This window comes from Rana temporaria, chromosome 3 (assembly GCF_905171775.1).
Source record: "Rana temporaria chromosome 3, aRanTem1.1, whole genome shotgun sequence".
Classification (NCBI taxonomy): Eukaryota; Metazoa; Chordata; class Amphibia; order Anura; family Ranidae; genus Rana; species Rana temporaria.
The window spans coordinates 422,151,074-422,295,252 of record NC_053491.1 but is presented as its reverse complement, the minus strand read 5'-3'; the positions used below and the strand labels follow the sequence as shown (position 1 = coordinate 422,295,252).

Below are 144,179 nucleotides of genomic sequence, written 5' to 3'. Positions count from 1 at the left end.
GTTTGTTACTTAACTCTGGGTTTCAAGACCAGTCCACCTCCAGCTGTTGCAAAACTACTACTCCCATCAGCCACGGTCTGTCAGTGCATGCTAAGAATTTTACTTTTGCTGCATTTAGGGTGCCACAGTTTAGAGACCCGTGCATAAAGGCCTGAAAAATGGGGGCCTGCAGAACTTACAATACTAGAAGTGCCAGCATTCCCAGGCATGCTGGAAGTTGTAGTTCTGCAACATCTAAAGGGCAATATGTATTCGAACGTCCTTGGGCCTTGAGGACACTGAAGTCAGGACGTTCGCATACGTCCTATGTCCAAAAAAATTTTAAATTCATTATGCTAAATAACAAGGAAAAGTGCCTAAATACACATTTGCCAACCAGGGTGTCTGCAGCTGTCCAGGCATGCTGGGACTTGTAGTTTTGTAAAAGCAGGAGACACATTTTTTGTGAAATACTAATATATGATCATATATACTAACTTTTAAACTAGACTTAAATGCTGGGCTGGGCTGGGACTTGTAGTTTTGTAAAAGCAGGAGACACATTTTTGGTTAAATACTAATATCTGATCATATATACTAACTTTTAAACTAGACTTAAATGCAGTTGAAGATGATGAAATAACAGTGGTCAAAATACTTACACAAATCAGCAACTTTTCCTCAGACTTAGTGAAATTGCTTCCAACCATGTTGCTGTGTGATTGCGCTGCGATCATAAGTTGGAAACTGGCAAGGCTCCAGGAAATGGTCGCGTGTTGTTCGCGTGTTGATTGCGCTGCTTGGACCGAGATGGGTCCATATGGCTTCGGCTGTATGGACCACAGTAACTCTTTTCCCTGTCAGGAGCCTAGGAGCCCAACCCCCCCGGGGGGTCAGAGACGGGACCTTTTCGGAGGACCACTGACGTATGCAACCGTCGCAGTTTTTTGTGATGTCACTCTTTAGGTGTGTGCAAATTTTTCCTTGCACCGGGTGGAGTTTTTGGGTTGTGTTTTGCACGCCACAGGCTTTTCAACAGAAAATAACCAGCTGGAGGCAGAATGGTTGCAAAACACTACGGGTTTGTTACCTAACTCTGGGTTTCAAGACCAGTCCACCTCCAGCTGTTGCAAAACTACTACTCCCATCAGCCACGGTCTTTCAGTGCATGCTAAGAATTTTACTTTTGCTGCATCTAGGGTGCCACAGTTTAGAGACCCGTGCATAAAGGCCTGAAAAATGTGGGCCTGCAGAACTTACAATACTAGAAGTGCCAGCATTCCCAGGCATGCTGGAAGTTGTAGTTCTGCAACATCTAAAGGGCAATATGTATTCGAACGTCCTTGGGCCTTGAGGACACTGAAGTCAGGACGTTCGCATACGTCCTATGTCCAAAAAAATTTTAAATTCATTATGCTAAATAACAAGGAAAAGTGCCTAAATACACATTTGCCAACCAGGGTGTCTGCAGCTGTCCAGGCATGCTGGGACTTGTAGTTTTGTAAAAGCAGGAGACACATTTTTGGTTAAATACTAATATCTGATCATATATACTAACTTTTAAACTAGACTTAAATGCAGTTGAAGATGATGAAATAACAGTGGTCAAAATACTTACACAAATCAGCAACTTTTCCTCAGACTTTGTGAAATTGCTTCCCACCATGTTGCTGTAATATTGGGAAACTGGCAAGGCTCCAGGAAATGGTCGCGTGTTGTTCGCGCAATTGCGCATGCGCGATCGAAAAATCGCAATCGCAATATGTATTTTGGTTAAAATATCATACATATTCGATTTCAGAGTGCTGCTACAGCAGTTTTCGAAATATCTGCAATAAATTTCGCATTCGCATGTTGCGATATTTCGATAAAATATCAGGAATATTCTGAGCCAATCAGAGCGCTCCTCCAGCATATCTCGAAATTGCGCAATAAATATCGCATTCGCATGTTGCGATATTTCGATAAAATATCAGGAATATTCTGAGCCAATCAGAGCGCTCCTCCAGCATATCTCGAAATTGCGCAATAAATATCGCATTCGCATGTTGCGATATTTAGATAAAATATCACGAATATTCTGAGCCAATCAGAGCGCTCCTCCAGCATATCTCGAAATTGCGCAATAAATATCGCATTCGCATGTTGCGATATTTCGATAAAATATCACGAATATTCTGAGCCAATCAGAGCGCTCCTCCAGCATATCTCGAAATTGCGCAATAAATATCGCATTCGCATGTTGCGATATTTCGATAAAATATCACGAATATTCTAAGCCAATCAGAGCGCTCCTACCGCAGTTATTAAAAAAATCGCAATTATTTTCGCATTCGCAATAGCGAAAAATCGCATTCAATTAATTTCGATAAAATATCACGAATATTCGAATTTAGCGAATATATCTCGAATATTCGAATATATATTCGAGATATATCGCGAAATCGAATATGGCATATTCTGCTCAACACTACCTGAGACAATGGGGCTGATTTACTATTCTCTGTGCGCTGCGCTGGTTCATGCCTTAATTAGTACTCCGGGTGAAGCCTTAATTAGGCGCATGAACAAGCGTAGCAGCCGGCGCATTGCAAGTAATATGTAAAGCCGCGCCGAACTCCCTATAGAAGTCTATGGGAGAAATCAAAAGTGTTAATTTTAAAGGCTAATCTGCAAGTTTTGTCCTAAAAAGTGTTTGGGGACCTCAGTCCTGCCCCAGGGGACATGTATCAATGCTTTTTTTATTTTTTAAAACGGCCGTTTTTTCAGGAGCAGTGAATTTATTAATGCTTAAAGTGAAACAATAAAAGTGAAATATTCCTTTAAATTTCGTACCTGGGGGGGTGTAAAGTCAGCATGTGAAATAGCGCATTTTTCCCGCACTTAGAACTGTCCCTGCACAAAATGACATTCAGAAGGAAAAAAAGTCATTTAAAATTCACACGCGGCTATAATGAATTGTCGGCTCTGACAATTCTGACAGCATTAATTCATAAAACAAAAAAAAATGTATGGGGGTCCCCCCAAATTAAATTACCAGGCCCTTCAGGTCTGGAATGGATATTAAGGGGAACCCCGCCATAAAAAAAAGAAAAAAAGACGTGCGGTTCCCCGCAAATATCCATACCAGGCCCTTCAGGTCTGGTGTGGATTTTAAGGGGAACTCCACCCCAAATTAAAAAAAATGGCGTGGAGTCCCCCTAAAAATCCACACCAGACCCTTATCCGAGCACGTTAACCTGGCCGGCCGCAGAAAAGAGGGGGGACAGAGTGCGGCCCCCCCCTCTCCTGAACCGCACCAGGCCACATGCCCTCCACACGCTCCAGGGACCGCTCCTGGGACCCGCCCCCCTCTGACGCCACAAGTAAACTCCTTAGAAAGTCATGTGCGTCAGGGGGGGCGGGGTCACAGAGCGTCACACGGCGGGGGAATTCAATTTCAAGCGCGCCGTCCGGAGAAGAAGCCGCCGCAGCTTCCAATTGAAGTTCCCGCCATGTGACGCTCATGTGACCCCGCCCCCCTCTGACGCACATATGCCACACGCGGACTTTCATATGAGTTTACCTGTGGCGTCAGAGGGGGGCGGGTCCCAGGAGCGGGAACACGGCGGGATCTTCAACCCAGAAGATCAAGAAGATGCGGGACGAGAAGTTCGACGGACAGAGAAGAAGATGGGAGAAGACATCGGGCAAGATGTGGACGAGAAGACCCAAGAAAGAAGCAGAGGAAGAAACCCGAATGAAAGAAGAAGAAGAAGGAACCGCGGAAAGAAGATTTTATTAAAGGAATTGTCAAAAACCGGCTACTGTCATTTTTCACACTTTTGTCATTTTTTTTGGTGAAATGGTAGGGGTACAATGTACCCCATTACCATTTCACACAGGGGGGGGGCGGGATCTGGGGGTCCCCTTTGTTAAAGGGGTCTTCCAGATTCTGATAAGCCCCCGGCCCGCAGACCCCCACAACCACCGGGCAAGAGTTGTGGGGATGAGGCCCTTGTCCCCATCAACATGGGGACATCCTCTCCATGTTGAGGGCATGTGGCCTGGTGCGGTTCAGGAGAGGGGGGGCGCACTCTGTCCCCCCCTCTTTTCTGCGGCCGGCCAGGTTAACGTGCTTGGATAAGGGTCTGGTGTGGATTTTTAGGGGGACTCCACGCCATTTTTTTTTATTTGGGGTGGAGTTCCCCTTAAAATCCACACCAGACCTGAAGGGCCTGGTATGGATATTTGGGGGGACCCCACGCCATTTTTTTGGGGTTTTTACGGCGGGGTTCCCCTTAATATCCATTCCAGACCTGAAGAGCCTGGTAATTTAATTTGGGGGGACCCCCATACATTTTTTTAGTTTTAATGAGCAATGACTGTATTCTTTATAGCCATGAGTACTTTTAAATTACTTTTTTTTTCACTTCAGAAATGACATCTTGTACAGGGACAGTTCTAAGCACGGGAAACATGCGTGTACCCCCCTCCCCCCCTGTATGAAATTTAAAGGAATATTTAACTTTTATTATTTTACTTTAACCACTTCCATACCGCGCCTATTCTGGCACTTCTCTCCTCCCTGGAAAAATTATATTTATTTCCTGGGAAATTACTCAGGACCCCCAAACATTATATATATAATTTTTTAGCAGACACCCTAGGGAATAAAGTGGCGGTCATTTTTTTTCTGATTTCCAACGGTATTTGCGCAATAATTTTTCTAACGCCTTTTTTTTTTGGCCCAAAAAAAAAACGGTTCATGAATTAAAAAATAACAAAATAGTAAAGTTAGCCCAATTTTTATGGATAATGTGAAAGATGATGTTACACCGAGTAAATAGATACCAACTTGTCACACACTCATGGAATGGCGCCAAACTTCGGGACATAAAAATATCCATAGGCGATGCTTGATTTTTTTTTTACAGGTTACCAGTTCAGAGTTACAGAGGAGGTCTAGGGCTAGAATTATTGCTCTCGCTCTAACGCACGTGTCAATACCTCACATGTGTAGTTTGAATGGTGTTTACATATGTGGGCGGGACTTACAAGCATGTTCGCTTCTGAGTGCAAGCTACTAGGGACAGGGGCGTTTTTTTTTGTTTTTACCTAATATTTTTCTTTTTGCACTTTTCTGTCCCTTTTTTTTATTTTGGATCACTTTTCTTCCTATTACAAGGAATGTAAACATCCCTTGTAATAGGACTAGTGTGTGACAGGTCCTCTTTATGGAGAGAGGCGGGGTCAATAAGGCTGGAAAGCATTGTATTGAAAAAAAAAAAAAGATCTCATGCTTTCAGCTGCAATCATATTCGTTGTGGTGTAGTGTATAGCACTTTGACCTAGCAGCAAAAGGGTCGCTGGTTCGAATCCCGCCCGTGACACCACCTGCCTGGAGTTTGCATGTTCTCCCTGTGCCTGCGTGGGTTTCCTCCCACAATATAAAAACATGCTGCAAATCGGGTCCGGTCTAAATAAGCCCTAATATGCAGTAGTATAATTAGGTTTTGTGCTGCCCTAGGCCTGACTACATTTCTGCACCTCCTAATAGAAAAATTACCCACCCCTTCCTGTCAAAGCCACACCCTGTTTTTGTATGACCCGCCCAGGAATTTTCAGGGGACACACACACTAGTTCTGGGGGGGAGGGGGGCACTGGATTCCCTTAATTTGCATAGTTTTTCTCTCACTTCCTGTTTGGCTATGGGGCAGGAAGTGAAGGCAAATCTCCTCAATTGGACAATATAAAATAAACTGACAGGGCCTATAGCCCTCCCTCACTCTATCCAAAATTAAAGAAAATAAAAAGTGTTGATTATAGTTCTAGTTGAAGCACACATTTCAGAGAGTTTTGCGAGGCCTAAGAAAATATAACCATGCCAATAGGCCAGGATACAGCGTTGCTAATATGTATGAATGTGTGTGTTAGGGCCCCCCACAAACACCACCCAATGTTAACTAAAACATTATTAATTTGCAAATAAGTATTATCTGCTCATTTTTTGGGGATGTCTGCACCCCTGATAGTGACAACATTTGTGAGGTGTCTTCACCCTTTCTAATTCAAATTCATTCATTTCCTGTCACATAGCCAAACAGGAAGTGAGGGTAAATCCATACTAATATCTTTTCTTGGGGACACAGAGATCAATCTAAATAGTTTCCCATTATGTAAATTGCACTCTAGCATTTTGCTGTGTACACCCCAAATTATTAGGAATCTTGGACTTTGGGGTCCATTTACTAAAGGCAAATCCACTTTGCACTACAAGTGGACAAGCAAGGAACAAAACAAAACAACTTTGCTTCTACAGGATTGGATGTTAAAACCATCAGTGCTTCCTCTCTGATTTTCAGCGACTACGCTTGTACTGCAGAGTGGCTTTGCCTTTACTAAACCCCAAACTAAATAATCATTTGGGGCAGGAATCCTCAAACTACGGCCCTCCAGCTGTTGTAGAACTACACATCCCATGAGGCCTTGTAATGCACTGACATTCACAGACATGACTAGGCATGATGGGAATTGTAGTTCCTGAACAACTGGAGGGCCGTAGTTTGAAGACCCATGATTTGGGGTGTACACAGCAGTGCTGGAGTGCAATTTGCTTAATGGGGACACTAGTTAGATTGACCTGTGTCCCCAAGAAAAGACACTGGTAGGGTTTTAACCTCACTTCCTGTTCAGCTGTGTGACAGGAAGTGAAGCCAATTTTAAGAAAAGGGACACAAAGCTCAACCCAAAAAAAACACAAGCAGGGGTTCTAACACTCACTTGGCTTCCCTCAAACACCCACAATTAGAATAGGATTGCCTTGCGCTAGATTTAAGCACAGTGCTGTAAATCAGCACTTCAAGCCTGTCCACCAATAGCCCCCCCCCCCCCCCCCACAGGCCATGTTTGCAGGTTTTCCTTCATCTTGCACATGTGCTTTAAAAGACAGTCTGGACAGCAATTCTTGATAAGAGAAATCCACAAAACATGTCCTGTCGGGGGTACTTGAGGGCTGAGGACCACTGCAGTAAAAAGAAAATACTTACCAGTTTGTCTTTAATTTCCTCGAGATTAAACATGGCAAACATTTCATGCCTACACACCAGGAAAGAAGCTTAGACAAAAATCACACCTAATTTGTTCGGCCCAAACCTATTTCAGCTGCAGCTGTCTGTAGCATGAAAAAGTAACAAAAAATAAACTTCAAAATCTTAAATTAATTTTTATTGGTCAACAAAACAAGGAAAGCAAAAAAGACAGACAAACAAACAAACACACAAACATAAATACATTTCAAAAATGAAAATAAACATAGGTTAACCGTCCCAACATCTTCAGAATTTTTTTTAAAAATAAGGCAGCAGAGACAAATACATCAAAGTGAACATCATTTAAAAATAAACAAAAAACATTGGCAAAATAAACATGCTCCAAACCACATTTCTGTTTAGCAACAGCATGCCTGCCCCTCTGAGGGCAGCTGAGGACTGATCGATCCACGCTTTTTATAACATGTGTGCTAATTTAGCAATTGAAATCACATGAACAAATTTCAGTCTCTAGTTTGGGTGAGCTTGTAAGTGCTTACACCTGGTAATAACCCACCCACGCTCTATGAGCATCCAAGTGATTTTCACCCTTTAAAAAGAAAGGACATTTTTTTCTAAGTGTCTGAGCAGGCTCAGTTCATCTTACATGCAGGAACAAAGCTGCAATGGCTGCTAAAAGCATGAGAGCTTTTTTTTTTCCTGAACTCATGCTTTCCAGGCTGAAGGGGAGGTCTTAGTGAATTATTACGTAACAAAAATAAATAATAATAATTAAAATGCACCTGTCCTCCCAGTCAGAAGCGAACACGCACATTTTTGTTTCTTCAGGTTAACAGTTTAGAGTTACAGAGGAGGTCTAGTGCTAAACGTATTGTTCTCGCTCTAACGCACGCATCAATACCTCACATGTGTGGTTTGAACGATGTTTACATATGTGGGCGGGACTTGCATAAGTCCCGCCCACATATGTAAACACCGTTCAAACCACACATGTGAGGTATTGACGCGTGCGTTAGAGCGAGAGTAATACTTTTAGCACTAGACCTTCTCTGTAGCTATAAACTGGTAACCTGAAAAAAAAGGGTCGCCTATGGGGATTTTAAAGTACTGAAGTTTGGCGCCATTCCATGAGTGTTTGCAATAGTAAAGCGTGACATGTTAGGTATCTATTTACTCGGTGTAACATCATCTTTCACATTATCAACAAAAATTGGGCTAACTTTAGTGTTTTGTTCATTTTTAACCACTTGAGCCCCAGACCATATTACTGGTCAATGACCGGGCCAGTTTTTGTGATTCGGCACTGCGTAGTTTTAACTGACAATTGCACGGTCGTGCGATGTGGTTCCCAATCAAAATTGGCGTCCTTTTTTTTACCACAAATATTTTTTTATTTTTTTTGGTGGTATTTGATCACCTCTCCTTTTTTTTTGCTATAAACAAATATAGAGCGACATTTTTTTTTTACAAAAAAAAATTTTTTTTACTGTTTGCTATAATAAATATCCCCAAAATTATCTAAAAATAATCTTATTTTCCCTCAGTTTAGGCCGATACGTATTCTTCGACATATTTTTGGTTCCAATAAATCGCAATAAGCGTTTGATTGGTTTTCGCAAAAGTTATAGCGTCTACAAAATAGTGGTTAGTTTTATGGCTTTTTTCTTGTTTTTTTTTTTTACTAGTAATGGCGGCGAACAGCGATTTTTATCGGTACTGCGACATTATGGCGGACACATTTTTGGGACCATTGGCATTTTTCTAGCGACCAATGTTCTAAAAATGCATTGCTTACTATGAAAATGTCACTGGCAAGGAAACGGTTTAACACTAGGGGCGAGGGAGGGGTTAATTATGTTCCCTGGGTGTGTTCTAACTGTAAGGGGGGGTGGGAGTGACTAGGGAAAATGACAGATCGCTGTTCATACATTGTATGAACAGACGATCAGGCATTTCCCCCCCTGACAGGACCGGGATAAAGGGGAACTCCGCGCCAAATTTCCGGCGCGGGTCCCGCTCCAGGGGTACATTAGGCTCTTCGGCTTGGTCCGGAATGTGAGGGGTTAAACCCACGCCGAAAACCAGCGTGGGGTCCCCCCCAGATCCAGACCAAGCCCTTATCCCAGGACCGCAGTGTGGCCGGACAGGAATGGGGGTGGGGACGAGCGAGCGGCCCCCCCTCCTGAGCCGTACCAGACCGCATGCCCTCAACATGGGTGAGTGTGTGCTGTGGGGGAGGGGGGCACTGCCCCCCCACCCCAAAGCACTCTTGTCCCTATGTCGATAGGGACAAGAGCCTCTTCCCGACAACCCTAGCCGTTGGTTGTCGGGGTATGCGGGGGGGGGGTTTTATTACAATCTGAGAGGCCCCATTAATAAGGTGGCCCCCAGATTCCGGCCCCCCCACCCTATGTGAATGAGTATGGGGTACATTGTACCCCTACCCATTCACCTGGGGGAAAAAATGTAAAAAAAATAATACACCACACACATTTATAAATTAATTTATTAGTCAGCTGGGGGTCTTCTGCCGGGGCCCCCCACCACCCCATTGGGCCCCAGGCTTCGCCATCTTCCACCTGGGCCCCCCACCCCATAAGGCTCTTTTGCATTCGGGGGGGGCAGGCTTCGCTGATTTCTGCCGGGGGTACACCTACCCCCCCCGGTCTTCTGCGCCGTCTTCTGCCGGAGCCCCCTTCACCATGAAGCTCCTTGCTTATGGGGGAGGGCTCCGGGCTTCGTCGATTTCTGCCGGGGGGGTGCTGTAGCCCCCCCCCGGGCTGTTTTCTGCCGGAGCCCCCTTCACCATGAAGCTCCTTGCTTATGGGGGAGGGCTCCAGGCTTCGTCGCTTTCTACAGCCCCCCCCCCCCGGGCTTCTACGCTGTTTTCCGCCGGGAGGCGACACCCGCGGGCTTCTGCGGTGCCTTCCGCTTCTGCCTGGCTCCTCCGGGAGCCCAGGGCTTGTCTCCGCTGTCTTCCGCCGGAGGGCGCCACCCTCCGGGCTTCTGCGGTGCCTTCCGCTTCTGCCTGGCTCCTCCGCGGAGCACAGGGCTTGTCTTCTCCCTTCTCTTCCAGGTCCGGCGCTGGAATGCCGTCTGAGCAGTGGGCATTGACTTATATAGGGCAATGCCACCATGTGACCTCAACCCATGTGACATCACATTCCCATCATGCCCAGGGAATGTGATGTCACATGGGTTGAGGTCACATGGTGGCATTGCCCTATATAAGTCGATGCCCCCCGCTCACACGGCATGTCAGCGCGGGACCTCGTCGTGTCAACATCGAATGAAAGAGAAGGGAGAAGACAGCGGAAAGAAAGCCCTGTGCTCCCGGAGGAGACAGGCAGAAGAGGGAACAGAGAAGAAGCGGAAAGAAAGCCCTGGATCCACGGGGGAGCCAGGCAGAAGAAGGAACAGAGAAGACAGCAGAAGGAGGAGACAGACAGAAGAGGGAAGAAAGCCCTGGCTCTGCGGGGGAGACAGGCAGAAGAGGGAACACCAAGACAGCAGAGAAAAGACCGGGGAGTTGGCGCACCCCCGGCAGAAGACGAACAAGACCGGAGCCCTGGCGGAAGGCACCGGAAAGACCGGGGGATAGACGTCATCCCCCGGCAGAAGTCGCCGAAGTCCGGATGCCCCCCCCCCCTAATGAAAAAGAGCTTAAATGGGTTTGGGGGCCCCGGTGGAAGGCTCCGGAGAGGACCGAGGGATGGCGCCCTCCCCCGGCAGAAATCGCTGAGAGGACCCAGGGTCCCGGCGGAAGATCGGGAGAGAAGAAACCCCCCCTTCTAAAAGAGCTAAAGAAGAAAGGGGGGGCCCGGAGCTGACTAATAAATTATTTTATTCTGTGTGGTGTGTTTTTTACTTTACATTTTCCCCCAGGTGAATGGGTAGAGGTACGATGTACCCCATACTCATTCACATAGGGTGGGGGTCGGCATCTGGGGGCCCCCTTATTAAAGGGGGCTCACAGATTCCGATTAGCCCCCGCCCGCATACCCCGACAACCAATGGCAAGGGTTGTCGGGAAGAGGCTCTTGTCCCTATCGACATGGGGACAAGAGTGCTGTGGGGTGGGGGGGCAGTGCCCCCCTCCCCCACAGCACACACTCCCCCATGTTGAGGGCATGCGGTCTGGTATGGCTCAGGAGGGGGGCGGCCGCTCGCTCGTCCCCACCCCCATTCCTGTCCGGACAGACTGCGTGCCTGGGATGAGGGCTTGGTTTGGATCTGGGGGGGAACCCCGTGCTGATTTTCGGCGCGGGTTTAACCCCTCACGTTCCAGACCAAGCCTAAGAGCCTAATGTACCCCTGGAGGGGGACTCGCGCCGGTTTCTTGTTTGAAATTTGGCGCGGAGTTCCCCTTTATGGTCAGCGCAGGCTGAAAACCGTTCGGAGATTTCCGTGCGCCGCATCGCGCAGCGCAATCACGGGTAAGCCGCTTGGTATTTACCAAGATTTTCTCGGCGTACTGACACGGCGCACGGGAAGCTCCGAAATTTCTCTGTACGCATGCCCAGTATGCAAATTAACCTCCCGAGGTTCAGGCGCACTGTGTAAGCGTACGGGGATCGGTTTCCAAAAAACACTTTCACTTTCAATTCGGCCCGCCAAACACATTCAAACACATGTCACTTCACTTCCCCCGCATCACCCCACCTCCCCCCTAATAAACTCCCGCCCGATTCCCCGCAATTTACATTTCAATGTGCAGTGCGCCAGGTTATAGTGGTGCACAATGCGCCCTCTCCTGGGCGCACTGAGCACTTTAGTAACTAAGGAAATACACTGCACTAGTAGCGTATTTCTTTAGTAAATGTCAAAACGGCTGCTACTCCTGCTTTTGTTCCATGAGTCATGGAGTAAAGGCTTGGTAAATCAGCCCCAAATGTATTCTAATGACACTTTGGTAAACAAAGCCAATTTCCTTACACAGACAGTCTGAATCACATGTCAACAGTTACTGTATATGCTACAACTGCTACTTTCTGGAGTTTTGAATTTAGAAAGATTGCTACAAAGAAGCACTGACTGTCTGAAAACAAAGGGCATGATTTACTAAAGGAAAATAGACTGTGCACTTTGCAAAGTGCATTAGTAAATGAGCAGAAGCTCTGCTAACTTCCATCATCCAATCATGTGCAAGTAAAAATCCATTTTTTTTCCCTTGCACGTTGTGATGGGGGTCACATTGGGTGGAGGGCTTGTGGAACCCAGCTTACCTTAGAGAGGTTGGGAAACTTCCAGCTTTCCCGGGACCATCTATGTGTAAGTTACCCTGTGTCTATTAGGGGTGACCGAGAACCCAAGTTGGGTTTGTACCAACCAGACTCGCCGTACGACGAGCATTTCCTTTTACCCCTGTTATCCTGGGTTCTATATGTGTGGATGGGTTAAAAAGAATAAATGGGCTCTTTCAACCCCTGATGATTTCAGCCAGGGACAGGTACATTCAGCTGAAATTCCTCCATAGAGCGTATTATACTCCCCAGAGGTTGTCAAGAATCTACCCAGCTCAGTCTGCACTACGGAGCTGGGTACATTCTTCCATTTGGTGTGGTCTTGTCCCTATATACAGCAGTTCTGGAGAGATGAGGTGCACATTGTCAACTCTGTAGGAGTATTGCACTTGGGAGTTGACCCCCTCATTTTCCTCCTGGGTATCTGTGATAATGTTACACCTAACACCCACGAGAGGCTATTCGTCTTTTACACTTCTTTTTATGCCAGGAAAACTATACTGACTAGATAGTAGCAGCCTGAACCTCCCACGGTAGCACAGTGGAGGGCATTGATAGACTCCACCCTCCCTCTCTATAAGCTCATGTATATGAGTCGTAAATGCCCGAAAAAATTCAAGAAAATATGGGGAGCCTGGGTCGAATGTTGATAGCCACCTCATTCTATGGTGGAGCCTCATTTGACCTCAGACCAGACGGGGGGCTGCTGGCGCCTAGGATTTCCCTGCCTGGGTGTCACCCCCGGGTGTGGAGACTTAGCTACGCTATATCTGGGACCCCCCCCCCCCCTGCTGGGGAAAATACATGAACAATACGCCCCTGAATACGAGACATTGGTAATGCCGGAGGAGCAATAGTAAACTCATAATTTCTACGCTGTAGAGGATTTCGAAGTATTTGACTGTAGTAATACCGATTGTTCTGTACTGCTTTAATTTCATGCCTTGTAAAATGCTGTTCCAGTACTGGGGAGCTACAGTTTACTGAGGGAACCATGAATGCCAACATGTACTGTGACATACTGAAGCAGAGCATGATCCCCTCCCTTTGGAAACTGGGCTGCAGGGCAGTATTCCAACATTCCAAACACACCTGCAAGACGACCACTACCTTGCTAATGAAGCCGAGGGTAAAGGTGATGGACTGGCCAAGCATGTCTCCAGACTTAAACCCTATTGAGCATCTGTGAAGCTCTGGTGAACTCCATGCCCAGGAGGGTTAAGGCAGTGCTGGAAAATAATGGTGGCCACATAAAATATTGACACTTTGGGCCCAATTTGGACATTTTCACTTAGGGGTGCATGGGCGTCCGCTCCATAGGGCAAGGGAGGGCTCTCGCCCCCCCCTAGAAACCAGTGCCAATGTCCTGATTCTTGGCAGGAAACAAGGCGGCATCACGGCAAATGAAATTAGAGCTAGCTCCACTGACAGAGATAGGGAGGGGGCGATCGGGGGAGATATACAGTGCAGATAGCTCATGGCTCTCCTCTCCCTGTCACAGCGCCGCTGCCGAGTTCTCTGGTAAATGGAGCCGTGGCGCTGTGACAGGTAGAGGAGAGCCGTGAGCTGTCTGCACTGTATATCTCCCCCGATCGCCCCCCCCCTCCCCTTCTCTGTCAGCGGGACGGCCCCCCCTGAAATCTAACAGCGGATGGCCGGTGAGTGCCGTGGATGGGTGAGAGCTAGCAGTCCAGGCTGTGGGCAGCTGGATGGGCTGGTAAGGGAGCGAGTGACATAGTGTGCGGGCGAGTGACAGCTAAAAGTGCGGGCGGCTCCGCTGATGGGTGTCAGGTGAGAGCTTGGCTTGGTGAGTGTCTATGCCTGAGCGAGTGCTGGCCAATCAGCGAGCTGGTAAGCGGGAGGGAGCAGAGAGATTACATCATCTCTCACTGCCCGCCCAGCAGCCCCCTTCCTCTCTGTGTATGCAGCGCGGGAATCAGAGAGTTTAAATAATTTCTCTGCTGCCTGACATTGCTGACAACCCTGGTCCTGACTCTGGGACACAGCAAGGGACAATTGGAGCAGGCAAGTGACAAATCAGGACCGCAACATGTGACAGGCGCTGTGGCAAGTGACAATCCACAACATGTGACAGGCGACGTGGCAAGTGACAATCCACAACATGTGACAGGCGACGTGGCAAGTGACAATCCACAACATGTGACAGGCAACGTGGCAAGTGATAAACATGTGACAAGCGATGTGGCAAGTGACAATCCACAATGTGTGACAGGCGCTGTGGCAAGTGACAATCCACAATGTGTGACAGGCGCTGTGGCAAGTGACAATCCACAAAATGTGTGACAGGCGCTGTGGCAAGTGACACTCCACAATGTGTGACAGGCGCTGTGGCAAGTGACAATCCACAACATGTGACAGCAGGCAACGTGGCAAGTGACAATCCACAACATGTGACAGCAGGCAATGTGGCAAGTGACAATCCACAACATGTGACAGGCGACGTGGCAAGTGACAATCCACAACATGTGACAGCAGGCAACGTGGCAAGTGACAATCCACAACATGTGACAGCAGGCAACGTGGCAAGTGACAATCCACAACATGTGACAGCAGGCAACGTGGCAAGTGACAATCCACAACATGTGACAGGCGACGTGGCAAGTGACAATCCACAACATGTGACAGCAGGCAACGTGGCAAGTGATAAGCATGTGGCAGGCGACGTGGCAAGTGACAATCCGCAACGCGTGGCAGGCGATGGTGGCAAGTGACACACTCGGGGCTCCAACTGTTTCTGCATTATGGTGAGTTGAACCATTTAATTTTGTATAACTATGTAATAATAGAAATAGGTCCAGTGATGCAGGGTGCTGTGCAATGTAAAGGGGTCCAGTGATGCAGGGTGCTGTGTAATGTAAAGGGGTCCAGTGGTGCAGGATGCTGTGCAATGTAAAGGGGTGCAGGGTGCTGTGTAATGTAAAGGGGTCCAGAGGTGCAGTTGTGGAGAGGGGGTACACAGTAGGACAAAGAGATATTGAAAGATGCAGGGGGCACAGTGGGGTGTTTTTAAATTTTAACGTGGGGGGGTAGCTTTTAACCCCCGCTAGCGGTCGATGAAAGGGTAAAATGCGACTGTGTATCGCCGCTGCTGAAGCGCCCCCCCCCCCTGAAAAAATTTCAGCGGACGCCCATGTAGGGGTGTACTCACTTTTGTTGCCAGGGGTTTAGATATTTATGGCTGTTATACAAGCTGTACACTTACTACTTTACATTGTAGCAAAACGTGTAATTTCTTTATAGTTGTCACATGAAAATATATAATGAAATATTTTAAAAAATGTGAGGGGTGTACTCAGTTTTGTGAGATACTGTATATGTGTTTCTAGCATGTAGACCGGGAGCAGGGAAGAGGGAGGTGTTCATTTCTGCCCTCCCTGCTGATAAGACAGTCTACTGAAGTTTGAATGTACCTGTGTGTCTCTTGTTACTGCATATAGTTTACCTCGCCCTGTGTCAATATGCAAAGAAGGGGGAGTGTACATCCCTTTGTGCCTGTGTATGAATAAACTGTCTTATGCTTCTTCACCCTACACTGATGTCTCGACAAGTGACTGGGTGGGCTAGGATCTTGGATCGTGCTGGTACCAGGCAAGGGAAGCTTATACGGCAGAAATACTCCTCTGGAGTACGGGGGTCCGCCACAAATGTGATTGGGTATTCTATACCCACTTTAGAGTGATTCTTAACACCTGTTCTCAGGGCCCACTAACAGGCCAGGTTTGCAAGATAACTGAAACACATAACAGGTGATATAATTTGCTGCTCAGCGATTGCAGTATTCTAGTCTGCATCTCCCCTAGGTCAGTGGCGGCTGGTGCTCAAAATTTTTGGGGGCGCGCAAACAAACGAAAAAAAATTGCCGCCACTGTGCCCATCAAACGCAGCCACTGTGCCCATCAAACGCTGCCACTGTGTCATCAAATTGTCGCCACTGTGCCATGCCATCAAACACAGCCACTGTGCCCATCAATTGTCGCCACTGTGCCATGCCATCAAACGCAGCCACTGTGCCATCAATTGTCGCCACTGTGCCCATCAATTGTCGCTACTGTGCCATGCCATCAATTGTCGCCACTGTGCCATGCCATTGTCACCACTGTGTCCATCAATTGTCACCACTGTGCCATGCCAAACGCAGCCACTATGCCATCAATTGTCGCCACTGTGCCATGCCAAACGCAGCCACTGTGCCATGCCATTGCCGCCATTTTGCCCCTAAAATGCCGCCCTGGTTAACTATTTGGAAGCCGATTACAGCCCTCAGGTTCGCCAAGGGGCTGACCATCTGAATAGTGAGCGGCAGCGACGACGACAATACATAGATTCATGAAATGCATGAATCTATGTATTGTTTTCAGTGGCGGTGCAGGAGCAAGGGGGGGCAGCGCTCCTGCGCCCTCTATGGACGCACTGCCACTGCCCAAGGTAATACTTAAAATCTGGCCTGTTAGTGGGTCCTGAGGACAGGAGTTGAGAACCACTGCTCTACTCTTCTGTGAATGAATTCTCACTGTGAGAGATGCGGGCCTGAAAGGAGTTCATGGTGGTGAAGCAGCTGGATCCTATTGGGAGAACTTTGAGCCATACATGCCGATCTTTGAGAAAATAAAAGAAAGGTTGCACTGGTGAGTGGCTGTCCATTTTGCAGTGGTGGGAATCACTCAGATGGGGACACTTGGATTTGATTTCATGTGAAGAAACATGGTGGACTTGTATATTTGTGACATAAACATGGGTGTTACATTGTGGTAATAAAGGATTGAAGAAATTGGGCTCCATTCGCAGAACCAGTTTGCATGTGGTATTTTGGTGTTTTCCTATATACTGTATGTGATCCTGAAAATGCCAATTCACTATTACTTTATGCAAGTCAATGCCTATCATAATAATAATACTAAAGAAATATGTTAAAATTTGGACTCTTGATGTGACCTGTATGGTAAAATCATGCATGTGGAAACGCCGTTCAACACGCAGTAACTGCAGGTCAAAGCACATTGATGCTCATGCATTCTTGGGAAGTAAACAAGTCCATGTTACAATACTGATATTGCAATTATTATAATGCTTTACCCTACTGCTACCACTAGATGGCAGTTGTGTTTACACCAGACTTTTACAGTATTTTATTTATGGAGCAGAGCAGAGACCTTGGTATCTTCTTATGGGTCCAGCAAGAAGCAATGAGATGGAGCTATACAGTGCATCCGGAAAATAGTCACAGCGCTTCACTTATTCCACATTTTTTTATGTTACAGCTTTACTCCAAAATGTATTAAATTAATTATTTTTCTTAAAATTCTACAAACATTACAACATAATGACAACGTGAAAGAAGTTTGTTTGAAATCTTTTCAAATTTATTAAAAATAAAGTACATAAGTCTACTTTCACACTCAAGCACTTTGAAGGCGCTATAGCTCTAAAAATAGCGCCTACAAAGCGCCCTGAAAGAACCGCTCCGAGGACTTTCACACTGGAGTGGTGCACTGGCAGGACGCTCAAAAAAGTCCTGCCAGCCGCATCTTTGAGGCGCTGTAGAAACGGTGAATACACCCCTTCTAAAGTTCCCCTGCCCATTGAAATCAATGGGCAGCGCCTCCAAACCGCTGGAAGTTTTAACCTCTTGAACGGCCGCTAGCGGGGGTTAAAAGCGTCCCACTAGTGGTCGAAAAGAGCTGCAAAAACGAGGGTATAGTGCCGCTTTACCACCAACGCCCGCGACTCTCCAGTGTGAAAGTAGCCTAAGGGCCCTTTCACACGTGTGGATCAGTAATGATCCGCTCCGTGTGTCCGCAAAAGCTCAGCGGGGATCCTCCGTAAAATCCACGCTGAGCTGGCAGCTGACAGGGCGGTCCCCGCACACTGTGCAGGGACCGCCCTGTCTTTCCTCCGCTCTCCCCTATGGGGGATTGGATGAACACGGACCGTATGTCCGTGTTCATCCGATCCGGCAGACAGAAGAAAAATAGGATTTTCTTCCGTCCGCAAATGCGGATCTTTGCGGAGGCGGACGATTACGGGTGTCAGCGGATGGTCATCCGCTGACACCCGTAATCACATAGGGACCAATGTATGTCCCGCTTTCATCCGCAACGGACGGATAAAAATGCAGACATACGGTCCGCACTTGTGAAAGGGCCCTAACTATTCACAGCCTTTGCCGTGAAACACAAAATTTAGCTTGGGTGCATCCAGTTTCCACTGATCATCCTTAATTTCTACAACTTGATTGGAGTCCACCTGTGGTAAATTCAATTCAGGCACACATCTGTCTATATAAGGTCTCACAGTTAACAGAGAATGTCAGAGCACAAACCAAGCCAAGACGTCCAAGGAATTGTCTGTAGACCTCCGAGACAGGATTGTTTGGAGGCACAGATCTGGGGAAGGGTACAGAAACATTTCTGCATCACTGAAGGTCCCAATGAGGACAATGGCCTCCATCATCCGTGAATGGAAGACGTTTGAAACCACCAGGACTCTTCCTAGAGTGGGCCACCCAGCCAAACTGAGCGATCGGGGGAGAAGGGCCTTAGTCAGTGAGGTGACCAAGAACCTGATGGTCGCTAAGGATGAGCCGAACACCCCCCTGTTCGGTTCGCATCAGAACTTGCGAACACACCAAATGTTTGTGTAAACTTTAGAACCCCGTTAAAGTCTATGGGACTCGAACATTTGAAATCTAAAGTGTTAATTTTAAAGGCTAATATGCAAGTTATTATCCTAAAAGGTGCTTGGGGACCTGGGTCCTGTCCTAGGAAACATGTATCAATGCAAAAAGAAGTTTTAAAAACTGCCGTTTTTTCAGGAGCAGTGAATTTAATAATGCTAAAAGTGAAACAATAAAAGTGTAATATTACTTTAAATTCCATACCTAGGGGGGGTGTAAAGTCAGCATGTGAAAAAACGCATGTTTCCCGTACATAGAACTGTCTCTGCACAAAGTGTCATTTCTGAAAGAAAAGAAGGCATTTAAAACCGGCTTTGCGGCTCTAATGAATTGTCGGCTCTGGCAATTACAGATATGATTCATTCATAAAAAATTAAAATAAAAAAGCTGGGGGTCCCCCCAAATTCCATTAACAGGCCCTTCAGGTCTGATATGGATATTAAGGGGAACCCCGCCGTCAATTTAAAAAAAAAAATGACGTGGGGTTCCCCCCAATTATCCATACCAGACCCTTCAGGTCTGGTGTGGATTTTAAGGGGAACTCCACCCAAATAAAAAAAAATGGCGTGGAGTTCCCCCAAAAATCCACACCAGACCCTTATCCGAGCACGTTAACCTGGCCGGCCGCAGAAAAGAAGGGGGGACAGAGTGCGCCCCCCTCTCCTGAACCGCACCAGGCTACATGCCCTCAACATGGGGAGAATGTCCCCATGTTGATGGGGACAAGGGCCTCATCCCCACAACCCTTGCCCAGTGGTTGTGGGGGTCTGGGGGTGGGGGGCTTATCAGAATCTAGAAGACCGCTTTAACAAAGGGGACCCCCAGATCCTGGCCCCCCCCCCTATGTGAATTGGTAATGGGGTAGGAAGGACGAAGGAAGTGTAAATAGTTCAAAAAAAAACACACAGACACCGTAGAAAAAAATCCTTTATTAATAAAAAAAAAAAATCCAGCGATGTGAATCCACTCTCGGCCCGGCCCCCGCTCTAACGTTGTCTTCTATCCAGCAACGGATGATCTCTCCAGTGAGGGGTGATCAGCGGTCCGGTCCAGAGATGAGAAGATCCAATCCGTCCAGAGCGCAGCAGGCAGCTCCTCTCTCCGCTGGACACAGCCCAGCGGAATGACGCGCTGGAGCTGTGACATTTCTTATATAGGGGAAGCGGCCACCCGTCACGTGACCCCGCCCCCTCTGACGCACCCTCATACGTCACTGGGAAAGGCCGGGAAAGGCCGGTTGCATATTAGCCTTTAAAATTAACACTTGAGATTTCTCCCATAGACTTTAACAGGGTGTTCCGCGACTTTTAGAATTTGCCGCGAACACCCCTAATTGTTCGTTGTTCGCCGAACAGGCAATGTTCGAGTCGAACATGAGTTCGACTCAAACTCGAAGCTCATCCCTAATGGTCACTCTGACAGAGCTCCAGGGTTTCTGTGGAGAGAGAGAAGCTTCCAGAAAAACAACCATCTCTGCAGCACTCCACCAATCAGGCCTGTATGGTAGAGTGGCCAGATGGAAGCCTCTCCTCAATAAAAGGCACATAACAGCCCACCTGGAGTTTGCCAAAAGGCACCTAAAGGACTCAGAGACCACGAGAAACAAAATTCTCTGGTCTGATGAAACAAAGATTGATCTATTTGGCCTGAATGACATGCTCATCACCTGGCCAATACCATCCCTACAGTGAAGCATGGTGGTGGCAGCATTATGCTGTGGGGATGTTTTTCAGTGGCAGGAACTAGGTGACTAGTCAGGATTGAGGGAAAGATAAATGCAGCAATGTACAGAGAAATCCTTGATGAAAACCTGCTCCAGAGTGCTCTGGACCTCATACTGAGGAGAAGATTCATCTTTCAACAGCACAACGACCCTAAGCACACAGCCAAGATAACAAAGGAGTGGCTAGGGACAACTCTGTGAATGTCCTTGAGTGGCCCAGCCAGAGCCCAGACTTAAACCCGATTGAACATCTCTGAAGAGATCTGAAAATGACCATGCACCGGCGCTCCCCATTCAACCTGATGGAGCTTGAGAGGTCCTGCAAAGAAGAATGGGAGTAACTACCGAAAAATAGGCAAAAGACTTGAGGCAAAATACTTGAGACTGTAATTGGTGCCAAAGATGCTTCAACAAAGTATAGAGCAAAGGCTGTGAATACTTATGTACACGTGATTTTTTATTTTTTAACCACTTAACCCCTGGACCATATTGAGTACTTTTTGCGATTTGGCACTGCGTCACTTTAACTGACAATTGCGCGGTCGTGCGACGTGGCTCCCAAACAAAATTGGCGTCCTTTTTTTCCCACGAATAGAGCTTTCTTTTGGTGGTATTTGATCACCTCTGCGGTTTTTAGTTTTTGCACTATAAACAAAAATAGAGCGACAATTTAGAAAAAAATTAATATTTTTTACTTTTTGCTGTAATAAATATCCCCCAAAAATATATAAAAAAACGATTTTTTTCCTCAGTTTAGGCCGATACGTATTCTTCTACATATTTTTAGTTAAAAAAATCGCAATAAGCGTTTATTGATTGGTTTGCGCAAAAGTTATAGCGTTTACAAAATAGGGGGTATTTTTATGGCATTTTTATTAATATTTTTTTTTTTACTAGTAATGGCGGCGATCAGCGATTTTTTTCGGTACTGCGACATTATGGTGGACACTTCTGACACATTTTTGGGACCATTGGCATTTTTATAGCAATCAGTGCTATAAAAATGCATTGGATTACTATAAAAATGCCACTGGCAGTGAAGGGGTTAACACTAGGGGGCGGGGAAGGGGTTAAGTATGTCCCTGGGTGTGTTCTTACTGTGGGGGGGGTGGCCTCACTAGGGGAAATCACTGATCTTCTGTTCATACATTGTATGAACAAAGGATCAGCATTTCCCCCACTGACAGGACCGGGAGCTGTGTGTTTACACACACAGCTCCCGGTCCCCGCTCTGTAACGAGCGATCGCGTGTGCCCGGCGGCGATCGCGCCGGGCACACGCACGAGTGTCAGGGGCGATCGGGCAGCCCCTGGTAGCCTGCAAGAGAGCCGACGTAGAATGACGGGCTCTCGTGCGGGAGAGCCAACCTGCCGCCGTAGAATGACGGCGGCAGGTCGGCAAGCAGTTAAAGCGGGGGTTCACCCTTAGAGGGCACTTTTCCCCCTTAGATTCCTGCTCGTTATTACTAGGGGAATCGGCTATTTATTTTAAAATATGTGCAGTACTTACCCGTTTACGAGACGCATCCTCTCCGTCGCTTCCGGGTATGGGCTTCGGGAATGGGCGTTCCTTCTTGATTGACAGGTTTCCGAGAGGCTTCCGACGGTCGCAATCATCGCGTCACGATTTTCCGAAAGAAGCCGAACGTCGGTGCGCAGGCGCAGTATAGAGCCGCACCGACGTTCGGCTTCTTTCGGCTACGAGTGACGCGATGGATGCGACCGTCGGAAGCCTCTCGGAAGAATGTCAATCAAGAAGGAACGCCCGCTCCCGAAGACCCATACCCGGAAGCGACGGAAGAAGATGCAGCTCGAAAACGGGTAAGTACTGCACATATTTTAATATAAATAGCCGATTCCCCTAGACCGAACGAGCAGGAAGCTAAGGGGAGATTTTTTTTTTTTTTTTAAATGGGTGAACTCCCGCTTTAAATAGTAAAAATGCTGACATGTAACAATCTGATATTTATGTAGTTGTGTCTGTCAGTAAGTTCATCTTCATTTATTACGTGCCTAAATTGCAGACTCACTAATTCCCTCCCTCCTTCCTTCCCTTCACATTTTTGTACTGCAATTTATTTACTTTTTATTGAAAAACAGTACAATGTGTATAAACATTGGTTTACAGGCCTCATTATTTCTCAATATATTCTTGCATACTTTCGAATTTTTGATAACTTGTTGCACTACTGCACCTTATGGTGATCTTTGTTTGTTTCATACACCTTACGTGAGTCACCAACAGGAGATGTTAAAATGAAAAACTAAAACAAAAATGTAATGCAGCTTATACATTTTTAAAGTGTCACTAAACCCACAGCATAAAAAACTATCAATAAATGGTGTATTACAAGCTGTTCATACTCACTATGAGATTCATTTTCTGTATTCTAAAAAGGTTGATTCTGCTGCTCTCTAGCTCCCCCTTCTGTCCATGTCCCCAATTCAGCTAGGTTGACAGCTCTGCACATGTTTTCAGTGCGTTCTATTCTGAGAATTTCCTCACTATCACATCTGAGCAGCCCATGTGACTATAGAGTCACACATGTGGGCCTATACACAGTGGTAAATGACAGCCCACTCCCTCCCTCGTCCATGCCCACTAGCCAGCTAAACCCAAAGGTGGTGGGATATTACAACTAGATTAATGGAGGCTTCATCTCCCTCTTATTCTAAGACACAGACTGGAGGAACTTTTCGGTTCTTTTTATTATGCCCGAGATTTTTCTGTTTGTGGTCACAGCTACTTAAGACACCTGTACAACTTTGTTGGTGTCACATGGTTTATGCGCCGGTTAGGATATTTATGTCCTCCTACATACTATATACATGTGCCCAATACCTAGGATTGAAACAGAATTACGGCCATTTTATCGGCCCCGTTTTTTTGCTCCAAGCATGTGCTATTGGCCCATCAACGGTCTAATTTACGGCTAACCGGCTAATCAATAACCCAATTCACAGGCATATATAGGTGTCATTTCTTGTACCTTTTTCTATTTCATCCTGTCCCATCCTTTCACCATGTTTATTAACTTATTAATTTGTTTGGTGACAAATATGTTTGGGTATTTTACGAGTAAATAATACACGATATAAAATACAAGGTTTAGAAAATAAAATAAAAATCATTAGAGGTGGAATTCGGAATTTTTGAAAAAGCAAAAAACAAATAAAACGGAAAAAACAAAATTTGGAAATTCGGAAAATCAAAAAATTCGGAGATTTCCCATTTTCACATTTTCGAATTTTAGATTTTCGAACTTTAGATTTTTTAATTCGGAATTTCAAAAATTCAGGTTTTTATAATTTTCGAATTTTTCAATTTTCGAACTTTCAAATGTCTTTTTTTCGCATTTTTAAAAATTGTCATTTTCGAATATTCAAATTTTTTTTATGTCGAAAATTCGAAATCCAAATTTCCATAAATCCGAATTTCCGGAAAATTCGGAAATGAAAAAATTCGGAAATACGAAAAAAAATGTATTCGAAAATTCTATAATTAAAAAAAATAATAATTCCACAATTTCGAAAATTCCACAATTTCGAAAATTCCGAATTTCGAAAATTCAGATTTTTTAAATTTTTGAATTTTCGATTTTTTTAATTTTGGAAATTATCAAATTTTTTATTTTTCAAATTTTTCATTTTCGAAATTTCGAAAAATAAAAAATTCCAAAATATTAGAAATTCGAAAATTGAAAAATCCGAAATTTCAAAAATTCGAAATTTTGAAAATGAGAAATTTGAAAATTCGAAATTTCGAACAAATTGAAAATTTCGAAATTCGAAAGTTAAAAATTTGAAATTCAAAAGATGTGGGGGGAGATGTGGATATTACAGTGGGGGAGATGTGGATATTACAGTGGGGGGGAGAAATGGACATTACAGTGGGGGAGATGTGGATATTACAGAGGGGACTACCGTATATATGGTGGTGATCCGAAAAATTATCCGATCCGTGACTCTGATCCGAGGAACGATCCGAACCGTGAGTTTTTTGATCCGTTGCACACCTACTCCCCCCGAGTGGCAGATGCACAGTCCCGGGTGTTCTTTTCTTCTACAGATGGTTGTTCATCACCACCTTCGTTGCATAGACTGTACTTCTCACTCACATTTTCCTAGTGGGTTGAGATTTATTCCAACATGAATGTTGGTTGACTTTTCATATTTAACCATATCTTATAATTGTTATTAATCATTGAGATTGTCAGCATTGATTTGCACATTTATATTTTGCACTTACTGTATATATGAGTATTCATTACACTATTGAGTTGCTTTCATACATACCTGTTTATTTGCATTATGTGTTTTCATTTATACTAGCACTTTATTGCTGACACATGTCTATACTTTGATTTTAACCACATGATACTAGCGCTGCACTTTTTATTCTACATACTACAGTATATCCTAGAAAATAATCCATGGGCACATCCTGCTAATATCCTGTTTTTTTCTCCTGGTGTTCTGTACTGTTCAGCTTGCACAGAATGTTTGCTGCCGTCTTGTACATATTTACTCTGCATTGTAAATATTCTTCTGTGCTGATAGGAGAACTTCTACAGCGCCCTGTTTTCTCCTAACAGATGGTACAGACTCTCTACTCCATTATTCCTCAACCCCTTGGCTGGTGATATTTCTTCACAACGAGGTCACGGCATAATTACTAAATATATATACAGGTTTTTTGTTTGTTTTTTTGCATTAAACACCAACCATAAGCACTAAGTAAAAAGCTGAGCAGGAATAATACAAATAGGTAACAACAACTAGATATGACAATAGAAAAAAAAAAAGGTGATCTAAGTGCTCAAAATGTTTTATTTTTCTGGAAAATGCTTACAAGATACTTCACAGGTGGTATTACATATCGGCTAGGTTGGCTCGTTTATTCCAGCCTACTCTCCTTTTTGTTTTCGAGGATGTTCCCAGGAGGGCACTATGGCGCACATTTGGTGGACATGTCTGAAGGTATGCAGATTATGGCCAGAGTCTATGTTCTCCGCAACATGTTCCATACCAGTCTCAAAAGGGACCCCTATAGCCTCATACACACGATCGGACTTCCAACTGACTTTTCCTTGGATTTTGCTCTGAATGGATGTTGGCCGTGAACTTGGTATGCATACACACAGCAGGACTTTTTCAGCCAACAAACACGAACGTAGTGACGTAATACTACGTGTTTTTTTCTGCTCTTTACCGCCACCCTTTGGGCAACTTCTGCTATTGTTGTCTGATTTTTTTTTATATCAGGGAACCGGTCCACACTGACCACATACATAGAACAAAATAGCATAACAGTTTACAGAGTATCATCGACAACGTTGCATAATTCTATTTCCAGGTATACGTATACTGGGGTACATAGCAAACAGGTTGGAGTGATGATGTGGATTGCCCCCAGTGTCAAGGCCCGGAAGAGGGTAATGTGAATCCATCAATCTGGGTACACTATGCCACTCTGTCGTTTGACAATGGCCCGAGGGGTCCGGCGCCTCGTGTTTTTTTCATTACAGATAACAAATTCAGAGCATAGAAAAGATGGAGAAAGAGTGTGACCGTGGGCACATAGAGAACGGTAGAGCAAGAAGGAAGGGGGGAGAGGTAGAAAAAAGTCTTGGGGGGGGGATAGGGAGCAGTCACAGGGGGGAGGGACTCGCGAGCACGGCCCTACGCCGCCATCCTAAAGCTGTTCGTTATCGCATCAGACAGTCTGAGGGAGTCTCCATGTCCCTAGCAACGAATCGTCAGTTAGTCTGGTCTTCCCCTCTGAGGGCCTGGCCCTCTGTTGAATACTTGAATATGTTCCATGATTGCCGCGTCTTGGAGTAGAATTCACTCCTATCTTGGATAAGGTCCTCCATTTGGTTGATATCATCAACCTTTTTAAGCCACAGGACGATGGTCGGTGAACGCTGAGATTTCCACAGGAGTGGGATGCAGGCCTTTGCTGCGTCTAGTAGGTGTCTGATGACCGATTTTTTTGTAAATACTGGCTGGGATGTCAGTGGCGTGTAGGAGGAAGTATGCCGGGTTGTCCGGGACCGGTCGGTCTGTGAATCTTTGGACTATTCTGCGGACCTCCCCCCAGTATGTCTGTATCCCTGGGCAACACCAGAAAATGTGGAGAAGAGTGCCTCTTTCTTTTTGGCATTGCCAACACATATCTGTAGTGGTAGGGAAAAACTTATGTAATAGTGCCGGAGCCCTGTACCAGCGTGTAAGAATTTTGTAATTAGTCTCCTGTATTTTGTGCGTAAATTTAAGGATTAGCTGTTGTTTTCTGGCGGAGAAGTGGCAATTTAGGTCTCTCTCCCACTTGGCGAAGCTCGGAAGTTGGAAGTCCCCGGTCAGTGTTATGAGCATGTTATATGTCAATGAAAGTGCGTGTGTGATAGCACCCCTGTTCCTGTGCAGAGTTCCTCCAGAGTCGTAAAAAGGTGAGTATCAGGAGTCGGGGGTTTCAAGTGTTTAACCACTTCCCGCCCGGCCTATGGCCGATTTACGTCCGGGAAGTGGTTATGAAATCCTGACAGGACGTTCTAGAACGTCCTGCAGGATTTCATGCCGCGCGCGCCCGTGGGGGCGCGCATCGCGGCGATCGGTGATGCGGGGTGTCAGTCTGACACCCTGCATCTCCGATCTCGGTAAAGAGCCTCCGGCGGAGACTCTTTACCACGTGATCAGCCGTGTCCAACCACGGCTGATCACGATGTAAACAGGAAGAGCCGCCGATGGCTCTTCCTCACTCGCGTCTGACAGACGCGAGTAGAGGATAGCCGATCGGCGGCTCTCCTGACAGGGGGGGTTAGCGCTGATTGTTTATCAGCGCAGCCCCCCCTCGGATCGCCACACTGGACCACCAGGGATGCCCACCCTGGAGCACCAGGGTGGGCAAAAAAAATAAAAAAGCCAAAAAAAAAAAAAAAAGTCTAAAAAATAAATAAAAAAAAAAACATAAAGAAAAAAGATGCCAGTCAGTGCCCACAAATGGGCACTGACTGGCAACAATCAGTGCTGCCACCCCAGTGTCCATCAGCGCCACCCCAGTGTCCATCAGCGCCACCCCAGTGTCCATCAGCGCCACCCCAGTGTCCATCAGTGCCACCCCACAGTGCCCATCCATGCCCAGTGCCCACCTAGCAGTGCCCATCTGTGCCACCCATAAGTATCCATCAGTGCCGCCCATGAGTGCCCATCTGTGCCGCCTATGAGTGCCCAGTGCCGCCCATGAGTGCCCATCAGTGCCGCCTATGTGTGCCCATCAGTGCCGCCTATGTGTGCCCATCAGTGCCGCCTATGTGTGCCCATCAGTGCCGCCTATGTGTGCCCATCAGTGTCGCATACCAGCGCCGCCAATCAGTGCCACCTCATCTGTGCCCGTCAGTACTACCTCATCGATGTCCATCAGTGCCATCTCATTGGTGCCCATTAGTGCCGCCATATCAGTGCCCGTAATTGAAAGAGAAAACTTATTTACAAAAAAATTAACAGAAAAAAATAAAAACGTAATTTTTTTTCCAAATTTTCAGCCTTTTTTTAGTTGTTGCGCAAAAAAAAAAAATCGCAGAGGTGATCAAATACCACCAAAAGAAAGCTCTATTTGTGGGGAAAAAAGGACGCCAATTTTGTTTGGGTACAGTGTAGCATGACCGCGCAATTGCCATTCAAAGTGCGACAGTGCTGAAAGCTGAAAATTGGCTTGGGCGGGAAGCTGCGTAAGTACCTGGTATGGAAGTGGTTAAGAAAGTGATCAAGTTGAAGTGCCCTCAGAAAGTTCAGTCGGAACTGGCCCTCCGGGTCGGAGAGCTCCCCAATCGTTTTCCACCTTCCCCCTGTTGCTGTAGTGAGAGGCATGGTATAGTCCTGCCTCTCTCAGGTCCTGGAAATTCTTGTCACTGATGCCTGGCTCGAATTGGGGGTTCCCTAATATGGGCCGTAGAATGGAGTGTTGGGTTAAAAGGCAAGGGTTGGATATAAGTTGTGCACAAATCTTTACGGTGGTACCTATCAGCGGGTGCCGTTTAAGGCTGGAAGGTAGGGCTGAGTAACACTAAGGGGCCCCTTGGAGGTGGACTTCAGTCTTTGCTTGCTCCAACTGCGACCAAAGTTTGGAGTCTTTATTAGCGACACCAGTCTAATAGCCTGCTCAGGTGGACAGAGTTATAGTAAGAACGGATGTCCGGCATTGCCAGGCGACCGTATTGCTTGGGTAGTGAAAGTGTTTTCTTGTGTCTTTTCCCCGCCCAGAGGAATTTTATAAAGGTCGAGTGTATTTGTTTGAAGAAGTCCGCAGGTATTTGGATTGGAAGGGCTTGTAGTAGGTAAAGAAATTTGGGTAATATCGACATTTTAAGAATGTTGCAGCGGCCAAACCAAGAGTGCATTGGTCCAGGAGTTTTTGGACGGTCTTCAGGAGGGGCGGGAAGCTAAGTTTGAAAAGTTGGGCAAATTTGGGGGGGATGTGCGTACCCAGGTAATGCATGTTATTTGCGTTAGTGAAATGCAAGGCTATTAGATCTGAATGACAATCCAGTGTACCTTGCTGAAGGGCGTGAAGCCTCGTACACACGCTCGTTTTTTTTGGCAAGAACCAGCAAGAAAACCGCTGGCAGAACTTTCTTGACGAGTATTCCGAGCGTGTGTACGAGGCTTTCAGGTTTCTTGTCAAGAAAACTGCCTAAAATCTCGATGAAAAAAATAGAGAACCTGCTCTCTATTTTCTCATTGTGATTCTCGGCAGTGTTTTCCTGCCAAGAAACCCGAGAGTGTGTATACTTACCTGTCGCCGTGGAAACCCGCGCATGCTCGAAATGACTTTGACGCATGCGTGGTAGCATGCATAGGTAGGGTGCAGCAAGATAGCGGCAACGGCATCGAATGTGACGAGAGCATGCTCATCGTACGCAATGATGTCACCGCGTTCTTGCCTTTCAAAAGAACCGCGGAGTGTCTGTACACTCGGGCGGCAAGAGATTCTTGCCAAGAATCTCGTCAGGAAAAACAACGTTTTTTTCCTGACGAGATTCTGGCCCATGTGTACAGGGCTTATGTTGCAGCACTGCCAGAAATGGTACATGCACATTTATTGGGGCAGTAAGCATTCAATCCAAATGAATAGGCTGTCGTAAGGCAATGCAAACTAAGCCCCCATTCCCACCAGTGTGAGTTGCCATGCAATTTGACAGGCATTGGAGCTGTTCAAATCGGTGCAACGCCGACTTTGCGGTCCCACATCAATTTGAAAAAAGTTCCTGCAGCATTTTTGATGATTTCAGGTGCGACTTGCATAGACACAGATGTCAGAAAAGTCGCACCTGAAGTCCCACTGACATGTGGCTTCGAATATGTGTGGTTTCAAGTGAAGTTGCACGACTTCAAAGCTGGATTCAGTGTCAACGGGGCTAAGGCATGGCATAATGAAAATTAACACACATGCTAACACACCGCAATGGTGTGAATGGGCCCTAATGCACAAAATATGTCATTCATTTTCATTGCTGGGTTCACATATGAACCGCATGCCGCTCACAGTAGGGGTCCGGTGCAGCCTGGTTCATCGTTTCAGGTCTGATTTTAGCTAATTTTGGGCTGAATTTGGACCTGAAACTAAACAGAAACAGTGGGCCAGATTCACAAATGAGATACGACGGCGTTTCTCTGTTTCTATCTATGCGACTGATTCATAGAATCAGTTACGCATAGATAGCCAGAAGATCCGACAGGTGTAATTGTTTTACACTGTCGGATCTTAGGATGCAGTACCGCGGCCGCCGCTGGGGGGAGTTTGCGTCGTAAACCAGCGTCGGGTATGCAAATTAGGAGTTACGGCGGATCCACAACGGTTTTTCGTGGTCGCTACGTCGCCGCTAGTCTAGTTTTCCCGCAAAGTTACACTTTTTTTTGGTGCCTTAACTTTAGTCAGCAAGTGTATTGCTGTCTAAAGTATGGCCGTCGTTCCCGCGTCGAAATGTAAAAATCAACGTCGTTTGCGTAAGCCAGAATGGCAACCGGACACACTACAGCAACGCAGCTCCAATGCTCGGTAACGTAGTACTGTGCATTGTGGCGCACTGCATTGCTATAAATGGTGTATTTTTTTTAAATGTTGTGCATGGCTAGCTTATTTATTTGAATGAGATGCTTTAACATTACGTACATTATCGTGTGAAAAAACGCACGTACATTATCGTGTGAAAAAACGCACGTACATTATCGTGTGATAAAAAGCACGTACATTATCGTGTGAGAAAACGCACGTGCATTATTGTGTGAGAAAACGCACGTGCATTGATGTGTGAGAAAACGCACGTGCGTTAACACGATGCACCAGGATGATGACATTTTTCAGAGGCATATCTACAAAATTCAGGCTTATCCATAAAAGTTAAAGTCGATCTCTACTCAATCACTTCAATCTCATATACAATAGGTTTTATCATGTTAGGCGACATGTAAATGAGCATAAGAATACGTCTAGTGTAAATCGCAGTCAATTTTTTACACGCTGAATGCAGGATTTCCATGTTTGGGAAATACATCATACATGCCAATTTAGGCCAATGCACTAAATTCTTTTTGGCTGGCTGTATGTGTCACCTGCAGCTCCCTGGAAGTGGGAAAAATGCATGTACTCTTAGGCTCAGTTTAGTGCGACTTGTCATGCGACTTGGGACTGCAAAGTCCCATGATAAGTCGCACCCCATGATTTCCAATGAGTACCATTCATATCTGTGTGACTTCAAGTCGCAGCGACTTCAAAGTAGTCCCTGCACTACTTTGTTCACACTTTGATGCGTCTTGAGGTTCACAAACCTGAAGAATAAACAGGCGTTGCTTCAAGTCGCATTAAAATCATGGCAAAAATGGAAACCTAGGCTTAATGTCATCTAACAAGTTGTTTCAATCTTTTTGAATCTTGCTAGGCACTCACTGTTATAGTGGTGACAACTATCCTCCAGCTGTGTTTCCGTGTTGTCACCCTGTCTCATGCGCCTCTTGTGGGGACACCAAGCAGCTGTGCCATCACACATTATGATGCTGACACGCTCCATCATAATAAGGAGGCTGAAGCACAGAAATGTGCTTATGATGCTGGAATGAGTGCATATAGACAAGAAGTGTCTGAAAGAAGCTGGGGGAGATCAGCAGCACCTGAAATGGGAAAATGGATAAATAAAAACTGATTTTTATGATGTTTATGATATGCAGCACTTTATCAAAATTAAATGTCCAATTAGGGTTAGATTGGGGGTCAGCAACCTGTAGATAGTGATCTACCAGTAAATCTCGGACAGGTGATTGGTAGATCGCGGTCTGGGCTTGCTGACCCGCCATCCCAGAGCCACAAACAGAGTGCAATGCAGAGGGACTACTTGTAACTCTGGAGCTGTAATAGGGTGCCGCATAAGCCGATGCCCCAAGTGAAGTAGCATGATTTCAAAGTAGCATCATTTGAAAAAAAAAAACATGCCATACTTACCTGCTCTGTGTAGGGGTTTTGCACAGAACAGCCCTGGTCCTCCTCTTTTCTGGTCCTTGCCTGGTGCTCCTGGCTCATCCTCTTCAGCCATTGCCCCCAATAGCAAGTCGCTTGCTCTGGAGGCACTGTTGTGTGCTTGCTCCTGTGTCTCGGCGCTGCCCCCCGCTCTCTTCTCGCTCTCTTGGTTCACTGGCTGTGATTGACAGTAGCAGAAGCCAATTGCTCCTGATGCTGTCAGTGGACATACACATCCCCCAGCTTGCTTGCTGTGGAGACACTCAGAAGGGGGGGGGGGGGCTCACCATTGGACCCGAGAAGAGGAGGATCGGGGCTGCTCTGTGCAAAACCACTACACAGAGCAGGCAAGTATAACACGTTGTTCCCTTTAAGAGCCACCGGAGGCACACATGTGCGCCCGCTGCATGGTGGGGGACCTGATGGCCGCCCGCGATTGTGGGCACGAGAGCCAGAGCAGGGATTTGTGTGTATAAACACACAAATCCCTGTTCTGTCAGGGGAGAGGAGAGACAGATCGTTTGGAACAGCGATATGTCTCCTCCCCCAGTTAGTCCTATCCCCACACAGTTAGAAACACTAACTAGGGAACACAATTAACCCCTTGATCGCCTCCCAGTGTTAACCCCTTCCCTACCAGTAATATTTACACTGTAATCAGTGCATTTTTATAGCACTGATCTCTGTATAAATGTTGATGGTCCCAAAAATGTGTTAAAAGTGTCCGATCTGTTTGCAGGAATGTCACAGTACCGCTAAAAATCGCAAATCACTGCCATTACTAGTAAAAAAAAAAATAATAATAATAATGCCATAAATCTTTCCCATAGTTTGTAGATGCTAAGGGCCAGATTCACAAAAGGGATACGACGGCGTATCTGCTGATACGCCGTCGTATCCCTGTTTCTATCTATGCGACTGATTCATAGAACCAGTTACGCATAGATATCCCTAAGATCCGACAGGTGTAATTGTTTTACACTGTCGGATCTTAGGATGCAGTACCGCGGCCGCCGCTGGGGGGATTTTGCGTCGTAAACCAGCGTCGGGTATGCAAATTAGCAGTTACGGCGATCCACGAAATTTTTCCCCGTTGTTACGTCGCCGCAAGTGTTAGTTTGCCGTCGCAAAGATAGGGTACCTTTTACAAAGTGTAAACTTAGTACACCATGTATTTCGATTTTTTTTTACATTTTTTATTTTTCCCGGCGCAAGTCTTTTTTACCCGTCGCGATTCACAAAACGATGGCGCGTCGTAACTTTGCGCAAAGCACGTCAGGAAATTTGCGACGGGAGCATGCGCAGTACGTCCGGCGCGGGAGCGCGCCTAATTTAAATGGGACTCGCCCCATTCGATTGGGCCCGCCTTGCGCCGGACGGATTTAGGATACACCGCCGCAAATTTCCAGGTAAGTGCTTTGTGGATCGGGCACTTAGCCAGGAAATTTGCGGCAGTGTAAGCTAAATCGGTTACGTTACGCTGCGCCGCCTGGCTGTGAATCTGGCCCTAAAACTTTTCAATATACACTTATTGCGATTTTTTTTTACCAAAAATATGTAGAAGAACATATTTTGGCCTAAACTGATGAAGAGATTTGTTTTTTAAAAACATTTTTGGGGATATTTATTATAGCAAAAAAAGTAAAAAATTGTCGCTCTTTTTTTGTTTATAGAGCAAAAAATTAAAACCGCAGAGGTGATCAAATACCGCCAAAATAAAGCTCTATTTGTGGGGGAAAAAAGGACACAAATCTCGTTTGGGTACAGCATTGCAGGACTGCGCAATTGTCAGTTAAAGCGACGCAGTGCCAAATTGTAAAAATAGTCAGGAAGGGGGTAAAATCTTCCGGGGCTGAAGTGGTTAAAAGGAAAAAAAAACAAGACATTTCCATCATAAATTCAGCTTTAATAAACTTGTATCACTTCACATGCACTGGAAGGTACTTACCATCGCTGGACCCCCCATTGCAGGTTATGTGGGTGCAGGAACAGCCTGAAATCAGAATATATATTAGAATGAAACATCATCACTACATCTACATAACACACACACTACAGGGAGCCACTAATGTACAATCACTGAGACACATACACATACAGAATACATCACGCTTCATCACAGCCAGGAGCCACGCCCGGGCCCCGCCCCACACACTCCTCGACCCCGCCCCACATGCTGAATAACTCCGCTACACACTCTGAATGACCCTGCCCCACGCGCTGAATGACAGCTGACCCCGCCCCACATTCTTGACAGACGTAGGACCCAAAGCAGGAAAGCTCTGTCGATCCAATCAGCTATCAACCACGTGGAGGGGGTGTGGCAGACTGATTCCAAAATAACAGTCTACTACTGTCTGTATTCGGGAAACAGAAGGAAGGGGAGAGGAGAGGAGCCGAATAGAGGGGATCACTGGACACTGGCAGACAGCAGGTAAGAGGCGGTGATCAGAGAATACCAAACACCAGATACTATGGGAATGGGAGATACCAGGACATGAGGGGATGGAGAATTCTAGACATTCAGTAACAGGGGAAAACTAGGGAATTCTGGGAAATTAGGGAATGCCAGATAACAGGAGGATAACTAGAAAATGGCAGACCCCAGGAAATGAGGGGTGACTAAAAAATACTAGACCCCAAAAAATGAGGGGTGACTGGGGAATAGCAGACCCCAGGAAATGAGGGGTGACTGAGGAATACTAGACCCCAAGAAATGAGGGGTGACTGGGGAATAGCAGACCCCAGGAAATGAGGGGGTGACAAGGGAATACTAGACCCCAAGAAATGAGGGGAGACTGAGGAATACTAGACCCCAGGAAATGAGGGGTGACTGAGCAATACTAGACCCCAGGAAATGAGGGGTGACTAAGAAATACTAGACCCCCAAGAAATGAGGGGTGACTGAGGAATACTAGACCCCAGGAAATGAGGGGGGGTATGGGGAATACTAGACCCCAGGAAATGAGGGGTGAGTGGGGAATAGCAGACCCCAGGAAATGAGGGGTGACTGAGGAATACTAGACCCCAGGAAATGAGGGGGTGACAAGGGAATACTAGACCCCAAGAAATGAGGGGAGACTGAGGAATACTAGACCCCAGGAAATGAGGGGTGACTGAGCAATACTAGACCCCAGGAAATGAGGGGTGACTAAGAAATACTAGACCCCCAAGAAATGAGGGGTGACTGGGGAATAGCAGACCCCAGGAAATGAGGGGGTGACTGAGGAATACTAGACCCCAGGAAATGAGGGGTGACTGAGGAATACTAGACCCCAAGAAATGAGGGGTGACTAAGAAATACCAGACCCCAGGAAATGAGAGGTAACTCGGGAAGACCAGACCCCAGGAAATGAGGGGAGACGGGAATAGCAGACCCTAGGAAATGAGGGGTGACTGAGAAATACTAGACCCCAAGAAATGAAGGGTGACTGGGGAATACCTGATCCCCAGAAAATGAGGGGTGACTGGGGAATACCAGACCCCAGGAAATGAGGGATGACTGGGGAATACCAGACCCCAGGAAATGAGGGGTGACTGAGAAATACTAGACCCCAGGAAATGAGGGGTGACTGGGGAATACCTGATCCCCAGGAAATGAGGGGTGACTAAGGAATTCCAGACCCTCAGGAAATGAGGGGTGACTGAGGAATACCAGACCCTATGAAATGAGGGGTGACTGAGGAATACTAGACCCCTGGAAATGAGGAGCGACTGGGGAATGGCAGGCCCTAGGAAATAAGGGGTGACTGAGAAATACCAGACCCCAGGAAATGAGGGGCGACTTAGGAATACCAGACCCCAGGAAATGAGGGGTGACTGAAGAAATTCCAGACCCCAGGAAATGAGGGGCGACAGGGGAATAGCAGACCCCAGGAAATGAGGGGTGACTAAAGAATACCAGACCCCAGGAAATGAGGGGTGACTGAGGAATACTAGACCCTAAGAAATGAGGGGTGACTGAGGAATAGCAGACCCCAGGAAATGAGGGGTGACTGAGGAATAGCAGACCCCAGGAAATGAGGGGTGACTGAGGAATACTAGACCCCAAGAAATGAGGGGTGACTGAGAAATATTAGACCCCAAGAAATGAAGGGTGACTGGGGAATACCTGATCCCCAGAAAATGAGGGGTGACTGGGGAATACCAGGAAATGAGGGATGACTGGGGAATACCAGACCCCAGGAAATGAGGGGTGACTGAGAAATACTAGACCCCAAGAAATGAGGGGTGACTGGGGAATACTAGACCCCAGGAAATGAGGAGTGACAGGAATACTAGACCCCAGGAAATGAGGGGTGACAGGAATACTAGACCCCAGGAAATGAGGGGTGACTAAGGAATACCAGACCCCAGGAAATGAGGGGTGACTAAGGAATACCAGACCCCAGGAAATGAGGGGTGACTGAGGAATACCAGACCCCAGGAAATGAGGGGTGACTGAGGAATACTAGACCCCAGGAAATGAGGGGTGACTGAGAAATATCAGACCCCAGGAAATGAGGGGTGACTGGGGAATACCTGACCCCCAGGAAATGAGGGGTGACTAAGGAATACCAGACCCCAGGAAATGAGGGGTGACTGAGGAATACTAGACCCCAGGAAATGAGGGGTGACTGAGGAATACTAGACCCCAGGAAATGAGGGGTAAAAGAGGAATACTAGACCCCAGGAAATGAGGGGTGACTGAGGAATAGCAGACCCCAGGAAATGAGGGGTGACTGGGGAATACCAGACCCCAGGAAATGAGGGTGACCAAGGAATACCAGACCCCAGGAAATGAGGGTGACCAAGGAATACTAGACCCCAGGAAATGAGGGGCGACTGGGGAAATTCTGACACCCGAAAAGAAAAAATAGAGGGGGGGGGGGTGTGCTTAGTGGAGAGTAGAAGCGAATCTGATGTGGATATGAAGGAGGGGGGGGGGGGGGAGTAAGCGCTCTAATCTGAAGGGGGGGGGGGGGCGGAGGACCCTGATGTAGATGGGGCGGAGGAGGTTTGGTACTAAGCAACTAAGCATTTAGAAGGGGGACTAAAGACTGTTGTGTGGGGGGGGGGGGTCTGATGTGGAAAGAGGATGACTGGGGACTCTGGTGTGAAAATGAGGGCTTCTGAAGTGATGAGGTACACCAAAGAGTTGAGAAACACTGCTATGGGATGCCAGATCATGGGGGTGTCTAGAGAATGGCAGACCCCAGGTAACAGGAGGGTAATTTCTATAAACCAGGTAATGGGAGGATGACTTGCCCCCGGGTATTGAAAGGAAAACTAGAGAAAGCCAGACCCTGGATAATGTACAGTGACATGTCACATTAATGATTAAAGTTGAGAAGCGGGGGGAGGGGGTGTTCTGCTATCGGAAATGACACCTTACATTAAAGTGAGAAGCGGGGGGTGCTGACTTCTTACCTCTTCTCCCATGCAGCCAGCGAGTTGAGAAGTGGGGTGAGGGGTCGACAATGACTTCTCACCAGGCGGGGCCTCCAGTAATTTGGGGGGCCCTCCACAGCTTTGCAGGGCCCTAAGCGGCTTGCATATAGGGCGGATTGGCCCTGGCCAGACGCCAGGTAGCGTGCCAGACACCACGTAACAGAAAGGGGGAGAGGGGGTGATGGAGGGGAAACTAGACACCAGGTAATGAAGTGGTGGCTGGGGAAGGCCAGACATCTGGTAACAGAGGGATGACCAAAGGCGGGCGGACACCTGATCACAGGGGGTAACAAGAAATTGACAGGTACCAGGTAACAGGGCCAGTAAAGAAAGTGTGCCAAAATCATCACTACCATGGTAGTGGGGTAGAGAGTACCCTCTAATAATGGGAGGATCTAGCGACTGTCAGATGTTAAAGGATAAATTCATCTTTTTAGAGAAAAAAAATACATAGTTTTGCAGAAACAATTGATGTAAAGGGGCACTCTGATGGGGAACCCTGATGTAAAGGGGGCATGGGTTCAGTTTAATCTTCCTAATGCATGACCATGTAATACATACTGGTACCACCACACTATCTTTCAGATGGCTCCTTCAATTAAGTCATCAGTTCTACCAAGGGTGCATTTTTATCACAAGTTGCTTATGGACTCTTCTACTAAAATCCATGATATATAAGTGTGACTTTCATAGAGCAGTTTTATACAGACACAGTGGTGGCATGTTATTTGGTTACATCGAAAAAATCACGAACGATGAAATATGTGTATAGTGGGAGAGCCCGTGGAACCCAGAATCCCTTAGAAAGTATGGGATGCCGTTGCTTCAGCTCCCCATGCACCTCTTATGTCTAAGTCACTCTGTGTCTATTAGGAGCACAGGGTAAGTAAGAAAATAATGGACATTAACCACTTAACGCCCGCCGCACGACTATTTACGTCCGCAAAATGGCACGGACAGGCAGATGGGCGTATATATACGTCCTTGCCTTTCCGCGGGTCGGGGGTCCGATCGGGACCCCCCCCCCTCCCCGATGCGTGCAGCTTACCTCGGAAGCGATCCGGGACGACGGCACGGCTATTCGTTTATAGCCGCTCCGTCGCAATCGCTCCCCGGAGCTGAAGAACGGGGAGAGCCGTGTGTAAACACGGCTTCCCAGTGCTTCACTGTGGCGGCGCATCGATCGAGTGATCCCTTTTATAGGGGAGACACAATCGATGACATCAGACCTACAGCCACACCCCCCTACTGTTGTAAACACACACTAGGTGAAGCCTAACTCCTTCAGCGCCCCCTGTGGTTAACTCCCAAACTGCAACTGTCATTTTCACAATAAAGAATGCAATTTAAATGCATTTTTTGCTGTGAAAATGACAATGGTCCCAAAAATGTGTCAAAATTGTCCGAAGTGTCCGCCATAATGTCGCAGTCACGAAAAAAATCGCTGATCGCCGCCACTAGTAGTAAAAAAAAAAAATTAATAAAAATATCCCCTATTTTGTAAACGCTATAAATTTTGCGCAAACCAATCGATAAACGCTTATTGCGATTTTTTTACCAAAAATATGTAGAAGAATACGTATCGGCCTAAACTGAGGGAAAAAATATATTTTTATATATGTTTTTGGGGGATATTTATTATAGCAAAAAGTTAAAAATATTGCATTTTTTTTTCAAAATTGTCGCTCTATTTTTGTTTATAGCGCAAAAAATAAAACCCGCAGAGGTGATCAAATACCACCAAAAGAAAGCTCTATTTCTGGGGAAAAAAGGACGCCAATTTTGTTTGGGAGCCACGTCGCACGACCGCGCAATTGTCTGTTAAAGAGACGCAGTGCCGAATCGCAAAACCTGGCCTGGGCATTTAGCTGCCTAAAGGTCCGGGGCTTAAGTGGTTAAGAATATGTCTTGGATTACTTAGAATGGGACAGTAATATTTATCCACAATATCTCCCAGGATATATGCCATATTAGCAGGGCTGGTGCAAGGATTTTTGACACCCTAGGCGAAACCTAATTTTGCCGCCCCCCTTGGCTCCAACCCTAACCCCACACCCTTTGCCCTGCCCATGTATACCCCACCTTTCTAATGAAGCGCCCATCAAATGCAGCCTCACCAGAGCCCATTAAATGCAGCCTCACCAGCACCCATCAATGAATGTTTGCTTGCTTCCATTAATTCAGGAGTCAGGACACAGACACAGCCCTCCGCCAGGCGCTGCGCCTCTGACACTATCTGTGAACGGAGCGGTGGCTGCCTGCTGATGCTGAGACTTAGTTGCTTTCTGCAAAGGGAAGAGAATAGGAACACCAGTGGCCGGGTGCCCTAGGCTGCCTAGTTTGCCTAGTGGTAGCATCGGCCCTGTTCTCACCTGTACCCATTATATACAGCCTCACCCAGCGCCCATCAATGCCGCTTCACCAGTGCCCATCAAATACAGCCTCACCTGTGTCCATCAAATACAGCCTCACCTGTGCCCATCAAATACAGCCTCACCAGTGCCCATCAATGCTGCTTCACCAGTGCCCATCAATGCTGCTGCTTCACCAATGCCAATCAATGCAGCCTCATATGTGCCCATTAAATGCCACCTTACCTGTGCCCATTAAATACAGCCTCACACAGCGCCCATTAATGCTGCTTCACCAGTGCCAATCAATTCAGCCTCATATGTACCCATCAAATGCTATCTCACCTGTGCCCATTATACACAGCCTCACCCAGCGCCCATCAATGCCGCTTCACCAGTGTCAATCCATGCAGCCTCACCTGTGCCCATCAAATACAGCCTCACCTGTGCCCATCAAATACAGCCTCACCTGTGCCCATCAAATACAGCCTCACCTGTGCCCATCAAATACAGCCTCACCTGTGCCCATCAAATACAGCCTCACCTGTGCCCATCAAATACAGCCTCACCCAGTGCCCATCAATGCTGCTTCACCAGTGCCAATCCATGCAGCCTCACCTGTGCCCATCAAATGCCATCTCACCTGTGCACATCAAATACAGCCTCACCTGTGCCCATCAATGCTGCTTCACCAGTGCCCATAAATGCCACTTTACCAATGCCATCTTACCTGTGCCCATTAAATACAGCCTCACTCAATGCCATCTCACATGTGCCCATTAATGCTGCTTCACCACTGCTAATTAATGCACCCTGGGGGGGGGGGCAGATCAGTCAATATACATACACTGATACACACATTCATTTTAAAATTCCATGTAATTGTATAATATAATCTCATTAACTCAGAGAGAAAGCACATTTTTACTCACCCAGCTCAGAAAACGGAGTGCTGCTGGACATGGAGGTCACAAGACACTACAGAAGAGGGAGAGCGGCCTCGGTGCTGGACACATGTCAGAGTGTCAGACGGAGACCGGGGAGGGGGGCATGCGGAGCTGCTGCCTGAACACATCTGAGAACGGATTGCTGGACACACATCGGAGCGGGCCCTTGGGGGGGGTGGAGGTTGTTGCTGGACACATGACATCAGGGCAGAGAGGGGGGGGATACACATTGGAGCGGAGGGCTCGGTGGTTGCTGGACTGTACACATGATGTCAAAGCGGAGAGCCGCGGGGGAGCTGCTTGACACATGACAGAGTGGCCGTTGCCTGGTGGATAGTTGGAAGCTCTGTGGACAGTGCGGGACTGGAGTAGAATAACCAGCGGCCGGGCGCCCTAGGCGGTTGCCTAGTCCGCCTAGTGGTAGCGCCGGCCCTGCATATTGGAAAGAGTGACTCCTTTATACTGTTGGGACATATACTGTAAGGAGATGCTAATGTCATCACCTCCAGCCACCTATCTTGTCTGTTGTCTGTATAATGTAAAGGAGTCTAGTGTGACTGCTCTGCATCTCATTGTTGCTTGTGCTAATTGACCCTGCAATTGTGTGAAGGTGTATTTATGATAATGTGTATTGTATTTAGGGGGCTAGGAGACAGCAAGACTAGGACCTGAAAGGTCATGCCTATGAGTCACCTATGCTGTAAGAGATTAGTTAATTAGCTCATGTTAATTAGGTCTGGTCATTTTCAGAGTAATAGGAGCAGGATATGTATGCACCTCCTCTTTTACTGTATAAAAGGCTGTAGTCTTTCAATTAAGATTGTGATTCCTGCTTGAACCTCATACAGAGCCTCATCTTGTATTTGGGGGAGAATTATTCGTATGAGTTTCTTGTTCGCCTGACTAAAGGTGGCCATACACGATACGAATTTCGAAAGAATTTTCTTTCGAAAATCGTATCAAAGAATTTTCGTACAAATTTCGCACCGTTAGTGGGCTGCAGCAACAGCCGATTTTCGTGCGGCAAACAAATTTGAGAAATCCGACATGTTGGAAATTTTCGAAAAAACGAACGATTTTCTGATCAATGATGGGAGAATCGTGCGAGAAATGTAATAGAAAAAAAAATGTGCAAGAAAAGAAAATTCCCGGAGAGAAACGAATATTTACGGAGAGAAAATAATATTCCCTGGGAGAAACGAATATTCCCGGCAACATGAAAGTTTGGTCGGCCGAATTTCGCAAATCAATGGTGGCATCATCGGATCACAAAAACAACGAACGTTCTGATTTTGAAAATAAAATTTGTTCGAAATTCAACCGTGTATGGCCTGCTTTAGTGTTCGGTAATGGAATGTCCTTAACGATTTTAAACCCTCTAATACTCGGGGTTTCGTTACAATGGGTTTTACTTTTTTTTTTTTTTTTTTTATAGGCTGTGATGATGGAGTGGCTCATTCATGCTTGTCTTCTGGCACTGATTCCAGTGTTCTCCACCAGTCATGACTCCTGTATCCCTAAGCCAATCGTTGGAGAAGATGCTGAATTCTGCAGGTGTGTGTGGGGTCTGCTGATGTATTATTTATGTATTACAGGTACTTGTATAGCGCCATCAATTTACACAGTGCTTTACATATGTATTATACATTCACATCAGTCCCTGTCCTCAAGGAGCTTCCTCTCTAAGGTCCCTAATTCGCATTCATGCATACACATACTAGGGCCAGTTTAAACAGGAGTCAATGAGCCTACCAGCATGCTTTGTAGTGTGGGAGGAAACCGGAGTACCCAGAGGCAACCCAGACAGGCACAGGGAGAACATGCAAACTCCAGGCAGGTAATGCCATGGTTGAAATTGATCAGTGAATTATGCCAATCAGAATTTAGCAGGTGTAATTGTACTGCTTCTGCTGTCTGAAAAATAAATAATTTATAAAAAAACTAAAAACCTACTGAACCTACATTAGAACGTTTTGTCAGATTCCAGAATGACAGATTTCTTACCTGGCAATAAGCAGAGCTTTCACCTGTTTAATTTGTTTTCTTGCACCTTACAGTGAGGACCTTCAGGTCAAATACCCAGAAATTGGCGATGTTTCCTGCCTGCATATACCCGCCTGCAATGGCTACATCCAAAAGCTGGTCAACTCCTGGGACATGCCAAAGATTAAATACACCGAGGCCAAAGGGGTAAGGACATCCTCCTGATCTGTTTTATTCAGCAATGAGAACGTTTTTGTGTGGAATGATTATGTAGATTTAGAAAATATCATTTTAAAAATATGATTGTCTTGAAATAAGAAGCTGCTGTAATCACTTAATATAACTTGCCATAGAGGAACGCTTGTAAAGTACCAATATGCTCTACTTAAAGCAAGATTCAACCCATAATTTCATCAGCTCCTTTCTGCACGCATAACAACATTTGGCCAAAACTGTTGTTTTTTTCCTTACTGTATTTGTCTTGTTGCTAGGATGTCCCTTCTAATCTGCCATTTCCGGGCCGTAGCGATGTACATCATATCCTGCAGCGCCTGTGCTCCTGGGAGATGTGTGTCATCGTTCCCAGGAGTCAGTGGGCATCGCCGCAGGATTAGTTGCCATACGGGGCAGGCCCTTCCTCCGTCGCTACTCCTTGTGATGGCAACCAGACACACTGTCTGCGCTATGCCCTGTCTAGATTGTGCATGCACAGGATTGGGAGGTGCATGCTGGGTAGCCAGCAGCACCTTATCCCGGAAAAAAGTCCTAGTGGGCTTTGCATGCCCACAAACAAGATGGAAGATAAAAAAACGAAGGTAAGTAAACTCTAAAAAAGATGTGCTCGAACCGGGATTGCATTATAGAGATGATTTACTGTATATTATTTATAGGAGCAGAGGGGATGCTGGGGAAAAAAAAAACAATATGGCCCGGATTCTCGTAGCACTTACGCCAACGTATCTACAGATACGCCGCGTAAGTGTAAATGTGCGCCGCCGTATCTATGCGCCGTGCTCATAGAACTAGATACGCCTGAAAATAGGCTTCCTCCGACCGACGTAACTTGGGCGCATATTTACGCTGGCCGCAAGGGGCGCTCCCATTGATTTACGATTAGAATATGCAAATGACTGAGATACGCCGATTCACGAACATACTTGCGCCCGGCACATTAATATACGCGGTTTACGTAAGTCGTACGTCCGGAGTAAAGTTAAGCCTCATAAAGCAGGTGTAAGTCATGGTAAGGTATGGGCCGTCATTTACGTAATAGTACGTGAATATGGCTGGGCGTAGGCTACGTTCACGTCATAGGCATTGAGCCGTCGTATCTTGGGGAGTATATTCAACGTGATTCTGAGCATGCGCACTGGGATACGTCCACGGTACGGCACATGCGCCGTTCGTTCGGCCCATCATTTGCATGGGGTCACGCTTCATTTTAATGGATCACGCCCACTTCCACCTACTTTGAATTAGGCCGGCTTACGCCTACGATTTTACGTTACGCCGGCGCAACGTTGGGAGCAAGTGCTTTGTGGATACTGTGCTTGCCTCTCTGTGTTACGTCGGCGTAGCGCATATGAGATGCGCTACGCCGGCAGAAATATGCGCCAATGTATTTGAATCCGGCCTTATGTGTGTGGAACTCGGCTTTAAAGTGGCCCTTCAGTCGTTTTTTTTTTTTTTTTTTTTCCCAACTTTCCATCTTCTGTCCTTGTTTTAACTTTGGATAGTACATTTTTTTTTTCTGCCAGTAAATATCTTATACAGCCGCCCACTTCCTGTTCGTCCGCGTAAAACGCCTAGGCTTATGACATCCTGCACAGCTCTCTCTAACTCTCATTAGGCAGGCCATACATGGGTCGAATTTCTAAAAATTTTTTTTCGAAAATCTTATCTAAGAATTTAGTTCGAATTCCGCACCTTTAGTTGGCTGCAGCAACAGGCAATTTTCATGCGGCAATCAAATTTGAGTAATCGGGCATGTTGGAAATTTTTGGAAAAACAAACGATTTTCTAATCAATGATGGGAGAATTGTGCGAGAAATGTAATAGAAAAAGGAGTGCAAGAAAAGAAAAATTCATGGACAGGAAAGAAGATTCCCAGCCACGAAAAAAAAATTCTGTAGCAACAGAGGTGAAATAGAAGGCTTGGTTGGTCGAATTTCGAAAATAAATGTGGGCATTATTGGATCAAAAAACGCACAAAATTTCTGATTTTGAAACTAAGATTTGTTTGGAATTTGACCATGTATGGCCTCCATAAGATTTTGCCAGGCAGGGAGGGGGGATGAGTCATAAGAGGGCCTGTTAAAATCTGCAAAAGACTTGAAACTGGGATGAAGGTTCACCTCCCAGCAGGACAACAAACCCTAAACATACAGGCAGAGCTACAATGAAATGTTTTAGATCAAATCATATTTATGTGTTAGAATGACCCAGTAAAAGTCCAGACCTAAATCCAATTGAGAATCTGTGGACTTTGCTGTTCAGACACTCTCCATCCAATCTTACAGAGTTAGGGCCCTTTCACACGGGCGGACGAACGGTCCGTTTTTTACAAGTCCGTTTAATGCTTGTAATGCTTCCCTATGGGATTGCAGACGTTAGCGGATGATGCATCCGCTAACGTCCGTAAAGATCCGCCTCCGTAAAGATCCGCTTTTTCAGACGGAAGAAAACCCTATTTTTCTTCCGTCTGGCGGAACGGATCCGATGAATACGGACACACGGTCCGTATTCATCCGATTCCCCATAGGGAAGAGCGGAGGAAAGACAGGGCGGTCTCTGCACAGTGTGCGGGGACCGCTCTGTCCGCCGACAGCTCAGCGGGGATTTTCGGATGAGCAGACGAACACACACGGGGTGGATCAATACGGATCCGCTCCGTGTGAAAGAGCCCTTATTTTGCAAAGAAGAATGGACAGATGTGCAAAGCTAGTAGAGACATCCCCAAAAAGACTTGCAGCTGTAATTGCAGTGAAAGGCGGTTCTGCAAAGTATTGACTCAGGGGGGCTGAATACAAATACACACCACACTTTTCACATATTTATTTGTAAAAAAAAATAAAAAAAAATAAAATGAAAATCATTTTACAATTATGTGTCACTTTGTGTTGGTCTATCACATAAAATCCCAATAAAATGTATTTAAGTTTTCAGTTGTAACATGACAAAAATGTGGAAAATGTCATGGGGTATGAATACTTTTTCAAGCCCCCCCATGTATGGCATAGAGGGTATTGTGAATATGGTCATTTGTGAAATAAAGGAGACATGTCAGTATAGTTGTCGTTTAGGGCTCGTGCACACCGGTGTAAAAAAACACAGATACGTACAGAATATCGCTTTTAATGCATATGTATGCAGCAGAATAGAAGTCTATAGGACCCATTAACCCGGCTAATCCTGGCAGCGTAATGTTGCGTATAACGTGAGTACCCTAACGTTGCTTTTTATGTAAATACAGTATCTCACAAAAGTGAGTACACCCCTCACATTTTGTAAATATTTTATTCTGTCTTTTTACGTGACACTGAAGAAATGACACTTTGCTACAATGTAATGTAGTGAGTGTACAGCTTTATAGCGGTGTAAATTTGTTGTCTCCTCAAAATGGCTCAACACACAGCTTTTAACCACTTCAGCCCCCGACCATATTGCTGGTCAAAGACCAGAGCACTTTTTGCGATTCGGCACTGCGTTGCTTTAACTGACAATTGCGCGGTCGTGTGACGTGGCTTCCAAACAAAATTGGCGTCCTTTTTTTCCCACAAATAGAGCTTTCTTTTGGTGGTATTTAATCACCTCTGCGGTTTTTATTTTTTGCGCTATAAACAAAAATAGAGCGACAATTTTGAATAAAAAATGATATTATTACTTTTTGCTAAAATAAATATCCCCCGAAAATATATTAAAAAAAAAACTATTTTTTTCCTCAGTTTAGGCCGATATGTATTATTCTACATAAATCGCAATAAGCGTTTGATTGGTTTGCGCAAAAGTTATAGCGTTTATAAAATACAGGGTAGATTTATGGCATTTTTATAAATATATTTTTTTACTAGTAATGGCATCGATCAGTGATTTTATTTTTATTTATTTATTTTCCCCGGTACTGCGACATTATGGCGGACACTTTTGACACATTTTTGGGACCATTGGCATTTTTATAGCGATCAGTGCTATAAAAATGCCACTGGCAGGGAAGGGGTTAACACTAGGGGGCGGGGAAGGGGTCAAGTATGTTCCCTGGGTGTGTTCTAACTGTAGGGGGGGTGGACTCACTAGGGAAAATGACTGATCGCTGTTCATACATTGTATGAACAGACGGTCGGGCATTTCTCCCGACAGGACCGGGAGCTGTGTGTTTACACACACAGCTCCCGGTTCTCGCTCTGTAACGAGAGATCGCGGGTGCCCGGAGAAGATCGCGCCCACCGGGCACGCGCGCGGTGAGATGACGTATAGCTACGTCATCTCGCCCAGCAGAGCCGACCTGCCGCCGTTATACGGCGGCTGGTCGGCAAGCAGTTAATATGTGAGTACACCCCTAAGTGAAAATGTTCAAACTAGGCCCAAAGTGTCAATATTTTGTGTGGCCACCATTCTTTTCTAAATTTATATTACTGGCTACTAGGAAGCAAGGAGTGGAGAGGAGTGGCCTTGGTGTCAGCCCATGGAGAGACTAAAAAGCTGTTTTTTGTTTTTTTTTGTTAGTGTATTTTGTGCGTGTACTCGAGAGAGAGGAGCCGGACAGGAGTTGGGAGTAGGCAGGCCTCCCCCAGAGGCAATCTGCCACCTTTCTCCATGCCCCGGGTGGCAATGGCGGGTGTGTGAGGGGGTCCTCCCACACAGCCCGCCCTACCTGCTCCGCTTTGAAGCCCAACGGGGCAGAGGGACTCCCTATAAGGGAGTGGGAGGATTAGCCCACTCAACCAGCCCCATTAGTCCTTCGCCTCTCTTTTAGAGACCGCGTGGTCAAAGTGCGTGCATGTTAACCCAATTTCGGTGATATCTGAATGATGCCTGCAGCTACAGGCATCATCCCATGGCTACATAGGCTTAGTATGTCTATAAATATATATTGACATAACAAACAAAGCAAAAAAAAAAAAAAAGCAATTTCCTACCATGATGCAAACCAGGATGGAGACAGCGTATGAACGCAAAATTGATTATGTCTCCGGTTAGTGTTCTCTGAGTCGGGAAAAAAATCCACGATTTTCTTGTCAAAATGTCCGATCGTGTGTATGCATTAGGAGTTTTTCTTTTTGCAGCAAAAAAGCTCTGCAGAAAAATCAGTATATTATAAATACAAAATCCTATAATGTTTTATGGCTTAAAGGCCTTTACAAAGGTTAATATATTTTTTTAATAATGATGTGCAGAGAGACAGGATAATGTGTAAAGTGCAGTAAACTATAGGGACCAATCGGATTCCATCTGTCTTTAGTTAGTTATTAGCAGTAACAAAAGAGAAACCCAATCACAGTATATTACACATTGCTGGATTTTCATATGAAATAGACCCAACGATGTTGTAAATGTTGGCAATATGAACTCCCTATTTTTGTCCACTAGATGGCAGGATTGTTGCATAGTGTTGCACTGCACTAGCTAATATGACAATGACTATTGGCTATGTTCCAGTATATTTTGTGGCACTTTGAGTAAAAGTGAGAATTTAGAAGACCGGATATGTTACAGCAGCCGGTACCCCTATCTGCATTTCTCTGCCTGTTAATGGTACACAATAACAGATATTTGCACAATGAAAATTATTTGTAGCAGTTGTGTATGTATGGGGATAAATGATATACGTGTATACACTTTATGGGGTGAAAATGATGACGGGTTATAATCTGGTTATAATCAGGTAATCACTATAAAGAGATAAGAATCAGGTGGAACTTTTCACCCCTTTTACCCTTTTGGATTTGGTTCAAGCCTCGGACAATCCAAACGCAAATTGGATTAAAAAAAAAAGAAAAGTGTGACTATTCGTCAGTGAAGGATAGTTATATAGTTGGTTAGTTAGTCAGGTTGAAAAAAGACACAAGTCCATCAAGGTCAACCATAAGAAATAAAATAATAATATCGTACAATCCCATATACCCAATTCTATACCCACAGTTGATCCAGAGGAAGGCAAAAAACCCCAGCAGAGCATGAGATCCAATTTGCTACAGCAGGGGAAAAAATTCCTTCCTGATCCCCCATGAGGCAATCGGATTTACCCCGGTTCAACTTTGCCTATAAATGTCAGTACTCAGTTATATTCTGTACATTTAGGAAAGTATCCAGGCCTTTCTTAAAGCAATCTACTGAGCTGGCCAGAACCACCTCTGGAGGGAGTCTGTTCCACATTTTCACAGCTCTTACTGTGAAGAAAACTTTCCGTATTTGGTGGTGAAATCTCTTTTTCTCTAGATGTAAAGAGTGCCCCCTTGTCCTCAGTGTTGACCGTAAAGTGAATAACTCAACACCAAGTTCACTATATGGACCCCTTATATATTTGTACATGTTGATCATATCCCCCCTAATGCCGCGTACATACGATCGGTTAAACCGATGAGAATGGTCTGATGGACCGTTTTCATCGGTCAAAACCGATCGTGTGTGGGCGCCATCGGTTATTTAACCATCGGTTAAAAAAAAGCCAACTTGTTTTAAATTTAACCGATGAATTCCTAACCGATGGGAAAAAAATGATCGTTAGTAGGCACAACCATCGGTTAAAAATCCACGCATGCTCAGAATCAAGTCGACGCATGCTTGGAAGCATTGAACTTCGTTTTTTTCAGCACGTCGTTGTGTTTTACGCCACCGCGTTCTGACACGATCATTTTTTTAACCAATGGTGTGTAGGCGCGACGGACCATCAGTCAGCTTCAGCGGTTAACCAATGAAAACGGTCCATCGGTCCGTTCTCATCGGATGGACTGATCGTGTTTACGCGGCATTAATCTCCTCTTCTCAACAGTGAATAAATTTAGTTCCTCTAATCTTTCCTCATAACTGAGCTCCTCCATGCCTCTTATCAGTTTGGTTGCCCTTCTCTGCACTTTCTCCAGTTCCCTGATATCCTTCTTGAGATCTGGGGCCCAAAACTGAACTGCATATTCCAGATGAGGTCTTAAGGATAGTGAGAGAAATAACTAAACTGCTTTTGCTGACCCCCTTCTGTTAAATGCTAGTTTGACTCTTGCCTTGAGATAAAGCTTCACTTTGAAAGAATGCCCAAATACGGGCAAGGGAAAAAAAAAACGGCTTGTTTGCTTGCACATGATTGGATAATGAAAGTCGGCAGAGCTTCTGCTTACTTACTAAGCTCTGGGGCAACTGCAAAGTGCACCGTCTATATGCCTTTAGTAAATCAACCCCATAGCGTCTTGGCCGTAGCATGTATGCAGCCCCTTCAGCTGTATGATAGATTGGCCTTGTAATGTGAACAGCAGCCTCCAGCTATACGATAGACTAGCCATGGAGTGTAAACAGTCCCTTCCAGCTGTATGGTGGGCAGTAAAACTAAAGATTAAAGTGGTTTTAAAGCCACTTGTAAAGTCTCTCCAATCCCCTCTGTTGGATAATGTTATGTTCCCCAGTGTGTGTGTGTGTGTGTTTGTGTGTGACTAAAAAAATGCCGATGTGTACCTTATTCCATCGCTGCTCACATGACCACCCAGCTCTCACCTCTGCCAGGCTGACGGCTACAGTGGGAGCAGCCAAGCACTCCTACTGACATCATCCGAGAGGAGGCGAGAGCCAAGCGGTCATGTGGGCAGCGATCAACACTATAAAAAAAGGGACACAGCGGCTTTTAAAAAATTACACGCACACACTGGGGAACATGGCATTGTCTAACAGGGAATTGGAGAGACTTTACACTGTTATTCTATCAGGAGGGGAGGATTGGGGAGCTGACAGGCAGTAAGGGAGGGAGAGGACGGAGGCGAGGACAGAGGAGAGCTGTGGATGACGGAAGCATGTAAACTGACCAAGGTGTCGGGATGCATAAAGGTAAAAAACCTGTGTGCAGCAGCCCCTCCCCTAATATTTACCTGAACTTGCCTTACTCCAAACTATGGCCCTCCAGTTGTTGTAACACCACAAGTCCCATCATGCCTCTGCCTGTGGGAGTCATGCTTGTAACTGTCAGCCTTCGCAATGCCTCATGGGACTTGTAGTTTCGCAACAGCTGAAGGGCTGCCAGTTTGAGACCCCTGCTGTAGAGGTTGTTAGGGGCTTCTTGAGCCAAGAGCAATTTCTGCCTTTCAGATATGTAACCACTGACACCAATTATTAACCACTTGTCCACCAGAGGACGTCATATGACGTCCTCGACTTTGTGCGGTGATATCTGAATGATGCCTGCAGCTACAGGCATCATTCAGATATCGCCGTCTTCAGCCGCCGATTCTGTGCACGATAAGAACGATCAAAGCGTGTCTTGGTAAAATAAATGACATTTATTATACTGAACAGCTTAAGTTTATGGGGGAGGAAGGTGAAGGGGGATTTAAACTGAAATGGCAGGACTGGGTCAATTATAAGTCATCACAGAGTTATCTAGTTCAGATGGTATAGGGTAGGAAGCGCATATTAGTAAAAGCTGATAAGTTAAGTTAAGAGACTGAGGTTCGGAGAGAATGGGGTGGGGGGTGGGGGATGAGTTAGCGGACTTGGGTAGGGGCACTCCGGTTTTATAACTATGTAAACTTTTGCACTTTTTGTACTTTACCATCCTATGGCTACATAGGCTTAGTATGTCTATAAATATATATTGACATAACAAACAAAGCAAAAAAAAAAAAAGCAGAAGAATATCAATCAATTTCAACTCCAATCTTCTTTATCTTGTTGCTACGCAGCTAGACCGCCCTTACTGAATCCATGCTGGGGCTTGTAGTTGCCCATCCTCTGAGGATGGGCAACTACAAGCCCCAGCATGGATTTGATATTAGGCAAAATCAAATGTTAGGTTTCTTCAAAGAGAGGGTTTGTAATATACGGTATATATATTGTACCACTGTACACTATTGCTATGTATATATTTTTTACTTTTTAATACTGAACTTATATATACATTTTTTTTATACTGTACCGCTGTACCCTATTGCTATGTGTATATATAAAGTACAAGTACTCGTACCAGTTGTCCAACAATGATATTTACTGCTTTTTATAAAGAAATACAATTGATTTTATGCAGTATTGAGTTTAGCCTTTTGGCCTGGCCCTCCAAAATATTTTTAGTTTCTCATGTGGCCCCATCGAAAAAATAATTGCCCACCCCTGCCCTAGGGTGTCTGCTAAAAAAAATATATAATGTTTGGGGGTTCTGATTAATTTTCTAGCAAAAATATTGTGATTTTTACATGAAGGACAGAAGTGCCAATTAGGCCTGGTGGACAAGTGGTTAATGACCTTTTTACCTATCTGTAATGGGGCCCTTCTCCCACTGACCACCAGTGTAAAGGAGAGCCCTCTCTACTGTACTTACTCAAAATGATTGTTATATAGTGTGGGTGTTAAATACGCAAAGTTACGCCACCATTTCTTGGTCTTTATTTTTGTATTTCAACTTCCTGTTAATGTTTATGTGTCATAAGCTGTAGATATTGTAATAATTTGGGTTTCCCTGAGACCTGAAGGTTATTTCCAAGGGTTCCTGTGTTAAAAAAGGTTAAAGGCTGTTCTAGCCCTTCCCTCTACTTAGAAAAAAACTAACTTTGGCTAGCTCTAGACTTTAAAGTTATCTTAATGCCGCGTACACACGATCATTTTTCAGCATGAAAAAAAAACGTTGTTTTTCAGCATGTTGAAAAAATATACATAGTAGTGTTAAAAAATAAAAATGTCCCCCAGTGTAGATCCATCGTTAATCACAACCCCACTGACCCGAAACAAAGAAAAATGCTCCACTCGCATCGAAGGCTCCTGCCAACTCTGCCGTCTGACATTTTTAAAATAACTAAGGGGCGTGGTCACCTATTGACGTCACAGGGTGGTCCCACCCCTTTTTAAGAACTGTCAGGCGGTGGAGCTGGCAGATGACAGGAGCCTTCTTGTGCAAGCGGGGATCTTCTTTTTTCTGGTCGGTGGTGGGAGCGGGCATTGTGATTGACAATGGGTCTACACCAGGGGACACACAGTAATGCGAGGCTTTCTCCCTGGTGTGGAGTGTCGTGCTCGCCCCCCTCCCTTGGACTACATACAGAAGAGTCAGGACGCCCACTAAAACACAGCTCCTTTCTCTATCTACAACGTAGAGAGCGCCCTGACTCTCCTGTAGTCCAAGGGAGGGGGCGAGCACGACACTCCACACCAGGGAGAAAGCCTTGCATTACTGTGTGGAGTTACAGACAGAAGAACAGGAAGTGAGGATTTCTCCGAAGAAATAAGGACATTTAAAAGCAAAATGGAAGGATGAGGTAAGTGAAAGAGGACTGCACTAAGGTAAAGGAAGTTATTTAGGGAAATTTTTTTTACCTTTACAACTCCTTTAACCAGTTCCCGACCACCGCATGTACATATACGTCCACAATATGGCACGTACAGGCACATGGGCGTATAGGTACGTCCCCGCCTTACCTCGGTTCGGGGGTCCGATCGGGACCCCCTCCGGTACATGCGACGGCCGGGAACGGTGTACGGGAGGTCCGGGAGGAGGGGGCGGCTATTGGTTTCCAGCCGTCCCCTCTCGATCTCCCTCGGCGAATGAGATTCCAGCTGAGCCCTCCCTGCCTGTGTAACTGTAAACACAGGCAGGGAGGAAGTGACGTTTTCTCCCCTCTGGCGGTCTTTTCGTCCGATTCCAGAGGAGAGAAGACGTCAGTACTGTGAGTTGCACCAACAGCACACTGACACAGCACACATAGGCACATAACCCCCCCCGATCACCCCCCCAGCACCCCCAGATCACCCCCTGTCACAGTGTCACTGATTGCAGTGATCATTTATTTTCTGATCACTGCTTTTAGTGTCAGTGTGACAGAAAAAAGTGTCAGGGCAGTTAGGTTTAGGCCCCTTTAGGTCCAGGGTAGCCCCCTACCCCCCCCCCAATAAAGGTTTAACCCCTGATTGCCCCTAAAGTTAACCCTTTCACCCCTATTGCCAGTGTCACTAAGCGATCGGTTTCTGATCGCTGTATTAGTGTCACTGTTGCCGCTAGGCAGTTAGTTTTTTTTGAGGTTCGCCGCCAGGTTTATATAGCGTTAGGTACCCCCATAAATAAAGGTTTTAACCCCTGATTGCCCCTAGAGTTAACCCTTTCACCCCTATTGCCAGTGTCACTAAGCGATCGGTTTCTGATCGCTGTATTAGTGTCACTGTTGCCGCTAGGCAGTTAGTTTTTTTTGAGGTTCGCCGCCAGATTTATATAGCGTTAGGTACCCCCATAAATAAAGGTTTTAACCCCTGATTGCCCCTAGAGTTAACCCTTTCACCCCTATTGCCAGTGTCACTAAGCGATCGGTTTCTGATCGCTGTATTAGTGTCACTGTTGCCGCTAGGCAGTTAGTTTTTTTTGAGGTTCGCCGCCAGGTTTATATAGCGTTAGGTACCCCCATAAATAAAGGTTTTAACCCCTGATTGCCCCTAGAGTTAACCCTTTCACCACTGATCACTGTATAAGTGTCACTGGTGACGTGGTTAGCCAGTTAGTTATTTAGTTATTTTAGGTTCGCCACCAGGTTTTTAGAAAGCGTTAGGTACCCCCATATATTACCGAATAAAGGTTTTAACCCCCTGATTGCCCCCTAGTTAACCCTTTCACCAGTGATCACCGTATAAGTGTTACGGTTGACGCTGGTTGGTTAGTTTGCTGTTTATAGCATCAGAGCACCCGCCGTATATAACCCAATAGGTTTAACCCCCTGATCACCCGGCGGGTGATTTAAATTTAATTTTAGCGCCAGTCAGGGTCTGCGTCGCCCCAGGCAGCGTTAGGTTAGAGCCAGTACCGCTTACACCCACTCGCTAAGCATACACCCCCCTTAGTGGTATAGGATCTGAACGGATCGATACCTGATCTGATCAGATCTATACTAGCGTACCCAGCAGTTTAGGGTACCCAAAAACGCATTGTTAGCGGAATCAGCCCAGATACCCGCTAGCACCTGCGTTTTCCCCCTCTGCCCAGCCCAACCCACCCAAGTGCAGTATCGATCGATCACTGTCACTTACAAAACACAAGACACATAACTGCAGCGTTCGCAGAGACAGGCCTGATCCCTGCGATCGCTTACAGTTTTTTTTGAAGCGTTTTCTACATTTGCTTTTCTATAGTCAGGTGCTTTTTTTACCTGTGAATCCTTACCATTGTACCACTAAATTTAGAGTCCAAAATGGCAAACCGAAGGTACAATGATAAGCAGGCCTTGGAGTTCATGTGCATGTCAGATAGTGAAGAGGAGGAGGTCATGCATCTGACAGATTCTGGCTCAGAATATGAACCCATTTACGACAGCGGCTCCATGTCAGATAGCTCGCACGACGAAGTTGAGGTCCCTGCTAAGGCCAGGCGTACCCGATCCCATTCTGATGTTGTTGAGCAGCAAGAACCGCAGGACCCTCGTATGGAGCAGAGATCCAGTACTAGCGCCGCTATTCCTTCTGGTGAATTGGCAAGCACCAGCGGCCTAGTACACCCTGGTCGTTTATCCAGCACTGCAGTAACACTTGGTGACGTGGCGAGTCCCATAAGTGCAGTTGAAGCTGGCGATGTGGCAAGCACAAGTAGTGTCCCGCTGCCACCAAGAAGAAGACAGAGACAGGCCCGTCGTGCCCATAGTGCCCTTCCTGTAGAATTTGCCTATCCTGATTGGGTCCCCACCACTTCTACAGCACCTGTACTTCCCCCATTCACTGGCCAACCCGGTATTCAGGTGGATACAGCGAACTTTATGTCACTTGATTTTTATTCGCTGTATTTCACGGAAGATCTCTATAGATCTATTGTGGACCAGACTAATTTATATGCTGGTACTTACATCGCCGCTAACCCCCAGTCTCGCCTTGCCAAAGAATGGAAACCTCTCGAGGTTTCCGAATTTAAGACCTTTCTGGGCCTTACCCTCAACATGGGCATACACAAATTTCCGTCATTGCAGATGTATTGGTCCACACATCCCATTGACCATATGTACATTTTCTCTGCTCACATGGCCAGGAGACGATACGAGGCGATCCTGCGGTTCCTGCATTTCAGTGACAATGCACTTTGTCGTCCACGTGGAGACCCTGAATTTGACCGGCTCTACAAAATTCGGCCCCTCGTAAACCATTTCAACGAACGTTTTGCAGCCTTGTTTAATCCCCAGCAGGTTGTATGCGTTGATGAGTCCCTGATTAAATTTGCTGGCCGCTTGTCTTTCAAACAGTTCCTTCCCAGCAAGCGTGCCAGATACGGGGTCAAGCTCTATAAGCTCTGTGACAGGGCCACAGGCTACACATGGAGCTTTAGGGTTTACGAGGGAAAAGATAGTCAGGTAGAGCCGGAAGGATGCCCAGATTACATGGGGAGCGCTGGCAAGATTGTTTGGGACTTGGTGTCACCCTTATTCGGAAAGGGGTACCATTTGTATGTGGACAATTTTTACAGCAGCGTGCCACTTTTTAGCCACTTATTTGATCAACAGATTGGAGCATGTGGCACCGTGCGACCTAATCGCCGGGGCTTCCCCCAGCGGCTTGTAGATGCCCGTGTTAGGCCGGGGGCGAGAGCCTGCTGCAGATGTAAAAATTTGCTCGCTGTGAAGTGGCGGGACAATAGGAATGTTTTCGTTCTTACCACCCTTCACGCAGACACGACAGTCCAAATTCGTACGGCGACTGGTGTTGTGGAGAAACCCCTCTGTGTCCACGAATATAACCTTAATATGGGAGGGGTGGACCTCAACGACCAGTTAATGTCGCCGTATCATATTGCCCGTAAGACGAGACGCTGGTACAAAAAAGTGTCTCTACATTTATTTCAATTGGCTCTACTGAATGCTCATGTCGTATACAGAGCTTCAGGACGGAATGAATCCTTCCTTCAATTCCAGAGGGATATCATCACAGAACTCCTGTATCCAGGCGGTATTGTACCTCACCATCTCCTACCAAATGCAGTAAGCCGACTGCATGAGAGGCATTTTTCTTATGTCCTCCCGAGTACCCCTACCCAACGAGCCCCCCAAAGAAAATGTCGTGTCTGTACCAAGCGCGGATTTAGGCGTGACACCCGTTATTTTTGTCCCAAATGTCCTGGCAATCCTGGTCTTTGTATTGGTGAATGTTTTGAACGCTTCCACACACACGTTAATTATTAGTGTAGGGTGAAACATTTCACAGGCTAGGCTCACTCACACAGGGTCTCCCAAGATGCCATCGCATTTTGAGAGACCCAAACCTGGAACCGAAAAGTTGAAGTTACAGTTCACAGTTACAAAAAAAAGTGTTAAAAAAAAAAAAAAAAAAGTAAAAAATAAAAACACACAAAAAAATATAAAATAAAAAAAACAAAAATAGTTGTCGTTTTATTGTTCTCTCCCTCTCTATTCTCTCTCTATTGTTCTGCTCTTTTTTACTGTATTCTATTCTGCAAAGTTTTATTGTTGTTATGTTTTTTCATGCTTGCTTTTCAGGTATGTAATTTATTTTACTGTTTTCAGGTACGCCATTCAGCTGTTGCGCGGACTTATTTATCTTGACAGCAACAGCGTTTGCTCCCACGATATATAAAGCCGCGACTCCAGTGCTGTAGGAGGTGATTTCACCACCACAGTTAAAAAAAAGAGCATATATGCCGAAGCATGCGGGCAGCAGGGGCGGAGGAGCGATTTTGCTCCTAATGCCGCGTACATACGGTTGACATTCCTACGGAGGCTTTCCCGTGGAAAAGTCTGACCATGTGTACACGGCATAGAAAAGTCCGACCGTGTGTACGCGGCATAGAAAAGTCCGACCGTACGCGGCATAACTTTTTTGCGGGAGGATGCCCCCATGCTTTGGCATATATATATTTTAGGCACAGGTTGCGTTAAAAAATGTTTTATTTTTTACTATGTTTTTTTATAGGTATTTGCTTTGCAGGTATGGTATGATCTTACTGTTATACTGGAATGTTACTTTGTTTTAATGTTAACCATCATTTGCTTAGCAGGTACGCCATTCAGTTGCAGTGCGGATTTATTTAGCGTGACAGCAACAGCGTTTGCTCCCACGATATATAAAGCCGCGACTCCAATGCTGTAGGAGGTGATTTCACCACTACAGTTCAAAAAAGAGCATATATGCCGGAGCATGGGGGCATTAGGGGCGGAGGAGCGATTTTGCTCCTAATGCCGCGTACATACGGTTGACATTCCTACGGAGGCTTTCCTGTGGAAAAGTCTGACCATGTGTACACGGCATAGAAAAGTCCGACCGTGTGTACGCGGCATAGAAAAGTCCGACCGTACGCGGCATAACTTTTTTGCGGGAGGATGCCCCCATGCTTCGGCATATATAAATGGTGCATGTATGCCCATCATTAGAAGTGGGTGGATGAAGGGAGGTATTCTAATGGTGGGCATACCCACCGATCAATCTTTTTTTTGTTCAGCCAACAGACTGCATGAAAAAAAAAAAGATTACAATACATGTCCAACAAGAACCATCAACGTACTGGTATGTTGCAGGACTTTGAATGGTTATACCAGAATGATGCCTGCGGGTTTAGGCATCATCTTGGTATCATTCTTTTCAGCCAGCGGTCGGCTTTCATGTAAAAGCAGTCCTAGCGGCTAATTAGCCTCTAGACTGCTTTTACATTCAGTGGGAGGGAATGTCCCCCCCCCCCAGATATAAACGGCGCCATTGAGAATATGGGAAAGCATTTTATCACACCGATCTTGGTGTGGTCAGATGCTTTGAGGGCAGAGGAAAGATCTAGGGTCTAATAGACCCCATTTAAAAAAAAAAAAGAGTACCTGTCACTAACTATTGCTATCATAAGGGATATTTACATTCCCTGAGATAACAATAAAAATGGTAAAAAAATAAATAAATGGAAGGAACAGTTAACAAATAAAATAAAAAAAGCGAAATAAATATATAAAAAAATAAAAAAATAAAAAAAAGCATCCCTGTCCCCCCCTGCTCTTGCGCAAAGACGAACGCAAGCGTCGGTCTGGAGTCATATGTAAACAGCAATTGCACCATGCATGTGAGGTATCACCGCGAAGGGCAGATCGAGGGCAGTCATTTTAGCAGTAGACCTACTCTGTAAATCTAATGTGGTAACCTGTAAAGGCTTTTAAAGGCTTTTAAAAATGTATGTAGTTTGTCGCCACTGCGCGTTTGTGCGCAATTTTAAAGTATGTCGTGTTTGGTATCCATGTACTCGGCCTAAGATCATAATTTTTATTTCATCAATAATTTGGGCAATATAGTGTGTTTTAGTGCTTTAAAATAAAAAAAAGTGTATTTTTTCCCCAAAAAATGCGTTTGAAAAAACGCTGCGCAAATACTGTGTGGAAATTTTTTTTGCAACACCCACCATTTTAATCTGTAGGGCCTTTGCTTTAAAAAAATATATAATGTTTGGGGGTTCAACTTTACTTTCTTGCAAAAAAATAATATGTTTTTATGTAAACAAACAGTGTCAGAAAGGGCTTTTTCTTCAAGTGGTTAGAAGAGTGGGTGATGTGTGACATAAGCTTCTAATTGTTGTGCATAAAATGCCAGGACAATTGAAAACCCCCCCAAATGACCCCATTTTGGAAAGTAGACACCCCAAGCTATTTGCTGAGAGGCATCTTAAGTCCATGGAATATTTTAGATTTTGACCCAAGTTGCGGGAAATATAAATATATATATATATATATATTTTTTTTTGCGCAAAGTTGTCACTAAATGATATATTGCTCAAACATGCCATGGGCATATGTGGAATTACACCCCAAAATGCATTCTGCTGCTTCTCCTGAGTACGGGGATACCACATGTGTGAGACTTTTTGGGAGCCTAGCCGCGTACGGGACCCCAAAAACCAATCACCCCCTTTAGGCTTTCTAAGGGTGTAAATTTTTGATTTCACTCCTCACTACCTATCACAGTTTCGAAGGCCATAAAATGCCAAAATAGCACAAAAAAAACCCAAATGACCCCATTTTGGAAAGAAGACACCCCAAGGAAACTGCTGAGAGGCATGTTGAGTCCATTGATTTTTTTTTTTTTTGTCCAAAGTGATTGAATAATGAGAAAAAAAAAAAAAAAAAGAAAAATGTGTCACTAAATGATATATTGCTCACACATGCCATGGTTATATGTGGAGTTGCACCCTAAAATACATTCTGCTGCTTCTCCTGAGTACGGGGATACCACATGTTTGGGACTTTTTGGGAGCCTAGCCGCGTACGGGACCCCGAAAACCAAGCACCGCCTTCAGCATTTCTAAGGGCGCAAATTTTTGATTTCACTCCTCACTACCTATCACAGTTTCGAAGGCCATAAAATGCCAAAATAGCACAAAAAACCCCCAAATGACCCCATTTTGGAAAGTAGACACCCCAAGCTATTTGCTGAGAGGCATGTTGAGTCCATGGAATATTTAATTTTTTTGCCCCAAGTGATTGAATCATGACCAAAAAAAATTAAAATAAAAAAATGTACAAAACATTGTCACTAAATGATATATTTCTCACACATGCCATGGTTATATGTGGAATTGCACCCCAAAATACATTCTGCTACTTCTCCTGAGTACGGGGATACCACATGTGTGGGACTTTTTGGGAGCCTAGCCGCGTATGAGACCCCGAAAACCAAGCACCGCCTTCAAGATTTCTAAGGACATAAATTTTTGATTTCACTCACACAAATCTTGAAGGCAGTGCTTGGTTTTCGGGGCCCCGTACGCGGCTAGGCTCCCAAAAAGTCCCACACATGTGGTATCCCCGTACTCAGGAGAAGCAGCAGAATGTATTTTGGGGTGCAATTCCACATATAACCGTGGCATGTGTGAGAAATATATCATTTAGTGACAACGTTTTGTATTTTTTTTTTTTTGGTCATTATTCAGTGACTTGGGGCAAAAAAATTAAATATTCCATGGACTCAACATGCCTCTCAGCAAATAGCTTGGGGTGTCTACTTTCCAAAATGGGGTCATTTGGGGGGGTTTTGTGCTGTTTTGGCATTTTATTGCCTTCGAAACTGTGATAGGTAGTGAGGAGTGAAATCAAAAATTTATGCCCTTAGAAATCCTGAAGGCGGTGATTGGTTTTCGGGGTCCCGTACGCGGCTAGGCTCCCAAAAAGTCCCACACATGTGGTATCCCCGTACTCAGGAGAAGCAGCAGAATGTATTTTGGGGTGCAATTCCACATATAACCGTGGCATGTGTGAGAAATATATCATTTAGTGACAACGTTTTGTATTTTTTATTTTTTTGGTCATTATTCAGTGACTTGGGGCAAAAAAATTAAATATTCCATGGACTCAACATGCCTCTCAGCAAATAGCTTGGGGTGTCTACTTTCCAAAATGGGGTCATTTGGGGGGGTTTTGTGCTGTTTTGGCATTTTATTGCCTTCGAAACTGTGATAGGTAGTGAGGAGTGAAATCAAAAATTTATGCCCTTAGAAATCCTGAAGGCGGTGATTGGTTTTCGGGGTCCCGTACGCGGCTAGGCTCCCAAAAAGTCCCACACATGTGGTATCCCCGTACTCAGGAGAAGCAGCAGAATGTATTTTGGGGTGCAATTCCACATATAACTATGGCATGTGTGAGCAATATATCATTTAGTGACAACTTTTTGTAAACATTTTTTTTTTTTTTTTTTTTCGTCATTATTCAATCACTTGGGACAAAAAAATTAAATATTCAATGGACTCAACATGCCTCTCAGCAGTTTCCTTGGGGTGTCTACTTTCCAAAATGGGGTCATTTGGGGGGGGTTTGTACTGCCCTGCCATTTTAGCACCTCAAGAAATGAGATAGGCAGTCATAAAATAAAAGCTGTGTAAATTCCAGAAAATGTACCCTAGTTTGTAGACGCTATAACTTTTGCGAAAACCAATAAATATACGCTTATTGCGATTTTTTTTACTAAAGACATGTGGCTGAATACATTTTGGCCTAAATGTTTGACTAAAATTTAGTTTATTCGATTTTTTTTACTTTTTGTTATAAGAAAAATCATTTTTTTTTCAAAATTTACGGTCTTTTTGCGTTTATATCGCAAAAAATAAAAATCGCAGAGGCGATCAAATACCATCAAAATAAAGCTCTATTTGTGGGAAGAAAAGGACGCAAGTTTCGTTTCGGTACAACATTGCATGACCGCGCAATTACCAGTTAAAGCAGCGCATTGCCAAATTGTAAAAACACCTTTGGTCTTTAGACAGCGTATTGGTCCGGGGCTTAAGTGGTTAAAGCAGAACTTCACTCTCTCTTAATCAACATTTAATATTTTTAATCTATAAGCTCCTAGCCTTAGTAAATGGATAGGAAAGTATATCATATGCTGCTGTATTTTTTTTAGTTTTTTACATTATTGCCCACACGCAGTGTGGCGATTGGTGGGGTGCTGTGTCCCTTGGATACAGTGCATCTCCAATTGTGGTAAAGAGCCGATCATGTAGGCTCTTTACTATGTAATCGGCTGTGTCCAATCACATGTAAACAGATGCTAGTTATCTGCATTTCCTTTCCTCAGTGCTGACAGGCCGCGTACACACGATCGGTCAAAACCGATTAAAACGGACTAAAGGACCGTTTCATCGGTCCAAACCGATTGTGTGTGGGCCCCATCGGTCAGTTATCCTTCGGTCAAAAAAAAGAGAACTTGCTTTAAAATTTAACCGATGGACGCCTAACCGAAGGGGTCAAAACCGATCGTTAGTATGCAAAAGCATCGGTTAAAAACCCGCGCATGCTCAGAATCAAGTCGACGCATGCTTGGAAGCATTGAACTTCGTTTTTTTCAGCACATTGTTGTGTTTTACGTCACCACGTTCTGACACGATCGGTTCATTAACCGATGGTGTGTAGGCACATCAGACCATCAGTCAGCTTCATCGGTTAACCGATGACAATAGTCCTTCAGACCGTTCTCATCGGATGGACTGATCGTGTGTACGCGGCCTCAGTGTCTGAGGAAACGATAGTTGATAACTGACTTTTCTGTGGTGACGGGCATTTACACTAATAATCAGGGCATTGATCATCAGTGTTGAATATCAGTGCAGCATATTAGTGCCTACCAATGCCGCCTTATAGGTGCAGCCTCATCTGTGCCTCGTCATCGGTGCAGCCTCATCAGTGCCCATCAGTGCAGCCTCATCAGTGAAGAAGAAAAATTACTTATTTGCAAAATCAGCTGAAAGCTAAAAATATGCCTGGGCAGGAAGGGGGTGAAGGTGCCCGGTATTGAAGTGTCCACTCATGTGACCTGGGCATTTCCGAAATTCTACCCACAATTCTCATAAAATCGTATATGGTCATTCATTCACATCTGGCCATCCTCGGATAACTATGGTGAGTTGTATACACCCCAAAAATTGGTACATGCGCTGCTTGAATTATTCTATCTGCTACATAGCAAAATAATTGTGGGGCCAACTACAGAGCATTCTCTCTTTCACAGAAACGAGGACGTTATCCATTCACTAAGCTTATTCTGATTATTGGCTGCACTGTGGAAAAGATTGCTGCATGTCAACACCACGCCTGTCGATGTGAAATCATTGTGGGTATGAGTAGTTAATAGATTTTACAGGCCATTAAACATATCAACATGTACTTTTTAGAATTCCCCTGCCCCTCGTGGTGAATTTCTTTGAAAAGCCATCCTTCTCGAAACTCCTAGTGGGTCATGTGAGTGGAAGTGTGTGAAAGAAGAACAATAGATTGTGTGTGTCTCTCTCCTTTGTCTAGTACAGGAGAATGAAAGAGAAGTTGATTGGTTTTTATGGACATCAAGGAGAGTTGTTCGGAATTTTTGGATTATGCCACCTACAGCTCTCTGTATGTCATCCGGAAAACTGGACCTAGTGATATCAGGTGTTATCCCCTCAGCTGCACCAATTTGTAGTGAAATCTAGGATTTGCATCGCAACTGTGAATAGAAATCAGAAACGCTGTAATTTAGTGGTAGGGATTTAGGGCCAGATTCACAGATATCTGCGGCGGCATAACGTATCGTCTTTAAGTTACACCGCCGCAAGTTTTCAGCGCAAGTGCCTGATTCACCAAACACTTGCGTGTAAACTTACGGCGGTGTAACGTAAAGCCGTCCGGCGCAAGCCCGCCTAATTCAAATGGGGCGTGTACCATTTAAATTAGGCACGTTCCCGCGCCGATCGTTCTGCGCATGCTCCATTAGGAAATTTCCCGCCGTGCTTTGCGCAAAATTACGGCGCCCCAACGTGTTTTTTGAACGGCGACGTGCGTAACGTATTTTCATATTCCCGGACGTCTTACGCAAAAATAAAAAAAAATTGAAATTCGACGCGGGAACGACGGCCATACTTTAACATGGCTGTTCTAAATGTAAGCCATGAAAAAGCATGCCTAGTTTTGCGACGGGAAAAACCGACTAGCGACGATGTAAGAGATTGCGACGAACGCGTGTATCTTCGTGGATCGCCGTAATCAGCTAATTTGCATACCCAACGCTGGAAAACGACGCGAACTCCACCCAGCGGCCGCCGGAGACTTACACCTAAGATCCGAAGGCATACGAAGCCGTACGCCTGTCGGATCTTAGCCAAAAGCCGTCGTATCTTGGTTTGTGAATGACAAATAAAGATACGATGCGGCAAATTTGAAACTACGCCGGAGTATCAGCAGATACTCCGGCGTACTTTTTCTGTGAATCTTGCCCTTAGTGAGCCATTGTAGAGCATGCTGGTTGGGCAAAAGGCATTGCTGAATAATACCAGTAGATGTATCTACCACATTATCAGGTTAGAATATTATAGTGAAAGTTGTCCTCTTATTGAGACCCCAATCAGCAGCTTAAAATATTGCAGGGGAAAACACTGACAAATCTAAGTATTTAAATGCTAACTTGCAATGTTTTACCTTTCCATAAATTATTCCTTTTTTATTTTTAGTGTGCCTCTGAGCTTTCTAATAAATTTGATTAGTACAGTATAAGTCAGTTCCCTAGCACAGTCCCATCTCTCCTTGCATTTCATAGCCCTCTCCCCCATTCTGGAGTCTCTAATTATTGTCTTTGCTGGCCCAGCTCCTTTGCCCCTCCCCTCACCTCATTGCATAACCTTTTATTGGGTAGGAAGGGGAGGAGTGAAGGAATACTACACTGTATAGGGGAAGAGTCTGCAGAGGTGCTGATATCGCTTCCATAATGGTGGCACTGAGCAGAAGTCTCAGGGATTTTGCATGTCTACACAAGGAATGTTTTACAGGTAAATGACAGGCATAGCATACATAAAAAGCACATATAGTCTTACATCTGTTTAAAACAAATAGTCTGCTAACAGTCTCCTTAAGAGCTAAGCCCCATAACATGTAGTTACACCCAATCCACCTATCTAGTGGCCCACCATCCAGTAAGAGAAATGGTATTGTTTGCCAAGAGGCTGTACACAGTCGTGCTTGGGTGAACGTTGATGACTTTTGCATTGGGGTTAACCCACGCATGCATGCCCCACACTTCTCTTCAAATGTGACTGTGGCACATTGTATGTGCAGGTAAATACAGATGCAGAAGCCATCGATGTTTAGCATATATATATATATATATATATATATATATATATATATATATATATATAATTATATTATTAGAGCCTCTGTGCGGCACCTGTGGCTTAATGCCTCGGCACACAAGAGATGGTAAGCATCCATGTGCGTGGGGCTATACCACTTGTTTTGAGATTTGTTGTTTTACAGGTGTAAAATCAGGTGTTTTTGCTAAAAAAATTACTTAGAACCCCCAAACATTATATATGCTTTTTTCCCCAGACACCCCTAGAGACTAAAATGGCGGTCATTGCAATACTTTGTCACACTGTATTTGAGCAGCGGACTTACAAGTGCCAAGTGCAATTTTGGGGGGGGGGGGGGATAGTTGGCCCAATTTTTTTTTCTATATTGTGAAAGATAATGTTACGCCAGGTAAATTGATACCCAACATGTCACACTTCAAAATTGTGCCGACTCGTGGAATGGCGACAAACTTTGGCACTTAAAAATCTCCATTAACAATGTTTAAGAAGTTCTACAGGTTTCCAGTTTTGAGTTACAGAGGAGGGCTAGTGCTAGAAATATCTATCTATTTGGATTAGAATTTGGCAATCGCGGCGATACCTGTGGTTTGAACAACATTTTCATATGTGGGTGTGACTTGCGTATGTTCGCTTCTGCAGGCGAGCGCGGCTTTAAAAAATTTTTTTTAAAAGTTCTTATTTATTTTACCTTTTTTTTTTTTTTTTTTTTTTTTCACTGTCCTTTTAAAAGAAAAAAAATTGGGTCACTTTTATTCCTATTACAAGGAATGTAAACATCCCTTGTAATATATATAAAAAAAAGCATGACTGGACTTCTTAAAGGGTCACTAAAGGAAATATTTTTTTTTTTAGCTAAATAGCTTCCTTTACCTTACTGCAGTGCTGTTTTCATGTCCTCATTGCTCGTTTTTGCTCTGATGTTGCTGTAATTCTGCTCTGTTCTGGATACTTCCTGGTTGTCTGTTTCCTGATGACCACAGTACTGGGAGTTTCTAGTTTCATTTTCCAAACCATCACTTCTCTATGGCTCTGTATAGCACACAGGCAGGAAATAACATGCAAAAACGAAACAAAAAAACTACAGGTACATTATATGATTGATTTTTATCTATTTTTAAACGTTTTTGAAAGGAATAAGTTAACTATTATTAGCTACGTTTAGGATGGCGAGTGCATAGTTGCGGCAAGGTAGCGTATGGCATTTACACTACGCCGCTGTAAGTTAGCGAGGCAAGTACATGATTCACAAAGTACTTGCCTGCTAAGTTACGGCGGCGTAGCCGTAATTGACGTGATTGACGTATTTTACGAACGGCGCATGCGCCGTCTGTGTGCATTGCGGCAAAGTACGCCGCGCGGTCCTATTGATTTCGACGTGGACGTAATGATGTAAATCTCTATTCACGGACGACTTGCGTAAACGACGTAAAATTTTCGAATTTCGACGTGGGAACGGCGGCCATACTTAACATTTGCTATTCCAGCTATTTGATGGAATAACTTTAGGCCTGATAATGCGTTGCGTAAACGGCGTATCTGTACTGCGTCGGCCGGGCGTACGTTCGTGAATAGGCGTATTTAGTGATTTACATATTCTACGCCGACCGCAATGGAAGCGCCACCTAGCGGTCAGCCTAAAAATTACACTTTAGGATACGACGGTGTAAGACACTTACGCCGCTTGTATCTGAGCCTAATTTAAGTGTATTTGGTTACCAGAATACGCTTAAATTAGCGTTGGACGGAAATTCAGACTTAGGCTGGCGTATCTACTGATACGCCAGCCTAAGTCTCTCTGAATCTAGCTATATGTCTCTATACCCTGTAAACCGTAATTTCAGCAAAAACATTTTTTACCTTTTACAACTCCTTTTAAATGTGGGATCTGGGGTCAAAAAGACCTCAGATCTCAAATTTACACTAAAATGCAATAAAGGGGGAAAAAAAAAATGTCCCTTTTTGAGAGCATTGGGTGGAAGTGACATTTGACTTCTCCGCCCTACAATGCTATGGAGCCGGGCGGGGGCCATCTTTCCCTCATGAATATCGCAAATCCCAGGAGGCATAGTTCTGCATTGAGAAATGAGGAGCGGGACAGACCTAGCGGTGCGACAGCTCAAGGCCCGTCGGCTAAACCCTGAAGAGCTGGCAGATGGGCCTCTCGATGACGTTGCATAAAAAGATGGCAGCATGGGACCGAGCGTGGGCAGAATTCTGAGAGTATTCTGGAGCACACCACTGGATCTGCTTGGCAGGTGAATATCTAGAATGGTTACAACTGGCAGCAAAGCTTAGAATGGGCTGGGAAAGAAATGGGGTGGGGAGGGGGGAGATCCGCTTTACAATGCATGTATGAGAAGTTGTTGACAAAGGATTTGTAATTCAATTTAACCAGTTTTGTGATCCACACAGTACAACCAGATCCTTGGCCAATGTAACAACACCACGGCTTGGGCAAGGACACACCTTTGGCCTGTTGAGTGAATGCTGGGCTTCCAATGAGCACAGGAGCTCCAGTGGGGGTGGCATTGTCTTCAGTCACTTGAGCGCCCAGACCTAAGACTCCTCCAGCCTTGCCTTTTGTAGAGCCTACCTTGAGGTGCCAGTGACCCCTCTCCTCCTGCAGGAGCACAGAGACCCCCATGGCAGTCACCTGATTGAAGTGCATGCAAAAAATATAGGAGTGGCACAGAAACCAGGGGGAGTCGGGGTCAGCATGGTGAATGGGGGAGACCTTCACCGAATGATGCACAGCTAGCACTGCATGCATGTAGGATTCTATAGCACCCACATATGCTGTGGTTTAGTCATAATGTACCAAAGATGTAAATATGTGCAGGATGTGGCTGTGACATCCTGACTCAAGTGGGACACTAATGTCACTGCCGTTCCATATTCTTGGTTCTCATGTGTATATACAATGGGCAATGCCAGGGAGCCAGCTGCTTGACCCAGCAGATGTAATCTGTTACTGGTATGTTCCTATCATGCCAAATGATCTACAGCTGGACAAATGTGTCACCTGCCTAGAACCATCTATCTAGGTCTATTGGTCTCCCTTGCAGTCATTTGCTAATAGTTTCTCCTTTTTTCTTCAATGTGGTCAAATCTTCCTGCAGCTACCTTCCAATAGAAGCAGTAGCAGAGGGTGTGTGGCATTTTATTTCTGCCTTCCAATCTAAAATACTGAAGACAGAGAGTCGCTCACTCTACACCTCCACCATTCAGAGAATATCTTGTATTTTTTTTCAATGAATCCAAGAATTTCTGATTGGATGAGGTGGAGAGGAGGGATGGATTGCATCACATTCTACCCTAGTAGATGAATGGCAGTTGCCAAAAATAAATCTGTAAATGGACTGAAATCATTTTTGTCATTGTGCCCATTTAAATTGCAGTAAACTAGTTAAACCACTGGCTTTTAATATTTATTTATTTTTAGGCGGATCTCCGCTTTAAGCTTTGACAACAAAACCTGGAAGCTGATTGGTTACTATGCTGAGCTGCACCAGTTTTAGTAAATCCCCCACATCATGTCAACTAATGAGTTAGAATATTTAATGACGAAAAAAACGCACAAGGCGGCATTGCAATGATCAGTGTGACGATGATACAGTATTGTCCATGAAATTTAAATATTTTACAAAGTGCTATAGAACATTTACTCTGGCTCCTATATTTCCTCATTTTGCGCCTTGCAATAGATATGCAACGAAAGCGCTCTGAAACACTCGGGGAAAATGAGAAGTTCATACCACCAGCCTTGCCAAGCTCAGCATTCACTGCTCAGGACTGATAAATGGTTGCGATTCCCAGCGTCCTCCTCCTGATGTATGGATCATATTAACACGGCTGCTGAGCTCACTTTATTCCTCGCCAGACACTGACACCATCAATCTCCACCAGGGGAGCCATGGAGAAAAACAGGGAGATGGGGGCTCCAGGTCTGTCTGGGTTAAAGAGGAACTAGAGGGGGATGTGGTGTGTTTTTTTTATTTTTATTATTATTTTATTTATTTTGTTGTACTGAGAGTGATCAACTTCATGCAAATCTTTTATTAGTGTGTGGTTTAACCACTTCCATACCAGGCACTTACGCACCTTCCTGCCCAAGCCAATTTTCAGCTTTCAGCACTGTCGCAATTTGAATGACAATTGCGCGGTCATGCTACACTGTACCCAAATGACATTTTTTTATCATTTTGTTCCCACAAATAGAGCTTTCTTTTGGTGGTATTTGATCACCTCTACGATTTTTTTAAATTTTTTTGCGCAACAACTAAATAAAGGCAAATTTTTGAATTTTTTTTATTTTTTTGTAAAAAATTTTTGTAAATAAGTAAGTTTTCTTCTTCAATTATGGGCACTCATATGGTGGCACTGATGGGCACCGATGAGGTGTCACTGATGGGCACCGATGGGCACCAATGAGGTGGAACTGATGGGCACCGATAGGCGGCACTGATGGGCACTGATAGGCGGCGCTGGTATGCTGCACTGATGGGCACTCATAGGCGGCACTGATGGGCACTCATAAGCGGCACTGATGGGCACTCAAAGGCGGCACTGGGTACTATTTTGGGTGGTACTGATGGGTACTTATGGGTGGCACAGATGGGCACTGATAGGTGGGCACTGGGCATAGATGGACACTGAGGGGTGGTACTGATGGCATTGCTGGACATCATTCCAGCCAGTGCCCATGTTGCCAGTCAGTGCCCATTTGGCATTGATTGGCATAGATTGTGTTAATTTTTTTAGTTTTTTGCTCTATTGAGCACCGGGGGGCACTCCTTGGTGGTCCATTGTTGGCATCCGAGGGGGGGCGCTGCACTGATAAACAATCAGCGCAAACCCCCCTGTCAGGAGAGTCGCTGATCGACTCTCCTCTACTCGCGTCTATCAGACGCGAGTGAGGAAGAGCCGATCAACGGCTCTTCCTGTTTACATCGTGATCAGCCGTGGTTGGACACGGCTGATCACGTGGTAAAGAGTCTCCGCCGGAGGCTCTTTACCGAGATCGGAGATGCAGGGTGTCAGACTGACACCCCGCACCACTGATCGGCGCGCGCCAGCATAAAATCCTGCAGGACGTCAATAGACGTCCAGTCAGGATTTCACAACCACTTCCCGGACGTCAATTGACTATTGACCGGGCGGGAAGTGGTTAAAAACCTTACTTCTATGTATATTTTCTATTTGTGAAGATGAATGCTGCCACATTTGCCCATTACATGTGAGGTCACTGCTTCCTCCTAATTGTGTCCAGGGTCTGTCTGAAATCATTACACTCCCTTCTGTCTGTAATAACACAAAAAATAATGATGTGATTTGGTAATGTCATCATGTCTCCTATGATTTATCCGAAGTGTGAACTTTAATTTGTCTACTTTTAAACACAGAAGGCTAAGACGTGGTCAGTATTAACCACTTCAGCCCCGGAGGATTTGGCTGCCAAATGACCGGACCGCTTTTTGCAATTCGGCACTGCGTCGCTTTAACTGACAATTGCACAGTCATGCGACGTGGCTCCCAAACAAAATTGACGTCCTTTTTTTTCCCACAAATAGAGCTTTCTTTTGGTGGTATTTGATCACCTCTGCGATTTTTTTTATTTTTTGCGCTATAAACAAAAATAGAGCGACCAATTTTGGAAAAAAAAGCTATATTTTTTACTTTTTGCAATAAGAAGAATCCCCCAAAAATATATAAAAAAAAAAAGTTTTTCCTCAGTTTAGGCCGATACGTATTCTTCTACATATTTTTGGTTTAAAAATCGCAATAAGCGATTATTGATTGGTTTGCGCAAAAGTTATAGCGTCTACAAAATAGGGGATCGTTTTATGGCATTTTTATTAATATTTTTTTTTTTACTAATAATGGCGGCGATCAGCGATTTTTTTATTTTTTATTGTGACTGTGACATTATGGCGAAAGAAAACAAAGTGTAGCGCGTAGACCATGTGAATTATGACCATAAACATGGATGAAAAGGCAATGTAGATTGTGCTTGAATATGATTACATATACAACTTAATTAGACATGAACGAAACAATGGACAATAAACATTGGTGGTCACAAAAATAAATATTAATAATAATGGTCTCAAAAATTGTTAAAATGCAAATGAGTCCATAAAAAAGATGATTGCACCCGGTGAAAGAATGAGTCAATGCACAAGATATTGCTGTCTTCCTTAAAATGATGAAACACCTCCACCAGTGTGAATATCTGCTTACCAGAAATGGTGGACTTGTGGGGACATACGTCGCCAGAAGTCAGACAAGGCTTAGGAATGACACTCCAGGATCCTGAAGATATGAGCTGGATAGTGGGCTCATCAAATACTTCTGATAGTAGCCAGCTTCAAAGGAAAACTTAGTATGGCAAAAAAGGATTCCTGAGCAATACCTCTCCAAGTAATGTCAATATAGTTTTAGGAGAAAGAAGAGAAGGGTGGCCACATAGCGTAAAATTGTATGATACAAAATGTATTTTAAACAGCAAATGCACTCACATGTAAGCTGTAGATATCAAGCGTGTATACACAAATGAGGTGGCAGTGGAAGCGACCCGACGCGTTTCGTATGAGAATACTTCATCTGGGGTGTCGCTCCACTGTTGCCCCCTCAATTTTATAACAATGAATAATAATTTCACCCAATCATGATGAAAATCTGACTCACCGCCATGACAGGGGATGGAATCAGGCCACTTCCGGTTTCAGACAGCATGGAAGGGCAGCGGGTGTTTCAAGCCTCGTTTTGGAAAGAACCAGGTTAATCCGGAATCCTGGAAGTGGATTGTGGCCGATTTAAACAAATCAAAAAAACATATCAACCTGGTTCTTTCCAAAACGAGGCTTGAAACACACGCTGCCCTTCCATGCTGTCTGAAACCGGAAGTGGCCTGATTCCATCCCCTGTCATGGCGGTGAGTCAGATTTTCATCATGATTGGGTGAAATTATTATTCATTGTTATAAAATTGAGGGGGCAACAGTGAAGCGACACCCCAGATGAAGTATTCTCATACGAAACGCGTCAATATCTTGTGCATTGACTCATTCTTTCACCGGGTGCAATCATCTTTTTTTATGGACTCGTTTGCATTTTAACAATTTTTGAGACCATTATTATTATTTATTTTTGTGACCACCAATGTTTATTGTCCATTGTTTCGTTCATGTCTAATGAAGTTGTATATGTAATCATATTCAAGCACAATCTACATTGCCTTTTCATCCATGTTTATGGTCATAATTCACATGGTCTACGCGCTACACTTTGTTTTCTTTTTCCGTTGTTTGCTTTTTTATTCAAAATCAGCCGTGTTAGCAGCTATACATTTTAGGCAGCGCAGTGTACACCACAATTTCCACTGTGACATTATGGCAGACACATCGGACACTTTTGACGCTATTTTGGGACCGTTCACGTTTATACAGCGATCAGTGCTATAAAAATGCACTGATTACTGTATAAATGTGACTAGCAGGGAAGGGGTTAACCACTAGGGGGCGAGGAAGGGGTTAAGTGTGTCCTAGGGAGTGATTCTAACTGTGTGGGGGCAGGGCTTACTGTGACATGACACTGATCACTGCTCCCAATGAGAGGGAGCAGACGATCAGTGTCCTGCCACTAGGCAAAACAGGGAAATTCCTTATTTACACAGGCATCCCCCCCCCCCCCCCGTTCTGCTGCTCTGTGACACGATCACGGGACACTGGCAAACATCGAGTCTGCGGGTCCCACGGGCATGGCCACAGAGCTCTCGGCAGGGGCGCATCAGGGTCTCCAAACTTTCTAAACAAAGACCCAGTTTACTGTCCTTCAGGGGGGCTGGGCTGTGGCTAGTGGAAGTAGCATCAGTGCCCCAACATTGGTATTAGTTGGAGGAATAGTGCCCCATCATTGGTATTGGTTGGAGGAATAGTACCCCATGATTGGGATTAGTTGGAGGAATAGTGCCCCATCTTTGGTATCAGTGGAAGGAATAGTGCCCCATCATTGGTATTAGCTGGAGGAATAGTGTCCCATTGTTGGCATTAGTTGGAGGAATAGTGCCCCATCATTGGTATCAGTTGGAGGAATAGTGCCCCATCATTGGTATCAGTTGGAGGAATAGTACTCTGACACCGCAACTCCGATCTAGGTAAAGAGTCTTTGACGGAGACTTTTTACCATGTGATCAGCTGTGCCCACCCAGGACCACCAGGAATGGCCACCACTGATCACCACAAGGTATATGGCATCCCTGGTGGCCATGGGTGGCAATGTGTGCCCACACATGATGCCAATCAGTGCCCACCAGCAATACCTGCCAGTGCCTCCTAATCAGTGATGCCCATCAGTGCCATCAATCGGTGTCCATCAGTGCCACCCATAAGTACCCATCAGTGCAGCCTTTCAGTGTGTCCTATCTGTGCAGCCTATGTGTGCCCATCAGTGCTGCATATCAGTGTCGCCTATCAGTACCACCTCATTGGTGCCACCTCATCAGTGCCGCCTTATAAGTGCCCATCAGTGAAGGGGGAAGCGTACTTATTTTCACAATTTTATAACAGAAACAAAGAAAAACATCTTCTTTCTTTTTTTTTTTCTGTATTTTTTTTATTTGTGTAGCAAAAAGTAAAAACCACAGAGGTGATCAAATATCACCAAAATAAAGCTCTATTTGTGGGAACAAAATGATAACAATTTTGTTTGGGTACAGCGTAGCATGACCACGCAATTGTCATTTAAACAGCGACAGCGCTGAAATCTAAAAATTGGCCTGGGCAGGAAGGGGGGAAGTGGCCTGCATTGAAGTGGTTAAAGGATAAACTGTCAGATCCCCTTTAAAGTGGAAGAAAGCCTAATGCCGGGTACAGACGAGAGGATTGATCCGCGGATACGGTCCGCCGGACCGTATTCGCGGATAAATCCTCTCGAGGATTTCCCCGGATTTGGATCCGATGGAGTGTACTCACCATCGGATCGAAATCCGCGCCGAAATCCCTTTGTGATGACGTATCGCGCCGTCGCCGCAATGATGACGCGGCGACGTGCGCGACGCTGTCATATAAGGATACCCACGCATGCGTCGAATCATTACGACGCATGCGAGGGATGGAATCGGACGGATCGATCCGGTGAGTCTGTACAGACCACCGGATCGATCCGCTGAAGCCGATTCCAGCGGATAGATTTCTTAGCATGCTAAGAAATTTTTATCTGCTGGAAATCGGTCGGGCAGAAAAAAATCCGCGGAAAAAGATCCGCTGGGATGTACACACCAGCGGATCTATCCGCTGGAACTGATCCGCAGATCAATTCCAGCGGATAGATCCTCTCGTGTGTACGGGGCCTTACTATATTTATTCTTAAATGTTCAGTCCCCCCCTCCTTTTACCTATCCTGCCTAACAATAATAATGAATAAAAAGGATCTGTATACTTGCCTATTTTTAATCCACTCTGATCTGGTCATGTGATCCTGCAGCTCCGTGTAAAAGAGGACTCGACAACGGCTCTGAATTCTGGGAGCCGTAACGTCTCCCCTGCAGCAGCCACTCACAGACGCAGGGGAGACAAAGCTGCGGGATCACGTGATCAGACCTGAGCAGATTAAAAATAGGTAAGTATACAAACCCTTTTTATACAGGATAGGCAGGAGGAACGGGGAGGGAACATTTTTAGCAGATGTTAGAGCGACTTTTCTTCCAGTTTCAGCTCTTTTCCATTTCTGCGATGTGATGAGCTGGCACAAAAATTTAACTTTTTATGACCAAGGCAATGTGGGAACACTTATCATATTTTTTTACAGTATCTCTACCTTACAAGTCCATAATAATGGATAAAAGGGAAACAGTGGCTCCAGCACTATGATCTGATTGGTCATTATTATCGTTCTGTCCTTTGCATTTTCAGTTTCCTTTCATCCAACACCCTTGTGGTCTTCAGGAAAATAAATTTGAGTAACATAAGTCACCAGGGAAAGGAACAGGCAGGCAGCATTCATAATAGTTTCAAGCTTTCCCCTCTCTTCTAAAAAATGTGTTTTGTTTGCTACCCCATTGAAGACATTTCCAATACCTTTCTGTCCCTAGGACAGGAACGGAATTCTCTGTAGTGGGGACGTAGACTGTAGATAACACTACACACAGCAGGGCCAGATTAAGCCCTCATTCACACCTAGGCGACAAAACGCCTGAAGCGCGACGCCCGTGCCGCTGGAGGGGAGAATTTCCATTGATGTCTATGAGATGGTTCACATCTCATAGACGCCGTACGCCTGCCGCCTGAAAACAAGTCCCGGACCCTTTTTTTCAGGCGGCATTGGCGTTCGGCCATAGACATCAATGTAAATTCTTTGTGAAAAAAAAAAAAGTTAACTAATCACGGCAAAATACGCCGCGTACGCGGCGTTACAATGTGAATGGAGCCTTAGGCTGCATTCACACCTGAGCGTTTTGTCGCCTGAAGCGCGACGCTCAAAAACGCTAGAGGGGGAAAAAATACATTATTCCCTATGGAGATGGTTCACATCTCCACTCCAAAACGCCTGACGCCGAACGCCTGAAGCTCAAACAAGTTCCGGACCCTTTTTTGTCGCGCAAATCGGGCAGTTTGGGCGTTTTTGAGCGTTTCTATTTCCCATAGAAAGTAATGGAAACGCTCGATTCAAGCGACTAGCGAGACAACGAGCGTTTGCTACGGGCATTTTGTCGCTTTAATCAATAGAAGATTTCACCCAGGCAGAAGATAAAAAAAATCTACCAACATAGCAACAAGTGATGAAAAGATGATCATTTTTCCTATTGGCTAAAATAAAAAACGTCGAAGTACAAAAACGTCGGACGACGCTGTATGCAAATGCGCAAATAAGCATGAATACGCGTGACAAAAAACGCCGGAAAAAACGACCTACACTCAGGTGTGAATGCAGCCTTAAGACCTTGGGGGACCCAGGGCACTCCAAAAACACCAAGAGGTGTAACGGTCAGGGGTTAACGCCGTTTACGATGGTCCATTCCACCAACCCACGACAGCTTATCGACACGCCACAATCCAGCAGACGAACATGGCCCATACAGATTCCCCAGAAACGAGACACAGCTCTGTTCTCTGGTTCAACAGGAAAAGACTTTAATGGGAAAACTCAGGCTTCTTATATACAGTTTAGGAACCACAATGAACAATGACCCAACTCCACCCACAACATGACACAAGGAGCTCAATACACATCCTTTAGGAGACGGACATTCTCCTGAAGAATCTACATGAGCTAATTACTAATCATTTACCCAGCCATGGTGACTCTGAGATAAGCTCTTCTCACCTGCTATCCAATACACATTTAGCATCAATAGGAATTCACACAATACAGTGTTAATTAGCATCACATAATGAAAATGTCTTTAGAAGCCAGACTAAGGCTAGTTTACATGACAGTAGCAGACTTAATTACCCCCTTAACAGTCTCTGTTCCACATTGAATGAGTCACTCTCCTATTGACCTGTTGGGTTCAGAATAAACCACCTGTAATATTTCAAGATATCCTGCAATACACTGTGAATTATCATTACTGTCCCATCTCATGTAATCTAAGATATAATTTCTCAGTCATCCTATGCCCCTAGTGGACATAGGATGACCCTAGACACAAGAGTCATTGGTGAAGCTGAAACAGGAGTACCCCACATCCTTCAAGAGCCTCTGGGTCCTGTGGTCATTCCGTTACAGAGAGCTTTAGGTTATGCAAGCTACAAAGAACATAGCTAGGTGACGAGTAGTTTCTACATCTAGATCTACATCCACTGTCCACATAAAAATATAAAATGGAACATAGAGGTTGGTGTAGCCTGATGGGGCTGGCTAGAACTTCCCTTTGTACTAAATGTCCTTGTGATTGCCCTTTCTAACCAATAATGATGGAGTTGGTTTGCTTTCTTAACCCCCCTTGGCGGTAAACCCGAGCGTGACTCGGGGTTGGTTTTTCATGTTAGGATCGGTAACCCCGAGTCACGCTCGGGCTGGACGTGCAGAGTGTGCAGCGGCGCGGCTTACCTTCTCGCTGGATCCACAGGCAAGTTACTTACCTTGTCCCTGGATCCAGCGATGCCACCCCGCTGTGTGAGCGAGCGGGACCTCCTTGCTCTATTCACAGTCTCCCCGTGTGCCGCCGATCTCCGTTCCCTGCGACGTTACGACGCACAGGAGCGGAGAACGGCGCCAAATTCAAAAAAGTAAACAAACACTTTACATACAGTATACTGTAATCTTATAGATTACAGTACTGTATGTAAAAAATACACACCCCCTTGTCCCTAGTGGTCTGCCCAGTGCCCTACATGTACTTTTATATAATAAAAAATGTTCTTTCTGCCTAAAAACTGTAGATTGTCCAAAAGTGTCCCTTTATGTCAAAAATGGTTTTAGATCAGCTAGAAAACAGCGATAATAAATTATAATCACTTGCAGAATTGTGCGATAGCGATTTGTGGGGAAATTCGTCATAAAAAAAAAATAATAATGACAGCGACAATTCTGCAACAGAGCAAATTTCAGTGATTTTGAGTTGATTACATTATTGAATAATTTTTATTATAATTATATTATTATTTGTTATAATTAATTATAATTATTTATTATATTATAATTTATCATTTTGTTTTAAAAAAAAAATCATACCCATGATGCCTACAAGACTCTTGCTTGGTCAGATTTAAGTTAGTTATTCCTAAGAATTACAGGCCTACAGTATAAAACGCCAAATTTCCTTGCAAAATAATTGTACCGCTTTTGGTACGTAATTCCAGACAGAATCATACCGCCAGGGAGGTTAATGGGTCACACATTTTAAAAATGTGACACAGGCACTTGCGCGCGGGCACACACGCACACACATAGTTGTAGGCTACCTTCCTTAAAGTGGAGCTTCCCCCCTTTAACAAATGGCTTGGGCGATCTGAAGGGTCCCACAGCGGCTCTCCTGGCTCCTCCCCGCAATAGCTAACCCCCTCTGGGAAGCTCTCTCCTGAGGGGCTTACCTTGCGGGCGCGCTCCTGTGTCATACATTCGGCATCCATAGCCACCGAGTGTATGACTTGGGCTCCGCCCCCTGGCGGCCGCGTCATTGGATTTGATTGACAGTAGTAGGAGCCAATGGCTGCACTGCTGTCAACCTAATCAATCCATAGCTGAGAAGCTGTGGGGAGAGCAACGCGGGATCGCACCGACGGAAATTTGGGGCTCAGGTAAGTAACATGAGGGCTCGGAGGGGCCGGTCACAGCAAGGTGTTTTTTCACCTTAATGCATAGGATGTGTTAAGGCAGGCATGTCCAAAGTCCGGCCCGGGGGCCAATTGCAGCCCCCGTTCCAGTTTAATGTGGCCCCCCTGGTCATTTGGATATATACTGTATTTATCTGCGCTGCCTCAGAGGGGAAACGAGTGCTGTCAAATTACATACAGGAGAATCTCCTGTTTACTCGGCGGCATCTGTAATAGGAAGTCCCGTCTCCTGGGCTGCTATTGGACGCCTCCTCTGTCCATCATAAGAGGCGGGACATTGTATCAAAGAGGCTGCTGTGTAAACAGGAGATTCTCCTGTATGTAATCTGTTGGTGCTCGTCCCGCCCCCCCTCCACTCCGAGGCTGCAGATGGGCATCGATCAGGCTGCATTCATGCCAATGGCGAGACTGCAGATGGGCACTGATTAGGCTGCATTGACGGGCAATGACCCTTATTTTGCTTCACATTTTTTTATTTACATTTTTTTTCCTGAAATTTCCCTCCTGAAGGTGCGTGTTATACGCCGATAAATACGGTATATCCAAATAACACGCCAAGCTCATCTCTTCACCACACACAGCAACTAAGGCAAGAGAATTCTTGTTGGGCAGTGTATTAGTGCTCAGGCAAACACACTTAGACCAAATTTTAATAGTTCAAAGAATGTCAGGGAAAAGGATCGGCCCTTACGCATGTTCACTTCATCAAATCTGGCCGTCTTTGAAAAAAGTTTGGACACCCCTGTATTAAGGTGAAAAAACAGGAGGGTTTACAAACCCTTTAAACAGGGAGCCATAAGTAATCAATATTTTAAGCATTCTTAACTACTGTACTGTATTGTGAAAAAAAAGGTCTAAACACAAAACTCCAGCTCAATAGCGTTGTTTTAATTTGCATAAGTACAGAACACAAACGCCAATTCTGTACTGTACCATACAATGATGTATAGCGCGTGTGGGGAGAGCTGTTCGTAAGTCTAAGGCCCCGTACACACGACCAAACATGTATGCTGAAACTGGTCCAGTTTCAGCATACATGTTCAGTCGTGTGTAGGCGCGAGCGGGCCGAATTCCAGCAAACATTTGCCCGCCGAGCCTTTTCCCAGCGGGCAAATATTCCTGGACGTGTTTTAAAACCGTCCGCTGGAATCCTGCCCGCTCGGACATGTACGGTCGTCAGTACAGACCTACCGTACATGTCCGAGCGCCCACCGTCCCTCGCATGCGTCGAATGACTTCGACGCATGCGTGGAAGCCTCTAAATGGCAGGCCCGCCCACGTCGCCGCATCATCGTCGCGGCGACGACGCGGACACGCCCCGTGTAGTGTTTACGCGTGTAGTGTTTACTGCCCTCTGGCAGGCATGTACGGTGAAAACGGTCCGACGGACCGGTTTCACCGTACATGTTTGCTCGTGAGTACCCGGCCTAAGTGGTCATAAAACAGGTAAGTCGTCACGAGGAGTATCTGTATAAGCTGGAATTCCCTTCTAAATACTTTGAAATGTTTACAAGAAGGACAAAGCAACAGGTTGTCATGCTAGGTCATAGGGAGCAGTAATGAGGATTACAGGATCGCCCCTAATCTTCATCACTTCTCTCTCGCTAGATTGAGAATTCTTCATTCTATGGAGAAAGATTTTTGCAAAGCTTCCCTTTCCCCATCCACTTCTGCGGTATCTTCCATGCGGCCCCCGCAAGCAGGGGAAGCCTGAGTGGTTTTCTCCACAGCGGAGGAGGATGCAGAGCAGGAGCTGACAGGGAGGGGGGGCAGTGGGAGAATTCCGAGCCCCGCCGCCTCCACTCGGACAGATACCTGAAAGAAATCAATAGAACTCTAATAAGCCGTGTGTGTTTCCCTGCTGTTGCTTCCAGCGTAACGAGGACAGCGATCCAGCCCCTCCGCACATCTTCCGACCAGCGCTAATGCCGGAGATTCCGATATTATTCAGAGACATTTATGGGCTTGCTTAAAGCGGAACTAAAGTTGCTTTTGTAAAAAGTGCTGATAGGAAGGCTTACAGCAGAGGCTGTGTATGTATCTTCTGTTATAAATGATTCTTCCTGGCTGTCAGCACTTTTTCTTCCCATGAGTGTGCACTGAGCTGTTCATGTGCAGTTCAGTGTACAGTCCCAGCACAATTTTGTGGCGGTGTTCTAACGAGATGTGTCCCCTGGCAGATTATGCCCGCCTTGGACTGCGCAGGCGCAGCGCTCTAGTTCCGAAAATTAGCGAACATTAAGAGCTGGGCATGAGCGGTAGACTGCACTTGCGCAATGAACAGGGCATAGTGACAGTCAATGCTGCACGCTGCCGATGCTCGCTCCTCTCCTGCAAGGGGGGCGTGTATATTACAATTATGCGGATGCCACAAAGTCGCCTATCAACAGTGAAAAACTCGCCCTACTTTTCAAGGGGGGTGGGTGGGGAAACTTGCTTTGATATGCGATTGGATTGCGAGCATTCTCCTGGAACGGATTATGCTCGTAAACCAAGGTTCCACTGTGTATGTATGTATGTGTGTGTGTGTGTGTGTGTGTGTGTGTGGGTGTTTGTGTGTGTGTGTGTATATATATATATTTTTTTTTTTTTGAGGGACCTTTTAAAAATATATGGCTCTGGGATCACTCTGATTCTGGCTTCAGTACCTAGAAATACACTATATTACCAAAAGTATTGGGACGCCTGCCTCTACACACACATGAACTTTAATGGCATCCCAGTCTTAGTTCATAGTGTTCAATATTGAGTTGGCCCACCCTTTTGCAGCTATAACAGATTCAACTCTTCTGAGAAGGCTGTACATAAGGTTTAGGAGTGTGTCTGTGGGAATGTTTGACCATTCTTCCAGAAGTGCATTTGGGAGGTCCGGTGTATTGTCATATTCTGCTGCCTATCGTAGAATGCTGCGGAAGTCACGTGGCGGACAACTGCACATGCGCAATGCGTTCCAACCGCAAGTGCGATGCGTTCCACAGGATTTACGACACTACCCTTTAGTGAACCCATCACAATTTGTCACGGAAGTGACGTATCGCCATACACGGAGCGGGGGGGGGGAGAGAGAGACACATTCAGAGCGAGAGAGAAATAGACATATAGAGATACGTAGATACATTCAGAGCGAGAGAGGGATACAGATATAGAGATACTGAGAAAGAACCGGGGCTCAGGGAGGGGATTACCTCCCCTATGTGCATTACTTCCCTTATATAAAATATATGTACATAATCTCTCTCGCGCTCTGAATGTATTTCAGTATCTCTATATCTCTATTTCTCTCTCGCTGTGAATGGGTCTCTCTCTCCCCCTGCTCCGTGTATGGTAATACGTCACTTCCGTGACAAATTGTGATGGGTTCACTGAAGGGTAGTGTCGTAAATCCTGTGGAACGCATCGCATTTGACGTTGGAGCGCATTGCGCATGCGCAGTTGACCGTCACGTGACTTCCGCAGCATTCTGCGATAGGGAGCAGAATATGACAACACACCGGCACTGATGTTGGTTGAGATCAGGACAGGCAGGCCAGTAAAGTTCCTCCACCCAAAACTCGCTCATCCATGTCTTTATGGACCTTGCTTTGTATACTGGTCCAAATCATGTATAAATTGCTCCTAAAGCACCCCTGCCCATTGAAATCAATGGGCAGCGCCTGCAAAGCGCCGCTGCAGCAGAGCTTTGCAAGTGATTTTAACCCTTTATTCGCTCCAGCTAGCAGGAAGCTTTTAACCCCTGAAATAGCGCCTCTAAGGCCCCATGCACATGGGACGCCGGTGCAAACTCTGCTGAACACACGTTTTTAAAGGCTAAAACCGACGTTTAGAAACGCCCGTTTTGCTGTGATTTTCGCTGAGTTTTACCGCGTTTGCGTTTTATAAGCGTTTAGTTAAAAAACATCACAAGACCCTCCCTAAGCTCAAAAAACAGTATTTAACCATTTCAGCCATTTTGTGAGACCAGAGTGAGTAGCAGCTGAGAGAGCAGCAGTGTACTTGTATTTAGCGTGTCCCTTGCCACATCACCTGCCACAAGCTGCGGATTGTCCACTTGCCACGTCACCTGCCACAAGTTGTGAATTGTCCACTTGCCACATCACCTGGCCACACCACCTGCCACAAGTTGTGGATTGTTCACTGACCACGTCACCTGGCCACATCGCCTGCCACATCATCTGGCCAGCCCAGAGTCCTGACCTTAACCTGATAGAACACCTTTGGGATGAATTAGAGTGGAGACATTCACATAGACACACTCCTAAACCTTGTGGACAGTCTTCCCAGAAGATTTTGAAGCTTTAATAGCTGCAAAAGGTGGGCCAACTCAATATTGAACCCTACGGACTGGGATGCCATTAAAGTTAATGTTCGTGTAAAGGCTATCTGCCATAACCCGGTCCAATCCGTGGCTGGGAAGAAGGTCAGGTGAGGGCAAGATGGCCCTCACTTGGCTCTCTGCCCTTGGATGACCGGAGCCACGTCTGATGTCACTTCCGCCTCTCGGCCTTAAAGGGCTGATTTATTTTATTTTATTTTATTTTATTTTTTTCTTAAGTGGAGTTCCATCCACAATTGGAAGCCCCCTCCTCTTGCCCTCCTTTTCAGAAAGCGAAGCTTGCTTTGCGCATGTGCAGTAGGGAACCGGCTGTGATGCTGAAGGGCTTCATTGCTGGTTTCTCTTGCCAAGAATGGCGGCGGCAGCAGCACCTGAGAGCCGATGGGGGGGGGGGGGGGGGAGACTCCACTTGAAGGCAAAAATTATGACCTCTCTTTTTTTCTTCTTTTAAAGGTAAATGAGAGATCTGGGGGGGTTTTGACCCCAGATCTCTCAATAAATTGGACCGTTCATACTTATTTCTATTCCAAGGGATGTTTCCTTGTAATAGAAATAAAAGTAATATAAAAAAAAAAAATTAAAGGGACAGTGTAAAAATAATTGAAATAAATGAGAATTGTTTTTAAGCGCCCCATCCCTCCGAGCACAGAAGCGAGCGCATATGCAAGTTACGCCAGGATATATCAGCGGTGTTCAAATCACACAGGTGCCGCCTGGCACCATTTTTGAATGGAAGACACTACTGGGGGGGGGGGGGGGTGAAGGGGGCAGAGAAGAACAGTGCTGTGGGGGCAGGGCTTCAGTCCTGCAGGAACGCATGGGAACACACTTTTCTTTTTGAGGTGGGGGGGATTTTGTTCCCACATTTTTTTTTTCTTTTTTTTATCCACAGGACTTGACCCCTGATTACAGCTCAATGGCAATATTAGGTAAAGGAGTCGGACTCCTTATTAATATTAGATAAAGGAGTCCGATTTCTGCCATGGAGCTTTAAAACCAAGGCAGCAATTTTTTTTTTGTCCTCAGAAGTTCACATTAAAAATACAGGGACCAGTCTCAAGAAGAGGCCGCTGCTCTTTGCATGAACCCTAAACACAAAACGATTTTAGGGTTAAGGAGTGGAGTAAAAGCTTGTCTGAGCTGGGAGGGTGAGGTAGTATCGGTCTCCGCGTCTGATTCCTCCTTTCACAGTAATTGCATTATTTAAAGCTCTGTTTCTGTGACAACTGCTCAACCTGACACATGCAGAGTGTGCAGCTCACAGGCAGTGCATGGCAACACTGCAAGGGATTCTGGGAGATGGTGGAGCATGGTATCCTCAGCCTCACCCACCAACTTGTCTATTAGAGTTTAACTGTATTAACTGCTTACTTGCCAGCGATGAAAAAAAAATATATATACATTTCATTGCAAAAAAGGTTTTCTGTACCCAAAAATTATACACTGATTATTAATAGGCAAGGTGTGGTAAACTAAAATCCCTGCTTTTAGTGTGTGTGTGTGTGTGTATATATGTGCTTTTAAGTTTACATACCCTGGTGATTTTGGCCTGATAACATGCACACAAGTTGACCCAAGGTGTTCAAATGGCTACTAACCACTTAACAACCGCCCTATAGACGAAATACGTCTACAAGGCGGTTGCTTAACTCTGGGAGGGCGTCAATGTACGTCCTCCCAGAATCGCGCGCCCTGTGGGGCGCGCACACGGGAGTCTCCGTGACCGCCGGGTCCTCGGACCCGGCTGATCACGGAGCGCGGTAAATCGCCGCTGATAGCGGCGGTTTACCACGTGATCGCTCCGTCCAATGACGGAGCGATCACTAGTAAACAAACCGGCGTCATGTGATGACGCCGGTTCCTCCCTCTCCTCTCTGTACCGAACGGTACAGTGTGAGAGAGGAGAGGGGAGAGAGCGGAAGCAGCAGCAGCTGCTGCTGCTGCTGCGGGCTGGATCTGTGACACATGCAGTCACAGATCCAGCCATCCATCCCTCCCTGTGCAATACTCTGCAATGCCCCCATACTCTGCAATGCCCCCATACTCTGCAATGCCCCCATACTCTGCAATGCCCCCATACTCTGCAATGCCCCAAAATACTCTGCAATGCCCCAAAATACTCTGCAATGCCCCCATACTCTGCAATGCCCCCATACTCTGCAATACCCCAAATACTCTGCAATGCCCCCATACTCTGCAATGCCCCCATACTCTGCAATGCCCCCATACTCTGCAATGCCCCCATACTCTGCAATACTCCGCAATGCCCCACAATATCCCGCAATACCCCGCAATACTCCGCAATACCCCACAATACTCCGCAATACCCCACAATACTCCGCAATACTCCGCAATACTCCGCAATACCCCACAATACTCTGCAATACCCCACAATACCCTGCAACGTCGTCTATGGGGATTTTTAAGTAGCGAAGTTTGGCGCCATTCCACGAGCGTGTGCAATTTTGAAGGGTGACATGTTGGGTATCTATTTACTCGGCGTAACTTCATCTTTCACATTTATGCAAAAGAATGAAGAAAAAATACTAAATTTGCCAAATTGTATAACAGAAACAAAGAAAAATTATTTTTTTTTACAGAATTTTCAGTCTTTTTTCTCTTATAGCGCAAAAAATAAAAAACCCAACGGTGATTAAATACCACCAAAAGAAAGCTCTATTTGTGTGAAAAAAAGGACGAAAATTTTTTATTTGGGTACAGTGTTGTATGACTGAGTAATTGTCATTCAAATTGTGAGAGCACCGAAAACTGAAAATTGGTCTGGTTATTAAGGGGGTTTACGTGCCCAGTGGTCAAGTGGTTAAAGGTAACTATCCTCCCCTGTGATCTGTTTGCTTGTAATTAATGTGTGTGTGTATAAAAGGTCAATGAGTTTCTGAATCCTGAGAGACCCTTGCATCTTTCATCCAGTGCTGCACTGATGTTTCTGGATTCTGAGTCATGGGGAAAAGCAAAATAATTGTCAAAGGATCTGCAGGAAAAGGTAGTTGAACTGTTTAAAACAGGAAAGAGATACAAAAAGAAATCCAAGGAATTGGGAATGCCAATCAGCAGTGTTCAATCTCTAATCAAGAAATGGAAAATTAGGGGTTCTGTTAAAAACCAAACCACGGTCAAGTTGACCACCTAAAATTTCACAACTGATAGGAAAATTGTTCGGGATGCAAAGAAAAACCCACAAATAACTTCAGGTGAAATACAGGACTCTCTAAAAAAAACATGTGGTGTGGTTGTTTCAAAATGCCCAATAAGGAGGCACTTGAAGAAAGATGGGCTGCATGGTCGAGTCGCCAGAAGAAAGGCATTACTAAGCAAATGCCACAAAGTATCCCACTTACAGTACACCAAACAGCACAGAGACAAGCCTCAAACCTTCTGGCACAAAGTCATTTGGAGTGATGAGACCAAAATGTTGCTCTTTGGCCACAACCATATACGCTACATTTGGAGAGGAGTCAACAAGGCCTATGATGAAAGGTACACCAGCCCTACTGTGAAACACGGAGGTGGATCGCTGATGTTTTGGGGATGTGTGAGCTACAAAGGCACAGGAAAATTGATGGCAAGATGAATGTAGTATGTTTTTAAAAAATACTGGAGGAATATTTGCATTCATCAGCCAGGAAGCTGCGCATGGGACGTACTTGGACATTCGAACATGACAATGATCCACAAACACAAGGCCAAGTCGACCTGTCATTGGCTACAGCAGAATAAGGTGAAGGTTCTGGAGTGGCCATCTCAGTCTCCTGACCTCAATATCATTGAGCCACTCAGATCTCAAACATGCAGTTCATGCAAGACAGCCCAAGAATTTACAGGACCTGGAGGCTTTTTGCCAAGAGGAATGGGCAGCTTTACCATCTGAGAAGATAAAGCGCCTCATCCACAAATACCACAAAACACTTCAAGCTGTCATTGATGTTAAAAGGGGGCAATACACAGTATTAAGAACTGGGGTGTATAAACTTTTGATCAGGGTCATTTGGTTAGTTTCTGTTGTCATTATGATTTAAAAAGAGTAAACACAGTGGATTGATAATAAATGGCTTCAGCCAAACACGATCATTCATATTCTCTGAAAAATGGACAAAAAATTTAAATTCTTCCAGGTTATGTAAACTTATGAGCACAAATTTCAATTATATATATATATATATATATATATATATATATATATATATATATATATATATATATATATATATATATATATATATATATACACACACATGTTATTTAATATGATATAAGCTCCAACACTCAATGCAGACATTCTTTGGTGACTGTAATGCCTCGTACACACTAGAGGTCGACCGATATGGGTTTTTCTCTGGCCGATACCGATGCCGATATTTAGAATTTGGGGCGGCCGATGGCCGATATATGATGCCGATTTTTGCAGCCGATATTTTAGGCCGATTTTTTATTTTTTGGCAGGTGGCGCTAATTGGCACTGGCAGATTGCACTGGATGGAACCAATTGGCAAAAGCAGATGGCACTGATTGGCAGGTGGCACTGAATGGCACTGGCAGGTGGCACTGGTTGGCACGTGGCACTAAGGTGGCGGTGGCAGTGGCAGGTGGCACTAATTGGCACTGGCAGGTGGCACTAATTGGCACTGGCAGGTGGCACTGGATGGTACTGGCAGGTGGCACTGGTTGGCACGTGGCACTAAGGTGGCGGTGGCACTGGCAGGTGGCACTAATTGGCACTGGCAGGTGGCACTAATTGGCACTGGCAGGTGGCACTGGATGGTACTGGCAGGTGGCACTAATTGGCAATAGTTAGCACTGGCAGATGGCACTGGTTGGCACTGGCAGGTGGCACTAATTGGCAGGTGGCACTGGATGGCCTTGGCAGGTGGCACTAGCAGGTGGCACTGGATGGCACTGGCAGGTGGCACTGGATGGCACTGGCAGGTGGCACTGGATGGCACTGGCAGGTGGCACTGGCAATGCCAGGTGGCACTGGATGGCATTAGCAGGTGGCACTGGATGGTATTGGCAGGTGGCACTGGATGGCGTTGCCACTGGCAGGTGGCACTGGATGGCATTGACAGGTGGCACTGGATGGCATTAACAGATGGCACTAGTTGGCATTGGCAGGTGGCACTAGTTGGCATGGCATTGGCAGGTGGCACTGGATGGCATTGGCAGGTGGCACTGGCTGGTTGGCATTAGCAGATGGCACTGGCAGGTTTCACAGCACATAATGTAGCGGATAATGTGTGAAACTCTCTATACAGTTTCACAACTGCTGCAGAGAGAAAGAGGAGCTCAGATTCATTGCGATGTTGAAGGTGGGCGGGACCCGGGTTGGGCGGGGCTCAGCTGTCCACCAGCCAATGGTATGAGATCATTGGCTGGATAACTGCTGAGTCCCGCCCACCCCGGGTCCCGCCCACCTTCAACATCGCAACGAATCTGAGCTCCTCTTTCTCTCTGCAGCAGTTGTGAAACTGTATGAAGAGAGAGTTTCACACATTCAGCTACATTATGTGCTGTGAAACTGTGAGAGCAGAGAGAGAGAGGAGCTCAGATTCATCGTGATGTTGGAGGTGGGCGGGACCCGGGGTGGGCGGGACCCAGCAGCTATCCAGCCAATGATCTCATCCCATTGGCTGGTGTTGGACAGCTGAGTCCCGCCCACCCCGGGTCCCGCCCACCCCGACATCAGTCCGACAGCTCCATTCTCCTTCACACACACGGCACTGCTCTGCAGACAGTGTGGAGAAGGGAGGGGGAACCCCATGTTCCTCCTTCCTTCTCCACACTCTGCTGATGCAGATCTGCTAAATATCGGCCACATTTGGATAATAATCGGCCGATGCCGATTTCTCCAAAATGACTGAATATCGGCCCGATATATCGGCCGGCCGATATATCGGTCGACCTCTAGTACACACAATTCTTTTTCGACATGTAAAAAACAAAAAGTGGGTATACTGCGCTACTTGAACAAATGTGCGACCAGCTGCTCACACGGCTAATAAAGACAAATCAGCTGAGCAAAACAAAAAGAAAAAATGGTGTGTAGCGCTATGGTCAAATAAACAAACAACAATGAAAATGGTGATTGTACATATAAAATGGAAAACTATGAGCAGAATCCTGTGAGATGATGTGTGAATAACACGAAACGCGTCGGTCGTCTCCACTGCCGCCTCAACATTATAGCATGCGATTTTAAACTCAGGAACATGTGAGTGTACTTGATATATTTTTTTAAATAAATTACGTAGTTGTTACCGGATTACACTATGTGGCCTTTCTCTTCTCTTGCCTCTTCTAACCATCCGGTTCACCGTGGAGTTTGAAAGATCTAAGGTTTTCTGACATATGGATATGTATGTGATGATAACACCAGACTTCTAACAGCCAGCTCGGATGATATTTACCTTTGTACCTTGCTTGGTACTTTAACCCTGTTTGACTTGCATGACATATGTCATTTCGAGTCCACCAGTTCCGGTAAGCCTCCATTCACTATCATTGGTGGCGGTGATCATTCACTTTTGGATTGCTTTTTATTGGAGTTTAATCAAGATTCTCCCCATTTTTTGCACGTGGTGTTTTTTCACATGGACTTTGTTATGTGATTTTACACATTGGACTGTATTAAATTTTTGCATTATGAATTCCCTCACAGGATTCTGCTCATAGTTTTCCATTTTATATGTACAATCACCATTTTCATTGTTGTTTGTTTATTTGACCATAGCGCTACACACCATTTTTTCTTTTTGTTTTTCGACATGTAGAAAAAACGATGTTTTTCCAACTTCATCATTAAAACGATGTTGCCCACACATCGTTTTAAAAAAATGCTCTAGCAAAGCGCGGTCACGTACGACGGCACTCTAAAGGGGTTAAAAAATGCAGCATGTTCGAATTTTTTTATTTTTTTGTCGTTTTTCAGAATCCGAAAAATGATGTGAAGCCCACAAACGATCATTTTAAATTACGTTTTTTTAAAACTACGTTTTTTTTTTTCATGCCGAAATATGATCGTGTGTACGTGGCATTACACTTTAACAGAGTGATGGTCTGACTCGCCACTCACTGGACAGGTAAGTATTAAAGATTGGGGATGAGCCAAACGTTCCCAATTTAGTGCAAAGTTCTCTTGGCTGTGCTGAAGTTCAGAACGTTAATCTGAATCCCACTAAAGTCAATGTAAGCTGAATCTTTAAAATAATTTCTGGGCATTTTCAAGGAAAGGATTGTTAAATAGCATGGGGGCTGGGCACTGCCCTGGTGGACTAATGGCAAAAAATTCAATTAAAAATACCATTTGGCGAGGAACAGCAGTTTTAATAATGCTTAAAATGAAAGATTAAAAATGCACAATTCATTTAAATAACATTCCTGGAGAGTGACACATATCTTCCTGTGAAGTGGCGCGCCTGTATGATGTATACAATGCACTACAGCAAAAGTGACATTTACAGAGAAAAAAATGGCATTTAAATTGACAGTAATTTACATTTCCCTGCCAGCTTGATTTTACTTTGTAAAAAAAAAAATATCCTTTTTACAAAAAAAAACCTTAAGGGTCTGGTATATATTTTAGGGACCTTTACAAAACAACCTGTCTGGCAAATGCAAATTACCAGATTTTTTATTTATTTTTATTTTGTACAAAATTTTACTTTTTGCTATAATGCATCATTTTGCAAGAATGACCCCTGCTAAATTCATGGCATAATGCTTATCTAAGATGAGGGTCTGGTGTGGATTTTAAGGGGGTATCCCTCACAAGAAACAAAAAAGATGACATGGGGTCTCCCCCAAAATCCACACCAGCCCTCCCTCTCCTGACCCCCTGGCAAAGAACTTTGTTCCCAAGGTGAAAGGAAAGTCCTGATGGCTGCACACCAAACTGAGATTCAAATGCCTTTTATTCACATAAAACCATGAGAAGCACTACATGTACAAGCAAGGAAGGAACAGTTTATATGTTTGGCACATGAATTGTGCTTTATCAGAACTGGGCGAGCATCCTGCAGTGAGGAGATCAGTGTTGGAGTCGGCTCACCTGTGAGCAGCATGGACCGTTTGTTTGTTCCCAAGGTGATGAGGACAAAAGCCTCTTCCTCAGAGCCCTTGTCTCGTGTTGTGGGGATTGTTCGTCTTATCGGAGTCTGGAAGCCCCCAGTTACGGCCTTTCCCACTATGTGAATGAGAAAGGGGCACATAGTGCACCTACTCATTCACCAAAAAAGATTAAACCGCATGAGGGGCCTGGTTCACCTCCTTACAGCTATTGGACTATTTCGACCTGGGCTTGCCACACTGGGAATGGCCACTTGGCTGAAATACTAGCAAGCTCACAATGCATTGGTGGTTTACCCGGTTCACCCGTATCTGTGTAGAGCAGCCTCTCTGGGAACTCCTGCCAAACCTGACTAGATCTACAACTCATGATACATTAGTGTGATGGTCAGTGAGAAGAATGTTCCATACACTTGTGGTCATTGGGAAGTATTACCCCCTTACGGATAGATTAAAAAAAGGCATCAGTGGGAACCTTAGTTGGGAAACCCTGGTGTAGAGTAGGGTGACCAGACATCCCCGGTTTTCGAGGACAGTCCCCAGATTGAAAACACTGTCCATGGACCAAGTCTGTCGCCAGTTTTGTCCCCGGATTGGATTTGAACAGGGGCTGGGGCAATTTCAAAGACAGTCGGTGCAGAATTAAAAAAATTACACCCCCCCGCTCCGCCGCACTTACTAGCTTGGGGGGGGGTGTATTTTTTCCATTTTCTGTGCCTTTTTCTGATGATCATGTGCTGGTCGGAGCGGAGGGACTATTTCTTCTGTTTCGGGGCGCATGCCCATTCAGCTCCACTCGCAAGTTCTTCTGCTTGGCTTATCTCTTTGCCTTCCCTGGTGGAGTGACCTTCCTCCGCTCCCCACCCAGTAGTACCCAGGGCCCGGAGCGTAAGACTTGACTGGCTGTGAGGCGGGCAGTGGCGGCGATGGCCAGAGAGTCGCTGATTGCCGCGATTACTAGTAAAAAAAAAATATATGCCCCCGGATTTCATTTGAAAAATCTGGTCACCTTAGTGTAGAGACTTTATGTGCTTAAAGCTTCCACTGGATCTAGATATGTATCTCTCTTTTTTACACCCCAAGACAACAGTGGCATCCTTAATGTTCTACCTGACACCTTAAGGGCCACTGAAAAAAATGCCCTTGTATACCTGCCCCTCACTGTCACCGGACCCCAGAAGGGTATGTAGACCCTTCATTCCATGCACTACATCACACTTCTCAAAGCTTGCTCAACAATCGAATGTTTAAGTAGGGAACCTCTTTTTCTGACGTTTAACTGAAAAATTGGAGTAATACTACAGGGTCCAAATAATGGTAAGGTCTTGCACACATTTTCAAAAACAGCTGCATCTTTTATTTCCAACATTCCTGCTACTTGGCCATCGTGAAGTCTGTTCCATTAGCCATAGGCTACACTCACGGGCATCCTCTGGGTATAAAACTGAATAGGCCCAAGACAGTGGCCCGCTAAGAGGAAGCATGTGACTTGCTTACCACTATCTGGTGGAGCTCTCCATGGTACTCACTATTCCAATGCATTACCACTACAACCAACTCCATCCATTGTCAAAAGTATTGGGATGCCTGCCTTTACATGAACTTTAATGGCATTCCAGTCTTGGTCCGTAGGGTTCAATATTGAGTTGACCCACCCTTGCTTTGTGCACTGGCACACAGTCATGTTGGAATGGGAAAGGGGTCATCCCCAAACTGTTCCCACAAAGCTGGAAGCATGAAATTGTCCAATTTCACAGCGTCTCCCTGCAGGGACGTAGTGCCAAGAGAGGGGGCGAGCACACTGACTAACCCCCAGCCAGAAGGGCCTCGGATGATGGGGGCAAGCTTACTGAGGAGGAACAGGAAGTGAGAAATTCAGACAAACAAAAAAAACATTTAGAAGGGAAATCGAAGGAAAAGGTAAGTGAACCAACAATGCACTAGCTTAAAGGAACCAATTTAGAAAATAAAAAATGAACCTTTACAACCCATTTAACTTATGCAGCCCACTTCCAATTTCTTGTCTGGTTAAAAAAAGCCTAGGCTTATGACATCATGCACAGCTCTATCTCTCACTCTCGTGAGAGTTTTCCAGGAAGGGAGGGGGAATGAGCCATAAGAGGGCCAATGAAAGCTGCAGGGCTGTAGAGCTGTGGGTGTGCCTTTGTGTAAATCCAGGAAGTGAACAGGCAGCAGCTTCAGCTGCCCACAGTTAAAATGGCTGTAGCCAGACTCAGTGAAGGGAGATTTCTGCAGCATATTTGGCAAGTATAGAATAACATTATATATAAAATAATATGCAAAGTGGTTGCAATTTTTTATTACAAATTATGTGCGCAGACTGCAGTTCCTCTTTTAATAAATTCTGTTATTAGCAGTGATTTTTTTTATTTTTTATTATCTGATATGTAATTTATTCTCCGGGATGTCATGTGATTCAGAATATTGCAATAAGTATTATATGCACAATGTATTTGCTGAAATTAATTTCCACTCTTCCTTATTCCTGGGTGTCTTGTGTTCTTGCTGCCAGTAACTGTCTCTTCCTGTTTTTACACTCGTCCTATGACAGCTCAGTGAGAGTTAGCTGTGTTCCCAGGCTCCCTGCACACTCAGATAGGGGCTGGGAACAGATGGGACCCTTTAATAGCCATTTCAAACAATATGGTATTTAAACTGATTGTATGCCAACTGGAAGATTTATTGGACCTTGTATAAAGAACTAGAGGAACATTTGATGTGTTGCTTATAGCAACTGGTTAACTGCTTGCTTTCTTCTTGCACTGGAGAAATGACAGCCAACATTTGATCACTGAAGACACTCTATGGTATTTTTTAAAACATTCGGTTTGTGAATATTATTAGCGGAAAGGTTTATCCTCCCAAAACTGATGATTGAGAGGGCTAAACTATCTACATCTTTCATGGATTCCAGTGGTTTGAACTTTAGTTGAGTTTGAAGCCTGCCACAGGCATGTTAAAAGGGCCCCCTGTCCACTAGATGCCAACCTATGCAGTGGGTATAGAAAAGAATCCCCACCCTTAAAATCAAATTTTGTTGCTTTGCGGCCTGAAATGAAGACACACGGTTTTTGTTTTATCCAACCTTTAACATTTAAGTGAAAGATAAAACGCCAACATGTCAGAAAAAAATAAACATTCAAAAACCGAATCACGAGTTGGAAAAAGGATCACCCCCATACCCCCCCCCCCCCTTTTTGTGTCAGTATTTTGTCTGTTGGGATAGGTCTCTATTAACTTTCCACATCTAGACTTTGCAATATTTGCCCACTTTTCATTGCAGAACAGCTCAAATTCAGTTAATTTTGATGGTGACTGTTTGTGGACTGCAGTCTAAAAGTCTTTCCACAGATTTTCAATGGGGTTTAAGTCTGGGCTCTGACTAGGCCATACAAGGACATTCACCTTTTTCTCTAACCACTGTGTAGTCTTTTTTGCTGTGTGCTTTGGGTCATCGTTATGTTGGAAGGTAAACCTTTATTCTGGTGTCTTCCAGCGCAGCACTGAGACCGATCCTGTGGGCCCCCTGCACTTCCATCTTCGCACGGTCTTCCCACCAGGTCCCTTGCCTTGGCTTGATGGGCCAGGCCGCAAAGACGCCACTCCCGCACACAGGAGTCACATCGCCGCGGCACGGATCTGGGGCGTAAATGTTCACTGTGCAGCTCGGTGAACATGACAGCTGATAGGCAAAAGGATGCATTTATGTCAGAAGAGACCAATAGGGTCTCTTCTGTCATAAATACCCTGCCTGTCCGCCTCTTGATTACACATCAACTTTACTTCCACTTTAATAATAGACTTTACTGGACTTAAAACATGGATAAAGCCTTTGAAATGTATTTGTATCCATCCCCCGACTTGTACCCGTCCACAACTTTATACCAGATTTTTTTTGACAGTGGTTTGCCACCTATAGTTGATTGCTTCAGTTGCACTACCAGGGACTGAAATGCTCCAGGAAAGCTCTTTTCATGCTGAGCTAATCAAAATGACCCTAGCTGATCACAGTTGAAAGTCAGATGGCTTTGTGTGCCATTGAGAAGGTTATTGGCTACACCTGATTGAGTTTACAAGTCATTTTTAGGAAGGGGGATCCTTTTTCCAACTCAGTGATTTCTGTTTTTTTATTTTTTTTTATTCTGTCATGTTGGTGTTGTATCTTTCACTTGGATGTTATAAATTTCACTGAGTAAATACAAATGGACAAAACAAAAACTGTGCCTGTCTTAATTTCAGGTTGCAAAGCAACAAAATTTGATTATTTTAAAGGGGGATGATTCTTTTCAATACCCTCTGATCAGTAAGTGGCACTGAGCATCTTGATTGGTTATTAGAGATTTACATATATGCATCCGGTTTTGGGACATGGTCATCTAGTGCCTAGGGCACTCGGCCCACCTCACCCCAAGGTATGTGCAGAAGGTATTATATATATATATATATATATATATATATATATATATATATATATATATTATATTATATTATATTATATTATATTATTTTTTTTAAATATACATTTTAGAATCAGTTGGATCAACTTTTTTTCATTTCCAGGTCTCTGTGTGAACAGCTCCCCCATTAAGAGGGGTATTACCTTTTCATTCTTTACTCGTCATAAAGAATGCTCCACAGAGGCGTAGAGGAGCCAGAAAGTCCAGTGGGTCTAGTTTTCTGCCAGAAAATAAAAGATCAGGAAAGAAACAACCTATAAAACTGTGGTAGCTAAGGACTACAACGCCACCCAACTTCCAGTACCTGTATATCAGTCAAGTTCTATCTGTAAAATTTGCATGTTGTATTGTTCAATCTACTTTAGAAAAAAACATTCTTGCCATTATTTTATCTGTCCATCGTCCTCATATATGTATTTATTTTCTTCAGGGTGCGTTGTACGTGGTGATAATTGCAGATCCAGATGCCCCAAGCAGAAGCAACCCACAACGCAAGTTTTGGAGACATCTCCTAGTGGTTGATGTACCGGTGAGTCAGAGCAAAAACTAAAATGGGTGCACATTTGCTAGGCATTGTTAATTCCCTTGTTTTCCCAACACACTGTATAGCCGACACATTCTCCTTCTATATCTTTTGATTTTTTTTCTATAGAATATTGAAAACACCCTCCTGTATAGTGTGCATGCATGTAAGCCATACACGGCATGAGCAGGGGGTGTGCGCCTGGGAACACCCTAATCACTACTTTTGAGTCAGTTCTCTTGGTTCCACCCCCCAGTACTGCCCCTTTTAGAGAATACAGAACTGAATATCATTTTGTGATAAAAAAAAATGTAAGGAAAAAGAAAAGCAGTAAAATAGATCCTCCACAGCCAATAGCAATAGACCCATCCCAGCAACAATGAACCCCAACAATAGACCCTGGCGGCAACACCACCAACAAATTTTCCAGCAGCCAACCCAGCATCAATAGACTCTCCAGCAACAATAGACCCCTCCCTCAACAGTAGATCCCTTACAGCAACAGTTGACCACCCAGCAACATAAGTCCAACCAACAATGATAGATCCTCCACCACCAACAATGGATCCCCCCAACAACAATAGACTGTCACACAAAAATTGATGCAGCCAGCAACAATAGACTCCTCCCTTAACAGTAGATCTCTTCCAGCAACAATTGATCCCCCCCAACAAAACCCCCTCTCACGACAGCAACAATAGACCGCTATGCAAAAATAGATCTCCAGGAGCAATAGATCCCCCAGCAGCCAGAATTAATAGGCCCTTCAGCACACCCCAGCATCCTTACCATTCTATACATTCAGTGCTGAGGTGCCAGAAATTGTGTTCCCACTGAAAAAAAGCTCTGCTTTCTGGAATCCATCTGCTCTTAGCTCAAGCATGCATGCAGACGAGTGTGCTTAGCTGAGAAAGTCCCTCCTCCTGGATTACTGGATAGTGCTGGATTACTTAAAAAGTAACCCAGTTGTTATCCCTCCTGAAGACTCCTGGGATGTATGACCTCATTTGCCTAGGCCAGAAACCAGGAAGTAACTTGAAGATATGTAAAAAAGTTTAAAACAAGTAAATATGATGCTACGTACTAATGCTAGCAACATTAGGATAAGGTGACCAGATTGTTTTTTTACTAGTAATGGCGGCAATCAGCGACTCTCTGCCCATCTCCGCCGCTGCCCGCTTCACAGCCTGTCAAGTTTTACACTCCGGCACCCGGCTACTACTATGTGGGGAGCGGAGGAAGATCACTCCGCCAGGGAAGGCAAGGAGACAAGCAGGCAGGCAGCTGGCCGGGCCTTGAGCCAAGGCAGAACATGCGAGTGGAGCTGAATGGACATGCACCAGAAACTGAAGAAATATTCCCTCCGCTGCGACCAGCACATCATCAGGGGCACATATAATTGAAATAATACACCCCCCCCCTAAGCTAGTAGGATCGAGGGGGGGGGGGGTTTAATTCTGCACTGACTGTCTTTGAAATTGCCCCAGCTCAAATCCAATCCAGGGACAAAACCGGGGACAGACTTGGTCCGGGGACAGTGTCCTCAATCCAGGGACTGTCTCTGGAAACCGGGGATGTCTGGTCAGCCTACATTGGAATTAAAAATAATCGGGGTTGATTGGGACTCCCAATCAACATTGATTATTTTTAATCTTAATGTTGCTAACATTGGTACATAGATGGGAAAGTAGATCATATTTACTTGTGTTAAACCTTTTTACATTTCTTCAGTTACTTCCTGGTTTCTTGCCTAGTAAAGTAAATTTAAAGCGGGAGTTCACCCGAAAAACAATTTTTAACATTAGATTGAGGCTCATTTTGTCAAGGGGAATCGGGTGTTTTTTTTAAATCGAAGCTGTACTTACCGTTTTAGAGATGCATCTTCTCCGCCGCTTCCGGGTATGGTCTTCAGGACTGGGCGTTCCTATTTTGATTGACAGGCTTCCGACAGGCTTCCGACGGTCGCATACATCGCGTCACGAGTAGCCGAAATAAGTCGAACGTCGGTGCGGCTCTATAAGGCCGCACCGACGTGTCAATCAAGCCTGTCAATCAAATAGGAACGCCCAGTCCCGCGGCGGAGAAGATCTATCTCTAAAACGGTAAGTACAGCTTCGATTTAAAAAAAAACACCCGATTCCCCTTCACAAAACGAGCCTCAATCTAATGTTAAAAATTGCGTTTTTGGATGAACCTCCACTTTAAGGAAAGGGGCCACTAGGGGGTGTATTATTGTAATGTTCAGTCCGTCCTGCAAATAGCAGATTGGAAGGGGATAGAGGTGCCAGTGGTCTCTATAAAGAGGTCCTCAATAGCTGCATCTGTAGTAGGAGGACGGGCACCATTTACACCTGGAGAGGCGCTGGCCGGAGGATCTGTAATTGCATCGGGGATTTTTGCTGAAGGTGAACTTGCATGTTAAAGCGTAGCTTGTAAGACCCAGAACTTTCCTATGTGTGCCCCTGGATTATCAAGCCAGCCTCTAAATATAGCTTCTATTATCGCAGCATGCATGTCTACAGTAACAGCTGAAACGCAATTATTTCAGACACAAAGAACTCTGAAATATTAAAGACAATAACCATATAATTTGTTTTGTAGCAGATACAGTATGTGAAAGATTTAAAAGGGGGGGATGGGGAGCAGAGAAAATGAGATTTCTTTACCTATTTACATACGTTTTCTTTACTACCGACTGCTAATTATAATGGCTTCTCATTCAGCTGACCCGCTAACTACCAGTTGTTTGTTCCAGTATAATCGGCAGTGCAGCCGCTCCTCCCGCTCAGGTTAATGAGCTATTATACAGCTAGACTGTAAGGCGACACAAGGAAAAATAGAAATTCAGGCTTGTTTAATTCTAGATATAGGGGGTGTTCTCAGATAAAAAGGAGAGATCGGGGACCAGTGCAATTTCCTTCATCATATAAAGACATTGGCAGAGCTTCAGTATATCTGACTTATAGAGCGCCAATTCCAATCCAAAGATACAGGTGCAATTTCGCATTGACCTGCCATTCTGAACCGCAGAGGCTTTTAGGCTGGCCATACATTTTCAATGTTCTTATACAATATTCCTTTAGATTTACCAAAGCCATATAATATGAAGACAAAACTAAACGGCTTTCAGTTGTATCCAGTTAGGCAGACCCTTGCGCTACGTAGTTTAACCACTTCCGGACCACCCGCCGTCGTTATACATCGGTACTTTCAGGTTAAATTCTATTGTTATGACAGCAGATAGCTGTCAGAACCACGGTATTTCCTGAAACAGCGGACGGTCGGCTTTAAGATACAAGTGGTCTCCGCGGCGGATTCGCCACAAGATCACTTTTATCAGGGGAGGGAGTGGTGCCCCCTCCTCCCACTACATTCCAGTAATCTCCACTGCTTACCGGAGCCGTCGGTAGCGGCAAAGATAATCCGATCCTTTACCTCAGAGACACCAAGTCGAGTGAGGGAATGATGGCCCACACTCGACTCAATGCTGTTGAATGACGGAAGCGACTTCAACCGCCACTTCCGCCCAAAGGCCTTAAAGGGGTTGTAAAGGAAGAAAAAAAAATTCATAATAAACATCCTTTACCTGCAGACATTCCTCTTTTCACTTCCTCATTGTTCGTTTTTGCTCAGAAGTTTCTCTTATTTCTTCTCTGTTCTGTTCACTTCCTGCTTGTCTGATTTTACTGACCACCGTGAAGGGAGGCTTTACTGCGATGGTCAGTAACGTGCTCACCCCCTCCTGGGAACTACATCTGTGTGGCAGGACGCTCTCTACGTGTTAGAGACTTCAAGGAGGTGTGACTTACTGGGCGTGCCGCAATTCATACTGGGAAATGTAGTCCTCACATGAACGAGCGCCGCAAACCAGGAAGTGAATGAGAGAACAGAAACTAGAATGGTGATATAGATGAAGGAATTTAATCGGTATTTACTCGTTTTTTTAACAGAATCATTACACTATTCTGTCTGTCTACCTTGCAGACATTAATTTTAGGCAAACATTTTTTTTCCTTTAGTGACCCTTTAAGGGGACATTCTTCCTTCTTTTTTTTTTTTTTTTATTGAAAAAAAAAAAAAAGACTTTTATTTTTTGTTTTTTGTTTTATTTTTTTATTTTTATTGCATTTAAGTGTAAATGTGAGATCTGAGGTCTTTTTGACACCAGATCTCACATTAAAGAGGTCCTGTCATGCTTTTTTTCTATTATGAGGGATGTTTACATTCCTTGAGATTTGAGTAAAAGTGATCCAAATGTTTTTTTTAAAGGGACAGTGTAAAAAAATAAAAAGTAATAAATAATAAGAATTTATTTTTTTAAAGCGCCCCGTCCCACCGTGCTCGTGTGCAGAAGCGAAAGTAGCGCCTGCATATATAAACGGTGTTCAAACCACACATGTGAGGTATCGCCTCGATCGTTGGAGTGAGCGCAATAATTCTAGAAAAAGCCCTACTCTGAAACTCAAAACTGATAACCTGTAGACATATTTTTTAAACCTTGCCTATGGAGATTTTTAAGTGTCAAAATTTGTCGCCCATTCCACGAGCGGGTACAATTTTGAAGCGTGACATGTTGGGTATGAATTTACTCGGCGTAACATTATCTTTCACAAATTTGTGAAAAAAGTGTCTTGTGTGATTGGCTCACCAATTTTCCCAGAAGTCTGTCTAAGATAGATTTCAGGCATTCCATGTAACAAAAATTTAATTTTTAGTGAGATACTCCCAATAGGGACACATCTAAAGGGATGGGAACCAAGCAGATTTCCCCATTAGTGCCCTGCAGCTGCACAGCTGATAGATAATTATGAAACCACTCCCATTAGACGCACAGAGGAACAAACAGGGATTTCTTCAGAATAACAAAAGGTAGGAATCTGAAACAAAGGTTGTTATCCTTGTAATGTACATAGATCACCCAGAGGGGAATGTTTTTTTTTTTTCTCAACAAAGTGGAGTTAGGCTTTAAAGTTGTCTATTTGATTCTGAAATTTGAAAATTGTACACAATGAGGGGGTATTTATAAAGTATGGACTGATCATTCAACAATACATCATCGGTTTTTATTGCCAAATGCCCACAGTATTTAGCGCTACATGAGACATCATTCCCTGCCATTTCCCCAACATCTGGGTTTCCTTTCTTCAATGGGAGATCCATTTCTCAATAACATTTGCCATAATTCTAATCAGGTCAATATTACATGATCTGACATGTATAAACAGACTGGGCTTTCAATGCGATGTAAATTAAGACGTTATCTTAAAATAGTCATTTACAAACGGTAGCATCCCTGGAAATGCGTAAGCAGGTGAATTTAAGGTGAAGTTAGAAAGAATATTAGCTGGATTCATGGAGATTTACGCCGGCGTATCAGTAGATACGCCGACGTAACTCGGAATCTGCGCCGTCCTAAATTTAAGCGTATTCTGGAAACCAGATACGCTTAAATTAGGCTAAGATACGAGCGGCGTAAGTCTCCTACGCCGTCGTATCTTAGGGTGCAATATTTAGGCTGGCCGCTAGGTGGCGCTTCCGTTGAGTTCGGTGTAGAATATGTAAATGCCTAGATACGCCGATTCACGAACGTACGTGCGCCCGTCGCAGTAAAGATATGCCGTTTCCGTAAGAGTTACGCCGCGTAAAGTTAAAGCTGCCCCCTAGGTGGCCTAGTCAATGTTAAGTATGGCCGTCGTTCCCGCGTCGAAATTTGAAATTTTTACGTCGTTTGCGTAAGTCGTCCGTGAATGGGGCTGGACGTCATTTACGTTCACGTCAAAACCAATACGTCCTTGCGGCGTACTTTGGAGCAATGCACACTGGGATATGTACACGGACGGCGCATGCGGCGTTCGTAAAAAACGTCAATCACGTCGGGTCACGAGTAATTTACATAAAACACGCCCCCCATCCTCATTTGAATTAGGCGCGCTTACGCCGGCCCCATTTACGCTACGCCGCCGTAAGTTAGGAGGCAAGTGCTTTGTGAATACAGTACTTGCCTCACTTACTTACGGCGGCGTAGCGTGAATAGGATACGATACGCCGCCGGAAATTTGTGTCAGGTTGGGTGCTATAAATAGATTGTCAGAGAGCTGGTCTATTCACAGCACAGCTTTGCATTGTTTCTTCCTTTTTTTCTGCTTATGTGGAGAGGGGGTGTGTGCCTTTCCTCCAATCAGCTGTCTCATAGTGTATGGCAAGAATCCACACTCACAGGTGAATCGGGAAGAGAAAATTCGAACAGAACGTGCACTTTTTAAACCGTACTTAAAGCTGTAGATCGCAGATGTACATGTAAAACTTATGTAGGGAGATTTGTTTCATCTCTGTGTATCATTTGAGGCTGTTCACTTCACTTGGTATATGTGAGGGTTTATCAAAGAAAGATGTAAGGCGTGTGAGGGTTTATCAAAGAAAGGTGTACTGCGTATGAGGGTTTACATCCACTCTAAAGTAGTTCTACAGCCTAAGACCCCTTTCACACTGAGGAGTTTTTCAGGCGGTACAGCGCTAAAAATAGCGCTGCTATACCGCCTGAAAAACTCCTGCCCAGCTACCTCAATGTGAAAGCCAGAGGGCTTTCACACTGAGGCGATGCGCATCTTTGGAGCGGTGAGAGGAGCGGCATGTATACCGCTCCTTCACCGCTCCTTCCCATTGAAAACAGTGGGAAACCGCGGCAATACCACCCGCAATGCGCCTCTATAGAGGCGCATTGCGGGCGGTATTAACCCTTTATCGGCCGATTCCCGCGGCAATCCCGGCAGTATAGCGCCGCTATTTTTAGCGGCGTTATACCGCCACCGCGGCTCCCGCCCCAGTCTGAAAGGGGCCTTAAGGTTTTTCACCTTTAATACTTTCTATGCATTAAAGTAAAAAAACTTCTGTGCCCCTATGAAAAACAGCTTTCCGTAGGGGCATCTGATGAAGAAGATGGGCCTGGAGTGCCGGCAGAGAACCCCAGAAGAAGAGGATCAAGGCTGCTCTGTGCAAAATAATTGCACAAAGCAGGTAAGTACAGGCATGTTTGTAATTTTACTATTAAAAAAAAAAGCTTTACATCCACTTTAATTAAACAAACTAAAGTTAGTAGCTAATTGGCTACCATGCAAAGCTTCACCAGATTTTGCACTCTCCCAATTTTAGTAAATTAACCCCTTAGTTACACAACTAGGGTGCATAAGTCCTTGTGTCTGCTCATTTCCTATGCAACTGATTGTCTGGATCAATAAAAAAACTGCTTTGGAATATGTCGGTGTTCTGTTATGTATTTTTCATGTATCGGTGATTGCAAGCTTTGTGAAATCCTGAGTGTGGAGAACAAGAGCAGGTGTGTTTGACTTCCCTTTAACCTATTCAAGCTGCTTTTGCATTCCCATTGACCCAGTGGCCATGCCAAGCTATTCTGATATCATGAGATCACTAGCAGAACCTGGATTTATCATCTGAAAACATGTTTGTTGGAAGTTCTGAAGCAGACAGATGCCAGACCAGATGCTAGTAATGGGGGATCTGCTTGGCCTCAGAAAACATGCTTCCTCTTACAGCCATTTTGTTCCAGGATAAAACTAAATACCATCCAGGAACAGAAGTTGCATACTTAATGACAGTCACATGGTGGAGACTGCAGATTGCTGGGATAGAACATACTTCAGGCTTGGCTGCGTCTTGTTTTGTGAAAGTGATCGCTGCTGAATTCTATCCAGGAGTTTTATCTCCAGTGTCAGAGGCCAATGTCTGTGCTTATGTCGCTCCACATTACAGAGCTGTGATGGTGGGCTTGGAGAGCAGATATTCCAGAAATATTATGTCCCATATGCAGGAGCAAATCTCTCATCGCTAACCTGACTCATCCCAAAAGCCGAAGTCTCACTGCAGTTACCAAGGGAACCATCAGGATAAGTGATGTGGAGAGTGGGGAGTGCGCAAGGGTAATGGAGGGTTTAAAGAGACAGCCGAGGAAAACGGCTTTAGTACTACAGTCATGCAAATGTGCAAACCTTTCCTGCGCTTCTACTATGGGCCAAAATCTGACTTGCAGTGCAGGGTGTTACAGGAGACTGGAGGAATTGCAATAAAGAGCAGAAGAAGTTCTTTGACTGTCAGAAGTCCCTGCAAGTTAGTAAGTCAGATTCACTGCTGCAGGAAACTCTTGGCGGGACTATGGTGGCGGAATCACCGGTGCAGAAGAACCCTTTGGCCCCTGGGCTTGTAGCCCAATACATGGGGCTCTGGCATTTAGCTGTAGGCAGAGGTGCACAATCTATCCCCACCGTTGGCAGCCTGTCAAACTCTGAGGCCTTGTACACACGACCGAACATGTCTGCTGAAACTGGTCCGCAGACCAGTTTCAGCGGACAGATCCGACCGTGTGTACAGCCTAGCAGACAGGTTTCCAGCAGACAAAAGTTTTAAAGCATGCTTTAAAACTTGTCTGCTGGAAACTCGTCCGTCGGTTAGTACACCTAACCAGCGGACAGAAATCTCCCGCATGCGTCGAATGGATTCGACGCATGCATGGAAGTATTTTACTTCCTGGTTTGGTGACGTGGCGGCGTCAACGTCACCGCGCTGTCTGTCCGCTGGGATTTCGGTTTGATGGTGTGTACAGCCATCAGACCAAAATCTCCCAGCGGACATGTCCGATGAAAACGGTCCGCGGACTGTTTTCATCGGACATGTTCTATCGTGTGTACGAGGCCTGAGGCTCCATGAACACTGGGCTTAAAAAACGTCTGTTCTCTCTGGAGTAAAAAACGTTCATATAGAGCATTTTTTGTACAAAGTTTAGACAAGTTTAGGAGAGTTTTAAATTTTTTCTGCCAGTGAGCTCCAATCAGAATGAGAAGGTTTTTTTTTTTTCTGTCTCTTAACGTTGATCTCAAAATATGCCTGTAAACGTCATAATGTATGTAGCACTACCCCCGAAGGAGCTGCTGGTTTGATTTTGGGTGACATGTTACATCTATTTTCTCCGCCGTCTAGGGTACTGGATGAGAGCTGTAAGGAAGTCAATGTCCACACTGTAGGTGTCTCTTTCTGTGCTTTATTACCCAACGGGGTAAAAATTGTAAAAGTAGTAGTAGGTGAGATGATAGAAGAAGTGGTAGATAATGGATTCAGGCCTATAACAGGGTTTCGGAAGCAGTCCTGCTACCAACGACAACTTGCGTCGCCACTCTAGCCAGAGCGGGCATAGTGCATCTGGATAGGCCGCTCTCACCGGACTAGCAGCCAGAGTGTCACTCGGAACTTTAGCAAAGTCTCTGCCACAGACCTTCCCAAAAGGTGGAGATATTCTCAGTCCAAATTCCTTCTCAGCACTGGATTAAGCACTTGGATCTCCCTTGAACAGCGTTTAGTAATCTCGGTACTAATAGGCGACCATCGTCCAGCCTCTCAGAAATGAAGTGTCCTTCGATGAAGCAGTAGGCCTCTCTTGAGATACCAGCCTCGTGCTCGGTATTTCCCAGACAGGTTCTTCATCGGTCGGCTTCCTCCCTCGGGACGGACAGCACAGGACAACTCTGCAGCCGCAGACTCAGTCTACACACTGAGCCTGCCAGGTAGATTCTTTGCTCCGGACCAACGTGGTCCCGGAGCCAGGAACACTGAAGCATACACCCGGCCATGAGTGCCACACACAGGGTGGTGGAACGACTGCCCAGGCGACTGGCGGCGAAGACGACCCCGAACTACCGGAGTCCGCCCCCTAAATACCCCTCCCCAGCATGCACAGCGAGGCGATCAACCCTCCTGAATGGCTACCGTGGAGAAATATCCACACTACCCTGACTCTACCGCTGCCACCTGTCGGTCTGGGGTGGGATCAACTCCCCAGGCAACGACAGTGTACACACACAGTACAGCCAAAGCTGGAACAGAAGCCCTGAATTTAGCAGAATAAACACGGTCAGAGGCAACCAATTCTCTGACCACCCTCTAAATTTACAAGAGCACCGGCCACGAAAGTAGCCAGGCACTACATGTACATGGACACATAGGATGACATTGAGTTGCTTCTACAGTCAGAACATAAAACTCTTGTAGAAGCAACCTTTTTTTATGCCAGGGTGCATGGAGCCTGAGGCTGGCAACTACTGAGGCTGAACTGTATATCAAGTATTACAAACTTTTTTGGGCAGCATGCACCCAGGAACAAATGCCCGGTGCATCATCTGGCTGCAGCAGCTGTCAGCCACTCATAGAGTTTGATAGGCTGCCAGCAATGAGGCTGGACGGGGCACCTGTGCCCTCTGCCCACAGTTAATAACTGACAGATACTGGATCTTTTGTTGTGTCTGATGAAAAATTGGCCTTTTTATGGAAGCCCGAGTTGGGTCACAGGACTTTGTTCCCTTCCCTGTGGTGGACAAACTCCAAATGTGTTGTGACAGCTTGTGCTCTTTCCTCAAACATTTCTATTGTCTCCTCTGTCCTCTCCCCTCTCTCTCTGTATTCTGCTTTCCCCTTTCTCTGTCTCCCACGCCTGGTCTTCCTCCTGTTTCTCCTCCATGAGTGGGAGATCCCTTCTCACACGTGGCCCAGGAGTGGGTGCTGATGAGAGCTTCCCCAAGAACCAGCTCGTCATTATTACACTCTGCCCATTACAGCTTGCACTGTCATAACCCTGCCATGCTATATTGCTCAGCCAGTATATAGTAATAAGCCATTTACATGGAATTACTATTACACCATCCCAATCTTTTATCAATACTTTACAGCTGTGACTTTATCAATATGCTAGTGCATAACTTGCCTTTTACAAATCGGTGTTCATACTGCAACAGGATTTCTCTGTTTTGCTCTGCCACTTCAAGAGATTCAAAAAAGACACATGTTCAAAGTGTGCATGAAATTGGACAGACAATTGTAGAGTAGGCATTGCCCTTGTGAAAAACAAGCCCTGCACCCTTTTATTATGCATATTGCATACCATGTCTACCTTTGCCCTATTACTGTATTACATGTTTTCTTTAAAGTGTTTTTTTTATTTTTTTGTTAAAATGACAAGCATGTTATACATGCCTGCTTTGTGTAATGGTTTTTCACAGAGCAGCCCTAATCCTCCTCTTCTGAGGTCCCTCTTTGGCTCTTTTGGATCCATAGGACACACGCCATCACTGGCTTTGATTATCCCTCCTGCCAATGGCCCCTACTGCTGTATCTGAGCCAATAAAGAGCAAGAGAGCTTCATTCTCAAACACATCGCTGGGTCATGATCAGGCTCTGGCAGGGCCGCCATCAGGGGGGTACAGGCAGTACACCTGTAAGGGGTTCGGAGGTTCCCAGGGGACCGGAGGCCCACAGGGCCCCATATGGCAACCCCCCTTTTTTTTATTTTCTTTTATAAAATATATATATATATATATATATATATATATATATATATATATATATATATATATATATATATATATTTATATATATTTATATATATATATATATATATATATATATATATATATATTTTTTTTTTTTATTAAAGGGACCAATTTTTTTTTTTTTTAGAGCTCCAGGGGCCCCATAATATCTGATGGCGGCCCTGGGCTCTGGTATGTATTTGGGGGGCTGCAGGGGGAACTGCATGCAGAAGGTTTTTTACTTTGCTGCATAGAATGCATTAGGGTAAAAAAAACTTCTGCCTTTACAACCACTTTAAAGCTGAACTTTATGCAAACTGATGAATACAATGCATCAAATGTAAAGCTTATTATGACTGAGTCTTGAAGCGGACAAAAGACAGTAAGACTGCGTTGGTCTCCAAACTGTGGCCTTGGGGCCAGATGTGGCCCTTTGATTGCCTTTTATCTGGCCCTTGAGGCTTTATTCCTGCCACTGACACTAACAATGGAGCATAATTCCTGCCAATGACACCAACAATTGGGCACTATTCCTTCCGTTGACACAAACTATTTCTCCCCCTTATACCAAAGGTTGTGCATTGTTAACTCCCACTGGGTACAGTCCGGCACCCTAAAGTCTAAGGGACAGTAAATTGGCCCTTTCTAGAGAAAGAGACCCCTGTTTTAGATTATGAGACCTCTTCATTTAAATCATGCGTTAAATTAAACGCGTGCTCCAAATGTAACGTGCCAAACCAAATGAACGGAAAAAAAAAGTTCTCTAATAAGAGTACTGGGCCAGGAGATCTTGTAGTGAATGCAGAACTGAAGACTATGCAGGAGCAGGCAGGCTGGCAGATGCATGATCTGAGGTGCATGGTCATGCGGACGGGAGTTTGCAATACACGAATAGCAGAGGTACAGGATTGGGAAGTAGGATGCAGTCAGAGCCAGGCCAAGGTTATCGGGTAATCGGAGAAGGTACTGGCACAGCAGGCAGTAGACGAGGTCAGGTCACAAGCTGGAGTCAGCAACAAAGTTTCACGCGCAAGTCGGGTCAGAACACAGCTGTAAATACAGGATTGAGTAACAGGAAGAAGGAGCTGACAATGACCCTGCAATAATTGAGACTTGTGGTGCTTTAATTTAATTAGACCATTGGGTGCCAAAGTCCATCCAAATACTCATTATCACGTCCCGCTCTCCTCCCCCATGGGGAAGGAGAAAGACATTCCTTTTCCCCCCTCTTTCCTTCCTTCCCCCTCTGACTTTTTCTCCCCCTCTTTTTTTATTACTTTCTCTCTCTCCCTCTCCATCTCTCGCCACTCACTGTCCATCCAAGTGTGCATGGTCACATTTATAAGCACATCTCCCCTTTTGAAAAAGAAAGGCTCCTGCGCTATCAGTAACTAAAGCTAGGGGGCACTGCTGCAGGCACCTGGTAGTCTGTCCTCAGCAGAAAAATTAAGATATGAAAAGGTAATGGTGACTGCGCTGTGTAACTAAACAAACATATAAGGTGATACAAAACCCACTGAATAAGTGGATTGACCACTAGGGGCAAAAACCTCCTAATATGGTGAGGTGAAATATAGATATTTTATGCCAATAAAACAGCATGAACTAATAATGCAGAATGAATCAGTACTCAAACAAGCATATATGCTGAACACGTGAATAAAAATAAATCCAAGTGAAATCACATAAAAGTGAAAAACAAACACACGTGTATATTGTAACAATGATCCAAAGAAAAGCCAAGCTCCAGTGTTGGGGAAAAACTTCAGTGCAAAGACCTCTTGTGGTTCCTAAATGCTCACCTCATGGCTATAGCACGGACAGCTAGAAACACCACAGGTGTGTACTTAAATGATGCAGCAAACTTGTATGTAGTTGGAGGACTCCACATCAGGTTGATATATAAAGGAAAGGGATAATGGCGTAATACTGTGAGGGTACTTGGAAGTAATAAATCACATAGACATGCACTCACATAGAGGCCATGAATAGCGGGCCTATCTCCAACGAACGCGGAGTTCGCAAGTGATCCTGTGTGTGTTCCTAAGTGTCTCTCTTCCACTTCCTGGTTTCCAGGTAATGTCAGGTATGTCACTCAGAGGATGTAGGTGAAAAGAGAGAGGGGGAAGCACATAGTATAGTTCTGCAGTAAAAAGTATTTAATGAAAACGTAAAGTAAAAAACTCACATTTAAAATTATGGTACAGACTCAAAACACATACGAGCGGCGAGCTCGTCTCCCTGCCGTCAGAGCGTGTTCGATCTAGTGCTCCTGGTCCCTACGCGTGTCGTCAAGAGATCTTCAGGGGATCCTCTTTTATTTTTTATTTGTTTTCAAATTTTCTCTCCATCTCTGAATTGTTTCATCCTTCTCTGGTCCTCTTCTTCCTTTCTTTTCTGTTCTTTCTTCTCCTTTGCCTTTCCCTGTTTAGCCTCCTCTCTCTCTTAGGTTCTTCTTCCAACTGCTTCTTTTCTCTCAATTTTTCGGATATTCTCACCTCATCAAATCTCCTGTAGCTGATGGTGTTCATTTTAACCTATAAATGAAAAGAAGGTTAGTGAACGTTCAGATTTAAAAGCTTATTTATTTAGTATTTGGATTTTGCTTTGTATGGTTAGTTTCATATGTGTGAAGTTTCTGTAAAATGTTTAACTTTCTTTAAGCCCATATGCTGTCTCACTTTGTTTGACATGGACCCTCACTGTATACAGTTTTCTTAACGTGTATGTAAAGCCAAAATAATTTAGATAGTATAGGGAAGGGTTAAAACTCTATAAAATATTTTTTTTTTTTGTGTCAAGAAATTTGAGGAAATATCTCTAAGGCCCCGTACACACGATAGAATCCATCCGCTGAAAAATCCCAGCAAATGGGTTTCAGCGGATAGATCCTATGGTGTGTACACTCCAGCGGATCTGTTTCCGCGGATATTTCTCCCCTGGGATGGATTCCAGCAAATCGAATATTTGCTGACATGCCAAACAAATCCATCTGCTGGAATCCATCCCAACGGATGGATCCGCTGGTCTGTATAGACTCACCGGATCCATCCGTCCGAAGGGATCCCCCGCATGCGTCGTAATGATTCGACGCATGCGTGGAATTCCTTATATGACAGCGTCGCGCACGTCGCCGCGTCATAATCGTGGCGACGGCGCGACACGTCATCGCCAGAGGATTTCGGCGTGGATTTCAATGCGATGGTGAGTACACTCCATCGCATTAAAATCTGCTGAAATCCTTGAGAGGATTTATCCGCGGAAACGGTCCGCTGGACCGTATCCGCGGATAAATCCTCCCGTGTGTATGGGGCCTCAGTAATGTAATTCCCGTCTTAGTTGTCGCAGGAGTGGGCGTCCCCCATTGGAGGATTTTCTCTCGGAAATTGCTCAGAATATTTGGGTTATCATTCCTCAGCAGCAACACAGATAACAATAAAAACATGTCACAATTTCACAACTTTTCACCACTCTATCCAAAAAATGTAATGTCTTCACATATACTTTGGACAATTAAACCCAAGAGCGAAAATGTAATATATTGCCATTATACAGTCCTTGGATGTGATGGCTGCACTTGTTTTCATTTTTAAGCCTAAGACCATTTTTGATCATGCCAAAGAAAGAAATGTAAGCAAACCCAAACTCTTGCTCTTTTTTTTTTCCTTTTATATAATAAAAAATGAAGCCAAAACCTTTTATTATAGTTTAGATAGTATTGGGAAGGGTGAAAACTGTAGGTGTAAACAGGACTGTAAGCTAACCATTTTATTTAATGACAGGAGCTTTGTCTAGCGTTCATAGAGCTTTGAAGGGGTTCTAAAGGTTTTTTTTTTTTTATCTAAATAGGTTCCTTTAAGCTAGTGCCTTGTTGGTTCACTTACCTTTTCCTTCGATTTCCCTTCTCAATGTTTTTTTTCTTTGTTTGAATTTCTCACTCCCTGTTTCTCCTCAGTAAACTTGCACCCATGTTCTGGTTGGGGGTTAGTCAGCCAGAACAGCTTTTTTAAAGAGGAACAGGAAGTGGGAAATTCAGACAAAGAAAAAAAACATTTGGAAGGGAAATCGAAGGAAAAGGTAAGTGAACCAACAATGCACTAGCTTAAAGCGGGGGTTCACCCGTACATAACACTTTTTCCCCTTATGCTCGTTTGGTCTAGGGGAATCGGCTAGTTGTTTTCAAATATGAGCTGTACTTACTGTTTACGAGATGCATCTTCTCCGCCGCTTCCGGGTATGGGCTGCGGGACTGGGCGTTCCTATTTTGATTGACAGTCTTCCGAGAGGCTTCCGACGGTCGCATCCATCGCGTCACGATTTTCCGAAAGAAGCCGAACGTCGGTGCGCAGGCGCAGTATAGAGCCACACCGACGTTCGGCTTCTTTCGGCTACTAGTGACGCGATGGATGCGACCGTCAGTAGCCTCTCGGAAGACTGTCAATCAAGAAGGAACGCCCGCTCCCGAAGACCCATACTCGGAAGCGACGGAGAAGATGCATCTCGAAAACGGTAAGTACGGATCATATTTTAGAACAACTAGCCGATTCCCCTAGACAAAACGAGCATCAATCTACGGGTAAAAATTGTTTTATGGGTGAACTCCCGCTTTAAAGGAACCTATTTAGAAAATAAAAAATGAACCTTTACAACCCCTTTAACAAAGTCTGTCCGAAGCTTTGTTTTGAAGAAAGTGAAAACTAGCTGTTAATGTGTTTGAAGCCGAAGCAAGTGTATATGAGCCCTAACTCTGCTATTCAGTAGGACTAAGCTTGAACAGATTGAAGTAAGGCAGCAGCATAGCACTATGAAGCTAAGTTAAAGGCTTCTTTAGCAGTCTTACTCTAATTAAAGTACAGTATTGAGCCTGGATTTGGGCCTTACAGCGCTGTGACCGAACTATAACTTTCATGCTGGCCCCTGCAGCAGCTTATATATTTTTTTTTCTTCCGTTTGCACCCCGGCCCCTCCATTTTTCCATGGAGGCGAGAAAAATCCATCTGTATTTCCCAAGTTGCAACTTGGCTTCACAGAGCGGAGAACACATGCGGGAAGGAGAGCGAGTCACAAGCACCCCCATACCCAGAAATATCAGCATTTTTGGTTTTGTTTCAGGAAATCAGATAACAATTGTAAGGTGGTTATGTGCCGTCAGGCCCGTCGGAACAAGACAGGCAAAACAAGCAACTGCTTGGGGCCCCTAGCTGGCCTGGGGCCCTTGCCGCGCCGCTGCTTCCTATAAATGCTGCAGCCTGTAGCATGGCCGAGCTCCTCTTCCTAGTTCCTCCTGCAGTCCGGCTGACAGGAAGTGCACACACTCAGTGCTCACTTCCTTTCAGTCCAGCCAGGAACAGCAAACTGAATCTCCTGCTGTGCCATATGCAATAGGGAGGTGGGGGAGGGGGTAAAAAGAACATGGGGGGAGTAAGGGGGGGAGGCAGTCAGAAGAAGTACTAACCCCCCCTCCGCTTATCAACTTGCAATGACAGAAGAAGTACTTCTCGGTGTCCGGCTGCAGCTGCATTCCTGTCCCCCACCAACCCAACACCCCGTCCCCCGCTTCTTGCTTGGGGCCCCCAAACTCTTTCAAACGGCCCTGTATGCTGTTGCAGGACCCGTATCATTGTTGTGAAATACAGGTTCACTTTAATATTGAGGTAAAAGGCTCTGGGACTCTAATCTAACTTTTCAGAATACGGCTAATTTTGTTTCTATCATGTAAGGCCCCGTACACACGAGAGGATTGATCCGCGGATCGGTTTCAGCGGATAGATCCGCTGGTGTGTACGATCCAGCGGATATTTATCCGCGGATATATTTCGGGCCGACCGATTTCCAGCGGATAAAAATTTCTTAGCATGCTAAGAAATCTATCCGCTGGAATCGGCCCCAGCGGATCGATCCGGTGGTCTGTACAGACCCATCCCTTGCATGCGTCGTAATGATTCGACGCATGCGTGGAATTCCTTATATGACAGCGTCGCGCACGTCATCATCGCAGGGACGGCGCGACACGTCATCGCGATGGGAATTCGGCGCGGATTTCGATCAAAATCCTCAGAGGATTTATCCACGGAAACGGTCCGGAGGACCGTATCTGCGGATAAATCCTATCGTGTGTACTAGGCATAAGTCTATTTAGGTACACGCTGAATGTATGCAGAGTAACTTGGCATTATGCAGCAAAGTAGCTTCTCCATCATGGGGCTTTCCCACATGGCCACCCACACAGCCAGTGTCAGGGATCCCCTACATGAAGCATACACTTTTCTCTGCCCCCGTCATCACATTTTCTCCCACACTTCTGCTTTTTCATGACTCTTCACTGCTCACTGGTGTGACATTGACAATATGCACTACATACAATGTCATATCTCCTAATACTGTGCACATTTTTTTGCATACAGGGAGCAAGATAACTGTTTTTTTTTTTTAAATAGAAAATCTGCTACTGATATACGCAGCTCTTAACAGCGCTTTCACCAGCCGATTGCAGAGCTAGAATAGGGAAGTTCGTGCTTTTCACTATTCATGATGCAAATATCTCATGTGCTTGACCTTTCAGTGTTAAAGGACACCACCAGGGTGATACACTTCAGTAATTAATAACCTGAAAGTGAAGCAGACACACCATACATCTTAGAAAGTGCAAGTGAACCCCGTTCTTTATTATAACCAAAATCTGCGGCACAAGTACATAGTCTGCTAGAAACCAAGAAGCTGTGATAAAATGTTGTTAAATGTATTCAATTGGTATAAAACAGATCCTTGTTATGAGTGACGTGCAAAGCTTTCTTCTTTTCTTGCCAGTACAAAAGAACTCCAGCTAGTACCACGCTGTTCCTAAGGAATACTAAGTGCCCATACTAGCACTCTGTAACGTCTACGTTTAGTAAATGTAGCTGGAGGGATAGGTGAATTACACACCAGGCAACCATTTCTTATTGTCGTTCATTGTATCCTGCTTCGTCTAGTAGTATGCGTGTTCTATAGTAGTCAGTCCCCAGACTAATCAGGTTGATCTATGTTGCTGGCAGAGACATACCCAAATGATCAGTAAAATGTCTGGTGGTCTAAGTCCTCAGAATTAAAGTGCTTGTAAACCCTTACATATATCCAGTGAAGTGACTTGCCTCAAGGGATACACAGGGATGTATTGAATCCTGCTACGTAAGTTGTACCTGTTTATATGCAGACTTCTCTCCTCTACATCTGTTCAAAGTGCTACATTTTATAAAGCTTGTCTGAGAGTTCAGAAAACAGGGGGCACAGAGCTGAAATTACCCTATGGTGAGCTCTGGGAGGAGATGATTGGAGGGGAGGGAAGGGACCCCCCCCCCTGCCCCATTTCACCTTCACACAGCACACAGGAACAGGACTGAGGCTGTCAATGAAATGGAGATCCCTCCTCTGTCACCATTTTTCTCTTGGTTTCAGGAAAACTTGTCAGAAGTAATTCATGCAGATAGAGGAGTGAAGCAGCAGACAGAAATTACATTTAGTTCTCTTAATTGAGACAAGTACACACTATATAAAGGGATATGCTTTACTCATATTTCATGTCTGAGGTTTACAACCACTTTAGGTGAAATCATAAAACACTCTGATCTGGTTGAACTGCTGGTGCGCAGGAATTCTTCTGTGTGCCCAGATGTGCCAGAGAGCTCTGCCAGGACCCAGAGTCTGACATCAGCAGGAGTTCTCTTCCCCCCTCCCGCTGTAGTTGTCAGCCTGGGAGAGGGGAGAGCCGTGCTGTCACATGAGCACTGGGAGACGCTGTGAAATAAGGTAGAAATCTGCTTTTATTTTAAATTTGTTATTATTTTTTAAAGCACAGACACTGGGACACATGTTATCTAACAGAAGGGATTGTATGTTTATGATACAGTAGCTTTAAAACCATTTTTAGTATACAATGAAAACAGGATTCTTGGAATTACCCGCTACATCTAGTGAAGATTTTTATACTACATTCTACTTGACATAGAAGCATGTTTTTGAAGTCTCCCTCATATTATTTGCATATTGAAAATACATTTTATTTTAATTTAGGGTGAGGATCTTCAGACTGGAAAAAGTCTCTCAGGAAGAATTTTATCAGGTAAGATTGGGTGTTCCAAATGAACCTGTGACCAGGCTATGAACATTCAAATATTTACATAATAACAAGCAGTAAATGTGCTTTAATTGAAGCCCCTAATGTACTCTGTAGCTGCTAGCACTGTGGAGCAATGTATCCTCAAGTTCATAGCAAAAGGACTAAAGTCCTTTTCTGAGCCGACTCTGCTCACCCTCTCCACCAGTAGTGACTTGGCTCACCCTGCTCCCCCCTTCCAGCAGTAACTCACATCTTGGCTCAACCTGCTCTCCCCTTCTAGCAGTCACTCGGCATCTCAGCCAGGGCTGGACTGGGACAAAAATTTGGCCCTGGACTTCATCCAGACTGGCCCACTTTGACATGTCTCTCCCATAGCGGCCGGACAAATCCTGCACCTCCCCCCCCTCCCGGCCACCCAAGACCCCTCTCCCCCTTTTCTAGCCACTAGCTGTTCTACTTTATTAGAGTAGAACAGCTAGTACTGGTACTCTTATAGGCAGTACCAGTGGGGAAGCTAGACATTATTTCACCCGGGGCAGGGAATCAGTTCGGTGCTCCCCCTTATGAGACAAGATTAGGCAGAAGTGAGAAACTCCCAGGCCATAGCTGTTGAGTCAGCTGTCTGTCCCCTCCCCCATGCTCCTCTGTCGTCTCCCCTGCTCCTCTGGTCCTCCCCCTGCTTCTCTGTTCCCCCCAGGTGAGTGCTGTGGGGAGGGAGGTGAGTGCTGCGGGAAGGGAGAGACAGAGTAGCGGAGGGGGGCAGCGGTCCGCTGTCACTGAAGCCGGCCCACTGAGCCATCGGCCCACCAGGAAACTCCCTGTAGTCCCAATGGCCAGTCCATCCCTGATTTCAGCTCACCCTGCTCTCCCCTTCCAGCAGTTACTCAGCATCTCAGCTTAACCTGCTCTCCCCTTCCAGCAGTAACTCAGCATCTCAGCTCACCCTGCTCTCCCCTTCCAGCAGTTACTCAGCATCTCAGCTCACCCTGCTCTCCCCTTCCAGCAGTAACTCGGGATTTCGGCTCAACCTCCTCTCCCCTTCCAGCAGTAACTCAGCATCTCAGCTGAACCTGCTCTCCCCTTCCAGCAGTAACTTGGCATCTCAGCTCACCCTGCTCTCCTCTTCCAGCAGTAACTCAGCATCTCAGCTCACCCTGCTCTCCCCTTCCAGCAGTTACTCAGCATCTCAGCTCACCCTCATCTCCCCTTCCAGCAGTTACTCAGCATCTCGGCTCAACCTCCTCTCCCCTTCCAGCAGTAACTCAGCATCTCAGCTCAACCTGCTCTCCCCTTCCAGCAGTAACTTGGCATCTCAGCTCACCCTGCTCTCCTCTTCCAGCAGTAACTCAGCATCTCAGCTCACCCTGCTCTCCCCTTCCAGCAGTTACTCAGCATCTCAGCTCAACCTGCTCTCCCCTTCCAGCAGTTACTCAGCATCTCAGCTCTACCTGCTCTCCCCTTCCAGCAGTTACTCAGCATCTCAGCTCTACCTGCTCTCCCCTTCCAGCAGTAACTTGGCATCTCAGCTCACCCTGCTCTCCTCTTCCAGCAGTAACTCAGCATCTCAGCTCACCCTGCTCTCCCCTTCCAGCAGTTACTCAGCATCTCAGCTCAACCTGCTCTCCCCTTCCAGCAGTTACTCAGCATCTCAGCTCTACCTGCTCTCCCCTTCCAGCAGTTACTCAGCATCTCAGCTCTACCTGCTCTCCCCTTCCAGCAGTAACTTAGCATCTCAGCTCAACCTCCTCTCCCCTTCCAGCAGTAACTTAGCATCTCAGCTCAACCTGCTAAGCAGTAACTCAGCATCTCAGCTCACCCTCCTCTCCCCTTCCAGCAGTAACTCAGCATCTCAGCTCAACCTGCTCTCCCCTTCCAGCAGTAACTCAGCATCTCAGTTCACCCTCCTCTCCCCTTCCTGTAATATATCTAGTCTCCTGAAGCCAGTCCTATAGCATGTTTGCAGTCTCTGACCATCTCTTGCAGGAATGTTGACAATCTCTTGTAGCAGAACCAGAGTCTCTGACTATCTCCTGTAGCATGCCTGCAGTTTCTGGCAGCATTCGGTGACATCACATTCACTAAATATTATGTGTGGTAATATCAGAGGCTGCACTTGTATGTCAAGTAGTTTGTCCACTACTGCTCTAAAGGGCCCAGTTATCATCAGGGCTAATCTGTCATTAAAAATAGTGGGTACTGTAAAGCTGCTTTAGCAAAACCAGTTTTTTCTTTAAAGCGGAGTTCTACCCTCCACTTTAAATCCCCAGCCAAAAATGTAGCATGTCCACACACTCTGATCCTCATTTCCTCTATAAGGTCTGCAGTTTCTGATCGTCCTCTCAAGCATTACATACAGTGGGTATAGAAAAGACTCTTCCCCCTTTTACAAATCACTGTGTTGTTGCTTTGCAGCCTGAAATGAAGACAGACACAGCTTTTCCAGCTGTATTTACTCAGTGCAACTTATGACACCTTGCGGCTTCACTTCCTGGTTCCCTACTGCACATGTGTGAGTCGCGCTGCACATCCTCACTGGTCCCTGCTGTCTTCTGGGACCTGTGTGTCTCCCAGAAGACAGCGGGGGGACAAAGGAGGCGCCGGACATGCCGTGGGTGGCTCGGTTATCTATGCCCGGAAGTGGGAGCAAAATACCTTTATTAGACAGGTATCTGCTCCCCCCTCAAAGGTGCCAAATGTGACACCGAAGGGGGAAAAGCGGAAGTTCAATTTTTGAGTGGAACTCCGCTTAAATAAAAGTCTTGGCGCTACAAAGAAAACTATGTAAGTAAAGGAGAGGCCGGTCACATGACTTTGATAGGTCACTCCTTTCGCTATTTCGCTCATTCGAATGAATGGCGCTCTGCTGACTGTAATGCATATTCGTAATGCACATTGGTGTACTTTCTCTAAATTTTCCAGCGTTGTTTCTGTAATCGCCAATATGGCCGCACTGCTGCTTTATAAATGGGGCCCCAAGTCCTGCCTATACAGATCTGATTACATGTCTTGTATGTGATGAAATGTAGGATATTTTACTAACCTTTTACGGTGTATTGAAATTCTGACTTCTTATACGTGTTCTTTTCCTCACCAGAGTACAGGCCTCCAACTCCTCCCAAAGGCACAGGTTATCACAGATACCAGCTCATGGTCTACAGGCAGAATCCAAGCACCACGCTTGATCTGCTTCCTGAGGAGAAATCTTTGGGTATGTAATGTATCAGAAGACATAGGAGTGTACAACACCAACAAGTGTAGGACATTGTTAGATGGCACACACAAGATGATTATTATCACACACTGGGAAGGGTTAAACCAATCTACTAGTAAGCATACCATACACTCACCGGCCACTTTATTAGGTACACCTGTTCAATTGTTTGGTAACACAAATTGCTAATCAGCCAATCACATGGCAGCAACTTGATGCATTTAGGCATCTAGACGTGTTGAAGACGACTTGCTGACATTCAAAGCATCAGAATGGGGAAGAAAGGGGATTTAATTGACTTTAACTGCTTGCCGACCAGCCGCTGTTATACGGCGGCAGGTCGGCTCGGCTGCGCGAGATCACGTAGCTATACGTCATCTCGCGAATCAGCCAATAGAGGCGCGTGCACGCCACCCGCTCGCCCCTGGTCCCTACGCTCGTGCCCGGCGGGCAAGGGCACCCGCGATCGCTCGTTACAGAGCGAGTAACGGGAGCTGTGTGTGTAAACACACAGCTCCCGGTCCTGTCAGGTCCGTACAATGTATGAACAGAGATCTGTCATTTCCCCAAGTCAGTTCCCCCCCCTCCCCCCCTTCAGTTTGAACACACACAGGGAACATAATTAAACCCTTCCTCGCCCCCTAGTGTTAACCCCTTCCCTGCCAGTGGCATTTTTATAGTAATCAATGCATTGTTATAGCACTGATCGCTATAAAAATGACAATGGTCCCAAAAATGTGTCCGAAGTGTCCGCCATAAGGTCGCAGTACCGATTAAAAATCGCTGATCGCCGCCTTTACTAGTAAAAAAATATATTAATAAAAATGCCATAAAACTACCCCCTATTTTGTAGATTGCTATAACTTTTGCGCAAACCAATTAATAAACGCTTATTGCAAAAAAAAATTACGAAAAATATGTAGAATACGTATCGGCCTTAACTAAGGAAAAAACATTTTTTTTTATATATTTTTGGGGGATATTTATTATAGCAAAAAGTAAAAAATATAAAAAAAAAAATCAAAATTGTCGCTCTATTTTTGTTTATAGCGCAAAAAATAAAAACCGCAGAGGTGATCAAATACCACCAAAAGAAAGCTCTATTTGTGGGGAAAAAAGCATGCCAATTTTGTTTGGGAGCCACATCGCACGACCGCGCAATTGTCTGTTAAAGCGACGCAGTGCCGAATTGCAAAAAGTGGCCCGGTCGTTGACCAGCAATATGGTCCGGGGCTGAAGTGGTTAAACGTGACATGGTTGTTGGTGCCAGACGGCTGGTCTGAGTATTTCAAAAACTGCTGATCTACTGGGATTTTCACGTACAACCATCTCTAGGGTATACAGAGAATGGTCCGATAAAGATAAAATATCCAGTGAGCGGCAGTTGTGTGGACAAAACTACCTTGTTGAGTTCAGAGGAGAATGGACACACTGGGCCAGATTCATGAAGCACTTACACCGTTTTTTTGGTAGATGCACGGCATAAGTGCAGATTTGCGCCGGCGGATCGCTGCACCTTACCCAGAGAACCAAATTACGCCTCCAAATAGCGTTGGCGCAGATTTACGCTGGTCGGATCTGGCGCGGCCATGGTTTTTGTGTTTTAAATTTGCAAATGAGGTTTTTGGGCCGATCCATCAACTTAAGCTTGACCGGCGCAGGCTACTCCCGGTGAGCGGAGCTGAAATTTCTGGTGCAAAGTTACACCTCATAAAAGCAGGGGTAACTTTGCACCAAACTTGCAGAGGTCAGCTGGAGAGCAGCTAAAGCAGCAGCGTTACAAACGAACTGAGCAACAACACTTGCTGGACAACACATAGAGGCGGTCCCCATGTTGGGAGAGGCCCTCAATAATTACAGCCCTCTCCTCTGGGCTGAAATTGGTCATCCGCCCACCTGAGGATTCCTCATCAGCCATAACTGCCCCACCACAATGCAAACGACCTAGCTTAGAAAAAAAAAAGCTTCAGTACATTTGCACCTGCAGGGCGGAAGTCTGGGCTGATTCATGGACTGGGCTTTGGTAGTGGGTCGGCGTAGCTCAGGGATCACGTCGGGGCGCAGTTCTGAGCATGTGCAGATTGGGGCATTTACCCCTGGATGTCACTGAGCATGTGCGGTCTAAGATGCGCCCCGGCGTGACCCCTGCGCCACGGTCGGCACTTCATTAGCATAGGGTGACTCCCAGTTGGCCTTACCCTGCCTTACGCCGTCTAAAATCCGCCCCGCTGGGGCATCTTAGACAAAAAAAGTTTCTTGAATCACCTAACTGCCTCTCCGCGCTGGACCGGTGTAGTCTAAAAATGATGCGCCACGCCGGTGCAAATCTGCACCATTGTTCATGAATCCGGCCCACTGGTTTGAGATGATAGAAAGGCGACAGTAACTCAAATCTCAACTATTAGGCTGCATTCACACCTGAGCGTTTTCACCTCATAAAACGCCTGAAAAACACCCAACAAGTAAAATCCCATTCATTTCAATCGCTCCTGTTCACATCTGAGCGTTTTGTCACCTGAAGCAAAACGCCTGAAAAACGCCTTAAGCTCCAAAAACTACATGAGCTTCTTTGGGGCAGATTACAGTTTTTTTTTTTCAGATTTTTACATTGGTGACCTGTACAAAAATGTGGCAAAAACGCCTTTGAAACGTTTAGGTGTGATGGCAGCCTAAATGACCAAGGTATGCAGAATACCATCTCTGAACGCACAATACATCGAACCTTGAAGCAGATGGGCTACAGCAGCAGAATACCACACCGGGTGCCACTCCTGTCCTTTAAGAACAGGAAACTGAGGCTACAATTCGCACAGGAACTGAGGCTACAATTCGCACAGGATCACCAAAATTGGACAATCGAAGATTGCAAAAATGTTGCCTGGTCTGATGAGTCTCAATTTCAGCTGCGACATTCAGATGGTAGGGTCAGAATTTGGCGGAAACAACATGAAAGCATGGATCCATCCATAATGTTATGGTGTGGGGGATATTTTCTTAGCACACTTTGGGCCCCTTAGTACCCAATTGAGCATTAAATGCCACGGCCTACCTGAGAATTGTTGCTGACCATGTTCATCCCTTTATGACTACAGTGTGCCCATCTTCTGATGGCTCCTTCCAGCAGGATAATGCGCCATGTCACAAAGCTTTAATCCTCTCTCCACTGGTTTCTTGAACATGACAATGAGGTCACTGTACTCCAATGGCCTCCACAGTCACCAGATCTCATACAATAAAGCACCTTTGGGATGTGGTGGAATGGGAGATTTGCATCATGGATTTGCAGCAGACAAATCTGAAGCAACTGTGTGATGTTATCATGTCACTATTGACCAAAATCACTGAGGAATGTTTCCAGCACCTTGTTAAATCTATGCCATGAAGAATGAAGGCAAAATGGGGTCCAACCCGGTACTAGCAAGGTGTACCTAATAAAGTGGCCAGCGAGTGTGTATGAGAGAGGAAATTGGCATTCCATATCTGCCTGGCAAAGTTGTGTACAGAATGGCCTTTGTCTAGTTTTATTGTACAAAAGCAAAAATTGCCTGGATTTCTAAGATGAGCCAAATGTACAGTAATATGAAAGATACATTCTTATTTCTGTGTATGCAAATGGCACCCTCCGTACCGCTCAGACCCTCCGTACCGCTCAGACTCTCCGTACCGCTCAGACCCTCCGTACCGCTCAGACCCTCCGTACCGCTCAGACCCTCCGTACCGCTCAGGCCCTCCGTACCGCTCAGACCCTCCGTACCGCTCAGGCCCTCCGTACCGCTCAGGCCCTCAGTACCGCTCAGACCCTCCGTACCGCTCAGACCCTCCGTACCGCTCAGACTCTCCGTACCGCTCAGACTCTCCGTACCGCTCAGACCCTCCGTACCGCTCAGACCCTCCGTACCGCTCAGACCCTCCGTACCGCTCAGACCCTCCGTACCGCTCAGGCCCTCCGTACCGCTCAGGCCCTCCGTACCGCTCAGGCCCTCCGTACCGCTCAGACCCTCCGTACCGCTCAGGCCCTCCGTACCGCTCAGGCCCTCCGTACCGCTCAGGCCCTCCGTACCGCTCAGGCCCTCCGTACCGCTCAGACTCTCCGTACCGCTCAGACCCTCCGTACCGCTCAGACCCTCCGTACCGCTCAGACCCTCCGTACCGCTCAGACCCGACTGTTTCACTGCCTTCCTGCCCGGGCAAATAGTTTCAGTAAAGTCATACTTTGAATGACAATTGCTCAGTCATGCAACGCTGTACCCACATGAATTGTATATCATTTTGTGAGACAGATAGAGCATGCCCTCATGCTGTAAAGCGCTGTGAAAACTGTTGGCACTGTATAATAATAATAGGATGTGTAATAAAGCAATAACAGGTAAGGGACTGTTAGAAAGAAGAGATGTTAAAAGCCAGGTAAGGAAGCATTAAACTCAACAGTCCAAATGCCATGAAAGGTAGGTAGATGTTATATTTGATTATTCTGGTGATTGAAGTTTTTATGTATTTTGGACATCATTTATATAGGGTGTACTCTAGCTCTATCATTTTCGAAAACGTTGACTGTGACATTAATGGGATCATTTTTAGGAGAGTTTGGGATCGCACAGATTTTCGATCACATTCAGAGGTGCCAGAATATTAGTCCAGGCCTGAGGAACATTACTGAATATCTAGAATTTATTCTTTCTGTGTGATGTATTAACCACTTAAGGACCGCCTCCTGCACATATACGTCGGCAGAATGGCACGGCTGGGCACAAGCACGTACAGGTACGTTCTCTAAGTGCCCAGCTGTGGGTCGCAGGCGCGCGCCCGCGACCCGGTCCGAAGCTCCGGGACCCGCGGACCCGACCGCCGCTGGAGTCCCGCGATCGGTCCCCGGAGCTGAACAACGGGGAGAGCTGTGTGTAAACACGGCTTCCCCGTTCTTCACTGTGGCGCCGTCATTGATCGTGTGTTCCCTTTTATAGGGAAACGCAATCAATGACGTCACACCTACAGCCACACCCCCTACAGTTAGAAACACAAATGAGGTCACACTTAACCCCTTCAGCGCCCCCTTGTGGTTAACTCTCAAACTGCAATTGTCATTTTCACAGTAAACTATGCATTTTTAATGCATTTTTTGCTGTGAAAATGCCAATGGTCCCAAAAATTTGTCAAAATTGTCTGAAGTGTCCGCCATAATGTCACAGTCACAAAAAAAATCGCTGATCGCCGCCATTAGTAATAAAAAAAATAACATTTATAAAAATGCAAAAAAACTATACCCTATTTTGTAAACGCTATAAATTTTGCGCAAACCAATCGATAAATGCTTATTGCGATTTTTTTTTTTTCCCAAAAATAGGTAGAAGAATACATATCGGCCTAAACTGAGGAAATTTTTATTTTTTTTAGATATTTTTGGGGATATTTATTATAGCAAAAAGTAAAACATATTGATTTTTTTTCAAAATTGTCGCTCTATTTTTGTTTATAGCGTAAAAAATAAAAACCGCAGAGGTGATCAAATACCACCAAAAGAAAGCTCTATTTGTGGGGAAAAAAGGACGCCAATTTTGTTTGGGAGCCACGTCGCACGACCGCGCAATTGTCAGTTAAAGCGACGCAGTGCCGAAATTGCAAAAACTACCCAGGTCCTTTCGCTGCCTAAAGGTCCGGGTCTTAAGTGGTTAAGTGCATCAGATCTGTAATAGTTTTAAATATTATAGGGACAAAGCCCATCTCCCCAATCTTGGGAGGATCTTCAAGATGCTGAGTTCCTCTAAGAGATCTAGGATACAGGATATGGGAAATGTGTTAGCTTGCAGTACTTTTCTATATTTCTGTGTGTGTACAAATTGAACAAAGTGGCAATCTTTCATTGTTGATCAAGCCGGGTAACTTGTATTGGAATGATTTCATGATGAAGAGGTGATAGAACAATTATTTGGGGGATTGTTGGAGGGTTTCATAGGGACAGAATTGCAGCCTTAATAGCTCCCACCTACTCATGTGCAGCCCCATTAATCTCTTGTGTCCTTTTCATGATATTAATTGAACTTTCTGAAAATTGCAGAAATGGCAGAAAGGTCCGCACAGCCACCTCACCCCTCTCTCTGGGTGCTGGATTATTAACCCACGCTGCTAGGAAAGACCAGGGACATCTCACGGCATACCCATTGACCTTCTTAGTTTTCTACCAATGTGTACTTTATTTCCAAAGCAGATTTATTAAATGACTTTATTATAAGGCGGCATGGAACCAAGACTAGCATGAAGTGGCTTTCTGAGACTGTTGCATACATTTCTGTATTCATTTGCTTTTTAAATTAGCAAGATCTCCAGAGAAAGTATAGCACTGACTTCAAGCCCAACTCTTGTGACTGACCCAGATTCAGCCGACGGAGACTAAAACCCGCAGTCGGCTGATATCCCAGAGCCAGTCCAGGTTGGGCAAGGATCCCAATATAAAGTCAGGATCCTTGGGGGGCTTACTGGCTCAGGCTCTTGGCACACTGCTGAGAGCCTGAGCCAGCCGTTCCGACCCCCTTCACTGCTCGGCGCACCAGTAAACGCTGGAGGGGCAGAGCAGAGAGCTGGTGACTAAGTTACCAATCTCTGCTCAGTGATGACTAAGAACTGAGCAATCAGGGGTCATGTGGTCATTCAGTTCTCGGTCTCAGAGCCATCAGGGGACAGCTTCAGCCCTCCAGCTGTTGCCAAACTACAAATCCTATGAGGCATTGCAAGGCTGAGGCCCCGTACACACGTCCGAGAAACTCGACGAGCAAAACAACGTTTTTCTCGTCGAGTTTCTCGTTCGGCCGTCAAAAAACTAATCGAGCCAAATTTCCCCATTGCCCAACGAGGAAATAGAGAACATGCTCTCTATTTGGCTCGACGAGTTTCCCGACGGGTTTCTCGGCGAAAAGTGTACACACGACTGGTTTTCTCGGCAGAATACGTCTCCCATCGAGTTTCTTGCTGGATTCAGCCGAGAAAACCGGTCGTGTGTATGGGGCCTGACAGTTACAAACATAATGGGACCCATAATGATCCTTTCCAGGCTTGGCCACTCTACTGCAGAACACCTCTACCACCCCCCTTCCTCAACTTGAGAAATAAGTTATGGACACAGCTATGTACAATTGTACATAGAACTGGTGATAGACTCCTACGGAGGGTAGGACAAAGCAGCAGGTTCACAAAAATTCACACCTTTTACTTGCCTTCTGTCCCTTCTGTGCTACTTTCCTCAGCTGCCACCAGAAGTTACCAAAGTAGTAGCTCCAATTACATGGACTCCCCCGGAATAGCACAGGATTATGCTAAAAAAATCAGTGAAGGCAGCAGCGTTCTCCACTGCTAAATCTTTGGTAAAGCTCTAGTAAATCGCTGTGGTGGGGTCTTATTTTTATTTTTTTTGCAACCTGCAAGGTAAAGCCATAATGTGCTAGTATGCATCACATACTAGCACACTATGTAAAACTTACCTGAAAACCAAGCACTCCAGCGGCTCAGAGGTGGTGTGTCCATTAAGAGCCATTAAAGGAGTTGTAAAGGTAAAAAAAAAAAGCTTCCTTTACCTTAGTGCAGTCCTCCTTCACTTACCTCACCCTTCCATTTTGCTTTTAAATGTCTTTATTTCTTCTGAGAAATCCTCACTTCCAGTTCTTCTGTATGTAATGACACACAGTAATGCAAGGCTTTCTCCCTGGTGTGGAGTGTCATGCTCGCCCCCTCCCTCCCAGGACGCCCACTAACACACAGCTCCTTTCTCTATCTGCAACGTAGAGAGCGCCTGACTCTCCTGCCCGCCCCCTCCCCCTCAAGGGAAGGGGCGAGCACGACACTCCACACCAGGGAGAAAGCCTCGCATTACTGTGTGTTGTTACATACAGAAGAACAGGAAGTGAGGATTTCTCAGAAGAAATAAGGGAAAGAAGGGAGAAGAAGAGAAGAGAAGAAGATGACGTCACAGAAGACCACGCTGGCTGCCTGCTAGTAATTGAGCTAACACACGAAGATGGCAGGCAGCCAGCGCTGAAGGAGAAGGCACCGGACAGCTGCAGAAGAACCGGGGTGCGCCGAGTCAACAGCGGAGAGCGGCGAAGATAGAAGACCCCCCCCGGAGAGCGGAGAAGACCCCCCCCCCCGAAGAGCGGAAGAAGAAACCCCCCCCCCCCGGAGAGCGGAGAAGACCCCCGGAGAGCGGAAGAAGAAGCCCTCCCTGGTATTAGAGCTAAAGAAGACAGGGGGGGCCTCCGGAGCAGACTAATAAATGATTTTAAAAACCCTTGTATGCTCCTGGGGGGGGGAACCCATGCCGGTTTTGATTTTACAAATTGCCGTGGAGTTCTCCCTCAGGAATGCATACCAAATGCCGTCGCTTGAATGGGCTTTTACATGGTGTAACTAACTTTCCACTTTGTAAAAGCAGCCCTAGTTTTACACTTGCAAACTAAAACTTACGGCGAAAAAACGAAGCTGAAAAGCTTTGTGGATCGCCTTTAGTGCTAATTTGCATACTAGAAGCGGCATTTCGACTCGAAATGCCCCCAGCGGCGGATGCGGTACTGCATCCTAAGATCCGGCAGTGTAATTCAATTACACATGCCGGATCTTCTGCCTAACTTTGGAAAACTGCTTCTGTGGATCAGTTCCAAAGTTAGGACAAGGGATACGATGGAGTAACAGCAGTTACTCCGTCGTATCTCTTTTGTGGATCTGGCCCCCTGTTCCCTTAAAGCAGATTAAACAGTACAGTGCTTGTGTTGTGTAATCTAACCCGCTCTAAACTGTAAAAAAAAAAAAACCTGTCTGATCCTGCCACTTCCTGTGTCCCGCTCTCTGCGATGACCACGATAATCGGGGTTGCTGAGCACTGACTGACTACAATGGTCAACGTTTGTCCCACTGTCATCTACGGCCCTGCTCTGCTTTCCTCCTCACCCCCTTCTCCCTGCCTGTCAGCTCCGTGTCTGTGTTTCCGCACCCCCCGTCGCTATTGGTAGAAATATTTTTTTTTTATAAATGGTCACTGGCAGCCCATCTATTATAGGCATAGCACACTGTATACATCTTTCATGAAAATGAGACATGTAAATACCTTTTTTAAGAGCTACCTTCAGGTCATTTACGGGACTCGCGGTCGGTCTCCAGGGCTACTGCCGGAGGGGCTGAGTGGCCATGTGATATCCCCAGGTGACGTCAGAGGGAGATCTTGGCCCCTACTGCAGTAACCATGTATCGGAGCTGTACAGCGGCCACGAGTCACGTGACTGACTTGAAGATGGCTCTTAAAAGGTATTTACATGCCTCATTTTTATAAAAGACTTATGCAGTGTGGTATGCCTGCCAGTGATAGAGGACCAAGAGAGAAAAAAAAGAAAAATGACTGCTGCACACCCTTAAGAGTTATTACTACGTTTTATTAAATATCAGAAAATAGAGCATAAAAGGCATTAAAAACACACAGGTAACCAATAATGGTATAGTACCCTAGAAGTGACCTGAGAATACACTCACAAAAGCGAGACGGCAAAAATCAGTGACAAATTGAAAACTGGAGCTTGATCATCCAATAAGGAGATCTAAGTCCATAACTCACCCATTCACCCTCCACACAACACAAAGAGACCCCCCACCCCAAGCACATATAAAACCCCCACTGCTATCAATAATCCTAAAGATTTCCACACCATGCGGTGGTTCCCTGTTCCTTTGTTTATACCAGTGATAGAGGAGCTGCCACTGATTTATTATTTTGGGTTAACGGCCACTTTAAAAAAAAATTAAATGTTAACACATTAACCACCTAACGCCCGCCGCACGACTATTTACGTCCGCAAAATGGCACGGACAGGCAGAAGGGCGTATATATATACGTCCTTGCCTTTCCGCGGGTCGGGGATCCGATCGGGCCCCCCCCCCCGGCGGGCGGATTCCCGCAGGGAGCGATCCGGGACGACCGCGCGGCTATTCGTTTATAGCCGCTCCGTCGCGATCACTCCCCAGAGCTGAAGAACGGGGAGAACAATGTGTAAACACTGTGGCGGCGTATCGATAGAGTGATCCCTTTTATAGGGAGACTCGATCGATGACGTCAGTCCTACAGCCACACCCCCCTACAGTTGTAAACACACTAGGTGAACCCTAACTCCTACAGCGCCCCCTGTGGTTAACTCCCAAACTGCAACTGTCATTTTCACAATAAACAATGCAATTTAAATGCATTTTTTGCTGTGAAAATGACAATGGTCCCAAAAATGTGTCAAAATTGTCCGAAGTGTCCGCCATAATGTCGCAGTCACGAAAAAAATCGCTGATCGCCGCCAATAGTAGTAAAAAAAAAAAAATAATAAAAATGCAAAAAAACTATCCCCTATTTTGTAAACGCTATAAATTTTGCGCAAACCAATCGATAAACACTTATTGCAATTTTTTTTTTTACCAAAAATAGGTAGAAGAATAAATATCGGCCTAAACTGAGGAAAAAAAATGTTTTTATATATGTTTTTGGGGGATATTTATTATAGCAAAAAGTAAAAAATATTGCATTTTTTTCAAAATTGTCGCTCTATTTTTGTTTATAGCGCAAAAAATAAAACCGCAGAGGTGATCAAATACCACCAAAAGAAAGCTCTATTTGTGGGGAAAAAAGGACGCCAATTTTGTTTGGGAGCCACGTCGCACGACCGCGCAATTATCTGTTAAAGCGACGCAGTGCCAAATTGTAAAAACGCCTTTGGGCATTTAGCAGCATATTGGTCCGGGGCTTAAGTGGTTAAAGACAGGAGAAGCATCTTGCATTTATACTGTAGATAAGGATTATGAATTTCTTCATGATATGCTTAATTTGCTTTAGATTAACTTTGTATCTAAATTCTCTCACCCACATGGTTACTAGGACAAGACTGATATTTGTACAGAAAAAGGACAATGATGTACATATGTATTTATTTGGATAATTTAATACATGTCTTTACAAATACAATAAAACAAAAAAAAGGAAATTTTAATACATAGTATTATTTTTTTTATTGCAGGTAACTGGGATCCGGATGCATTTGCTAAACGCCACCAGTTAGTTGGCCCAGTGGTCACTACCCAGTTTATGGCCCAGAATCCAGAGGATGAAGTACAGGAAATATAAGACTTGCACCGCCGTATGGATTCTGAGCCCTTTTCTTACTACCACCTGATTATTCCACACTGGAAACACTAGAGAGGCGATGCCTATAGTTTTACTTTAACCCCTTAACACTGCCTTCTGGTGGCCCTATAAGTTAGGGTGACCAGACATCCCTGATTTCTGGGGACAGTCCCCGGATTGAGTACACTGTCCCCGGTTTTGTCCCCGGATTGGATTTGAACAGGGGCTGTGCAGAATAAAAAAACTAAAATAAAAAATCTGAATTACACACCCCTGCCACTTCTACTAGCTTAGGGGGTATATTTTTTTTTTTGTGTCCCTTTCTGGTTATCATGTGCTGATCGCAGCGGAGGGAATATTTCTTCTGTTTCGGGTGCATGCCCATTCAGCTCCGCTCGCATGTTCTTCTGCCTTGGCTCAAGTCCCGGCCAGCCGCCTGCCTGTTTATCTCCTTGCCTTCCCTGGCGGAGTGATCTTCCTCTGCTCCCCACCCAATAGTAGCCGGGGCCTGGAGAGCAAGACTTGACAGGCTGTGAGGCGGGCGGCGACAGGCAGAGAGTCGCTGATTGCCGCCATTTACTAGTAAATAGATTTTATATATATATAATGTCCCCGAATTTCATTTAAAAAATCTGGTCACCTTACTTTAAGTGGGCTTTAAAGTAGAATTCCAGCCTAACACGAACTAGTCATAAAAATGTTCCCTCCCCTGCCTAACCTGTGTAAATAAGATCTGTATACTTACATATTTTTAACACAGGATCCACAGCTCTGGCTCCCCTGTGTCAGTCAGCAACAACTGCAGGGGAGAGGAGGGAGTGCTGATGAAGGCTAGGATATGGGAGCCTAGGAGTGATTTTGCAGCCATTGTCAAGCACTCCCTCCTCTCCCCTGCAGCCGTTGCTCATTAACACAGGGATCAGGTGACTGGACCGGAGCAGATTAAATATAGTAAGTGTACAGATTTTTTTTTTTACACAGATTAGTTAGTATAGGTAGCAGGAGGGTGAGGGGGACATTTTTAAGACTAGTTACTGTAATTCTACTTTAATGCTAGGGATGTAGCACAGCATTAGTATCATGTGCCCACTGTGATTGACCAGCCCCCAATCATGTGACCACTATGAGAGCCACACTGGCTCCTGATCAAGAAACGTGACTAGTGACAATTCAGCAGTATGCTGGGAGCATTCCGTGAGTGTGCACCGCACATGACCCCAAGCTGTTGTGGATGCATATGTGTGGTGGCTGGGTGTTCAAGTCCACTTTTCTTACCGCCACATATATGCGTTATGCTGTTGGCAAAAAGTTTAAAGTAGTTTATAATATATTGCTCCACCCCAGAAAATTCTAGAATGTTTACAGTGCTGTGTACATTTTATCTACCTAAACTTTAGTACTTGCACATTTATTTCCAAGCCTGTGAATCATGTACCGTATATACTCTAGTATAAGCCGACCCGAATATAAGCCGAGGAACCAAATTTTACCATACAAAACTGGGAAAACATATTTACTCGAGTATAAGCCTAGGGTGTCCATGTGCATGCCTCACTGTGCCCATTCCTCGCTGTGCCCATGCCTCACTGTGTCCATGTGCATGCCCCACTGTGCCCATGCCTCACTGTGCCCATTCCTCACTGTGCCCATTCCTCACAGTGCCCATGCCTCACTGTGCCCATGACTAGACTGATGTTTAACATGGGAGGCTATGGAAGGGGTGCCCGGCTTTGAAAAATCAGTGCTCCCCGGCCATAGGTCCCCCAGACAACAAACTTTGCACACTTGTAGAGGAGAAATAGGGCTACTAGTGTGCCAAGATCCGGGTCTAGGGGACCTACGATTGGCCAGTACTGGGTCCCCAAAACTCACTGGAGAAATTACCGTTTAACATGGGAGTCTATGCAAGGGGTGGCCAACTCCCCGGCCTAGGTCCCCCGGACAACAAACTTTGCACGCTTGTAGAGGAAGAGTGGGGCTACATGTGTGCCAAGTTTGGGGTCCAGGGGACCGGGTCCCCAAAATCTGGGAGATCATGCGCAAAAAGGTGACTGGAGTATAAGCCAAGGGGGGGCATTTTCAGCGCAGAAAAACTGGGCTTATACTCGAGTATATACGGTACTAAATTATGGATGTCTGCATTCATTATGGTATGCCTATATAGGTATATTTGAATTCAAATAAATATTTTTGTCTCATTGTGACAATGTGTTTGCTTGATTATTTTTACCTTACACATAATAAGACTTATTAAAGCGGAGGTTCACCCATACCCTACACATTTTCCCCTTCGCTTTATGCTCGTTTTGTCTAGGGGAATCGGCTATTTGTATTAAAATATGATCCGTACTTACCCGTTTTCGAGATGCATCTTCTTCCGCCACTTCCGGGTATGGGCTGCGGGAATGGGCGTTCCTTCTTGATTGAGAGGCTTCCGACGGTCGCATCCATCGCGTCACGATTTTCCGAAAGAAGCCGAACGTCGGTGCGCAGGCGCAGTATAGGGCTGCACCAACGTTCGGCTTCTTTCGGCTAAGAGTGACGCGATGGATGCGACCGTCGGAAGCCTCTCGGAAGACTGTCAATCAAGAAGGAACGCCCGCTCCCGAAGACCCATACCCGGAAGCGACGGAAGAAGATGCATCTCGAAAACTGGTAAGTACTGCTCATATTTTAATACAAATAGCCGATTCCCCTAGACCAAACGAGCAGGAAGCTAAGGGAAAAAAAAAAAAAATCCCAAAAGCACACATTATGTTGCAGCTTACCAACTCTTAAATGTGATGGCTGCATTAATTTTCTTTTCTAAGTCTTCTGTCTTCTAATTTATCTTGTGGCCAATAAGTCAAAAGAACAAGCTCTCCTGCAAATGTACAGTGCCTTGAAAAAGTATTCATACCCCTTGAAATGTTCTACATTTTGTCATGTTACAACAAAAAATGGTTTTGATCAAAGCATATTCATGTGTTAGAATGGCCCAGTCAAAGTCCAAACCTAAATCCAATTGAGAATCTGTGGCATGACTGGCGCTATTTTGCAAAGAAGAAGGGGCAAAAAACTTCACTCTCCAGATGTGCAAAGCTGGTAGAGACATCCCCAAAAAGACTTGCAGCTGTAATTGCAGTGAAAGGCGGTTCTACAAAAGTATTGACTAAGGGGGGCTGAATACAAATGCACACCACGCTTTTCACATATTTATTTGTAAAAACAAATGAAAACCATTTATATTCACAATTATGTGCCACTTTGTGTTGGTCTATCACATAAAATCCCAATAAAATACATTTCCATTTTGATTGTAACATGACAAAATGTGGAAAACTTCCAAGGGTTATGAATATTTCTTCAAGGCACTGAATCAGTTACAGGGATGAGTCAAACAATTTAACATTAACAAGGGTGCTTACAATGATCGACTTTTTTATTTATGTAAAACATTTAACCTAAAAGAAAAAAAATGTTTGCTGTAACTGATTATAAAGCTGGAGTATAGTTTCAATTTGCTAGATATATTAGCAGATTTGGATATACTTACACCGACTGACAATGCTGCTGTCAAAAGGTGCTCCTCCTTCCAGAATGGGGGTCATATAATCAGGTAAAAATGGGGGGGAAAAGCAATATATTCAATTTTTAATTTTGTGTTTAAACTATGCATTTATCTTGCAGATCTGGCCATAGGGCAGACCGGGCATATGCCCGGTGGGCCGGGCTGCCCGCGGACCACTGCTCTGTGGCCTGTTGATGATCAGGCCGCACAGCGGGAGGTAAGTGGCGTCCGCGGCCTGGAGAGGGGTAAAACAGGCTGCGGCCGCCGCTCACCCACCGCCATGCGGCCATGCCTGTGTCATCTCCAGGCTCCAGCACATCTACATTAGCGGCAGAGCTGTGTGTCTCTCTCACACACAGCTTCCCCTCTATCACACACATCCACATGATGCTGTGTGCTCAGAGCCTCGGACACTGCTCCTCCTCTTCCCGCCTCTCTACTCCTGTCTGCTGCGCCCACACCCCCTGCGTCTGTCCCGCCCAAACATCCCAGGGGGATGTGAAGAAACAAGGCTGCAGGCAGCCTTCTCTTGAGCGTCCATCCTGGGGCAAGTAAGATCACCAGTGTATACATAAAATGCATTTAGGGGGGCACAGTGTGGACTCTGATATAAGGGGGCTCAGTGTGGACTCTGATGTAAGGGGGTCGGTGCGGACTCTGATATAAGGGGGCTCAGTGCCAACTCTGATATAAGGGGGCTCAGTGCCAACTCTGATATAAGGGGGCTCAGTGCCAACTCTGATATAAGGGGGCTCAGTGCCAACTCTGATGTAAGGGGGTCGGTGCGGACTCTGATATAAGGGGGCTCAGTGCGGACTCTGATATAAGGGGGCTCCTTGCAGACTCTGATATAAGGGGGCTCAGTGTGGACTCTGATATAAGGGGGTCAGTGCGGACTCTGATATAAGGGGGCTCAGTGCAGACTCTGATATAAGGGGGCTCAGTGCAGACTCTGATGTAAGGGGGTCAGTGCGGACTCTGATGTAAGGGGGTCAGTGCGAACTCTGATGTAAGGGGGTCAGTGCGAACTCTGATGTAAGGGGGTCGGTGCGGACTCTGATGTAAGGGGCTCAGTGCGGACTCTGATGTAAGGGGCTCAGTGCGGACTCTGATGTAAGGGGCTCAGTGCGGACTCTGATGTAAGGGGCTCAGTGCGGACTCTCTAAGGAAGCAGGGGGTGGGAGGAACCGGAGATCTGCATAGTGAGTAAAGGGTGGGGGCATGATTGCAGGGATACTGTAATATAAAGGGGACTGCACTGTAATAATTTATATTTATATCACAGTGTCCCTGCACATTTCAGCGTGGAGGACCGACGCTGCCCCCACATCCCCCCCCCGTCCCTGGAAAAATTGGATGCTCAATCTAAAATGCCCGGGCCTATTTTTTGTCCCAGTCCGGGCCTGTTGCAGATCATATATTTTTCTGATCTTATCATAATGCAGATTCATGATTAAAAAGAAGAGATGCCTTAAAAATAACCAATACGTAATTTTCTGACCAATACGTAAACTGATTTTCCTTATGCAAATCATCTGCTCCCATAACATCATGTGTGACTGTTGGGATCATTCATAAAGGAGACGTATGGCCAAAGCTTTTCTGGCCCCACTTCTATGGATCACAGGAGTGCAGTTTGTTCTGCCAGTCATGGCTCTCTGCTCACAGAGGAGGGGAAAACTGAGGGATCAGTGGTCTTTGATTGCTCAGTTCTCAGTGTAAAGCTGACAGGGGACAAATGCAGCATGGTGAACATCATTTTTTTTTTTTGTGAATTCTGAGCTTATCTTTTAAAATAGATCTGAACTGAAAAAATGGAGAATTGTTATGTTATCGGGAACATCTAATTGTCTAAGTAGTAAACTAAACATTTATTATTTTTCTTGGATTCCTCCTGAAAATTAGCAGAGTACTCTCTGGTATGTGAGCGAGCCTAGGCACTCCTATCTGCAGTGTGAGATCTAAGGCACTACGGTCTCTGATTTCTAGTCTCTGGATTTGGTGATGTCGCTATTGTGCTGCTCATTGTTCTCCTTGATGGAGGTTCTGACATGAAGAAGCAAAGCCCTGCCTCTACCAAGATGGCTGCCTTTATGCAGAGACACTGTGCAGAACAAGGAGGCATGGGAAGTCAGTAAAGGTAATTCGGATTTTACCCTCTGCCTGCCTTCCAAACTTCAGTTCTTCTTTAGGGTCTGTTCCCACCAGCTGCTGTGTCCCAACGCAGTGGGTGGTCTTTGGAGCGGTCTGGCTGGACTAGAGCAGTGTTAATGCACCTATACCAGCGCATCATACTCTTACCTTTTTTTCTTTCTTAAACTTCAGTGTTCTATTGGTTCTGTCAGCGAGCATGCAGTGACACGCAGTACTTTTTTTTTTTTTTTTTAGTGCACACCACCACAACGTTGTGAACTGGCCACACCGAAGACGGGGCATTTTGCATTGTCTTGTGGTAAGGGTGCAGAGAAAGTGCACTGGAATGACCACCCAACACCGCTTCACCCCACCTGGTGTGAATGCCCCCTAATGCATAGCGGGAAGGCTATAATAGTGTGCTTAAAGTGGTTGTAAACCTCTGATGTGAAATGTGAAGAAAGCATATCCTTCTAGTCTAGAGTGTGTACTTGTCTCAATTAAAGTGTCACTAAACCCACATCAGTAACTGTAACCATGCAATTAAGAGACGCTTGCTTCTTGGGAGGAAAGCAATTGCAAACTTAGACATTATAAAATGCAGAGACATCACCCTACCAACAAAGTGCCATATAGTCAATGCTATGGTATTCCCAGAAGTAACCTATGGCCAGGCCCAGACTGGGACAAAAAAATAAGCCCTGGTATTTTATACTGAGCAGCCTGGGGTGGGAGGGGGCGCGGCGGCGGCACATGATGGGATGTGGGGTTCCAGCACCTTGTACCTCTGGACCCCTTTACATTACACAGCACCCTGCACCCCTTTACATTACACAGCACTCTGGACCCCTTAACATTACACAGCACCCTGCACCTCTGGACCCCTTTACATTACACAGCACCCTGCACCTCTGGACCCCTTTACATTACACAGCACCCTGCACCTCTGGACCCCTTTACATTACACAGCACCCTGCACCTCTGGACCCCTTTACATTACATAGCACCGCACCTCTGGACCCCTTTACATTACACAGCACCCTGCACCTCTGGACCCCTTTACATTACATAGCACCCTGCACCTCTGGGCCCCTTTACATTACACAGCACCCTGCACCATTTTACATTACATAGCACCATGTACCTCTGGGCCCCTTTACATTACACAGTACCCTGTACCTCTGGGCCCCTTTTACATTACACAGCACTGCATCTCTGGACCCCTTTACATTACACAGCACCCTGCACCTCTGGACCCTTTTACATTACACAGCACCTTGCACCTCTGGACCCTTTTACATTACACAGCACTCTGCACCTCTGGACCCCTTTACATTACATAGCACCCTGTACCTCTGGACCCCTTTACATTACACAGTACCCTGCACCTCTGGGCCCCTTTACATTACACAGCACCCTGCACCTCTGGGCCCCTTTACATTACACAGCACCCTGCACCTCTGGGCCCCTTTACATTACACAGCACCCTGCACCTCTGGGCCCCTTTACATTACATAGCACCCTGCACCTCTGGGCCCCTTTACATTACACAGCACCCTGCACCCCTTTACATTACACAGCACCCTGCACCTCTGGACCCCTTTACATTACACAGCACTCTGCACCCATTTACATTACACCAGGGGTTGACAAATTTGCTTGGAATCTAGGAGCCAGCTAAAAAAGTTAGGAGCCAGAAAACGCGCCCCGTCCCGACGAGCTCGCACGCAGAAGCAAACACATACGTGAGCAGCGCCCGCATATGTAAACGGTGTTCAAACCACACATGTGAGGTATGAAGTCGGATGAAGCCAAAATTCAGGCGTATCTTGTATTAAGAATCCGGCGCATCTGTGCACTTACGCGGCGTATCTACACATACAACGGTGTAAGTGCTACGAGAATCCGAGCCATTGAGTTGCTGCCATGTGATTGGCTGATTAGCAATTTGTGTTACTAAGCAACAAGCAGTGGAACAGGTGTACTTAATAAAGTTTTTTTTTTTTTTACATGTAGCTCCTCCTACTTATCGTTGCCTGCAGGCAGGCTGGGAAAGATCTGGGTCATGTGACAGCTGTACATCTATTAGGAAAAAGATAATTATTTATTTTTGTTAAAGGAGTTCTCTGACCTAAAACTTTTAACCCCCGCTGTGCCCGGGCTGTAAAACTATACAAAATAAACTGTCACTTACCTGCCTACGATCCCCCGTTGTTCCGATATCGCCGTCCCGTTCTCCGGTCCCCTTCCGCTTCCTGTGTGTCGGTGACTCATAGTGCGCTCAGCCTATCAGCGGCCGCAGCAATGTCCCGTCGCGGTCGCTGATAGGCTGAGCGCACTATGAGTCACCGACACACAGGAAGCGGAAGAGAACGGGACCGGAGAACGGGACGGCGATATCGGAACAACGGGGGATCGTAGGCAGGTAAGTGACAGTTTATTTTGTATAGTTTTACAGCCCGGGCACAGCGGGGGTTAAAAGTTTTAGGTCAGAGAACTCCTTTAAGATAATTACAGTGCCATCATTCACATACAGAATAGAAGGGACAATGAACATTAAACAGTGTGTTACTATAGCTTTATGTGTACTAAGCGTCACACCAATTCAGACGCTGCCATTGGCGGCAACAGCTGCCATTTTGGAATGCGATTTATGTCAAATCGCAGCAATGTGAACCAGGGCTTAGTAAGTGAGGAGGGGAGATCAGTGCAGCCGCTGCTGAGCGTGTGATTGGAGGCTGTGACATCATAGTAGGAATTTGGCACAAAGTACTCCATGTGATTGGTCTCCTGGGGACACAGGACATTGGAGAACCATAGGAGACCATTCCACCCTGCACTTCATTTCCTTAGATGGATTGTATGTCAATGGAACAGAAATGGGAGAGTTCCCCTTTAAGCCGCACTTGTCCTGCAGGGATCGCCAGCACCGCCCATACAGCACACCCCGATCTCCGATATTGCCAGGGCGCGCTATCACTGATCGGATAGGATCGCTCATGTCTTCCGCCCCGCCCACTTTCCGGTGACGTCTCGGGTGAAGCGGAGGTCTCGGGATTCTCCCTTTCCACGCGTCTCCGGATCAAGATGCCTGATTAGGGTTGGGCGCGGCTTAGTGTCACCAGTCACCGCCCACCTGACACGCCCCCCACAGGAAAGCCACGTGTAAGCGCTGTCACCTCCGGATGGCCTGGGGCAATGACAGGGGAGAAGGGGCGGGGTGGAGGAGGAGTCCTGTCCTATCATCTACATACAGTCCTATAACAGACATCACTAACACCCTGTAATATCACTGACAGTGAACCCATCACCACACACTGATCACTACACACCCTGTACATCATACAGACATCACAGTACACACAGTCCACCTCCATAGGATGGAGCAACTAGCCCATCAGACTGTCATAAATCAGTATTACAGAGAGGTGGCACTCCGAGCCCGCCCACCGCACTCACACCCCCGCCCACCGCACTCACACCACCGCCCAACATCAACCCACGCCCCTGCGGCGCAATTTTTTTTTAAATACAATTTTTAATATTTTTTTTACAGTGCTTCTGGGGAAGGGGTGGGGACATGTGGCAGTCGATGGTGGCAGTAGTTTTGATTTTTTTTTTTTACAATTTGATTTGTTTTTAAAGTGGTTGTAAACCTGTTACACCCACTTTTACCTACAGGCAAGCCTATATTAAGGCTTACCTTCAGGTGCTCGAAATATCTCCCAAACCTCCACGGTTGAGGAGATATTCGTCTTAGAAGCTGGCGCCGACATGATCAGCGCATGTGCACTAAAGAAAGGGCATGGTCCGTGCCGTTTCTATAGTGCCCGTGCCGTGACCGTCGGCTCCCGTGCGCATGGGTAGGAGTGACGTCACACGACTCCGGCCAATAGCAAATAGACCCCGAACGAAGAGGGGTTGAAGATGGACGCGATAAGAGGGAGAGGACGTCGCTGACATTGCAGGGTTCTTCTGAAGGTAACTGGCACATAATGGGCTACTATGCAATGCATAATAGCCCATTATACCTTTACTTTGCAGGGAACAAAGAGGAAGTAAAACCCATCAGGGTTTACTTCTTCTTTAATGTTTTTTACAATGCTTTTTGAGGAGAACACAGAGGGGGGGCAGAGAAGGATACGGAGGGGGCCGGAGGAGAACACAGAGGGGGGTCTGAGGAGAACAGGGGGTGTAGAAGGATACGGAGGGGGCCGGAGAACAGGGGGGGCAGAGAAGGACACAGAGGGGGACCAGAAGAGAATGGGGGCGGAGAAGGACACAGAGGGGGGCCAGAAGAGAATGGGGACGGAGAAGGACACAGAGGGGGGCCAGAAGAGAATGGGGACGGAGAAGGACACAGAGGGGGGCCAGAAGAGAATGGGGACGGAGAAGGACACAGAGGGGGGCCAGAAGAGAATGGGGAACGGAGAAGGACACAGAGGGGGGCCAGAAGAGAATGGGGGCGGAGAAGGACACAGAGGGGGGCCAGAAGAGAATGGGGAACGGAGAAGGACACAGAGGGGGGCCAGAAGAGAATGGGGGCGGAGAAGGACACAGAGGGGGGCCAGAAGAGAATGGGGGCGGAGAAGGACACAGAGGGGGGCCAGAAGAGAATGGGGGCGGAGAAGGACACAGAGGGGGGCCAGAAGAGAATGGGGGTGGAGAAGAACTCGGAGGGGGTCGGAGGAGAACTGGGGGGAGAAGGATACAGAGGGGGGCCGAAGGAGAACAAGGGGGCAGAGATGGACATGGAGGGGGGCTGGAGGAGAACAGGGGGGAGCATAGAGGGACGTTGAGGGCAGCCGAAGCAGAACAGAGGGGGAGAGGGGCCGGAGGAGAACAGGAGGGAAGGAGGAGAACAGGGGGGGGGCTAGAGGAGGACAGGGGGGCCAGACAAGAAAAGGGGGAGCCCAGAAGGACACAGAGAGGGGCCAGAAGAGAACAGGGGGGCAGAGTAGAACACGGAGGGGGCGGAGAAGGATACGGAGGGGGGTCAAAGGAGAACAAGGGGGCGGAGATGGACATGGAGGGGGCCGGAGGAAAAGAGAGGAACAGAGATGGACACGGAGGGGGGCCGGAGGTGAACAGGAGGGAAGGAGGAGAACAGGGGGGGCTAGAGGAGAACAGGGGGGCGGAGGGGGGCCAGACAAGAAAAGGGGGGCCGAGAAAGACACAGAGAGGGGCCAGAAGAGAACGGGGGCAGAGTAGAACACGGAGGGGGCGGAGAAGGATACAGAGGGGGGTCAGAGGAGAACAAGGGGGCGGAGGTGGACATGGAGGGGGCCGAAGGAAAAGAGAGGAGCGGAGATGGACACGGAGGGGGGCCGGAGGTGAACAGGGGGGGAGAAGAATACAGAGGGGGGCGGAGGAGATTAGGGTGGCAAAGAAGGACCCGGAGGAGAACGAGAGGGTGGAGAAGGATATGAAGGGGGGCTGGAGGAGAATACCCCGCCTTGAGAAACAAAGAAAAATCAGGGCCCTGTAGAGGGCAACACTTAAAGACAGTCTCAGAACCCTGTTAGTGGAGTGGAATATGTAGGAACAGTACTTTTCACCTGACCGAGCAGGGGCACACGCTTAAAGTCAGTTGCAGGAAATTGAGATTTTGTTTACCAAAAATATGTTTAGCAGACACACTGGGTTCCATTAACTCCTAATGGCACCTCCATGCACTGAAATGCACAGCACTATGCGTTTTCTGTGTGCCCATGGTTTCAGACAAGGTCAGGGATCTTTTCCCTGCGTTTCCCTTGGGTACAGTACCCCATTCAAATGAATGGGCTGCTGTGCCCATGAAAATACAGCCGCAGGGAAGCTGCATACGTGTGAATGTAGCCTTTGAAGACTGCTGACCAAACAAGTTGTGCAGTGACAGCCATGGGAATGTATGTGGGTGAAAGGCAGCACCTCTGATTGTAGCTCATGCTGTATCATCAAGAAAATATTTGTGCGCCCAGGAGTCACAGGTGTCTGTGTACAGCCGCATACAGCAGCCTGTGCACATCACTGACAGGCAGACAGAGACCACGGCTCGATGCACATTCAAGCGGTTACATGTGTACAGTGGCAGACAATTCGTGTTTATGGCAGTTACATCTACGCCATCCGTCAACCTGCCATTGGTTTGTGCTGGTTATGGCTGCATGCAAACACCTGTGACTCCCAGGCACAGAAATACGCTGCGTCTTGATGGTGTACGCCCCTCCGTGTCCATGTACATGAGTAGAAAAGTCCATAATGAAAAAAAAAATGTCCACCTGCAAGCGCATTGCATACTAGCACATTATGGCATACTAACCGTACAACTAGGGTTGCACCGATACCAATTTTTTAGGACCGAGTACAAGTGCCAATACTTTTTTTTAAGTACTCGCCGATACCGAATACCAATGCTTTTTTTTATGTCATGTGACAGTGGCCAGGGCCGGACTTACCATTGGGCTTAGGGGGCCCCCTTTAAAAAAAAAAAAATTTTTTTTTTTTTTTTTTTTAGGGGTCCGGAGGTCCCCAGGGGCCCAGAGGCCCCAGGGCCCCGGACGGCAACCCCCCTTTTTTTTATTTATTTTTTGTAAAAAAATGTTTTTTTTTTATATATTTTTTTTATATATATATATATATATATATATATATATATATATAAAATTATTATTATCATTATTATTATTATTATTATTATTATTAAAGGGCCCAGGGGTCTCCAGGGCCCCCGGATGGCAACCCACCTTTTTTCTTTTTTTATAAAAAAAATTACATTTTTTTTATATATATATATATATATATATATATATATATTTTTTTTTATTAAAGGGCTCAGAGGTCCCCAGTGCCCCATGTGGCAACCCCCCCTTTTTTTATTTTTTTTTTATAAATGTTTTTTTTTTTTATTTTTGTTTATTTTTTTTATTTTTTATTAAAAGGCCCAGAGGTCCCCAGGGCCCTGGATGGCAACCTCCCTTTTTTTATGTATTTTTTATAAATGTTTTTTTTTTATTATTAAAGGGCCCAGAGGTTTATTTTTTATTTTTATTAAAAGGCCCAGAGGTCCCCAGGGCCCCGGATGGCTACCCCCCTTTTTATATATATATACTGTATATACATATACATATATATATATATATATATATATATATATATATAATTTGTTTTCTTCTTTATTTCTTCTTTTTTTTGTAAAGGCCCCCCCCCCCGCTTCTCAATTTGCGGCAGCCCCCACGCTTCTCAATTTCAGGCGGCAGCACCCCCACCCCCCCCTAGGTTCTCTGCTTCAGGGGGCCCATGCCTTAAGCTGTACACGGGGCCCCAAAATTCCTGATGGCGGCCCTGCACATACCTCCCAACACGCACGGATTCTGTGGGACTTTCCCGCACAGACAGCTTCTTCCCGCAGTCCCGCAAAAGGGTTAATTTTCCCGCACTGCAAGAGGAGGCAGCACGGAAGCAGGAGGAACCGGAGCGGTGTGTGGAGGACTGTGGCTGCTGAAGGGAAGAAAGCCGACAGCCGGGCTAATGACAGTCTGTGGCCCCGGCTGTTGGCACAGGTGAGAGGCACTCCCCCCCGCTCAACAACTGCAAAATCCCCCCCCGCTCAACAACTTTAATGCGCTCCCCCCCGCTCAACAACTTCAATTCGCCCCCCCCCCCCCCGCTCAACAACTTCGATCCCCCCCCAATTCTCGGCTCCAGGGGGCCCCTTCAACACTCAAGCCCAGGGGCCCCCACCACCCTAAGTCCTGCCCTGACAGTGGCACTAATATGCAGCACTGATGAAACGTGGACTGTGTCAATAGTTTTTTATTTTTATTTTATTTTTTTAACAATTTATTTTTTACAATTTATATCTCTTTTGTTTTTTTGTTTTTTGTTTTATACAATGCTTTCTTATTGGGAAAGTGGACAGTGTCATTTTTTTTTTTTACACTTTAACTTTTAAATATTTATTTAAATTGTCTCTTTTTTACTATTATTACAATATTTTTTATCAGCCCTGTTGGGGGGGGGGGGGTGCTTTGGTGATATATCAGGGGTCTAAACAGACCCCTGACATCTCCCCTTTGAGACAGGGAAAGAGACTGAGGACACAGACTCCCCAGTCCCTTTTTCTGCAGCCTCAGCTGCACTGAAGATAAATGGACAGGAGACAGAGGCTCCTCTTTATTCATAAACTGAAGCATCGTAAACACAGTTTATGATTCTCAGTTATGAATGGATAGCGTCAGTGATCACTGGCTTTGTTCATTTACAAAAGACATATTTACTGACTCCTTCCTCCGGCCTCCCTCCTGACAGATCTGGAACAGGGGGGCACCGGAGAAGGACACAGAGTACCCAGGGAGCCAGGGGACAGTCAGGAGAGCTCTGGATAGTGATATACTGCTCCCT

General features: G+C 45.5%; 1 protein-coding gene across 2 annotated transcripts; it reads left to right on the top strand.

Annotated features, from left to right (window-relative positions):
* The first annotated feature begins 34,451 nt into the window (after positions 1–34,451).
* Positions 34,452–130,320, top strand: PEBP4 (phosphatidylethanolamine binding protein 4). Of its 2 annotated transcripts, none has more exons than XM_040346171.1 (7): positions 34,452–34,613; positions 42,343–42,461; positions 42,965–43,097; positions 96,219–96,317; positions 115,727–115,775; positions 118,867–118,980; positions 125,036–125,221. In XM_040346171.1, exons 2-7 carry the CDS (start codon positions 42,349–42,351, stop codon positions 125,092–125,094), a joined length of 567 nt encoding a protein of 188 aa, XP_040202105.1. In that variant the 5' UTR covers positions 34,452–34,613; positions 42,343–42,348; the 3' UTR covers positions 125,095–125,221. The 2 variants fall into 2 exon arrangements, with proteins under 2 accessions (XP_040202105.1, XP_040202104.1); XM_040346170.1 differs by lacking the exon at positions 125,036–125,221 and adding an exon at positions 130,008–130,320 and having other exon boundaries at positions 34,456–34,613.
* Positions 130,321–144,179: the final 13,859 nt, after the last annotated feature.

Coding starts and splice junctions, on each gene's coding strand:
- PEBP4 (XM_040346170.1), top strand. CDS start 42,349: ATGATGGAGTGGCTCATTCATGCTTGTCTTCTGGCACTGATTCCAGTG. Junction 43,098..96,218: donor AATACACCGAGGCCAAAGGG/GTAAGGACATCC, acceptor TATTTTCTTCAG/GGTGCGTTGTACGTGGTGAT. Junction 118,981..130,007: donor TCCTGAGGAGAAATCTTTGG/GTATGTAATGTA, acceptor TTTTTATTGCAG/GTAACTGGGATCCGGATGCA.